Genomic DNA, 144,179 nt, shown 5'->3' on the forward strand with positions numbered 1-144,179 from the left:
AAAACAAACGCATTGAGCTTGATAATGGCTATGAATCATAGGAGCAAGTCAATTTGGAACCTTAGTACGAGGAATCAACACATTTCTTGGAACAGGTAGCCCAGTTGAGGATGCATAGTCTTGAGCTGCTAAAAGTTTTGCCTGTGTGAAACGAGTACCCTCAACAAAAAGAGCCAGCCAAAATGGTCGAGGGAAATCCCTCAGCTGTTGCAGTCCCACCTGAAATAGATATTAGTTGAATTAGTATTGCATTCAATGGTTAGCCAAATCAAACAGAAAACAAGCAAAAGATCAGTGTATACTTTAGCAAAAGATAAGTGTGTACTTAAGCATAAAAAAGTGAGAATATTAATAAGTAGGGCAAATTGTCAGAAAACCACCAAATTTGGTCAAATTCTACTAATCCGGTAACTTTCATAAGTGGCCAATTATACCATAACCTTGATATTTTTCTGATTTGTCCCACAATTTTGGATTTGGGGAATATTGTGTATGATGTGGCAGACGGAAAATATTATGTGGACAAAACGTTTGGCTACTTAATCGGCGTCGTTTGATACACTCACCTAGTCACCCACGTCTTTAATTTTTACGCATGTGTGCGCCACATCAATAGTTTTAGATATGTAGCACACCGGAAATTTTCGTCATGAGATAATTGAGAAAATTATCAAAGTTATAATATATTCTGGCAATTTGGTAAATTACAGGATTGGCCATAAATTGACCAAATTTGGTGGTTTTCTGGCGATTCGCCCTAATAAATATCCTCTACATTATTCTCTCTCTTACTTTACCATTTCTCCACTTTAACTATTTATTATCATTTTCATAAAACGAGTGCAGAAAAGTCAAAGTGACCCCTAATGTGGGACGGAAGGAGTACTACTGATGATAAAAAAAAGTTTTAATGATAAATACCTTTAACGTGCTTTCATCTGTTGCCCAGCTTCTTTCAAGAAAGAGATACTCAGAAAACCACATGGACCATCCTATCACCTTCACATATCAAAGCATCAGCTCACATTTGACAGTCTTATTCAATATGACAATTGTGATACAAGCATACAAACTTTCGAACAATTTCAAAACTCATAGAAGTGTAGAATACACATTCTGTAAAGTAAACATGAACAAGATTGATGTAGGACATACTTTAGCTTTAATTCCAAAACCACAGTTCCATATTTGTTACTTACAGGAAGAAACTTTGATGATTTCTTCATAACGGCTAACGAGCTACCTAGGCAACCAGCTCGCTGTCATTAAAAGGTTCAAAACTCAATTAGCTGGTAATAAACTAGAGATTCAGGAAGGTTTTAGTTACCAAAGCAAAGAAAGACTCATTGATAGGCATCACGCAGGAGACTAACCTGAGCCAAAACCCATCCAACAAGCCAATCAATGTCACTTTTATGATTACATATGAGAAGTGCGTGCTCTTTACCTGGAACATACAGCAGGAAAACAAAGTATACATCAAAAATATCAAGCAAGGATATGATAAAAGAGAAAGCACATAAGTCTAAGATATGTTCTCCTGCTTTACCCATTAATTTAAAGGTCTCAGAGTCAGTGTACAATTCAATCTGCAACCAAAATCACAGTGCAGCATGAGACAAATGATTCAAAAGAAAACATTAAAAATAAAATCAAAGCCATGACTCCATTTCTATTTCCTATTATACCTCTTATAGCAACAAATGATGCAATATGGCATGTTTAACAGTATTATCCCAAGCTGACACTAATAATTCACATTTATCTAAGCTACCATCAATTCACTACAAAGCTAAAGAAATGCAACTTAGGATACAAATAATGCATCAAATATTGACTTCAAACTCATAATACAACTGCTGATAATCCAGCTCGAAATATGACACATTCAGATATCGGAAATCGATCAATAAAGTGAAAACAGGCTAACATTTTCTGGTAACTGTATAAACATCTAAAAAGTAGAGAGCAATGAGGGGCCGATTCAATAGTTTCACCTTAACACCAGCCCACCAGTCAACCAGCCACACGAGCTCGAGCCACAGTAGCTCAGCCACCTCCTTATTTATCATCCTATAAGTGCTCTTTGATAGCGGTCTTATTAGCACAAAACATACAGCCTGCAAATTTCCAGATGTACATATGTTTAGGAACAAAAATTGACCTAAAATAGTTTAAAACGGCAAAAATCATGAACACAAAATCCACCGGAAAAATGAAGTTGATAAATCGAATAAATGGAAGGAATAAAAGAAGAAGTGAAACCTGAATGGAATTGACGATGAGGCCGGAAATGAAGAAGAACACTGCTAAGGGCACAATCACTATCGCCGGCGGCGCAATCGTCATAGTTGGTAGAAATTGGGGGAGGAAAATGAACAAAATTGAGTTTAATTGATGAGATAGCAGAGATACGGCACGGAACTCCAGCAATATACGCGGGTGAAAATTTCTAGGAACATAGGCAGAAACAGACAATGTGGGAGATTTCAATAAATGAAACAGATGAGAAGTGACAACAATATGAACATGCAATTTGTGGAAGAGTACAAATATTATTGTGTGAAGAGAGAAGTGATATATACTATGCTGAGGCGCATTTAGTGAGAGAGGGAAAGAGAGGTGATTGATAATGGCGGAAAATGGTGAAGAGGCCTAATTTTTGTGAGGGGCAGTAGAGTTGCACTGTACTACTCCTCAACTGCGGTGAAAAACATAAAATTTATTATTAAAAGTAATAGAATTAAAGTGAGACAATTAATAACAAACTGGAATCTATAATAGAGGAGAAGGTAGTTGTCCCTTTATCCCTTTGACATTTACACACACCGGTTTTAAATGTGAAATTAGCAATCTAATAGAAAATGAATAATTAAAATATTATTAATAAAAAATAAAGCACACTTCACAAGATTAAAAAACTTAATAAAAATAAAATGAATTAATTTTGGGAGACCATCCAAAATAGAACAAAAAAAGAATACTACTTCCTCAATTCTATAATAGATAACATACTTGGATGATGACATACGATTCTAAGAGAAGTTTTATGTATAAAGTGATATGGACAAATACAATTTTTGTATCTTGTGTGAGAAAAAACTTTTCTAAAACATAAAATTTGACATCTTTAATAAGACAAGCTAAAAAAAATGTGATATCTATTAATGAAATATAGAGAGTACTAGTATTATTTAGGAAGGAGAGGGAATAGTATGAAAATCCAACTACTAGCATTTTCTATAACAAATTATTGCTAATTTTCTACTCCGTATAATCCATTTATAAGAATTTCATCTACATTTCCCTACCATTTAATTAAAAAGAAATGTTGTTTTTGTCCAAAAAATAATATTCCATTCGTCTTTTAATTGTAGTTGCAATATTTTGGACACAATATTTAAAATAATTGTGTTCAATGAGTTAAGAATAGAGAAAATATAGTAAAAGAGAGGACATGTGTAACTTTTCGTGAAATAAATGACTTAGTTATAGTGGGATAGTCCAAAAACGAATATGACTTAGAGGAACAAATGAAGCATTACTGATGGAGGTGACACATATTTTAATATAAAATTAATAAAGTACACCAGAAAATGATACTCACCTTAATAGATAGATAAATTTATCATAAATATGAATTATTTTCGTGGGTAGAAATAATAGTAAGTAGTTGGTAAATATTTACATTGGATAAAAGATTCTATTAGGTATTCAACGTTACAATAAAAGTTTTTTTGTGTAAATATAATATATTTGTAAAATTAATAAAATAAAGTTGAGATCATATATTAAAAAAGAAAAATGGAATACTTTTGAATCTTTTATTGATATCAAAATTGTGCTGAACTTTTTTATAGAGGACAGGATATAGCGTGAATAAGAATTATGAATGTCAGTTTAGCCAAAACTTGTTTAGTCTTTTTTTTAATTAACTTCTATATAATGGAGGAAATTATAAATAAAGGAAATTACAACCGATGTCAAGAGACTCGAACTCGACACCCCATGCATTAATGTCTAAACTCCTTGCCGCTAAGACAAAGGCTCTGGACCCAAAACTTGTTTAGTCTGAACTCAATAGATTTGTCCGAATAACCTTCTTAATTTAAAGAATTAGAGCTGAAAAATGACAACATGAGCTTTTTTTTTTATTTTACTACTTTTTTTTTGGAATTAGCGATTTAGCGCTTCCCCCGTTGGATTGACTCTATTAACATTCATAATAGAAATAGTGAAAAAATGGGTGTATTATTTAAAATTTTAATACAATTAATTAAAATCATAGTAATACCTTTATACTCTTATTTTCTTAGGAATATAAATACAAACTGTTTTATTGTCAAGGGGGTATTTTTTAAAAGTTATACATCCTCCGTCCCACAATAGAAGTCACTCTTATTGTGAGCACGAGTTTTAAGAAATGCAAAGAATAGTGAGTTGAAAAAGTTAGTGGAATATATGACCCATTTTTTTATATTGGTTTTTACAATAAAATATGAGTGAAGTGAGTTAGTGGAATGTAAGACCTACTTACCATTTATGTTAAAAGTGAAGTGTGACTCTTATTGTTGGACGAACTAAAATGAAAAAGTGCGGACTCTTATTTTGGGACGGAAGGAGTAACTTACTCCTCATATACACATATTTAAAGTATGTGAAAAAAGAGAAAATATGGATAAAGTAGAAGAAAAAATAAAAATAAATAATAAATCGAGAGTAAATTTCTACTTTTTAGTATGTGATTAATTTTAGTGATCTAATAAAAGTTAGAAAATAAAAGTATTTTTTTGTGAATAGGTGATGGTGTACTAGATTACATGTGATAAATATCCGCATGTACTCCATTAAACAAGGTGAAATTGACCCAATCCAAATTAATTGGTGGTAGACACTTTTTTGCAATTGATATTGATACACTATAAAATTATTTATGTTTTGTTTAACGATTGAACCGGAAGAATTATTGCTTATAATGTTGGTGGGAATTAGATAAACTAATAACCAAATCCATTTATTCAATGGAAAGCCTATTATTTTCCTACCAAGTTACTAATGACTGGTTACCAAATCATTACTTGCGTTCATAAATTAGCTTCGCCAGCTAACAAACCAAACCTAACAAATAATTCCATCTTATTTTCGGCAAACATTAATGAGCATATGAATGTAATGTCAGAAAATTAAATAAATTCGAAAAAAACCAAGGCACATCCACCCGTCTTCAACAAGTGCATTTTAAAAGTGCGCGCGCAAACAAATAAACCCTCCGTCCATAAAAATAGACAAAATTGTAAACGGAACGAGTTTTAATGTGCAATTGGTAAAGTAAAAGTGAATGAGAGAAAATGTGGTAGACTGGTAGTAGTGTTAGTGGATTGTGAGATCCACATTTAGAATGATGTGTAGGGTTAGTATTGGTTAAAAATAATTTTTAAAATTAGTTTAATTTTGGTGGACGACCCAAAGTGACAAAACTAATTTATTTTTTGGGGACGAAGAAAGTACTAGATAAGTGCACTCGAGAGATGGCTTATCTTAGGGTCGTGACTTTCCTATCAACCCTAGAGACGCAAAATAGGTAATAAGTTTAATTAATTAAATTAAGACAGAGACTTGTACGTTGGATCTATAAAATCTGCTTTTAGTCCATATTTTACTACAACCAAATTGCCTTTTACTTTGTTTACTTTTATTTCTATGGTTAGTTAGTAGTTTTAGAATTAGAAATCAAACTCCATTCTGTCGTCTAGATAGTGAACAATTATAATTCGAGGTACTTAAGTGTTGATTAGTCCCGGTGGATACTGTTATGTGTTAATTAGTCTCGGTGGATACTATTATGACAGAACAGAGTAATTGTGTAATCGACAAACGAAAGAACGTAAAGAAACACAGAATTTACGTGGTTCACCAACGTTGTGTTGGCTACGTCCACGGGCAAGAACGGAGAACAAATTATATTATGACTGCAGTTACAGATTTCAGATCGGATAATTATTTGCTCTATTCCCATATAAATAGGCACACATGAGATCATATCCTAATTAGGAAACATAATCATATCCCAATTAGGAAACATATTCAAGGCATACTAACAAATCTCCACCTTGACTTGAATCCTCCTTCCAAATGCATCATCATAATACCAAACGAACAAACTTCTCCATCCTTGCCTCAAATTTGTCCTCCACGGGCACCTAACAACTCATGACATTAAGCAAGTCCAAACAATGTTGAAACTTGCTCTGGGGACAGGTTTGGTGAACATATCGGCAGGATTATCAACAGTGCCAACTTTCTTCACCTCAATTCTTTTCTCATTCTTCAGAAAATGATACATCACATCAATATGTTTAGTCCTCTCATGGTGGACTTGATCTTTGGCTAAAAAAATAGCACTCTGACTATCGCAGAACACAACAGCTTGATCTTGATTTAAACTAAGATCACCAACTAGCCCTTTCAACCATATTCCCTCTTTAGCAGCTTCTGTCAACGCTATATACTCTGCTTCTGTCGTAGACAAATTAATAGCATCCTGTAAAGTTGCTTTCCAACTAACAACAGAACCAGCAAGAGTGAAAACATAACCGGTCATAGATCTTCTACTATCGACATCTCCAGCATAATCAGAATCAGAATAACAAGTCACTGAACAATGAGTATCACCTCCATAAATGAGACCAACATCAGACGTACCTCTCAAGTAACGAAAAATCCTCTTTACAGCCTGCCAGTGTTCTTTTCCAGGCTGCCCCATGAACCTGCTGACAACACTAACAACATGTGCTATGTTTGGTCTAGTGCAGACCATATCATACATTCGACTCCCTACTGCATTAGAGTATGGAACTCGAGACATGTACTCCTCCTCAGCTTCAGAGTTCGGTACATGATCAGATGACAGATGAATGTTTATGGCACTTGGAGTATCAATAGCCTTTGACGTAGACATGCTAAATCTTGACAAAATCTTCTCAATGTAGCTCTTCTGTGACAAAGAAAGCTTCTTCTTTTCTCTATCCCTAGAAATCTCCATACCCAGGATTTTCTTTGCAGCACCCAAATCCTTCATATCAAATTCAGCATTGAGATGAGCTTTCAACTTCTTAATTTCGGACTTCGACTTTGCAGCTATAAGCATATCATCTACATACAGAACGAGATAGATCACAGAACCATCATCAACTTTGTTGTGATACACACAACAATCGTACGGACTCCTGCTGTATCCCAGCTAGACCATGTAGCTGTCAAATCTCTTATACCATTGCCTCGAAGACTGCTTTAGTCCATACAAGGACTTCTTCAGCTTGCAAACATAATCCTCCTTGCCAAGAACCACGAATCCCTCTGGTTGAGTCATGTAGATATCTTCTTCAAGCAATCCGTGTAGGAAAGCTGTCTTCACGTCTAGTTGCTCAAGCTCCATATCATAATGTGCAACCATTGCTAGTAACATTCTGATGGAAGTGTGTCTGACCACTGGCGAGAAAATCTCATTGTAGTCAACCCCTTCCTTCTGCGTGAACCCTCTTGCAACTAGTCGAGCTTTGTATCTAATACCCTCATCTACTGTGATCCTTTCCTTCTTCTTGAAGATCCATTTGCAAGTAACAATCTTTCTCCCCTTATGTCGTTTAACTAGCTCCCATGTCAGATTCTTCCATAGTGATTCCATATGTTCTCCCATTGCAGCGAGCCATTTAGCACGCTCACTGCCCGAAACAGCTTCCTTATAGGTGGATGGTTTTTCAGTAGATGGTTCATCTTCAATCTCAGTGGCAACTTGTAGTGCATATGTCATCATGTCCTCAAAGCCGTACTTCAACAGAGACTTCACACCTGTCCTCCTAGCCCTGTTCAATAGGAATGCTTCTCTGACGAGCTTCTGGGTGAACATCAGAACTAGTAGTATTAGTAGTAGCTTCAGCAGTAGTGTGTTGATCTTCTCCACCTTGGAGTTGTGATTCACTCTCATCGTGAGTGACTTGCAGCTCCACCTGTTTATCAACACCTTCCAAAACCTCTGCAGCAATAGACTTCACAGTAGAGTTAAGCATAAAATTTTCATCAAACACCATATCCCGACTGAGAATAATTCTATCCTCTGAAGGCGACCAGATTCTGTATCCCTTAACTCCATTCCCATAACCAACAAATATACACTTCTTAGCTCTCGGTTCTAGTTTACCCTCACTGACATGATAATAAACATTACAACCCAAAACTCTAAGCGAAGAATAATCTGTAGGCATATCATTAGACCATACCTCGTCAGGTATCTTACAATCAATGCCAATGTGAGGACCACGGTTGATCAGATAACACGCCGTGTTTACTGCCTCTGCTCAAAACTTCATAGTCAAACCAGCATGAAAGAGCATGCATCTTGCTCTCTACAACAATGTCTGATTCATGCGTTCTGCCACACCATCTTGCTGTGGTGTATGTCTAACGGTGTGATGTCGAACGATCCCTTCACTCCTGCAGAATTCATTGAACTCAGACGAATAAAATTCCAGACTGTTATTTGTTCTCAATCGCTTGATCGTCTTCCCTGTCTGGTTTTCAATCAGAGTCTTCCACTCTTTGAACTTCTTGAATGCTTCACCTTTATGTTTCATCTTAATCACCCAAGTCATCCTCGAGTAGTCATCAATCATCGACACAAAATACTTGTGTCCTCCAACAGATTCAATACGTGAGGGACCCCAACAATCCATATGAATGTAGTCAAGTGTCCCCTTCGTTCGATGAACACCCTTCTTTGGAAACTTGCTGCGATGAAGCTTCCCAAATACACCGTGTTCGCAGAAATCAAGTTTCTGCACTTTATGCCCAGAAAGAAAATCACGATTTGACATGATTCTCATGTCACATTCTCCTATATGACCGAGCCTCATATGCCACAGCTTGGTCATATCCTTGGTTGCAACCTCGGATGATGCAATATCAGCAGAATTTGCCACGATGGAACCTCTCAGAACATACAAGGTACCTCGTTTCAGAGCTATCAGAACCACCTTCGAACCTTTCAGAATACGCATTATGTTGGTTTCTAGATTACAAGAGATAACAGTAGGGCGTAATACAACCCAAAGAAGAAATACAAATGGAAAACTGAACTGAAATTACAACTAAAAAATTGAAACAACTAATCCTTGAAGTTTGATAGCCGAGTCGAGGAGGCCTCTTTCCGCAAGACGAGATACGCCCCGGTAGTGCTCTCGGTTTGGCGTGTCGTCCTCAAAGGTAAAACGGCTACGTCTCTGGTGAAGCAGCACCGCTATCAGCAGAGCTCCGGCGAACTGGATGGAGGAGAGGGCAGAGCTTCGACAGAAAGACAATGCATAGAGGGAGAGAGCTTATGATGCAAATGCTTGTGAATGTTGTGCAGAGATGCATGGAATGACTAGCCTATTTATAGGCTCAGTCCACTGCTGGGGGGTCAACAGCCATGATGGCAGTCATCATTGCGAGAGTGTAACTGCCGAACGTTACGAGAGCTTGTGGCAATCGTGTGCCTTTTGCGTGTGGAGCTTGTGGATTTCTCACGTGGCAGCCGTGTAGGCTTTGACTGTGCCACGCTTGACAATGTGTCAAGCCACTTGGATTGCTGACTCGGCGGTGGTCTAAAAAGATTAGTAATGGTCCAGACCCAAGCCCAAAGACCACCCAAATGCCAAGATCCAAGATCCAAGTCCGGGATCGGGATCAGGACCGGGCCTGGGCCTGAGGCCTGAGGCCCGCGACCATGACCACGACCACGGGCACGGGCACGGGCTCGGGCTCGGGCGGGTGGGCGGCGGCGCGCGCGTGTGGGCTCTTTCACCCATCTTGGTCCACTATAATTATTAAGTAGCATAAAGTCACTTAATTTAAACACATTAAAAGATGAGTTACTTCTCCAATGTGGGATAATTAACACTAGTTAATTATTCCCTAAGCTCAAACTCCAAGCTTTAATTAAAAGCTAATTATGCCCAACTTTAATCCACTATTTCTCACTCACCGGAAATCGGATTTGAGAAAGTGAATATACTACATTTATCTACGTAAAATGCAGATCGACGCTATATCATTTAATTTCACAAAATTAAATGTCTCGTCACATTTATTATTTGGTCAAAATCCATTGACCGGGCATATTTAATCCATGATTTTTACAATCCCCTACATCAGTGGAAATAGCCGAATGCATATGCATGAAGACACAAGCTCAACCCTCGAGAGGTATATAAGCATAAAGATAGGTAGTTGTTGGCTTTGAACCCTCCATAGTCGACACCATCGGATACATAGACGGCTTAGTAGCGCGATGCTTTGAACTAATCCTCCACAACGTGCACCGAGACAATGGTGTTAACGCTTAAACACCTCAACCTCATCCGTTCTCACGTTTTGTGTCCATTGCGGTCTTGGACATCACTTTGGATTCATAAGTGCGTTTTATGAAGCGACCACACTTCGCACTTACATAGGTGATTCTTAGTCAAGTACCTTGCCATACTTGGTCTCTTTGAGAACTCCATCTCTTTGAGATCCTTAAGAACCATTAAAAGTCATAGACTTAGCCTTTACCACTAGGCAAGTTCTCCAACACTCTATTGCTCTCTAGGGAATAGATATAGTTGAGTGTTTCTCATGAACTCTCATAGCTTAGTTGTCCCTTTGAACTAAGTTCTTGGGATCTCCAGTCATCATGGTTGGGTTACCACTATGATAATTCTTTAGTTTGTGGATTTCAAACCCATTCCCTCTAGCAACTTATTCATTTGATCACAGTTTAACCCTTTGGTCAGCGGATCCGCAAGATTATCTATTGACTTCACGTAGTCAATTATAATCACCCCTGTTGTGATCAAATGTCTCACGGTGTTATGTCATCGACGTATATGTCGAGACTTACCATTATAGAAGCCATTGTTTGCCCTTCCAATAGCTGCTTGGCTATCGCAGTGGATCAGCACTGGTGGCACTGGCTTAGACCAACATGGAATGTCTTCAAGGAAGTTCTTAAGCCACTCGGCTTCCTCACCCGTCTTGTCTAAGGCGATGAACTCTGATTCCATGGTTGATCAGGCTATACATGTCTGTTTTGTGGATTTCCATGATACAACACCACCCCCAATAGTAAAGACGTATCCACTTGTTAAAAATGAGTCTCTATTGTCGGATATCCAATTTGCATCACAGTACCCTTCAAGTACCGGAGGGTATCTCGAGAAGTGTAGCCCAAGATTTTGAGTATGTTTTAAATATCTCAAAACCCTCACAAGAGCTCTCCAATGCTCTTTGCTTGGATTGCTCGTGTAACGACTCAACTTGTTCACGGCACAAGCAATGTCAGGTCGAGTGCAATTAGTTAAGTACATAATGCATCCGATGACTCGTGCATACTCTTCTTGTGCAACGGGCTCGCCTTTGTTCTTACTCAAGTGGACGTCGAGTTCAATTGGAGTCTTAACTGGCGCGCTATCATAGGCTTTGAATTTATTCAATATCTTCTCAACATAATGTGATTGTGTTAAGATGATTTCATCAGACGTTCTTAGAATCTTCATTCCAAGAATTACATCGGCTAGACCCATGTCTTTCATGTCAAAGTTTCTCTTTAACATGGCCTTTGTATCGTTAATTACTTGAGTGTTGCTACCCAAGATTAACATATCATCAACGTATAGACACACTATAACATGATCGTTATTAGTGCTCTTGATGTAGACACATTTATCGTACTCGTTGATCTTGAACCCATTTGATAACATCACATTATCAAATTTCAAGTGCAATTGCAATGACGCTTGTTTCAATCCATATAGAGACTTTACGAGCTTGCATACCTTTTTCTCTTGTCCAGGTACTACAAACCCTTCGGGTTGTTCCATATAGATTTCATCTTTTAGTTCACCATTTAGAAACGCGGTCTTTACATCCATTTGATGAATCTCAAGATTGTGCAATGCAGCAATAGCGAGAAGCACTCGGATAGATGTAATCCTTGTTACAGGTGAATAGGTATCAAAGAAGTCATGTCCTTCCTTTTGTTTAAAACCCTTTACTACTAATCAGGCTTTATACTTATCCACTGTTCCATCGGCCTTAAATTTCCTTTTAAGTACCCATTTGCAACCTAGAGGTTTCGCACCTTCAGGTAGATCTACCAACACCCAAGTGTGGTTTAGCAAAATTGAATCAATTTCGCTTTGAACAGCTTCTCTCCAATGCAACCCGTCTGGGCCATCGAAGGCTACTTTTATAGATGTCGGTTCTTCATCTAACATAAAAGTAATGTAATCAGGACCAAATGTTTTTGGTGTTCTGACCCTACTACCACGTCTTAGTACTGTATCATTTGGATCGGGCCTTGCACGCTTGCGTGATTTAGGTTCCCCATCCACTGATTTAGAACTAGTGGCTTCAATCTCCACTGGTTTAGAACTAGTGGCTTCTTCTTCAATTCTTGTCTCAGAATTGGTTAAGACTTTTTCCTTGTCTTTGCAAGGAAATGTATTTTCGAGAAATACAGCATTCCTTGACTCAATTGTTGTTCCTACAGTAATAGTCGATATTTCAGACTTGTGAACAACAAATCGATATGCACTGCTATTAAGTGCATATCCAATGAAGATGCAATCAACCGTTTTAGGTCCGATTGTAACTTCTTTGGGCGGAGGAACCATCACCTTAGCCAAACACCCTCACACTTTGAGGTATTTGTAGGATGGCTTCCTTCCCTTCCACAACTCATAAGGAGTAACATCTTTTCCTTTGAGAGGGATTTTATTCCAATATAGTTGGCTGTCAATACAGCTTCCCCCACACATGTTATGTGGTAATCCTGAAGTCAGAAACAGTGCATCCATCATCTCTTTTAGAATTTGATTTTTGCGTTCTGCAACACCATTAGATTGTGGTGAATATGGTGCAGTCGTTTGATGAATTATACCACTTGTGTTGCATAACTCCTCAAACGGGGCTACATATTCGCCTCCTCTATCGCTTCGAATCATTTTGATTTTACAACCAAGTTGATTCTCAACTTCGTTCTTATAATTTTTGAACGCTTCTATTGCTTCATCTTTACTTCTTAAAAGATAAATGTAGCAATACTTTGTGCAATCATCTATGAAAGTGATAAAGTACTTTTTACCACCTCTAGTTTGCACCATCTTTAAATCACATACGTCCGTGTGAATTAATTCAAGGGGTTTTGTGCTTCGTTCCACCGAGTGAAATGACAACTTAGTCATTTTTGCTTCAGGACAAATTTCACATTTATCTTGGATATCCAATTCATTAGCCTTAAGTAAATCTAAGTTCACTAATCTTTTAATGGCTTTTGAATTCACATGTCCCAATCTACAATGCCACAAATTTGAACACTCAGTCAAGTAAGAGAAAGTAGATGCTTTATTATTAGTCAAAGGCTTCGCAACACTGCGAGTTGCCACACTAAGTTTGAAAAGCCTGTCGGTTACATAACCTTTCCCGAGGGATTTTCCAAACTTATACAGTACAAACCTATCGGACTCAAATACAAGTTTAAACCCCTTATTAACTAGTATTGATCCTGACACTAGGTTCTTGCGGATGTCCGGGACATGCAGCACATCCTTCAGCGTTATTGTGACGCCAGACGTCATCATGAGGATCACATTTCCGATGCCAAGGACTTTGGAGGATGCTTGATTCCCCATGTTGATCTTCCTCCCTTCAACAGCAATGTAGGAGGCAAACTTGCTCCTATCTGAGCAGACATGAGCAGTAGCGCCGATGTCGATGTACCAGCCACACTTGTTATCAACAAGGTTAACCTCTTCAGTGACCACAGCAATGAGGTCGTTTTCATCCCAGTCCTTGAACTCCTTCTCAACGACGTGGGCAGACGACTTCTTCTTCTTGCTGCGGCAGTCCTTTGCAAAGTGGCCCAATTTGCCACATTTGAAGCAATCGCCTTCAAACTTCTTTGTAGGCTGCTTTCCCTTCCCTTTGTCATTTGGACGATTTGGGCGAGGGCGTTTGTTGGAGAGACCGCCCCGCTCCAACAGATTGGCTTTGGCTGCAAGTGGGGTGAAGCCCTTAGCCTTTTGGTCGCTTTTGCGCACATCAGCCTCAATGCGCAATTTCACGATCAAGTCTTCAAGGGTCATCTGCTTTCGCTTGTGCTTGAGATAGCTCTTGAAGTCCTTCCAACTAGGAGGAAGCTTGTCAATGATCGTGCACCTTAGGAATTTGTCGGGCAAGGTCATCCCTTCAGCCACTAATGCGTGGATGATCATTTGGAGCTCTTGAACTTGCTCCATGATGGGTCGAGAATTGACCATCTTGTAGTCCATAAACTTGGATGCTACAACTTGTTCAGTACCTGCACCATTATCTATGCTATACTTCTTTTCTAGGCTTTCCCACATTTGTTTAGATGTGGTTACATTGGAGTATACATTGTAGAGGCTATCATCTAATGCACTTAAAATAAAATTTTTACAAAGATAATCCCCTTTTTGTCCAAGCTTCATAGTCCGCCATGACTTCGAGCCTAGTCTCTTGATCACTTGGCGCGGGCGGCTCGTTTTCCGTGAGGAAGTTGGCGATACCCAATGTTGTCAAATAGAACAACATCTTTTGGTACCACCTTTTGAAGTCAGATCCTCCAAACTTTGGTGGCTTCTCGACAGGTGGCATCATTCTTGGTACTAAAAGTGCCGAGCTTGGTCCATGGAAGGAACCAATTCCGTTGCCCTCGAAGGAGCCAACAACATGGTTGGGCATAGAGCCCCCACCGTTCATGTTAGGCATAGAGCCCGCCATGGTCATGTTGGGCATAGAGCCCGTCATGTTCATATTGGTCCCGGATGAGCCAATACCCGTGTTAGTCCCGAAGGAACCAGCACCCGTGTGAGACCCGAAGGCCCCAGCACCTGTGTGAGACCCGAAGGCCCCAACACTCGATCCATTAAAGGATCCGAAGGAACCTGATACAAACGGGAAGTCCAAGGCCCGGGCTGACCCGACCACGACTCCCCTTAAGCTGCCCGGAAGGCCCGTCACGAGATCAATGAGACAAAGGCTTCGGGAAGGCGTTTCAAACTTCATTAGGAGGGGAATGGAGGAGGCAGATGGAATGCCCGGTCGGGCGAATCCACACCTCCAAAACGCCCGACCGGGCGTTTGTGCGCTGAGCATCGTCCACAGTCCAGAAAGTTCACCCGACCGGGCGATTTCACCATCCCAGAACGCCCGACCGGGCGTTTGAAGAAGCAGCGCCGAATCCAGAAAGTTCGCCCGACCGGGCGATTTCACTTTCCCAAAACGCCCGGCCGGGCGATTCAACTTTTACATCCGTTTTTCCTTGTTTTTTAGCCCTTTTCTTGGGTTTCCAACCCTAACTATAAATATCCTTTTTGTAAGACTTTAAGGGCAGACTTTGATGAATGTTATTATAAAGACTCCTTTGAGAGCATCTCCCATGTGAGATTTCTATCCAAATTCCTACATTGTAGGTTGCTTGTTTTATGTTCATTTGGCTAAATCAAGTATAGGTATGCATTTATGGTTGTGTAGTCATTAATGTGGAGCCAATGGAGTATTTGCTTTGGGTGAAAGTAGCCTAGGGTTGCCCACATCTTTTTGTGGGAGGTCATAGGTCCTCAAAGAGGATTCCTCCTTCTTTACACTTTCTTCTCACCTTCTTTCTTTCCATCCAAAACCATTTTGAGTTTAGTTTTTGTGGCTAGCTCAACTTATCTTTACTTTATCTTTGAAAACACAAAAAAATTGAAATCAAACACCGCTTTGGGTATTTCTTGGGCACATGGAAGGTTTCCCTCACAAGGAACCTTATCATTTGGTATCTAGAGCCTAGGTGCCTACTAAGTGTTTGATTTTAAACCTCTATGAAATTTCATTTTCCTTGTTTTTCCTTATTTCTTTTGTTTTAGCCTTTGCTTGTTTATTGGTCAATTATTGTAGGATTGAGCTGATTTTTGGTGTGCATGAACCTTGAGATATGAACTATTTTCCTGAAAAATCTCAGCCAAAAATTCCATCCTTTGATAGGTCAAATTAATGTGTGAAGTTGCTGCCCTGTTTTGTGCCCTAGTTTGACAGATTTGGGGAAAACGTAAAATCGAGGGTCCTCTTGATAACCTGCTATATTGGGGATATTTTTCCCTCATTCTAAACCCTTTAATCTTGTTATCTACTAAGTTTCATCAATTTTGGGGTTGGGTAGCCATATCAAAAAAAAATTCCTAAAGATCAGCCAAGAGTTACATAAATTTTCAGCTCAACTAAGTTTGTTTGTTAGCTTCCTTAGGCATTGAACCTTACTTTCACATGCTTTATTGGCTTTACTTGCTTGGTTATATTGCCTATGTGTATACCTTGATTGATTTGTCTTAGCACTTGCATTTTGGAAGTTGGATATTGAGAGTGAGTGAACCTAGCCCTCACTATATTCTAAGCCTTTTTCCGAGTGACATTGGTGAGTGAATTGGGGGTGGGATTACCAATTGGGAAGTGAGTTCTTACTAAAATCTCCCCTTCTTGTGTGTGTGAGTGTGGATTTTACTAACCCTTAGGACTAGATCCTAGTTTATTTTTATTTTTTATTGTAGGTACCATTGTGAATGCCACCTCGTACTAGATCCACCACGATGAGGGATCCGCAACCGGGTGCGAGCACGAGTCTTAGTGTGGCGGGGGATGAGTTGAAAAACTTGATGGAAAAAATTATGACGGATTTGAGGGATCTAAAAGAAGGCCAAACCACAATGCATGTCACTCAAGATGCTATGTTCGGGAATTTGAAGGAACTCAAGGTGAACCAAGCATCCATCCATGAAAACCAAACTTTTCTCCACGACGAGCTCAACGCTTTGAAGGCCGTGCGACTATCAAGGTCAAACACCCCTAGGAGCAATCACACACATCATGATGCCTCCGAGGGGAGTAATGGAGAGGAAGAGCCATATGGTTGGTACGATCATGGGGGGCGTGGGGGACAAGGAGGAAGACGGAATGAGAATAGGAATGGTAGGTTCGGGAACATGATGGGCGGAAGAGGGAATGGAAACATGGGGCACCATGGGTGGAATGGTAGGCATTGAAGATATAGAAACTATGAGGAGGAGATGGAGCCGCGGTATGATGATCCCACCAAGTCTATCAAGCCACATTTCCCGAGTTCCACGGCAAGTTTGATCCCGAGGCCTACTTGGAATGAGAGTCACAAATGAGCAAAATTTTCTCACTCCATAACTTTTCGGAAGGTGATAAGGTGAAGGTGGCAATAGCCGAGTTTCGTGGCAATGCGGATACATGGTGGAATGATACGATGAGGAGGAGAAGGATGGTTAGGGGAGGGGAAGTGGGTTCGTGGGCGGAGTTGTGTGAGCTCATGAGGACTACCTTTGTACCAAAGTCCTATTTCCTCCGACTTCGAGGGGAGTTTCAAGATTTGAAGCAAGGGACGAAGAGCGTAATGGAGTACTACTATGAACTCCTATCATTGATGAGCAAGGTAGGGGTGGAGGAGCGAGAAGAGGCGACTCAAGATCGATTTATCCATGGCCTTAACATCAACTTGAAGCACAAGGTGCAAGTGGAGGCATTGAGGGGAATTTCCTTGGATGAGGTGATTGGGTTTGCCGACACTTTTGAGAGGCAAAGTAAGGAGTTGGTTTCTAGCCGGGCTAAATGGGCGTCTAGCCAAACCGGAGGGACGGGGACTAGCAAGTGGAGTGCTCCCGGCAAGAAGGTGGAAAACATGGCCAATCCAAACACGCAAGGGAGGCCGATCGCGAAGGCTTTACCGGGTACTCAACCTATTAAAGCTATAGCCCCTATGGAAGACAAGAAGGTTCAATGTTTCAAGTGCAAGGGGTATGGCCATTATGCACGCGAGTGCCCAAACCAACGGGTAATGGTTATCGGGCAAGATGGTAGCGTGTATAGTGAGGAAGATGAAGAAGATGGGGAGGGTGTGGGCACTAAAGAAGTGAGCCCGGACACCGACATAGCTTTTTCTAGTGGTGAAGAAGAAGATACACCCTTAAGGGCTATGGTTGTACTCCGAATGCTCAATGTACAACCCAACCTTGAGGAGCATAAGGAGCAAAGGTGCAACATCTTTCATATGAAGTGTAAGGTGAAGTCCAAGACGTGCTTGGTCATCATAGATGGAGGGAGTTGTACAAATGTGGTGTGTGACCGGTTGGTGGCCAAGTTGGGATTGAAGGTACTTAAACACCCAAACCCCTACAAATTGCAATGGTTAGGGGACTCCGGAGAGTTGAGGGTGAAGGCTCAATGCAAAGTTCCATTGAAGATTGGAGAAGTTGAGGAAGAAATCCTATGTGATATCATTCCTATGACGGCATGTCATGTTTTGCTAGGGAGGCCATGGGAGTTTGATAGAAGGGCCTACAAAAATGGCTTCACGAATGAGTATTTCTACATGCTCAACGGGTTGAAGGTTCGTTTGAAGCCATTGCTACCTAGTGCCGTGTTTGAGGCTAGCCAACATCTACAAAAGGAAAGAGAGAGATAGGGAAAAAAGGCTAGTAGAAGAATGTGAGCTAAAAAAGCCAAGTGAGAGTGGGGGTGGTGAGAGAAAAATAAAAGCGCCCAAAGGAGAGCACCCACAAACAAGAGGGGGAAAGGAATGTTTGATAGCTAGTAAAACCGACCTTGGGTGGGCACTAAACAATCACCTCTCCGTTCTCCTCGTGGTCCGTAAGGATTTGTGCTTAGCTACTAACCTTGACCCGTATCCTTTGATTGTCCAAAGTGTGTTGCAGGAATTTGAAGATGTATTCCCGGAAGAACTCCCGAGTGAACTCCCTCCCATGAGGGGGATCGAGCATCAAATTGACCTTTTGCCGGGATCATCACTCCCAAACCGGGCCGCATACAAGGCGAACCCCAAGGAGACACAAGAGCTACAAAGGCAAGTCGAGGAACTCCTTGCCAAAGGTCTCTATCTCCTTGTGCCGTACCCGTCATTCTTGTACCTAAGAAGGACGGAAGTTGGAGGATGTGTGTAGATTGTAGGGCAATTAACAAAATCACCATCAAATATAGACACCCTATACCTAGGTTAGACGACATGTTAGAGGATCTTTGTGGCTCTATATGTTTCTCTAAAATTGATTTGGCTAGTGGATATCACCAAATTCGCATGAAAGAGGGAGATGAATGGAAAACCGCTTTCAAAACCAAATTTGGCTTATATGAATGGCTTGTGATGCCTTTTGGTTTAACTAATGCCCCTTCTACATTCATGCGTTTGATGAATCATGTACTTCGTCCTTTTATTGGGAAATTTGTGGTGGTATATTTTGATGATATCTTGATTTATAGTCGTAGTGTTGAAGAGCATGCTAGTCATCTTAGGAATGTGCTTGAAGTGTTGAGAATGCATACTTTATATGCCAAGTTGCCTAAATGCACTTTTTGTGTTGAGGAAGTTGTGTTTCTTGGTTTTGTTGTGGGAAAGGAAGGAGTGCGGGTAAATGAGGAAAAGGTGAAAGCCATTAGGGAATGGCCAACACCTAGGAATGTGAGTGAGGTTAGGTCCTTTCATGGCCTTGCTAGCTTCTATAGGAGGTTTGTTAGGGATTTTTCCACAAAAGCTTCACCCTTGAACCACCTTGTCAAAAAAAATGTTGAGTTTAAGTGGGGGGAGGAGCAAGAGAGAGCGTTTAGTACTTTGAAAAATGACCTCACGCATGCTCCCTTACTAGCACTCCCTAATTTTGATAAAACTTTTGAACTTGAGTGTGATGCAAGTGGTGTGGGGATCGGGGGAGTTCTCATACAAGAGGGTAAGCCCATAGCTTACTTCTCGGAAAAACTAAATCAAGCCCAATTGAACTACCCCACATACGACAAGGAGTTGTATGCTATAGTCCGTTGCCTTAAGAATTGGCAACACTACTTGATGCACAAGGAGTTTGTGATACACACGGATCATGAGTCTATTAAGTTCTTAGGAGGTCAACATAAACTTGATAAAAGGCATGCTAAATGGAGTGTTTTCCTAGAGACTTTTCCCTATGTCATTAGGTACAAGAAGGGAAAGGACAATGTGGTTGCCGATGCTCTTTCTAGGAAGCCTTTTGAGACCTTGCATGATGGCACTTTACTTGTGAGTGATACCGTGTGTTTGAGAAAGCGTGTGCTTACTATGTGTGCCTCCAAATATGTTGGATTTGAATTTATTAAAGACCTTTATGAGCATGATCATGACTTTTCTTCTATTTACGGAGCTTGTGAAAAAGGTGCTTTTGATAAATACTATAAGTTGGATGGCTATCTTTTTAGAGAGAATAGGTTGTGCATACCTTCATGCTCTTTGAGAAACTTGTTGATTAAGGAGGCTCACCTAGGGGGCCTAATGGGTCATTTTGGGTTGCTTAAAACTTTTGACATACTAAGTGAGCATTTCTTTTGGCCTTGCATGAAGAAGCATGTTGAAAAGTTTTGTAGTAGTTGCTTAGAGTGTAGGCAAGCCAAGTCTAAATCTAACAATTATGGTCTTTACACCCCTTTGCCTACTCCTACACATCCTTGGGTAGACTTGTCCATGGACTTTGTTCTAGGTCTCCCAATGTCTCCTCGGAAAAATGATAGCATCTTTGTGGTGGTGGATAGGTTTTCCAAAATGGCTCACTTCATTCCATGTCGGAAGACAAGTGATGCCAAATTCATTGCTAGTTTATTTTTCAAGGAGGTTGTAAGAATCCATGGGGTCCCGAGAACTATTGTAAGTGATAGAGACGTCAAATTTTTGAGTTTCTTTTGGAAAACGCTTTGGGGTAGGATGGGCACCAAACTTCTTTTCTCTACCACCGCACATCCCCAAACGGATGGTCAAACGGAAGTTGTAAACCGCTCATTGGGAACTCTTCTTCGTGCCTTGGTTTTTGAAAATAAAACTTCTTGGGAAGAATGTTTGCCTATAGCCGAATTTGCTTATAATAGGACCATACATTCCACCACCCAACAATCCCCTTTTGAGGTTGTCTATGGTTTCAATCCACTCACCCCGTTGGACTTGTCCACGGCCGATTTGCCTTTGTCTTATATGGTTGATGTAGGTGGGATGAAGAAGGCCAAGTTTGTACAAGACGTGCACACTCGAGTGCAAGAACGAATCCGCAAGATGGGGGAACAAGTAGCTCAAAGGGTGAACAAAGGGTGAAAGAAAATGTTGTTCAACCCCGGAGATTGGGTGTGGGTACACTTTCGGAAAATATGTTTTCCCGACAAAGCAAGATCCAAGCTTGCCCCGCGAGGGGATGGCCCATTTATGGTCCTAGAGCGTGTGAACGACAATGCCTACATCATTGATCTTCCCGGTGAGTATAACGTGAGTTGTACTTTTAATGTGGCTGACTTGAGCCCGTTTGATTTTGTAGGGGACGACCCAGATTTGAGGACAAATCCTTCTCAAGAGGGAGAGGATGATACAAACGGGAAGTCCAAGGCCCGGGCTGACCCGACCACGACTCCCCTTAAGCTGCCCGGAAGGCCCGTCACGAGATCAATGAGACAAAGGCTTCGGGAAGGCGTTTCAAACTTCATTAGGAGGGGAATGGATGAGGCAGATGGAATGCCCGGTCGGGCGAATCCACACCTCCAAAACGCCCGACCGGGCGTTTGTGCGCTGAGCATCGTCCACAGTCCAGAAAGTTCGCCCGACCGGGCGATTTCACCATCCCAGAACGCCCGACCGGGCGTTTGAAGAAGCAGCGCCGAATCCAGAAAGTTCGCCCGACCGGGCGATTTCACTTTCCCAAAACGCCCGGCCGGGCGATTCAACTTTTACATCCGTTTTTTCTTGTTTTTTAGCCCTTTTCTTGGGTTTCCAACCCTAACTATAAATATCCTTTTTGTAAGACTTTAAGGGCAAACTTTGATGAATGTTATTATGAAGACTCCTTTGAGAGCATCTCCCATGTGAGATTTCTATCCAAATTCCTACATTGTAGGTTGCTTGTTTTATGTTCATTTGGCTAAATCAAGTATAGGTATGCATTTATGGTTGTGTAGTCATTAATGTGGAGCCAATGGAGTATTTGCTTTGGGTGAAAGTAGCCTAGGGTTGCCCACATCTTTTTGTGGGAGGTCATAGGTCCTCAAAGAGGATTCCTCCTTCTTTACACTTTCTTCTCACCTTCTTTCTCTCCATCCAAAACCATTTTGAGTTTAGTTTTTGTGGCTAGCTCAACTTATCTTTACTTTATCTTTGAAAACACAAAAAAATTGAAATCAAACACCGCTTTGGGTATTTCTTGGGCACATGGAAGGTTTCCCTCACAAGGAACCTTATCAGAACCGCTAAAAGTGGAACCAACCGACCCACTCGAGGTGGATCCACCAGTGTGCCCAAGGGGGTTAACAAACTCCCAAGGGGTTGTTGATGAAGATGGGTAGCGCCCTGGAGTGGGCATCATCGTCGGAATCGACGAAGTGTTGACCGGTCCAGTGGTCGCCATGGTGGAGGAAATGGCGGCGGCGGAGGTGGCAGCAACGGTGTTGGATTCAGTCGACATCTCTAGCAAAGGTGTTAAAGGTTTCGAAAGTTTTAATTTCAGTTAAGTCCAAATTCCTTCACCAAATTCCTTCAAAAGCAAGTTATATCTCGTCTTGCGATTGTTGGTTTCTGGATTACAAGAGATAACAGTAGGGCGTAATACAACCCAAAGAAGGAATACAAATGGAAAACTGAACTGAAATTACAACTGAAAAATTGAAACAACTAAACCGTGAAGTTTGATAGCCGAGTCAAGGAGGCCTCTTCCCGCAAGACGAGATACGCCCCGGTAGTGCTCTCGGTTTGGCGTGTCGTCCCCAAAGGTAAAACGGCTACGTCTCTGGTGAAGCAGCACCGCTATCAGCAGAGCTCCGGCGAATTGGATGGAGGAGAGGGCAGAGCTTCGACAGAATGACAATGCAGAGAGGGAGAGAGCTTATGGTGCAAATGCTTGTGAATGTTGTGCAGAGATGAATGGAATGGCTAGCCTATTTATAGGCTCAGTCCACTGCTGGGGAGTTAACAGCCATGATGGCTGTCATCATTGTGAGAGTGTAACTGCTGAACGTTACGAGAGCTTGTGGCAGGCGTGTGCCTTTTGCGTGTGGAGCATGTGGATTTCTCACGTGGCAGCCGTGTAGGCTTTGACTGTGCCACGCTTGACAATGTGTCAAGCCACTTGGATTGCTGACTCGGCGGTGGTCTAAAAAGATTAGTAATGGTCCAGACCCAAGCCCAAAGACCACCCAAAGACCAATTGCCAAGATCCAAGTCCGGGATCGGGATCGGGATCGGGACCTGCCCGCGACCACGACCACGAGCACGAGCACGTGCACGGGCGGGCGGGCGGCGGCACACGCGTGTGCGCGCGTGTGGGCTCTTTCACCCATCTTGGTCCACTATAATTATTAAATAGCATAAAGTCGCTTAATTTAAACACATTAAAAGATGTGTTACTTCTCTAATGTGGGATAATTAACACTAGTTAATTATTCCCTAAGCTCAAACTCCAAGCTTTAATTAAAAGCTAATTATGCCCAACTTTAATCCACTATTTCTCACTCACCGGAAATCGGATTTGAGAAAGTGAATATACTACATTTATCTACGTAAAATGTAGATCGACGCTATATCATTTAATTTCATAAAATTAAATGTCTCGTCACATTTATTATTTGGTCAAAATCTATTGACCAGACATATTTAATCTATGATTTTTACACATTACTCCACCTTCACCTTTGAAACTGAGACCCTTACTGTCAAAAGTACTCAGCGATATCAGATTCTTCGTCATCTGTGTAACATGCCTAGGGTTGGAACGGTACGGTATACCGCGCTGAAATGGCCATACCACATACCGTACCGTACAGTACCAGTGCGGTATGACCAAAAATCATACATTTACCGTACCGCTTTTGTCTGTATACCAAAATTTAGATATCGTTACCGTACCGCTTTTATCGGTATACCGCAATATGCGGTATACCGCGGTATACCGTGATTTCCGGTATATACCGCAATTGCGGTATGATGCGGTATACCGCGGTATATACAAAATGCATACCTTTACCGTACCTAAAACTGTCGGTATGGTATGATACCGTACCGAAAAGTATGGTATACCGAAAATTCAGCATTTTTGGTATTTTTTCGGTACGGTAAGTGCGGTATTTTGGTATATTTTTCCAGTCATAAAATGCCTAACATCGTTCAAGGTGCAGAAGACCCCATCATGCATCCTAATCTTGATTGAGCCGATGCCAACCATATTGCAGACAACACTGTTGGCCATGATAACATTGCCTCCATCTATATGCTCATAAGTGGTGAAATACTCCCTATGAGGACAGAGATGATACGATGCTCCAAAATCCAAAATCCACACATCATTAGTGTGGCTGTTCATCCGCAACCAAGGCCAGTTCCGAGTTTGCATCATCAGCTTCTGCCACAGTCACAAAACCGTTAACATCCTCTTTCTTGCCCTATTTCTTCTTTATCTTTGGACAATCAACCTTCCAATGCCCTGGTTCTTTACAATATCTGCAAATGACATCTGACTTAGGGGCTTTAGGACCTTTTAAACCTTTGGAGTTCTGCTTTTTCTGTCCCTTACCCGTAATAGATAATCCCGATGCCAGATTTTCTGTGGCTGAACTCGTTTCCTGTTGACGATCCTCTCTGATGTGAAGAGCAGACCGAACATCCTCCAAAGACAGATTTTCTTTCCCAGTCATAAAAGACTCAACGAAATTCTCGTACGACTGAGGCAAAGAAACTAGCAGAATTAAAGCAGCATCCTCGTCTTCTACTTTAACATCAACATTACGCAAATCCAGCAAAATTTTGTTCAAATTTTCTAGATGATTCCGAAGGGGCATACCTTCCTGCATGCGTAATCGAAACAAACATTGCTTAGGAGTAACTTGTTGGTTAGAGACTTCGTCATATATAGACTCTCCAACTTCGTCCAAAGGGCAACAACAGTCTCCTGATCAGCAACTTCGATGATAACATCGTCAGACAGGCACAACATGATGGTCGAGTGGGCCTGTTCGTCTAAGGTTGTCCACTCCTCATCATCCTCCATTGCCTTCTTTGTTTTAAGCTGCGCCCACAAACCCTGCTGCTTCAGCAGGGATCGCATCTTGATCTTCCATAAGCCAAAACTATTTCTCCCGGTGAAATTGTCGACCTTCACGTTCAGAGTAGACATCTTAATCGATTAACACAGAAACCCTAACAAATGCGGAATTCAAAACCCTAGTCCGAAAACCAGGCTATAGAAACTAGTTTGTTATGACAGAATAGAGTAATTGTGTAATCGAAAAACGAAAGAACATAAAGAGACAAAGAATTTACGTGGTTCACCAACGTTGTGTTGGCTACGTCCACGAGCAAGAACGGAGAACAAATTGTATTATGACTGCAGTTACAGATTTCAGATCGGATAATTATGTACTCTACTCCCATATAAATAGGCACACATGAGATCCTATCCTAATTAGGAAACATAATCCTATCTCAATTAGGAAACAGATTCAAGGCATACTAACAGATACGATACTCTAGTTTCTGTACACTTGCTGAATATTGCTTGTGCAAATTTGGACGAGTTAAAATACTCCAAGCTATTGTCGATTCTGAGACACTTAAGGGTGGTGTTTTTCCCTCTTTCAACCATTGTGTCATTCTTTGAAGAATTTGAAATTATCTAATTTTTCCTCTGGTATCTGCACCCACAATTTCCTAAAGAAATCTTAATTAAGGACGTAATGGTAGAGCCCTTATGGCAGCACAAGTTCTGATGTTGATCGTAGGGTCTCTAATGCTCTAAGCCAACAAAGCAGTTGAGAGCAATATACTCCTTTCTTTCATAAAAATAGCGACATGTGACACGAATTTTAATGTCAAATTGGTAAAATATGAGACATACAAAAAGAATAGGTAATTCGAGAGGTCCACCTTATAAGAGAGAAACTTTACCAAATCTAGATAGAGGCTAATTTTAAAGGACAAATAAAAAATATAAGAAATGGACTATTTTTATAGGATGAGTATTACTCTCTTTTATTTTATTGTCTCTTTAACACTCTTACTTTTTTTCTCTCAATGCCACTTAACTCAATAAATATAATTTTTAAAAATCTCTGCCGAAAAGAAGTTGATCACTTGCAGCGAGACGGAGGAAGTATAAAACATGCATAGTTGGCGGGAGCCAGGATCGTCGTTAAACAAGATAAATTCTATTTTCCAATTGTCACTTATCAATAAATTAATTTTGGCCTTATGTTACTTAAAACAGTCTACTCACTTAAATTCCAAATTATATTGGCCTTAAATTTGATTGAATTCTCGAGACATGTTCCAGTCTCAGTTGATGGAACAATAATTTTAAGTGATATCCCAATAATATACTATCTTTTTTAGAAGATAAGCTTAAGATTAATACTCATTACAGATAAGCTGATAGTACGTAGTAGTTTTTTATTTTGATCATCCACCAAAATAAACATAAAATAATTGTGCAAATTTTCATCGAATTTAACTCAATTAGTAGTATTTCCACATTGATTAAATCTCGGCTACCTATACTAAGATATGATATCTAATTAAAATAAGTCGACTTTTTACAATAAACAAGATCTTTGTACATCCTTTTTCGTCGAGAGAGGATAGTATATTCTCTTAATTTGTAAAACCTTTTAACAAAAGTAACATTAATTAAGTGGTGGTAGTTGTTAGAATGTTGTGTAATAGTTGTATTTTTGCTACCAAGGGACATTAGCACCTCCAACTCGTCAATAAACTTTAATAAATAGTTTAACCTTATGTGTTTGTTGCATTTTTAAGCCGGTCACAGTGCTTACATTAACAAACACATATATTAACAAAAAGTAGTATTAGGGTTTTCCTTTTTGAAAAATTTCAACTATTTATTTGGATATCACCCTCCTAATTTTTTTTAAGATCATCTAGTCGAAGAGAATCATGGGAATTCATGATGGGGATTTCAAGGGCAAAGGTAATGCAGCTTGTTCGACGCCAAAAGGTAAAAAATTCAAGATTCCGAAAACCCTAATATGTCCACCTGCTCCGAAGAAGAGAAGGTTGAAAGAAAGGTGCTCGTCAACACAACGACATATTAAGTTTTTCGCTCCTCCTGAACTAGAGGCCTTTTTCTCGTGCTCAAATAATGTCTAGATAGATCTAACCAACTCAAGGAATATGGATGCATGTTTTTTTTCCTTCATGTTTCGTGCTTTTGAAGAGAATGACAGACAAGCTTTGTATGCAAGGTTTAAATTTTCAATCATGCCATCCATTGTAGTAGTATTTTTTTTTAATTGTGGATTAGGTTGTGAATTGTGAGCTGGTTTTATGTCCATCAATGTATATATTTTGAGTGTGAGAATTTGATTTGATTGAAATATAACTATGGTATCAATAATAATTCCCACTAGTACTGTCCATGTTTCTTACTTTGTTTTTTTTATTTTCTAAGATCACTATAAAATTATGCTTTTTCAGAATCGCTAAACTTACTTAATCAGGCTAATTCTGTTTATATCTATGTCGTAAAATTTCGAGGATTGTTCAAAATTATATACTCTCTCCGTCCTTACGTAGCTGAATTGTATTCCTTTTTAGGTTGTCCAAGTACTGTAGCTAAAGTCATTACATTTTCTGACAAAAAGCAATACTCCCCCTCCCTCATTAATTGACACAAATTTCCTTTTCAGTTCGTCTCCAATTAATTGACACCCTTACTTTTTTACCACTTTTGTTAATGGAACTCACATTCCACTAACTTATTCTTCGCACATTTTATTATAAAATTAATATATATAAGTATGACCCACGTTCTACTAACTTTTTCAACCCACTTTCCACTATATTTCTTAAAAACTCGTGCCAAGTCAAACGGTACCACTTTCCACTATATTTCTTAAAAACCCTTGTCCTCATATTTTAGTCTTTCTTACTTTTTTCTCTCTTCGCCTCTCTACCTTTTTTCTATCTACGTTATTTTCCCTTACTAACTCTCTTAAAACAATTTATCTTAAATCACGTGTTGAAAAAAACGCCTCTACTACAAAGAGGCGGAGGGAGTACATGCTTTCCTTAATGCTGGTATAATACATGCTATTTATACGTTATACTATTAATAATATCATAGGATAGTGATTAATGCATAATCATATCTAATGTGTAACAAGAGACCAACTTTCAACCACTAGATAAAAAAATGGAAGGATAAGATGGGACAGATTTTTAAAACACGAAGGTCACTTTAAGGGTGTTTTGATTCATTCCATAACACGGAGATCATTTTAGTTCATTTTAAATAAATGATAAGTGTGTATAAATTAAAAAGATCTCAAAATGACCTCCGCTTTTATTAAATTTTAATTTTCTAAATGAAATAAAACGGTTGAAAAGTGCCATTTTTATAATCCAAAAGTGATCTTTCTGTTTTTAAAATTCCAATTTTCTAAAATGAACTAAAACACCCTTAAAGTAACCTTTGTATTTTCAAAATAAAAAATTTTAAAGTTCAATTTCATCTTTTTTATTTTTAATCTAGTAGTTAAAATTTGATCTCTAGTTATACATTAAAGGTATCGGGGCTCTATTAACACTACTCTTGATAATATATTTAACAATAATTATAAATCATAATGAGATGTGTCCAATTTGATTACTTGTTCAAAATACACTATGAAGAGAGAACATCTTTTTTAGTACATCAATTATCTAAAATGAGCAAATTTGGTCAGTAACATTTCATAATATCTTTTAAGGCCCATCAACTATAAATTAATATCAATTCAACTACTTTTTGGCTATTTCCAATATTTTCATGACTAAAGTACCCTTAAGGCCAATGAGGGCAATTCAATCTATTTACCCTCTCATTTTCATTAAAATATGTAATTTGGGATAGTTGATGTACCAAAAAAGATGTTCCCTCTAATTTTATTTTAAAATAAAAATATCTTAATGATATTAATATTCTATTACTATTAATTATTTACATTTAGTTTTACTTATTTGTAATATTTTATATCATTGTACTATATTTAATATTAATAGTGAAATAACTTAGATATAAATATATGTAAACATTATACTTATATAATATTTGTATATAAAAGTAGTTCAGTTTATTAGATGGAATATTAATTTTTCAATCTTAAAGCTATACATAGAATATTTTATTTTTAAGTGTAATATAATATTGATGATTAAAAATAAACTAAAATTTATTAACATACGTAGAATCTTATATAATTCAAAGAGCTAAGTTTTATTTTATCTACTCTTATGTAGTAATTGTAATCTAAAAAAATTAGTTGAAATTATCAATAATCAATTTAATGAAAAAGACTATGACATTCTAAGTTGAATATATGATTAATTTAAATATATGATTGTTTAATTAAATAAAAAATCAATAGTTGCTATCAATTGTTTAATATCACAATGCCACGTCTTAATATTATCATTAGACCATTTACAACATCATGAAAAATTGTTAATAGTTCTCAAATCTATTCCCTTGACTATTCGTGAATCATAATTTCTCTACTTTAGTAAATTTTTATTTCAGTGTAGTATATATTATATATTATGATTAACTTAAATTTTCAGTTTAATAAAATTACAAGATTCATTGAAGTAAAGTATTTATCTTAGTTTTATCTAAATAATTGAGAATGTAACCATATAAAAGTATTATCTAGCACTAGAAAGTAATATCATAATATTCAAATAAGGCAATGGCGAACCCCTGGTCCCCAATCAATTTTATTTTATCTATATATTTTATATTTAAACCTAATTTGTACATTGATTTAGTAGCGCAGTTGGTTGTAAATCAAGACTCTTGTCCAATGGTACTTGGGATCGAATCCCTTAGGCAACATTTTACCATTGTTTACCTCCTTTTATTCTCTTATTTCTATTTATTCAACTTTTTTATTCCAGTGTGTATATATTGTTTCTCTTTGCTTTATACTTTTGAAATATACCATCATTATACTCATAATAAAAAAAATAAAAATTATATTCTACTTGTTACTATAGTTTATATTTTCGTTGATGTTCTCTATGATGACATTTAAACATTATAAAAAAATTTGTGGCCATCTATTATAGTAAAAAAATGAAAATATTGATTATTTCGAGCTTCCGACGTCATGAACATAAAAAAATCATAACTATTAATAGTAATTTTAGACCCCCCATCGTAAAACTTCTGGCTTTGCCACTGAAATAAGGTATGGTATATATTAATAATAATAGTAGTATAAGATCTATAAACTTAATCCCAAATAAATTAGTAGAAAGAAAAAAGTGGATGAATAAATATATTGAATTGTCCTTCATGACTTTAAAGGTTTTTTGGTCATGAAAATATTGGAAATTGTCAAAAAGTAGTTGAATTGATATTAATTTATAGTTAATGAACCTAAAAAAATATTATAAAATATTACGGACTAAATTTACTTATTTGAGATAGTTGATGTACTAAAAAAGATGTTCCCTCCACTGTGAAAATCTACTTATTTATTATACTTTTATATGTACAAATTACTATTGTTAATCTTAACTAGAAGAAAACAATTGTCAAGCTTACTGAATGAAATGGGCTTAAATATCTTAATGGACTAGAGGGTAGGAAGTAGGCCACACACAAAGCCCAAGAATATGCAGTTCGAAAATAAAATAAGCTTATTTTATTTATCTAATTTTCACTTCTTTTTCCTTATTTTAACCAATTCATTAATTTTATTTTATTATTTATACATTAAAACTTGTGCCATTTCAAAAGCTTATATTTTCCAAATGAGATGGTATTTTGTTATTTTAAAAAAAAGATGAACTAACCATCAGGTGCATCACATATTTATTAAGTTATAAATCAGCAAATAAATAGTAAGACTGTAGAGACTCATCTTTTAGAAATGTTCCCAATTATATATACAAGAAGAGTAACGAATAAAACTATACGTGATAGTTCAGTTTTAAAAAGAGCTAGTATTATAATAGTAGAATTTAAATAAAATTTTGAAATATACAAAAACACTAAATCGGGATCAAGATAGAAAAGGTAGAATAAGAAAAAAGTGGAGAATAGATAATTAGTTGACGGTTGGGTGTCGCCGTCAAACAGTGCGTGCGTGTTTGGAGGAAATGCCACCTAACGCCTGGACAGATAACGGCGTTTAACGGTTGAGTCATGCCACACGTGGCCGTCGGACACGAGCGGGCCCCATCATCTTTGGAAAATGGCAAGACACGTAGCAACCAAGATGTGGACTCAATCATTGGCGTCTAATTATTGGTGCACTGCCCTTTTCTCCTGACGATTTTGCCCTTAATAGAGTATATGTGCAACTTACTAAAACTATACAAAATGTAAATATGCCTTTAATAGCGAACCGTCTGAAATGATTAAACTCATAAGATTTTGGCTGACGGAGAGAATAAAATTATGTTGATTGCTTACGGCATCGCGGACGATGGCACGCCCGACGGCGCGCATCGTCCGCACCCATTGCGGGTGCGCGCCATAGGGCGCGGACGATAGTCGCGCCTTATACTTCGATTGCGGAGGATAGCGCGGACGATGACCATCGTCCGCGCCATCGTCCGCCCCATTGTGGAGGTTGCGGACGATCAATCGCGGACGATGGCACGCTGTTTCGTTTTTTTTATAAATACCGTTCATTTGTAACATTTCATTTCACTCGATTTCATTTTCGAAACTTACATTTACATAATTACTACGAAATAGATTCAAGCCCCAATAGTCCTACGTTTAGCGCAGGGGCGCATTGGCCGGGTACAGAACCCGACGATTATCGTTCGTTCGATACCAACACCCATTACGATCCCGATTTCAGTACGGAATCGTATGGGTTGTCTGACATGGAGCCGTCTCCGCACCGCCCAACCGCAGCGGCCGATCCCGACCCCGCCGCGACCGCTTCCGCCCCAGCCAGAAAGAAGAGGAACCGGCAGCGGGCGCAGAAGTTGCCGCCTCCCGGCAATTGCGATGAGTACGCCCCCGGCCGTACGAACTACAACAACGACGAAACTCTCACTTTGGCCCGGTGTTGGGTAGATATATCGGAAGATCCGATATTCGCGAACAACCAGCGACAGATCGCGTACTGGGAACGCATCGCGGACCTCTACAATTCGGTCAAGCCGCCGACCGCGTACAAGCGCAAGCGTGAGCAACTCCGCAAGCACTGGGATCAAGTCAAGAAGCAAGTGAACTTGTACGCGTCGGAGTTCGAGAAGTTCACGCGGTCACAGGGGAGCGGCGAGAGCTTGAGCGATGTGCGCGCTAAAGCGCTGTTGTCGTACCGGTCGATGTACGGCGACTTCAAGCACGAGGCCATCAGGGCGCTCTTGAGGGACAAGCAGAAGTTCCAAGGTGGAATTCTGCACACTGGTGCGCCGAAGAGGACGAAGGCCACTGAAGCTGGTGATTACACGAGCAGCGGCAGCGGCAATCACCCGGTTGACCTCAACCGGACGTACGTGGATGAAGGGAGTTCCGGCACACCGGTGTCCGTCCGGCGTCCTCCCGGCGTCAAGGCTGCGAAGGCCAAGGGGAAGGCGACCGCGACCTCATCGTCAACCGTTGCAACCCAAGCTCCGGTCCCGGTAGAGCTCCCGACCCAGACGGCCACCGCGTTTGAGTCGTTAGCAACAGCGTCGATGGCAAGGACGATGTTGCAGATGCACAGGGCCCTCAAGAAGTGTACCGACCCCGACGAAGCCGAATATCTCCGGGCGTTACTCGATGAGCTGCGTCGGAAGTTGTGAATTGGTCCGACTTAGTTTTTTTATTAGTTCAATGATGTAACTTTTTTTTATTAAAACTTCGCCGTTTGTTATTTAGACCGTTTTTTATTTACTCGTTACTTGTTATTTGAAAACAGTTAAATTAATTAAACAAAACAATAAAATAATGATGTGGCACGTCATAGGGCGCACCTTAGGGCGCCCCACTGCAGGTGGGGAGGTAGGAGGATAATCATTTAGTGAGTATATATTAATGTACTTTATCAACATCGTGAGTTGCTGAACACAATATCAAAACTACACGGAGATAATAAGGGGCTTAAGCCCATACTCAATTAAAAATTTATATTTCATTTATAAACTATCGTCAAATTTTGATATTTTATGTTAATCATTGTAAAAAACCCTTGTCATCACAATAAAACATTGGGTAGTTACATTCTCAAAATTTCGAATTGAATTTTAGCCCCTAACAAAACAATTTCTAGGCCCTCCTCTGGTTTAACACAGTGCAACATTTGAGAGTACACCACTTTGTTACACAATTAAAGCTCACCATACAAAAATTATTTAATTTAGTGCTAAAGAATTATAAATATTGATCAAAAGCTCATGGTTAGTGTTAATGCTCCAACTTCTTAATACTAGAGGATTGTAAGTAGTGTTCAAAAATACGTGTAAGTGTTCAATTATTTGGATGCCCTTAATTTGGACAACATAGTATGCTTTTATGCAACTCATCCACCCAGACGCCCACTCGGATAAATACTAAGTCGTATGATTAGGGGTATTAAGGTAAGCAATGTAAATTAAAAATAAAAAACATTGACTTGCCATTTATAGAATGGAAAATAAAAAAGGACAGGGACGTCATTTTTTGGCAAGAGACGAGGCTGCTTCCGTCAAACCAAACAGCCCATTATTTTATTTTTATTAAATAAACAAAATCACTTTCATCCGATGTTGTCTTCATGAGATGAGAATTTTGAGCACTTTCTCATCATCAAAAGGGCCACGCAACCCCCCACCCCCCATTAAAGGAAAAATACAAATGCATGTAGCATATATTCAGCCTCCATTCCAGTAAGAGTGAGATTCATCCTCTTTCATTTGCATGAACACCTCTCTCACTGACTCACTGCAGTAAGTTCATTTCCTCTTTTTTTTTTAATTTTTCCATTTATTTACCTCTTATGTATGTATGATGTTGATTTGATTGGCTAGATGCGGTTATGTTGTGGTTTTGCTTAAAAAGGAAATTTTGTGAAGATTTTATGTGGCTGTGTTTGTGTGTGTGAGAGAGAGGGAGAGTGCAAACTTCTAAAATTTTGGATGAATTATTTTTATTCAAAAGTTTTGATTATCTACTGTTTTATAATTCTTGATGGAGAGAAGAAAATTTGGTGTTACTAATGTTAAAGGATTAATAGATGTAGTTCTTCGATTTGTTGTTAATTATCTTGATTCAAAGGTTAGATTTTTGGCTTGATCCAATTGTTAAAAGTATGGATGTGGAGATTATTTGACTTTTCAAGTATCAGATTCAACTAAAATGCATCAATTTTATCAATTTCAAGTCATTCTTAATCTTTCAATTTTCCCCATGTAATTAAGTAATTTAAACAGTAATCAGTTAAAGATTTTGTATTAGTTGATGAAACAAAACTTCAACCGATTCCTCAGATTGAGAATATATGTGATGGAGTTTCCTTGGGAAAAATGTTCAGTAGTTAGTAAATGAGGAAGTTGAGTGAAATCAATACACATTAGAATTTTGAGGATAGAGTGAATGCCTCTTGAAATGTTATTTTACAAAGATCCAGGAGTTTAATTGGAGTCGAACCCAATAATGGTTGGAAGGAGGTGCGTAAGCCGTAAGCAATGTGGTTCGATTCATTCTTGAAAATTACTTTATATGATTCAATTCACTCAAAATCATTTAAATTTAGTTTCATTAATTGCATCAAGTCTTTAGCCCCAAAACAAAAATGATGTAACAACATTGGTAATTATCTTCCTATTCTATTATCACTACTTAGTGTCCCAGCCCCATATCTTGTTTCCCTTTGAATTCGTTGCTACGGTGCAGCCATCTTGCGAGTTCGTGAGATGTCAATAGGAACTCGAGCTTGCTGATGATCTGGCCATTTATTTTTTTAACAACTTGTTTGTGATTTGATTGTTGGTTATGAATTTGAACATATTGGATTTGGTACGTAATACCTAAGTGATGGTACTTGACTATGATTTATTTCAATGCTAATTAACAATCTACATTTTGTACATAAGCTCATACAAACTGAGTAGTTCTCCATTTTTATGCATTTATAATGTAAACATGTATATTAATGACTTACTAAGTACTTACAATGGATTCACTAGTCTTCATATGTATTATGACGTGAAGGTCATATTTCGGTTATATGCTTTTGATCGGTCCTGACCATTGTTTGTAGGTAGCCAAATATGCAAGAGCATCGAGGTAAAAGAGAGCAGTGTGAGTTTGATACAAAAGGCTATAATAATTGGCTTGAAGCCGGTTCACAAGGTTGGCATTATGGTGCCGGGGACAATTATGCATCCACGAAGGACCTATCAAGAAGCCCACTGAGTATGACACCACCAAATCAACTGCACAGCCAGTTCAGAGGACAAATTTCTGAATTGCCGAATTCAGGTTCCATTTTATCGTTCGAGTGTTTTTCTCAAATTTATGTTAGTATCCTCTTTGAGCGATCGATTATCCCATGATTATGGAATCATCTTGGGGTCTTCTCGAAGTTGAATTTTGAACGAGATGTACGTTGCAAGTAGCAAAAGAAAACAAAATATGAACTTCCTCGAAGTCTTGGGGAAGTTTTCCACTTAGAATTTTATGAAGTTGGTGCCTTCTTTTTATGGGATGTGATTCCTACTTTGCTCAAGTTTGGTCCAAATTTATTCTCTCCTCAATATTCACATGTCGAAGGAATGACTTTATGTTGAAAATTGATATATTAATACTTAGTCCAATGCTATTTTCCTGATCCCGTATTAATTAGAAACAGAATAAACATTTAGGATGTCGCTTTCTTCAATTTGGTACTATCCTCTAAGAGAAGAGCGAGATGCTTTTCCGTATAGGTGTGTTGATTATACAAATTCTGTTTCATTTGTTAGTGAAGAACCTCTTCAAAGGTGAAAGGAAAATGAGAATACGATCATCGAACACCTAGTAAACTAGCTGTCTTAGTAAAGTAGACATTAGTACAATCATGGATTTTTCGCAATATCAGCAACGAGGCGAGAGACAGAGACTACCTGCTGATGTTTTATCAATTCTAAAAATTGCGATAATGTCATAAGAAGTCTCGTTCGTCAATTATTTTATGAAAGTAACAAAGTATGTTTCTCAGTGTGCAGTCAGGAGCAGGGAAAGGCCGCACCACCGGCAGTGCCTTCAACAATAGGTGAATACATTGTACATGGAAATCAAAGAGATCATGGTGGTAGCTCAAAAGTGAGTGCATTCTGTTGTTTATTTACTTGAACTTCTAACTTTAAATGAATTTCTAGTTCAAATATTTATTGATTTAAACTGCAATTGGATTTCAGGTATACTCTTACCTCGAACCAGAGTTGAGGGATAATATGCAAGCGCATGGGCGGCAAGAGTTGGTATATGGCTTACTGCTACTTTTCTGCACTTAACGTGCTAAAACTATTAGGTCATAATCGGATTAGGTAAAATACACACTACGCTCGTGGTGAATACAACAATTGTGACTCTATAAACCTATCTGTCTTGTGAATTGTGGTTGAATTGTGCATAATCTTGCTCCCTTATGACATGTCTAATATTTTGGCTAACCTTATAATCTTCGATTTTTCGAGAAAATGCATATGTGGTCATTTGAGAAAAACTGAGTTTGTAAATTGTCACTTGAATGGTGCAACATAATTTATGATTACTTAGAAAACCCTAAAGAAATGACAACTTTGTTTGTAACATAACTAATTCGTTGACATGTACTCTATAGTTATGCCTAATGTGCATTGATTTTCAGATATATCCCGATTTACATCCCACGCCTCACTGTAAGACTCTGCCCTTTGTAATGCCGGAGGAACCTGTTTATGTGAATGCGAAACAGTATCATGCGATTCTGAGGCGAAGACAACTGCGAGCGAAAGCTGAAATGGAGAACAAAGCGACGCGAGTTAGGAAGGTAAGTAAGATATATCCATTTTTCAAATTAAATGTGTAGTACAAGACCATTATAAATGGAGACCAAAATTGCCAAGTAAGGAAATTAATAATCTCTATATAAAAAGAAAAGAAGAGTCGAGGATTTTATGTTAATTTGAGATTTGTACCAAAATGTGACATCACTTATTCGATTATTAAATTAATCAGGTAAGGGGTGTTACAAAAATTTCCCCACACGTGCGATATTGATCAATAAAATATTAATGCTTGATGCTACTATCTTTTTTAATCAGCCTTATCTTCATGAGTCGCGCCACCTTCACGCCCTGAGACGGGCGCGAGGATGCGGGGGGCGATTCATCAACACAAAGAAGTCCAATGGTGGTAACCATGAGGAGGGGAGCAGCACGGGCAACTCTACTCCGGTGCCATCACCAGAGTCTGATTATGGACTAGGCCAGCCAGCAACGAGGCGTGAGCAATATTCCCATCACGACGGTGCAACATTCTTCCAGTGGGCATGCCAATCGAAATGAAATAGTATAAATTTGTCCAAGTATTATATGCAGGATTTATCCGGTGTGTAAATTATTGAGTGATTTGTTGTGAAATTTTTGGTTGTGATGCCAAGCTAGAGAATATACATAGAGTTGAATGTATACGACACATATATAGAGCTCTCTCCCTTCCTTTGTATACAAGCTGATGTTTTTATACATAATGATTCTCTTGGAATGAGATTTTCTTATATGTTTGGGCGTTGCAGATTTTTATTTGTTGGATAATACAAGAGGGGAGGGGCTAAGCCCCTATCAATTTTTTACTTTTTGAAATTTTCTACTTCTGAATATATTAAAATTTTCTAATTCTAACTTTAGCCCTTAGAGCATCTGTAACGGTGGATGGACGGCGTCCGTCCGTCCGTGCCGCTGGCAAGGATGAGCTCCACCGTCGCTGCGCTCGCGCCGCTGGCATGGCGCTGCTCGATGGATCGAGCACGTCCGTGCCAGCGAGCAGCTGACGCGACGGCACGCGATTGGGCAACGGCATAGCCGTTGCCTTTGAATTATTATTATTTTTTAAATTAAAAATCGGTTTTTAATTTAAAAAACCGATTAAAAAAATTCCACTTCCCAAAAAAAATATATCCGTTTTTACCGTTTTCCATCATTTTTTTTATTTTTTTCCCCAAAAATACACATTTTCATCTATTAATACCTCACTTTCACACCAAAAAATTCACCCCACACTACACAATTCTTATCTACACTCTCTAATTTCCATTCTCATTCTCATCTTCATTCTCTCATATCCATTCTCAATCTTTCTTCCACTCCTACAACATAACAATGTCCGGCCAAGGCGATGACCCCCGCCCTCCCACGGTTGGAACCCCGAATGGTTCAGTTCACAACCGTTTCCTAGTCTGGAAACGAAATATTCGGCCCCTCCTCAAACCCAAAGTTCGGGCGTTCTGGGTGGCAACCGGCCATACCCAATCGACGACCAAGGTGCCCCCGAAGGGCGATACGGGTGGACACCGGAGCCTAGGCCGACCGCCCCCTCCCAAATGAGACATAAAGATGACAAAAAGAGAGAACTCTCATTCTTACCTTATCGAATTCAGCTGAAATATGCGAGTTTGAGTTAAAAAATCAAATTGGCAGATAGAGTTTGCAGGCAAGCTGCCCTTAAATGTAGCACCATGTCATCTTCTCCAACATCTTGGGCAAGCTCGCAGAGCCGTGGAATAAATCCATCTAAGGTAAACATGTACGTTCCATCAGTAACCTAAACTAGAAAAGGGCATTTGAATAAAAACCACGTGACCTGACCTGACCTGACCCGATTATTAACGAAAACAAAGAGCGATTGGCATCCAATAAGTATAACTTGTTCGCTGCAAACAAAACCTTGTTGAGTTGAGCAAGTATGTATGCATAAACAATCTTTTCAAGAATGCCTTAACTAAACTAACCACAAGATAATTGTTGTATGAAAAAGTAGTAACCTGTGACTTGGGAAAAATGTCTGAAATGAGCTTCTTGTATCTCTTGACAGCCTGTCTAGACCTCGCACGCATACAAGGCCAAAAGAAACAGAGGTTGCCTCGAGACTACACCCATATTTACGACTCACTAACAAAATCCTTAAAAAATCTGTAGGAAAAACATGTAACATGTGGGAAATTAGAAAGGTCTCAAAACCTTTCATTTCCTAAGTCTTTTGGCTTTTCAACGTCCATGTGTTTATGAGGTGCCTTAAACCCGAGACCTCTCGTGTGGCCACTCCTAGCCTATAAATAGGCTTGTTTTGAGAGATGGAAGACACAACACAACCTACAATCATTCTCTCTTCTCTCATAGCTCAAGCACTCTAGTTCGCATCTTAGGAGCATCGCATTGCTCGGTTCTCGCCTCCAATTCAAGTTCGCCGGAGCCTACGAGTTTGAGGTGCTTCAACTCGATAGGAGGAAAGTCGTTTCATCTTTGGGGACATTACGCCAATCCGTGAGCACTAGCCGGGGCGTATTTCGTCTTGCGGAGAGAGGGATACCTCGACTCGACTTGAAGAATACTATAGTTTGCATCTCTTTACTTTCGTTGTAATTTATATTTTTATATTTACCTTCCAGTTTTGTTCTTTTGTAATAGCAAGAGTTTTCCAGTGTAAAGGCTACAATATTTCCAACAATCGCAAGACGAAATATTGTACTCTTGCTGAATCATGTCGACCGATGCTGGAGGAAACATGAAAGTCAAAGCTGGAATAAAGCAATGAACGGTCGCAATGTCGATGCGCTATGGAGTGGTTAATTCCTTGAGATCTATTCTCTTGAGAATGATGTTTATCGTTTGTCATTTGACAAGCAAGACCAATTTAGATTTGGTAGTAGTAATTGGGATGCATGGGTTGATGAATATGTCAATGCACATTTGGTTCAATATAATTGTGTACTTATTGTTGGAAACAATACTGTACAAATTATTTGAACGTGTTGTTATAAACAACAAAGATCACGAGGTGATCGCAGTGGTCTCCGACGTGGACCATGGTATTAATCCAAATGAATGGTTTGTTGATACGGGTGCCACATGTCATGTGTGCTCCGAGAGAAGCGTTTTTTCTACTTACAAATCTGTTGGAGGTAGAAAAGTACGTATGGGAAACCAAGCCTCTTCCGAGGTGGTTGGTGTGGGTAATGTGTTCCTAAAATTAGGATCCGGAAAGGTTCTTACCCTCAAGGATGTGCTGCATGTCCCAGACATCCGAAATAATTTGGTGTCAGGCTCACTTCTCGTAAATCATGGATTTTCACTAGAATTTGAGTGTGAAAAGGTTATATTGACCAAGTATGAAAAGTTCATAGGTGAAGGTCACCTAGTGAATGGGCTTTTTGAGCTGAATGTTACGGTCATTCACCGTGGAAAAGGATTAAGAAATAAGGAAGGTGATACATCCTCCTATTTGCTTGAGTGCTCTGATTTATGGCATAAAAGATTGAGACATGTAAATCTAAATGCCATAAAAAGATTAGTAAATCTTAATTTACTAAAAGTAGATAAGTTTAACTCACAAGAAAAATGTGAAGTCTGTGTTGAAGCAAAAATGACCAAGCTACCGTTTCGCTCGGTAGAACGGAGCACAAAACCTCTAGAGTTAATCCATACAGACGTATGTGATTTAAAATTTGTGCAAACTAGAGGTGGTAAAAAGTACTTCATCACATTTATAGATGATTGCACAAGGTATTGTTACCTTTACTTATTGAGAAGTAAAGATGAGGCAATTGAAGCGTTTAAAGACTTCAAAAATGAAGCTGAAAATCAACTTAATTGTCGAATTAAGTGTGTTCGAAGTGATAGAGGTGGTGAGTATGTAGCTCCGTTTGCAGAATTATGTCATGCAAGTGGTATAATTCACCAAACCACAGCTCCATATTCTCCTCAATCAAATGGTGTTGCTGAACGCAAAAATCGAACACTTAAAGAGATGATGAATGCTCTGTTGATTAATTCTGGTTTATCCCAGAACATGTGGGGGGAGGCTGTGTTAACAGCGAATCATATCCTGAATAAAATTCCACTAAAAAATAGGGATGTGACTCCTTATGAGTTGTGGAAAGGGAAGAAACCTTCATATTCATACCTCAAAGTGTGGGGGTGTTTAGCGAAGGTAGAAGTGCCACCTCCGAAACAAGTTGCAATAGGCCCTAAAACAGTCGATTGCATCTTTATTGGCCATGCACTTAATAGCAGTGCCTATCGTTTCCTAGTCCATAGGTCAGCTGTGCCTGGCGTGGCTGAAGGAACAATGATTGAGTCAAGGAATGCTATATTCTTTGAGAATGTTTACCCTTGCAAGAGGCAAGAGGATCGTTCTAGTGAAAGAATGATGGATGAATCCACTAGTTCTAATCCTCCAAAAAGGACGAGGTCAAGTCCTGAGGATGTTGAACCAAGACGTGGTAAAAGAGTTAAAGTTGCTAAAACATTTGGTCCTGACTTCATAACTTTTATGTTGGATGACGAACCAAAGTCATTGGCGGAAGCTCTGTCTGGTCCAGACGCGGCGTGGTGGCAAGAAGCTATCAACAGTGAAATTGAATCCATCATGAGAAATAACACTTGGGTGTTAGTAGACTTGCCTGAAGGCTGTAAGCCTTTAGGGTGCAAGTGGATTCTGAAAAGGAAATATAAGCCCGATGGTACTATAGATAAGTACAAAGCTCGCCTAGTTGTCCAAGGCTTTAAGCAGAAAGAAGGGCATGACTTTTTTGATACCTATTCACCTGTTACGAGAATCACTTCCATTCGGGTGCTTCTTGCGATTGCTGCTTTGCACAATCTTGAGATTCACCAAATGGATGTGAAAACTGCGTTTCTGAATGGTGATCTGGAAGAAGAAATATATATGGAACAACCCGAAGGGTTTGTTGTGCCTGGGCAAGAGCGTAAAGTATGCAAACTGGTAAAGTCATTATATGGGTTGAAGCAAGCACCATTGCAATGGCATTTGAAATTTGACAACGTGATGTTGGCAAATGGATTCACTATCAATGAGTGTGATAAGTGTGTTTACATTAAGAACACGGATAACGGTTTTGTTATTGTGTGTCTGTATGTTGATGATATGTTGATAATGGGCAGCAATAGTGCCATTATTAACGAGACAAAAAACATGTTGAAAAGAAATTTCGATATGAAAGATATGGGTCTAGCTGATGTGATTCTTGGAATCAAAATATTGAGGACTAATGAGGGAATTGCCTTAACGCAATCTCATTATGTTGAGAAAATGCTTAAGAAATTCAACTCGTTTGATTGTAAGCCAGCAAAGACTCCATTGGAGCTCAATGTCCATCTGAGCAAGAATATGGGTGATTCTGTTGCTCAAGAAGAGTATGCAAAGGTCATAGGAAGTTTGATGTTTATCACAAACTAGACTCGACCTGATCTTGCTTGTCCTGTAAACAAGTTGAGCCGATTTACGAGCAACCCAAGTAAGGAACATTGGAAAGCTCTGTGTAGAGTTTTGAGATACTTGAAGTATACTCTTAACTTTGGATTGCATTACACAAGATATCCCCAAGTACTTGAAGGGTACTGTGATGCAAATTGGATCTCTGATTCAAAAGACTCATTTTCTACAAGTGGGTATGTGTTCACTGTGGGGGGTGGTGCTGTCTCGTGGAAATCAACGAAACAGACGTGTATTGCTCGTTCCACCATGGAATCTGAGTTTATCGCTTTGGATAAAGCAGCGGAAGAAGCCGAGTGGCTTAGAAACTTCCTAGAAGATATTCCATGTTGGAAGAAGCCAGTGCCGACAGTAGTGATACACTGTGATAGCCAAGCAGCTATAGGTAGAGCACACAGTGGCTTATACAATGGTAAGTCTCGACATATTCGTCGGCGACATAATACCGCCAGACAATTGATCACAAGTGGTGTTATCACAGTTGACTATGTAAGGTCAGTGGATAACTTAGCGGATCCGTTAACAAAAGGTTTAAACCGTGATCAAATGCAAAAATTGCTAAAAGGAATGGGACTGAAAACCACATCTTAAAAGATGAGTATAGTGGTAACCCAACCATACGATTGGAGATCCCATGGGATTGGTTCAATGGGAAAACGAAGCTATACAAATCTAGCTATAACACTCAGAAGATTTTAATCTTCGCCCATTCTTTAGAAAGCATTGAGTGTTGTAACCTGCACGTGGTAAGAGGTTAAGTCTTTTGACTTTTAATGATTCTTGAAATCTCAAGGAGATGCAGTATGGCAGGATACTCATGAAAGAATCACCTATATAAGTGAGAAGTGAGGCCGCTTCGTGAGAGTAAGTCACTTATGAATTCCAAAGAGGTGTTCCACGGCCGAAACGGACACAAACGTGAGAACTGATGGAGTTGAGACTATATTGTGTTGATACTATTGACTAGGCATACACTAAGGAGGAATAGTTCAAGGCATCGCGTCCACTAGCCCGCCGGTATGTCCGATAGTATTGACTATGGAAGGTTCAAAACCACAAGTTACCTCTCCAAATACAGTATTGTTTCTCGAGAACTGAGCAAAGAGTCTGCATACATGCATTTGTGTCTGGTGTTGGTTTGAGCTTGCAGCGCTCTAACCAATGTGGGGGATTGTAGGAAAAACATGTAACATGTGGGAAATTAGAAAGGTTATATAAGTGAGAAGTGAGGCCGCTTCGTGAGAGTAAGTCACTTATGAATTCCAAAGAGGTGTTCCACGGCCGAAACGGACACAAACGTGAGAACTGATGGAGTTGAGACTATATTGTGTTGATACTATTGACTAGGCATACACTAAGGAGGAATAGTTCAAGGCATCGCGTCCACTAGCCCGCCGGTATGTCCGATAGTATTGACTATGGAAGGTTCAAAACCACAAGTTACCTCTCCAAATACAGTATTGTTTCTCGAGAACTGAGCAAAGAGTCTGCATACATGCATTTGTGTCTGGTGTTGGTTTGAGCTTGCAGCGCTCTAACCAATGTGGGGGATTGTAGGAAAAACATGTAACATGTGGGAAATTAGAAAGGTCTCAAAACCTTTCATTTCCTAAGTCTTTTGGCTTTTCAACGTCCATGTGTTTATGAGGTGCCTTAAACCCGAGACCTCTCGTGTGGCCACTCCTAGCCTATAAATAGGCTTGTTTTGAGAGATGGAAGACACAACACAACCTACAATCATTCTCTCTTCTCTCATAGCTCAAGCACTCTAGTTCGCATCTTAGGAGCATCGCATTGCTCGGTTCTCGCCTCCAATTCAAGTTCGCCGGAGCCTACGAGTTTGAGGTGCTTCAACTCGATAGGAGGAAAGTCGTTTCATCTTTGGGGACATTACGCCAATCCGTGAGCACTAGCCGGGGCGTATTTCGTCTTGCGGAGAGAGGGATACCTCGACTCGACTTGAAGAATACTATAGTTTGCATCTCTTTACTTTCGTTGTAATTTATATTTTTATATTTACCTTCCAGTTTTGTTCTTTTGTAATAGCAAGAGTTTTCCAGTGTAAAGACTACAATATTTCCAACAAAATCTAATCTTTTTAATCTCTACACTTGGAAATTTCCCTTCTGTAATGTCGAAAAATCGGTTAGGAGAATAAGGGAAAGGAAAGCATGTAAGATCAAGATCAACCACCCACTTCAAAAATCCCATCATATTAAACAAAATTGGCAAGACACATCAAACAAATAGGATATCCAAGCCCCTTGGCCTAGCGGTAAAGGGTGCTGGATACCGCGTCCATCCTGGAGGTCTCGAGTTCGAACCCTGGGTGGCGTAATTTGTCTTTCCTCCTTGTTATAGGAGTTGATTTGTAATTTCCTCCTTCATATATATGATATAAATATATGAAGTTAATTTTTAAAAAAAAAAAAAAAAAAAATAGGATTATGTGAAAATGAATTATACCCTGTAGAGAGCAGGCCATAAGTCTGGTAACTCATCAAAATTTTGTGATTTCTAAGCTTCAATAGCATCTCATTTTTTTATTATCATAAATCATACCCTCAAATAGTTTTATTGAGTAATTAATTGAAGAAACGCTCGAAATAGCAACATGTAACGAAAGTGATACAATACCGATCTGAGTCCTAATTATTTACTCTCTCGTCACCTAAAAATGAAAACTAAAGATACTTTTTTTAGTGTTCCTGAGATGAGATTCATTTTTCACAACATATTTTTCTTTCTATTTCTCTTTTACTGTTCCAATTTTGCATTAAAACTCGTACCGTTTCAAAAATTCTTATTTTTAAGGAACTGATGGAGTATTAAACAAGAATAGTTGTTACTTGTTATTTAAATCATAATTTTACTTCTACGTTTTGATTATTGGTGGCATTGGTTAAAAGATTGGGAAATATTTTAGAGACAGTGATATACTGATACGAACCTCTATTATTATTATTTAGTTTAGATATTATAGGGATTTAGCATATCTTTTTCTATATCTTTGTTTTCTTGTTCATTAAGTCAGTAGCATTATAAATAGGATAGACTGTTATCTTTTTTATTCATTCAATCAATTAATGAAATATTTTCTCTCCCAAATATAACGTGTGTTTTCCAATCCTAATTTTGGATTCCCTCCGCCGATCCTAATCGGACGCCGGAGTATTCTATCAATCGCCGAGTTATCTGCCCGACGGGAGCGACTCCCGCGCACAGAAACTCTGCAATCGTCCGCCGAGTCTGTTGGCCGCCGGAAATTTATCTCCACCGCCGAGCGAAACTCGCCGCCGGTGCTTGTTAAGGGAAACGCCCCTTAACAACTGGTGCTTTCATCGTGATCTCACCCTCCCACCATCTCGAACCGAAGCTACACAGCTGCCCGACGGAAAACGTTCCGCGCACAGCAACTGTTTTGGTTGTCGAGTCCAGTCTGTCCGCCGAGCTCTAGCCGCAGGACAACACTACTTCTGCAACGCCCGACGGGAAGGATTCCCGCGTGCCGCGTCGAAGTCAAACGATCATCAACCACCACAGCCACGCCTCAGTCCGTCAACATGTCATACGACTACGCCGGCTATCGCCGTCGTCAATACGACTTCCCTCAGGCCACACAGCCATTCCGTCCCTACCAGCCGGCCCAACCTCACCGTGTAACCAGTTGGGACCGTCCGAGCAGCCGGGTGGAAGTACTCCGTCCGTCGTCATGGCCTGATCCAGAATCACCCTACGTCTCACACCACTTGGATCCACCTGATCGTCGCCCACGACCGAGTTATCAGCCCATCGGGTACCGCGATAGCGCGCAAGACGCTTGGCCCCGACACCGCGGTGGCTACATCGAGAGGGGTGGCCACCTATCTGATCGCGGAGATCATCAGACCCAATTAGGGTTTGATCGCTACCCGACAACCGCAACGCAGCGGCACCGCCCAATGTGCTGGGACCCACCGGCGCAACAGCAGGACCGCGGCTACCTGACCGTTGACCGTCCCCGACGCTCGGAGACGTGCTGGGACCGACCTCGCCCTCGGGAGGAGGTGAGAGCGCGAGTCCAGCCCGCCTCCCACCAGCCCCGCTACTCCACCGAAAAGCCAACGTGGGACCTGTACAATCAGCCCGCACGTGTGACCAGTCAAACTCCGGAGCAGCCACGCCTGCCGCTAATACGAGTCTCCCAGGCGGAGAAGTCAGAACGGTCCAGGTTGGGTCTCTGCTGGTACTGTCCCGAGAAATGGGTGATGGGACATGTGTGTAAACAACGCATTCTCTGTTATGCGGATGATGGGGAGGAGTTTGAGGAGAACATTCAAGATGAGAATTTAGCCGAAGAGAAAACTGATAATATTCACATGATAGTATTCGGTGATGATGTTCCCCATGACATTACCGATGTTCACAATGATGGCGGTCCTCTTGATGTTCAAAACAACGAGTCCCCTGGAGAGTTCCTCAAGAACAAAGGGATTGTCAAGAACGACAGTGAGCCACCGCAAGTGCTCGTTGGGGTATATGATGAGAAGATTGGTGAAAAGGAGGAGACATTGCTAGAAGATAAAGAGGAGGATGGTTCTATTGGTGAAGTGGAGAAGATAATCGCCTCACTCAATGTTGTTCAAGTGTCATCCAAAAATATTGTTGGAAATTGTTGGGGCAAGAAAGGAGATGGTGCTTACACCGATTTGCCCATAATTGCTTGTGTCTATGTGGATTTGAATGTCGGTGGTATTCCAAGTATGAATCATCGATCAACATCGCTCGACAAAGATGCAAGGTTGATCCCTCCGAGTAATGACATGCCATGCTTGGGCATTTTTTCCGACGAAGTTGGGTCTCCTTTGTTGATTTTTTATGGAAGTGAAGAAGGGAGACGTTCATCTGTTCGGTGTGTGTTTGACCCAGGAGGAGTTGCCTCGCCGAAGCTTCTGCTTTCAACTCTCCTTCTTGCTTCGTGGTTCCCACCTTGAGGACAAGGTGGATTTTAACCGCGGGGGAGTTGATACGAACCTCTATTATTATTATTTAGTTTAGATATTATAGGGATTTAGCATATCTTTTTCTATATCTTTGTTTTCTTGTTCATTAAGTCAGTAGCATTATAAATAGGATAGACTGTTATCTTTTTTATTCATTCAATCAATTAATGAAATATTTTCTCTCCCAAATATAACGTGTGTTTTCCAATCCTAATTTTGGATTCCCTCCGCCGATCCTAATTGGACGCCGGAGTATTCTATCAATCGCCGAGTTATCTGCCCGACTGGAGCGACTCCCGCGCACAGAAACTCTGCAATCGTCCGCCGAGTCTGTTGGCCGCCGGAAATTTATCTCCACCGCCGAGCGAAACTCGCCGCCGGTGCTTGTTAAGGGAAACGCCCCTTAACATATACTAGCATTTCAAGTTTATATCTGTTTTAAAAATACTACTACTCCTTCAATTTTCTTGCACATAAAACATTTTAAAGGCATAAAATCGAAATAATATCTCCATCCATGGATTTTCAATTCTTTTACATATTTGTAACGAAATAAAATATAATCTAGAAAAGTTATGGAAGAGTGTGGATTAAGAGTAAACTCAAGTGTTACGCACAAAACAAGTAAACATGCCTAAACAATGAGGTTTGCACTTTCAACTCTGCTTTCACCCAATTTTCCAGTTAAAAAACATGCTCTGTAACATCTTGAAGCAAAACTCATGGCTGAATATCAATTTTGAATTTGATGAAGACATAATTGAATCATTGCTCAATTTTGTGATTCATGCCTCAGCATATGATCAGATGAAGCTAAGTTGGGTAAACCTTAAGGCTGAAGCCACTTTAAAGAATCCCTTAGAGCATCCACAATAGGAGTGGACTAGCAATAGTTTAGTCAAAAATTCTTTCTGCCGCATCATCATGTCATTCCCACAGCCTAGTCACTACCCTAGCCAAGTACTAACAACGTTTGCAATAGTCTATCTAGCCAATGCCCTAGCCTAACAAATGAATTGACAAATACGATTTAATTCATTTTAATTGCTGGTGTTTATCAATTATTAAAAAAATGAAGTGCAATGACGTGTAAACATAGGGTATAAATAAAAAAAAATAAAAAAATTGGCTAGCCAGTCACTCGCCGCACACGCCCGACCTCTGGTCAGCTCCTCTCTGCCCTCGTCCTTACCGTTAGCCAATTGCAATAGTGGACTAGCCGCATGCCCTAGCCGCTAGCCTATGGCTAGGGCGAGCACTGGTCCACTGTTGCGGATGCTCTTAGATCATGGGAAAGGGAAATAAAATATAAATTTTGCAATTACCACATATAGATATAGATATAGTACCCATCTTCAACAAAAAAATCTAGTGCTCATTAAAAGATAAAAGGAATTACTAGAGTTCTTCATTCAATCAACCCCTCTAAGAACTCATCAAAGAGGCTTAACATATATACAAAACTCAAAAACAAAAATTCCTAAAGATAGAAACTTGAACTAGGAGGATTATAACAATAGCTAACGTATGCTTCAAATAAACATTAAACACTCAACAAACCTAAATTCCAATAAATCAGATATTCATAATTCAACAACACAAACATACTAAAAATTAAAATCATATTACTTTCTCCCACCGATCGGAATCTGTTCCATTCTCAAACTCAGCCGTGGAGGTATCCAATCACCACCTCTTGCCCTTTCACGACCTCAAAGGAGAATAACAAGCCTGACAAATAAGACTTCCTTTCCTTTTTATTATCCCCTCGTATTTGTCAAGCTTGAAATTCTCCCCCGATTCGACATGAAAAAGTAATAGGTGAAGATGATTTAGAACCACTCCGCAGCTAAATAGGAGAATGGAGCAGATCAGATCAGATCGTCCTCAACACTTTGTTGAAATTGAAAAATTGAGGTCATCAAAACAGGTGGATTTCTGTCTTTAGGGCACTACCAAAAGCTCTTGCCTAAAGAAATGTGTATCGATTGTGTTGTTTATGCATTATTTTTATCCACATAAATTTTATTTCCAGAAACATCTTTTAATTTGTAATTAAAAAAAAAAGAAAACATAGTTATTCCTCTATTTCCAAAAATTTGTCTTAGTTTTCAAGTAGACGTCACCACGGTTCAGGAACCGGCAGTTCACGGTTCGGAACCGCCGGTTCCGGTTCGAAAAAAATGGAACCGGAACCGGAACCGAACCGGCCAAGGATCGGCGGTTCCGGTTCCGGAACCGTGAACCGCCGGTTCACGTGAACCGCGGAACCGCCTAGGTTTGCCCGGTTCCGGGCCGGTTCATCCGGTTCGGCGGTTTTTTTTTTTTTTGCATTTTAAATTTGTAATTCAAGTAAAATATGTAGATATATTTGCATAAATAAAATTAGAATAAAGCGATGTTCAAATGCAATTTTATTGATACAAATTACAACTTTAAAATTACAAATTACAACTTTAAAATTCCAAATTACAACTTAAAATTTACAAATTACAACTTTAAAATTACAAATTACAACTTTAAAATTGCAAACTATAAACAACTTTAAAATTACAAATTACAACTTAAAATTTACAAATTACAACTTAAAATTACAAATTACAACTTATTACTTAACATTACAAATTACAACTTTAAAATTACAAATTACAACAATTACAAATCGAAAAATTTAAATACAAGTTACTTACAACAATTACAAATCGAAAAATTTAAATACAAGTTACAACAATTACAAATCGAAAAATTTAAATACAAGTTACAACAATTACAAGTTACAACAATTACAAATTTACAACTTACAAGTGTTGACAAAAAAGACTTAGAAGATCATTAAAAGATATTTCTCATTTGATAAGTATCTTATTGGTGAAAAAGTGGGTATCTTTGGGGCAGATGGTACTGGAACACAAATTTATATATGGAATCTGGATGAATGAAGATCAGATTATAGTTTAAAATGGGAAGCTGGGTTCACTGGCGGGAGTTCGTTTCATCGTCGGACTCAGATGAATATACCACCCTGATGGCCTGATGAAACGAACTCCCGCCAGTGAACCCAGCTTCCCATTTTAAACTATAATCTGATCCCCATTCATCCAGATTCCATATATAAATTTGTGTTCCAGTACCATCTGCCTCAAAGATACCCACTTTTTTCACCAATAAGATACTTATCAAATGGAGAATAGAGAAATTGAGATTGAGAGAGAAATTCTTATTAACACAGTTACACAAGAATGGGGTGAGTAGAAATGAAGAGGATTTGGGGGTATTTATAGGGGAAAATTGTGATTTAAATTTTTTTTTTGAAAAACACGGCGGAAACCGGCGGTTTAGGCGTCCATTTGAATTTTCAAAATTTGGAAAAAACGGCGGGAACCGGCGGTTTGCCGCCGGAACCGCCGGTTTTCGGCGGAACCGGCGGTTTTGCCGGTGGAAACCGGCTGTTTCCGCCCATGGTTTCGGTCAAATCCGGCGGCCGCGGGCCCGGTTTCTGAAAAGGCTAGGAGTAGGCCTGAAATTGTGCCGGGAACTGCCGAACCGGCGGTTCCGAACCGACGGTTACGGTTACCGAAAAATTGGAACCGGAACCGGCCCGGCTGAACCGGCGGTTCCGGTGCCGGTTCGAACCGCCGCCGACGGTTCCGGTTCCGGTTCGGAACCGCCGGTGACGGTTCCGGGCCGGTTCATCCGGTTCGGTTCGGATTGGGGACCTCTATTTTCAAGTTTGGAATATCTCCCAAATTTTGTCCATTTTACTTTTAATTTTTTTTAATAAAAATCTCATAATCCATTAACTCATTTAACACGCATTCAATTATAAAGTTAATCTACTTCATCCATCTCAAGGTAGCTGAATCTTTTTTATTTTGCCATCGTTTTGAAAAAGTGATACTGTCCCATTTAAGATGACACACTTTCCTTTTTAGTTTGTCCCAAGTAAGATGACACATTTCTATTTTTGGCAATTTTCTCTTTCCAATTAATACACTCAACCACTTTTTCTCTTCCCAATTAAATATTCAACCCTCTTTATCTCTCTATTCAATACTTACACCCACTTTTTATCACTTCAATTAAGAGCATCCGCAATGGTGCGGATGTCCCGGCGGACTTCCCAAAAACACCTCCTGCCACGTCATAAGGACATCCCAATGCACAATAGCGGACATCCCCAAGGACATCCCGACGGGCATCCACAAAAAAAATAAAAAACCGGGACATCCGCCGGGATGTCTGTCGTGGCACCGCAATGGCGGACATCACGACGGACGTCCCGGAAAGCCAAGGATGTGCGGTGTCCGCAGCCGACGTCTGCGTCCGCCCCTCCCTCGCCTAATGGCGGACGTCCCGCGCGGATGTCCGGCACGCCGGTCCGACGTCCGGCGGGACATCCTCCATTGTCGATGCTCTAAACACATTAACCAACAACTCCTAAAATCTGGTGCCGATTTTCAAATGTGTCATCTTAGCCGGAACGGAGGGAGTAATAAATATTTAGTTAAAGTCGAAAGAAAGTAATACATAAGAGAAAGTAATATAAGAGAGAGATTAATATAAATAAAAGTCTTCTACACTATTCTCTCTTACATTACTCTCAACTGTAACAATTTCTTTTCATTTTTACAAAATTGGTAAAAAAAACAACCCAACTAATTTTTTCAATTATTTTCCTTTATAAGACAGAGTCTCATATTTTATTAATAGTACTTTAATATTTTTTTCATCTTTTTTATTTTGAAAATTTTGTATTTAATCTCATATCTTCCACTACTAAGACTAATTTTTTTGGACGAAAGTAGTACTCCCTCCGTCCCGCTTTAGCAGTCCCGGTTGATCAATTTCGGGTGTCCCGCTTTAGGAGTCCCGGTTGAACTCGGTGCATAAAAATTGATGTCCACTACATCAATTTATTTATTACATCATTTAAAGTGGGACCCAACCTCCACTAAATCATTTATTTATTACACATTTAAAAGCAAAAAAGTAAAAAAGTTGTTTAAAAGTGGGACCCAACCTCCACTACATCATTTATTTATTACACACTTTAATACCCCTTAAAACATGTGCCCGACTCAACCGGGACTGCTAAAGCGGGACGGAGGGAGTACTATCTTCAACCTAAAATAATTAGAGAATAGAAAAAAATGGTATGTAATGATTTTTTTTTTTCTAAATTAATATTTATGATGATATTTTTCAAATTTCAATGATCTAAAATGAACAATTTCTTTTTAGGGATTAAATTGGAAGTTCACTTTAAAATATAAATAGTTGCATATACTTGGGGCAAGATTAAATCTCATGATTAAATATGTATCATATTTGGTTAATAATATTGAACCATTCAACTTAATCCTAGATGGATAGTCTCATGATAATTAGTCATAGCCTCCCCCCTCCAACTAAAATAATCCCAAAACTTAATCCTAGATGGATAGTCTCATGATATTAGTCATGGCAACCGAACGCCACCTTAGTGTTTTATGTAGAAATGGATGACTCGCGATAAATAGAGTGTAAAGGAACAATTTTGTCTCATCGGTGTGAATCATCTAGGTGATGTTTGGTTTCTTAGATAAAATATACTAAGATATAATCCATGATTGAGTTGTGAGATTATTTGAGTCAATGAGGATTAGCTATGTCTAATTATTCCATGATTATTCATGTAGGATTGAGTAATCTCATATACCAAGCACACTACGTATTTAATTCGGGATACAATTCAATCTCTTGTTTCCGTGGACGTAGACTAAGGTCGAAACACAGAATTCCTCTTTTGTTCTTGGTTTCAACTTGTCATTCATTTCACAAGCAATCCACAACGGAATTTAGACTGGAAAAATAAGTTTTTATTCGATTTAATTTGGTATATTTATCAGTTTCTGACATTACAAGATAATCTAACTGCTAAAGTTTTATCTGCTGCGAATTTACCAAAATACCCTGTGAAACTTAAAAAAAACACCCAACTTTCATAACTTGTCTTCACACACACACACGCACGCATACGTACGTGTGTTTGTATCTCTTCAGGGTCTGTTTTGTACGTGGGTTAAGTATGGATTGAGGCATTTAATCTATTCTAAACCTATGTTTTGTACGATGGAATATTTTTGGGAAAGCCCGACGGGCCTGTCGAAGTTATCCAGGCCCGACGTAAACAGTGCCAAATTCCACTGTTACTCTTGGGAAAAAAGTTCCCAAAAATTGTAGGATTATTCACTGTTTTCATAGGTTTCCTCTTTACCCTTCAATTTCTTCCCCTCCAATCTCTCTCTCTCTCTCTGCCATCAACAAACCATATTTGTTCTGTCTCTTGAGCACCCCTCTCTGTCAACCTCTATTCCGTGGCGGCCGTCGTTCGCCACCTAGCGGAGCTTTTACGAATACCGACAATGATGATATCGTGTTGAGGGGATCTGAACCGATTCGCTTATGGCAGCCGTCTCTCGTATTCAGCGGCTCGGGGGTAGTGGCGTGCTTGGCGTCGTTTGGTTTCGGACTCTATGCCCTCTGAAAAACATTGCAGGGGAGGGATTGGTGGAGTACTTGCTGTAAATATACATCCAAATTCATCTTATTTTATTCAATTTAGTCTTCTTGTAGTGGATTTCTGTATGTTTGGGGCCTATTTGTTCTTCCCATTTCTATTTATTCGGCATCATGAGACTCTCAATTTTGGAATTTGATTCTTCATTTTGGACTCAAACTCATCTTCAATGCATAGATTCTGAGTATTTGTCCATTTTTGAGTTTGTTAGATTACTCTGGATTTATAATTTTTGGAATTAGAAAATTGTAGATGAGTATGTATTTAAAATAAGGCAACAAAGTCATTTACATTCAAAATAATCGATATTTCTGAAAAATTATCCATGCTGCAAAATAATAACATAAAAATCTAATCTAAGTTCTATCCCGCGTTCGGCCCGAAATTTTATATCCAATCCACAGTACAAAACGAGCCCTCAGAGTATAGTGCTGTGTCACCCAATGTAAGATTGGAACAGAAAACATGTGACATTAATAAGGACAAATTGGGAAGAGAAATCATAAAACAATTTATTAATTTACTCCTCATATTGTTTTGAAACCCACCCTAAAAAAATCGGTATCTTTTTGTGACTAATATATCAAATAGACCGGAATGGGACTTGAGGAAAGCAATAAAATAAAATAAAATAGATATATCATACTAACTCTATCCACGAAAAATAGATAAATTTTCTCATTTTAATCCGTCCATGAAAAATATACTAAGTTTAAAAAGGAAAGTTTTCGACCAATACTAACCTCACACGTCATTCTAAATATGGACCTCACAATCCACTTACATTCTTACTTTACTAATTATACATTAAAACCTGTGACCTTTCATAATCTTGTCTATTTTTCAGGACGGAGAGAGTATAACATTATCAAAATAAAATTAAACAAAATGTCATTTGCATTCAATTCCATCATATTCACATATTCTTTGTCCTAAAGTTCACACCTCTCTCTCCCTTTCTCTCTTGAAACATGTCACCATATATTAATATACATGGTAATACAATGGGTGAAGTAGGCAACTCTCTTCCGCCGCTAGTAGGGCCTCCCCCGGCCGCGTTGGCGGAGGGGCCCGGGCACTCGACTCACCGCTCAATCGAGACGCTGGTGGTGGTGTTAGCTGTCATCACACTCATCGGAGTCATTGCAGGAATCATCGCTCGCCTCTGCGGCGGCCGAGGCAACGGCGACGGCTGCGTCGAGAGGCGCTGCCGCAGCTGCATTGAGGCCGGAGTCGACACCGCGCCGCCACCGCCGGCTAAGGAAGAGGAGCCGAAGCCAGCCGCCGCAGCTAAGAAGTGAGATTGTTTTTTGTTTTAACACTAAAAATGTACTAAGTGGGAGAATTTGATATTTTGCATATTTTATTTATGCATAATTAGTGATTAGTGTGACAGTCAAAGAAATATGGAAGTTGGTCAAAATTAATTATTTGGTCGGAATATTGTAGTGTGAATGCGACACTTGCTTACTGACTTTCAACTTTTTAATTTTTTGCAATATTATAGTATTCCTTATAAGAAAATCTTACTGTATTTAATTCAATTTTGTGAGTGCCAATTAAAGACAAAATGTATGCTATTCAAGTTTCATTTTTTTGTTTTTATTTTTTAGTTGTATATTAGTAAATGTAGAGAGGGAATCGAGATTTTGTAGTGTTGTATTTTATGCTATATGTGAAAAACTATCCGTTGCCAATCACCTTTTCTAGTTCTCTGGCATATTGGTAAAAGTTATTTTTTGTGAGTGAATCATTATGTTGGTGATGCTTGCTTTCTACCGTATAGAATATAATAATATATTTCCATTATATACATATTCGATTTTGACAAACCTTTCAATTGAACATATTAAAATGGAACTTGAAATTCTTCTAAATTCTCCATTCTCAAATTTGTTAAAAAAAACTCTGTTGAATTATAAACTGAAAAAACATATCATAAGATAGTGCTTTGAAAAAACATATCACAAGCTTTGAGTGCTTTCGTACTCTAGAAAAGAGAGACAAAGAAAGATAGAAAGCCGAGATCGTCTGTCTGGAGACAAAGAGATAATAGAGTTTTGATTAATTCTTGCTTAATGCTAATGATAAACTCTGCACATATTTAAAGTACAAAACAAGGGGAAAACTAACTCTCCAAACATAGGGTAACATATCAGTACACAAGATCATAAAATCTTAATCATTAAAATGATTTAACCCTTGAAATCATACTGCACATACGCATGTGTTTGGTGATGGAAAATTATTTAGCACTAAAATCAATTGCAAATATACAGTATAGATATTATGTAGTACTCACATGGTATTGAATCACTAGAATTAAAATGCAAACTATCTATAAATAATTGTCATATACTACTTGGAGCAACTGAGATTTTGGGAAGTATTTCTAAAATCTAGACATAATTAAGTAAATACCAACATAAAGCAAGTAAATTGATGAATTTAAACAGACATAGTGTCCAACATAAGGCGGACACGCCTAATAGCCCCGCCCCAGTTTTTGTCCATAGCCTCAATTTTGTTGTCCATAGCCCCAAAATTCTATTTCCTCCACTATAGTGGACACCTCCAATAGCCCCCAAATTTTATAATCAATTTTCATTTTTAAATATTTTTAGTTTCAATCAAGTGTAATTTAAATAATCGCATTGTAAATAACTAGAATACGAGGTAATTAGGGCCGGATATTCGTTGTATTGCAAACCGGTAAAATTATACAACGAATAATTAAAATAAAATACAACTGCAAAACTCTGCCACCGTCTACTCGGTGTCGGAGTCGGCTTCCTCGTCTTCCTCTTATTCTTCTTCTCCTCCTCCTCCTCTCTCGCTGCTGCCGGCCGCGGTATCCCCAGGCGCATTATCAACCAACCCCAGTCGACTCTCAATCCGATTGATGAGCCTCTTGTAGACGTTCCTGACGTACGGGTCAGTTTCCCCTGCGTATGACCTGCATACGTCTTGCAGTTGTTGCATCAACTGCACGTCTATGGTATTGGCCAATACCTCGTGGGGTTGCACCGTGGGCTGTGGGATTGGGGAGGGCTGGTGGATGCGCGATCCGGACGCACCCGCCGATAGGCGGGAGGCCTTCTACCCCCTCTGGCGCTGCGGATAGAGGCCTGTTGTCCCATGGGCCATCGTCGCCTAGTGTGAGTATCGGCTGGCTCTTCGACTTGTTTATCGGATTGCTCGAACTCTTGCGAGCCGCTACCACTGCTGTAGTAGCCGACAAGGTTGTGCCTTGTGCGCTTTGGCCCAGGAGCTGTTCCCATCTCGTTCGCCACGATCGACCTGAATTTCAGACAATCCGCGAGGACAAGATACTCTTCCCACAAGGTGAACTTCGGCCAGCCCTTCGTGTGGTATTGGCCCTCAGACAGGTTCTTAACATCTGCTGCGCTGCGGCCACTCTCAGCGTGGCGAAGGTTGTTCTCGTATATGGACGCGAACCGCTTGGTCGCATGGAGAATCCTACCACACTTTTTCCGGAGCTGTTCTGGGTCACGCCTCTCGGCGCCGTCGGGTTTGAACTCCTCGTATGCAAACATGACGCGCCTCCAAAAGCTCCCCTCGGCCTGATCTGTGCCCACCACGGGATCTGAAGTGATAGCATCCCAAGCCTTCACCACGACAATGCTCTCGTCTTTGGTGTATGGCTTGCCCCGGTTGGACCCAGAACCAGAGCCACCGCTACCGCCAGTGCCACTGCCCTCGCCACTCAGAATGCCTGCCCCGCTGCCCGTGCGCCCACCGACGTGGCCGGTGCCACGACTGCCGCCTCCGCCACGACTACCGCCTCCACCCGTGCTGCCGGCGTATCTGGGATGCCAGAACTGAGCAGACCCATCATAGTATCAAACGCGTCTTGATCTGCCTCGGTGAACGGAGATTGGCTGGCTTGGAAAGGGGAACCCGGACGCGGCTGGTGAAGCGTGTCTAGGTTGGGTCTGTAATCTCCAAATGCGGAACGACTCAGATTCCGCTGTAAAGGTGGCGGAGTTGGAGAAGACCTCCACGACTGAGATGGAGGAAGGGGTGGACTCGATGCCCACGGTGGGGGAGATTGATTCCAACTCCAATGTTGGGACGGAGGCACATATCCGCCAAAGCCTGACGGCTGAGAAGCATATCCGCCAAAACCCAATGGCTGCGAAGGATAGGCCGAGGGGTTTGTAGGATTGCTGCCATATCCCGATTCCTGAGAGTCGGGTGATTCGTCGTCTCCTTGGTGCATTTTTTAGAGAGTGGTTGTGTAGATAGTGAGTGGATGGATTTTGTGAAAATGGTGAAAAATAGGTGGTGAGGAGTGGTATTTATAGAGGAAAAAAAAAATTTGAAAATCGCGCCGCATGCGCCGCGGCGGATGTCCACACTATGGTCGTCGCGCCTATAGGCGCGGCTGTGCCCACCCCGCCGCGTCCTCGCCCCGCACCCGGCGATCGCCCGTCCGCCCACCCTCGCCACGCACCTGGCGATCGCCCGTCCGCCCACCCTCGCCACGTCCGCCGCGTCCGCCCCCGGGGCGGACAACCTCGCCACTATAGCCCGCCCGCCGACCGCCCGTGGACGCAGCTATAGCCGCGTCCACTCCATAGTGGACACCCTAACAAACCAAACACTTGTTTCGGGACCTAAGATATGCGAACCTCATTGTTCAAGACCCAATTTTGAAGTTTACTCTATTAGAAAAAGAGAAAAATAATTGTAGTTATGAGAAGATTTACTAGTTTTAATAAGGTGGTTTAAAAAACTTAATTATAAACCTTTATATTTAGCCCAAGGCCCAAATTAAAAGACCTAAATATTTTGTCTTCCTTTTGACGACAACTGCACCGAGGGGTCCTTGCCTTCCCCCAAGACTCTATTTTTCTTCTCTCATTATAGGAGCTGTTCGGTTTGCAAGATCGTATATCGAGATTAAATATATAGTGTATTTGGTTCATGAGATTGAATCTCACAACTCAATCCAAGAGAGATGATCATATGATAATTAGTCTGGCCAACTCCCTTCAACTAAAATAGTCTCACAACTTAATCCAAAATTATATCTTGATATTATTTTATCTAGCAAAACAAACGCGACCTATATATATTATGTTTTTATATTTAAATACTTGTTTATTAATATTTTTGCTCCTCTTCCTAGATCCATCCAATTAGAGAAAAATAGTCTTACCAAATGAGTTGTTTTTCATCTGTTGTGAAGGTCTCCATGAGATGGTGTTCCAAAATCAAATTTGGTCTATTAGTCTTTAGACGAACTAATCCTCAAATGTTAGTCCTGATTTTTCAAATTTTAGACAAGATGATGCTTGGAATTACGTTCTGGTATTTAAGTTCCAGATAGTGACGATTCGAATCAAATTTAACACACATTGGCCAAATGCTTAAAAATCAAGTCAAACTTTAAACGAGAGGATACAGAAAATTGAAAAGTGATACACTATGATATATCCGAGTTCTAAACAAGATAATGCTATGACATTAGGGCACCCGCAATGGGGCGCCCGATGGCACGCCCTATGACGTCCATCGTCCTCGGGCGCGGACGATGCCCCCATTGTGGGTGCCCGCCATCGTCCGTCCCCTTCGTCCGCGGCCGATCCATAGGGCGCGCCCTATGTCGCGGACGATGGCTTATCGTCCGCGCCATTGTGGGATCGGCGGACGATAAGCCATCGTCCGCGCCATCGGGCGCACCATTGCGGGATCGGCGGACGATGACACGCGTTTTCGATTTTTTGTATAAATACCCCTACCTCACCTTTATTTCTAACGTTTCATTTCACGATTTCACTCTCGAAACTCGAATTTTTATTATTACTACGAAATGGATTCAAGTCCCAAGAGTCCGATGTTTGGGGAGGCTCGTTGGCCGGGTACAGAACCGGATGAATATCGACCGTTCGATGACAACACGCAGTACGATCCCGAATTCAGCACAGAATCGTACGGTTTAGATTTTAGCCAACTCAAAACGTGTAACTTTTGTTTAATGAATGCAATCTTCGCCGGTTTTTAGTTAATCGTTGTGTTTTTTAATTTAGTTTGCATTACATTTTTTAAAACATTTACATTAATTAACAAAATAATAATATACATTTAAATTAATAACATATAGGGCGCGCCTTAGGGCGCCCCATTGCAGGTGACGTGGCGCGCCGTTAGGAGGATAAAACTGATGACGTGGCGCGCCCTTAGGGCGCCCCATTGCTAATGGCCTTATGCAAATATTTTCACATCCATCATTCCAAGAAATCGTATCGAATTCATTTTTTTGTTTTTTCTTGGTTTCATCACTAGTGTATCGAACCCGACTAATCCTGCTCAACCGGGTTATCCGACTAATCCTGCTCGACTGAGTTTGCGGATTAAGGCCGAAAGTCTTCGGGTGGCGGAGTTTGAACTCGTGACCTCAAGGTCACCATAGTTGCGCGCTGCCAACTGCGCTGCGACCCGTTGGTCGAATTCATCTTTTTTAAATACCGTTACTTACAACAATATCCATCTCATCCGACGTTAAACTAATATAGATTTCCACTTAATTTTTTTTTATCTCCAATAATTTTGTATGGAATTTGAATACTTATTTGAAGAGAATTTGCATTATCCCGACCAAAAATTAGCATATAACTACTAAAATTGGTTAACATTATATCAGTAACTTGAACTGTACCAATAATTTAAATGGAACAAACAAAATTTATCAAAAAATATATATATACAAATTGTTTCACTGATATGATCATAAAAATATTGTAAAAAGATACTAACAAATAAAAACATTAAATGGTTTCTCAAAAAACTAGTTTTAATGTAACGTCTACGGAAAATAGTTAGTCCAAATCGCCCTAATCTCCACGGCAAATATGCTCAAATTTGATCACTCTATTGTTTTCCAAATGCAACATGAAAATGACACATAAATAAGCTCACGTAGTATAAATACAAGTACCCTTCAAACCTCAAATACATCAAAACCAACATTCATCACAACAGAAAAGTAAAATGGCTCTCCCAATATCAAAACTCTCAATTCTTGCCATCCTATTTTTGGCAACGTGGGCTTCTTCCCGCCAACTTCTGAAACCGTCGATGATGGAGAGGCACGAGCGGTGGATGTTGGAGTACGGACGCACGTACGAGGGCGAGGAAGAAAAGGCGGTGCGCTTCGCTATATTTAAGAAAAATGTCGAGTTCATCGAGGAGTTTAATGCGGGGGGAACCCGGCCTTACAAGGTCGGGATCAATGCGTTTGCGGACCAGACCAACGAGGAGTTCACAGCCGCTAGAAACGGACTCAGAGTGCCGGAGGTTTGCGAGGCTACTCCCTTTAGTTATGGGAATGCCACTGCTTTGCCACCTACTATGGATTGGCGGAAGGAAGGCGCAGTCACCCCTGTTAAAGATCAAGGCCAATGTGGTAAGTCACACTCACCCTCATCAATTCATTTACGGATATTGGTCTTAAAAATTATTCGGCAAATTCTGGTATTTACCACAAACTTTGAAAATGGTTTTAAATAAAACAAACCATATTACTATATCATGTCAGGAAGTTGAAATGACGTCGTCGTTTCATGTATAATTTAGATTAAGTCACCTAGGACCTAAACGTGTACATACAGGGAGCTGCTGGGCATTCTCGGCAGTGGCAGCAACAGAAGGGATCAACCAGATATCAACAAGCAAACTGATATCCCTCTCCGAGCAAGAAATCGTCGACTGCGACAGAACGAGCCAGGATCAAGGCTGCAGCGGAGGATACATGGAAGACGCCTTCTCCTTCATCATAAAAAATAAAGGCATCGCTGCAGAGTCCACATACCCCTACACCGGCCGCGACGACACCTGCAACAAGAGTGAGGAGTCCCCCGAGGCCGCCAAGATCTCCGCCTACAAGAAGGTGCCCGCGAACAGCGAGAGCGCGCTGCTCAAGGCTGTCGCCCATCAGCCCGTATCTGTCTCCATCGATGCAAGCGGGATGGCCTTCCAGTTCTACTCTAGCGGTGTGTTTGCGGGCGACTGTGGGACTGATCTTGATCATGGGGTCACTGCAGTGGGATATGGGGAAGATCAACATGGGACAAAGTTTTGGTTGGTGAAGAATTCTTGGGGCACAAGCTGGGGAGAAGAAGGGTATATCAGAATGGAGAGGGATGTTGCTGCTAAAGGAGGATTGTGTGGGATTGCTATGGATTCTTCTTACCCTGTTGCTTAACTTCAATCTGGGAAAAGGAAATCTTATGTTTATAGACACAACCTATGTGTTGTGATTTGTACTTCTTTTTTACTTTGTGTGAATGAAATTACAGAACAAAGATACATACATACATATATATATTATTGGGATAAATGATACAACAACAAACACATTGCACTTATTCCTACTCCTTTGTTTGGGTGAAGTCTTAGAATTTGATCTCAATAGCCCATCTGTACATTTCCTCTTCTGGCACAGGAATGGAGAGACTCACCAGCCCCGTGGCGGATTCATAGTCGAATCCAGTCTCGGTGCCTCCCACAGTGCACTTCAACGGCCTCTGAGAAGAGTAGGCGCCAAAGCGGCCGCATCCCCTGACTTTGAGTGTGATGCTGCTACTATCAGAGATGTTGTCGCACTGCTCCACAGCGCCACCACTGTTGAACATGTCGAGTAGGCCGATTGGCGCGAAGGAAATGTCTGCTGTGATCTTCTGCTTTTTGAGAAGAAAATAGATTAGTTTAACTTTCTTTTGTAATGGTGGATAGGAGCTAGCTTGCTAGCCATGTTATAGTTGATTTGCTTTAGGGAGAACTGACCTTGAGAGGGCAGATATGGTAGAGTTCATACTCAAGAACCTTGAGCGTGACCGGGAGGGAAGCGCCTTTAGGCAGGCGGACTAACTCGCCAGATCTGTGCGCATAGGCAATGGCATCACCGTTCCAATCTGGTCCAGCAAGTTGGGCAATGCCATTAACGTCCGTAGCTTGAACGGAGCCAGTGAGAGTGCCGGGGGAGGCGTCATGGATGCGCGTTTTCTTCTCTATCTTACACCAGCCTGCACCTTGGCAGTTGAAGACGCCAACTACTCCTGAACACTTGTTTACATTCCAGATTTTGAGCAAGCTGGCATGGTACTGGATATTAGTTCTCCCTGAAAACAGAGGACAGATACAAAAGAAATTTGGACAAGATCGTGGCTCGCAAACCTTGTTCCGTCTCTGGCTGGATCAACGAAGAGGCAGTCTACTGTAGGTCGTCCAGGAAGCTGTGCGCGAAGAACTGATCCGTGAGGAAGAACCAACTTCCTCAAGAGCTCGAAGTTGTGGTTTCCGGGCTTGTCACTGTTTCAAAGAACAAGGATGAGATTTCACAACACCAAATATAAACCAAAGTTGAAAAAGATCAAGAGTGGAGGAATAGCAAAATTACCTCACATAAATTGAGCATCCTCCTATAGCTCTAGCTGCAGCATGATAGTCAGCAGCAGGGTGCAGGCTCTGCATCAGCAGGCAAAAGTCAGCACTATTTTACCAAGTAATGAATGTGTTGAAGAAGAAGGTGCAAGAAAAATACTCACGTGAAACATATCCCAATCCGGCTGCATAAATTCTCCTAAGAAAATGGTGTTATAAGCTACTGAAGAAATGTGGATGGTGTGGGAAGCAGGATCACGAGGGTAGTAATCGTCAGAAGCTCTGACCACAGCGGTCTGTCTGGCGCTGTAGATTCCGTCAGTGTTGTGGCACATGCAAGAGATGCATCCGTTATCAGCAAAGTTGCGAGCAATGGAAGCTTCGAGGGCCTGATGGTAGCTACGAGTGAGAGAAACTCTGCCTCCATGGCCAGCTCCAAGAGTCTCAATGATGTTTTGCACATCAACTTTAACTCCATCTACTCCACAGGAAGCCAAATACGCATGAAGCTCGTTGTAGAAATTGAACACTTTCTTTGGAGGCACAAGGCCCAATCCATGCACAGCAAGACTATCCATGACAATGTCTGGCTGGTTCCCCGTTACACCGGGAGACTGCACAGGATATGCCAAAGCAGTGTCGTAGTGTTCCATCCCGGGACCTGCAGGCTGCACTCCACCCCAGTAACCCGCTAGAGCATGCCACACATAGACGAATCTGTAGTAGAAATAACAGAAAATTTACGTTTAGTCCACAGCTCATAGTTATAACGAAAACTTCCTAGGAGAAACATAACAACATATGTGCAGTAGAAAGATCAAGTTAAAGAACTTACTTGACATTATGCTGTTCCTTGGCATCTTTCACAACATGTTTCAGACCTGAGTCCTGTTCTTCGATCTTTCCATTTTTTTTAAACTTAGCGTTCTCTTTAATTCCTGTTAGTCGGTTCGCAAACCTAAGAATAGAAGCAGTGACATACAAGGATTAGGTTAAAACTGAATCTTGTAGTAAAAAAAGTGATGATAATTGCTAACATGGTTTGTTAACCAGCTCAAATCATATCAAATTCCATAACAAACATCTGGTTACATTAACTGACTTTTAAATTGCAAGCTCTATGATATACAGCATGAATCTTATCAAATTTTGATATTATGAACAGCCATAACACCCGTCATGTGATTGTCGTGTGAGAAACTAAATCTGAAATTTAATTGACATGAGTTAAGATATACTGAGAATTTGAGTTAGTAGTTGTCTTACTGGGCTCCTTCTTGTACAACGCAATTTGGATCATTCTTTGCCTCGTTGCCGATCTGCTGCCAACCATCATCAATGATTAGGAAGCGTGGTGGTGTACCGCCCTTAGACAAGCTTCCAAATGAAATATGATTTCAGAAACCCATACAGATAATCCAACTTTTTATTTGTTACTTACTTTATTTAAGTCCAAGAAATTCAGCAACTGTACCTCTTGAGTCCTTCTTCAACACCCTCAGCAGTGACATCAGTATAAAATGCATCCCACGTGCACCATCCAAACCAGTCAAGGAAAGCAGGCAACTTCAAGGATTCCATAATATATTAGCATAAAATTAGATAGTATGTCTTTAGACTTGGTCCTTAAATATTATATATACTCATCAGAACCTTTTCTTACCTTCTTCTTCTCTCGGTGAAGAAATGTTTGCATATGTTTCTCAACAGCTCTGTTTCACAAAGTACAAGAATTAATCTATCAGTGAATAACCATGCAAATACAGCTCCATAGGAGAAACAGCGCCTTACTTGACAGCCTGATCAATGACTTCAAAAGGATTGAGCCCAGCGTGCATGTAAACTAGGTGAAGTCCTTGGTCTGTCTCAACTGCATTGTCTCCTGCAACATACGACATAAAAAACATGGTCATTCCTATTCTTTCGAACTCTTTGTTTCATGGTTAATCCCCTTCAACCCAGTGAAGCCTACTATTATATGCATTTGATTAAAGGGAAAACTGATTTGTCCAACTTAGAGGTTTTTGCCTTGGATAACAATCTATGGCCATCATACAGACCCTTAAATTTCCTTTTTTTGTATGACGAAATTGTCAACAAGCTGAAAGAAATTGGCATAGCAATATGCTCAGCCGGACATACGCCATCAATATGCATATACTTAACCCAGATGCTTTTGGGTGTCATGGACTACTCACCACTCTCGAGGCAGATCTCCAGTTCACTCTTGTCATTGCCTTGAAGTGCTGCACGGAATGGCCCTTCAAGGATAGGCAGAAGAACAGTATAGATAGTTGGGGCATCTTCACCTTCACTAGCATCCTTGCTCTCAATGAGCATGAACTGAGTCTCCAGTGGAATATCTTTCCCACACGTTCCCATTCTCTGGGTCATCCACCAGAGCTTGAATCGAAATAAGCACATGAAGCGCACATCCCTGTTACAGAGGAAATTAGATTGGCATCACATTATTAATAAATCTCCACCGTATAAGTTTCCTAAAGGGAGTCGAAAAATAACTAGTGTTTTTTTCCTGCAATTAACTGCCACTCTTCTTTTACTAAGTAACTCCATATTTCATCAGTTGGTTTAAATATGCGTCAGAAAAGCCAAAGATGAAGCATTAGTAGAAACAATGATAATATGAGATAGTCTAGTGCTTACTCCAAGACACCAACTGGGAAGACATGGAGACTTTTGCTATGGGAAGCTGTGGCACCAATGAAAGCACCGGCGACGAGTCCTAGACCAGATCCTGGGGTAACCACAATGTTTTCAGGAACCCCTGTGATAATGGTTTTCCCATGAATCACAAGGTTCCCATCGTTGACAGAGATATTGGGTGTAACCGTCATCTTTGTGCGTTTATGGAGTGCTTCAGAATTTACTGCACATAAAGAAAGAACAAGCACACCAATTATGTTCAACAAGTCAGAAAGAAGATTGAATTAAGAATGATACAGTACTTCAATTTTGAAAAACATATACTAGCATCTTTGAACCAGCATACGACACACAGATCTGTTAGATCAAACTTTCAACTTTTACGAGCTACTTACATAACCATGTGGTTTGCTTTCTCCGTCCTCATTTTCTCTACTCTATTTCCCAAGATACAAACTCAACAAAGAAAAATATTTTTTGCTGGAAGTTCTTATGCAAATAGAAGGGTAACACAATGAATACATATTAATCCGATGACAATTACATTATGAAATCCGATGACAATTACAGTATGAAATCTGATGACAATTACAGTATGAAATCACCTCCAAATAAATTCAAATTCTCGCGTCCATATAAACGTACTGCCGTACTGATCCGCAAATACGATCGGGGAATCATAATTTATAGATCGAATGGAAGGTAACACAGAATTACTTGCACTAAAATTCCGTGAAAAACGGTCTAAGATAATCAACACAAGTAGCTGAAATTCAAAATATGACCAAAAATCCGAGCAAATTCACAATAGACAAATAAAGTAAAAGCAAAAAAAAGGAAGTTCCATTAAACACCAAATGTACCTTTCCAGTATCCTTTAATCCGGCTCCAACCAGATCAAATTCTCTCCGTGGAAGATGCGTTTCCACTTTCCAGATTCGAAAATAGGAAGCACACTTGACAGCTCAGAAGAAGCGCAGGAATGCAGCCTTCACGCTTGAGATCACAGAGGTAAAGTGAAATGCACGAGCTCGCTAGTGCTCAAACAATTGGGTGCGAGTTTGCAGGAGGAGCTCCCTCGGCTTAATATAGGATATGCAGAACAATTTTGCCGGCGCTCAGCTAATGCGGAGGAGACACGTGGCTCGATTAATTTACTGTCGAATCTACTACTGTGAAGGAGAGGGGTATTTCAGTCATTTACAGAATGGGTACAGTGATGCAGAGTGATGGACTGATGGTGATGAAATTTGGTTGGTTGTTTGTTTCATACACCAAATTGGAAAGTGGCTTGAAAGTTGAAACTATATGCATGAAACCTTTTGTTTAATTTTGGTTTAAATAAAGACTGAACTGCACCAAAGGGCCCTGACTTTTCGCCTTGTAACATCAGATGCCCCTAACTTTTAAAATACCACCACAGGGATCTGACAAAACATATAATCACAAATCGTGTTTTTTCAGACCATTAGACCCTCAGGGCCGGTAAGGGCAAAATCGGGCTTTTGCATGGCCGTCAGTGCTGTGTCAGCTGCAGCACTGTTGACGGGACATCGAATTGCAATTGGTGTGACAGATTGCATTGCTTGTTGTCCCCTATTATTTTCACACGCATGAATTGCAATCGGACCTGCATTGAAATTTCACAAATTTTTGCCATTCCAAAACATTTCGCCAGGCTTCTCTATATTTTTTCCCTCCAATTCCACCTTCACTTCATCAATTTGCCATTTCGCCAAAATAATTAGCCTCTGCCTATCACCTCTGCCTTTCACGCCATTTTAATCCTTTTCATCAATGGCTCCAAAACGGAGACGAAGTGATGCTGGAGCGTCCTCCGCTCGTAGTTCTTCTAGGCAAAATAAGAAGCCGGCGACGCCATCGTCTTCGTCACAATCACCTCCGGCATCACCTAGACACAGTAGAAGGGGTCGGGGACCGGAGATAATCGACGTAGACCCAGAAACGTGGAGCATTCGCGATCCTCTGCTTGATTTCTTCTATCCGGAAGAAGAATAGTAAGTTCAAATTTAAAATTGGTTTCAAGGTTTTTTATTGTGATTTAGGGCTCCGAAAATTGGTTGATTTGTGAAACTGTTTTGATGTCCTCGTTTGGGAAATTGTTTGGACTGTGATTTAGGACTTTATATGTGAAAAAGTTGGTTTAAATTTGGACGTTTGCTAACTCTGTACAAACCATAACAGGGGACCATCCCGGGATGTTTTCCGTCGGTTTTCATCACGGAGGGTCAATCTTCGAAATCAATGGAAAGAAGAAGTATGTTGGGGGGCAATTGACATTCTTTGACTATTGTTGGATTCGTCAGTTCGATTTCGTAGATCTGGCAGGCATGGTAGTGCGGTTGGGTTACAATAGGAACCTCATATGTGAGTTCTATTACGTTCATCCAACGTACAGTGCTGGTTGTAGTGGCGTGGAAATAGGAGGCCCATTGCTGCCCATAATTGACGATGCACATCTGGGTCCTTTTCTCAAAGTCGCGGCTACTAGCACAAAGCTAGTTCACATATATGTTGTCGAGATAACACAGGCGCCCGCCTTGCTGAAGAAGCGAAAAGAAGAAGCGGAGGAGTTGCTAAAATTTGTGAATGCTAGTAAAAAACCCACTGTGGTCATTGAAGAACTTGACGAACCGAACCCAATTGTGCCGAAGAGTAAACCGAAAAGGAAGAAACAACACCAGGAGGAGCAGAGGAAACCATCGGCACCATTACTGTTGCTTGAGTGGTACCCTAGGGATCTTGAGTTTGAAGAGTATTTGACCACGAGTTTAGAAGACAAACATCGCGAATGGAAGAGGCAAGAGGAGGCTGCCCGTAAGAATTTGATGGATGCATTTGCATCATGTAGTGCAGAGCAAGCAGAAGCTGTTGTGTTTGATGTTGAAGGGAATGAACCAGTGGTTGGTGTTGTTGGACAAGGAGATGTCCATGAATGCGAATGTGGAGTTGAGGTTGAGGTAGAAGACGTTAATGAACAAGTTAGCCATGGTGAACACGGTGTACAACATGAGGTTGAGGTTGAGGTTGAAGACGTTAATGAACAGGTTAGCCATGGTGAACACGGTGTACAACATGAGGTTGAGGTTGAGGTTGAAGACGTTAATGAACATGTTAGCCATGGTGAACACGGTATACAACCTGAGGCTGAGGTTGAAGACACTTGTGAACAGGTTAGCCATGCAGAGGTTAGTACACGACGGTGGTACATGTTTGTGATTTGTTGTTTATGTTTGGTATTCATATGTGATTTCATAATTTGTTCAGATTGGGCATCATGAAACCGATGCAATTGTAGACCCTGTTGATAGCGTGGCTGAGGTTAGTGCATACCTAACCTATTGTAATTGAGTTGTGATTTATGATTGTATGCATGGTGTTAATTTGTGAATTTATGTTAAAGCAGATGGGACAATCTTCTCATAGTGAAGATGTTCAACATGTTGACGATAATGTGTACAAACCGACCCTGGATTTTTCAGCCGAAGCTCAACGTCAAGTGCAGTCGGAAGCACCCATTATCGAGGAGATTCCGGATGAATTGATAATGTCCGGACGTGAACCTCCATCCATGTAATACGGTGGACAGGAAGTGCATGATGGTCCTGAAGTGCATGTTGTGCCTGAAGTGCATGGTGGACCGGAAGTACATGATGGTCTTGGAGTAGAACCTCAGGAGCCGCCGTTTGAGTACATTCCGGTTGGCTGCCATCTACATAATGAGGGACCGCCGACTGATAATGAAGATGATTGATAAGTCGTATTCTAGGCCTAGGTTACGGGTCAGTATGATGTGCATAATTGAATTATATCTGCAAAACTAGTTGCTTAAGGGTGCAGGGTAAGCGTTCTAGCCAGTAGGCAGAGTTTCAGACACTTCAAGTGAAAAGGGTGTCAGGACGATTACGTACTGACCAGTATACATGCAAAAATGGCTCGAGATGGAGAAGGAAGATAGCTGGGACTGCTCAATCACAATTAAGGGCAAAGAAGTCATTTCACCGCAAGGTCTTACCCTAAAAATCAAGGGTAAGCCTCCCTATAAAAGGAAGCCACTTGGAGAGAAAGGGGAGGGTTCATCATCATCACTTTTAGGAGAGTTCTCTCGGAGTTTAGTCCTTCAGCCCAGTCCAGAATCTCGTTCCTCGCCACTGCCATGGTCACTTGAAGATCTAGATGTTCCCGGAGTTCCACATCGTCCGTTCCAGCCAGCAAGACCGTAGCTTAGAGATTTCATCGCCCGGAGTGGCAAAACACTTTTATTCACTTTCGTAGTTTAATTTACTTGCTTTCTTTACGTTGGATCTTTGTTGCTTTTGGATATTTTCTGCTTTTGAAGTACTTGTTGAAGATCTGAACGTGTTTATTGCTATGAAGTTGATTTCCGTTTCAGTTATTGTGTTGATTTATTTTCTTTCCTATTCCGCCTAGTTAGCTTATATCTAAGGTTCCTTGGTGTTTTAAGTGTTGAATCTTTTCTTTCTTTGTTTCCGTAGCAATTTCTTTAGTTAAACGTGGAACTGTTCGATCGTGAGTGAATCACTGCATGTGTAGTTTAGTTTGAGTGCGTTTCGTTTCCTGTTGACCAGTACGCGGAGTTGCAGTTTCTGTGTTTTGATTTCAGATTTGGTGTTCTTATTTGTGGATCTGTGTTCGCGAATTGATAAACTGTGTTTCTGTGTTGAATCTGGAATTATTTTCTGATTTTAGTTTGTGTTGTTGAAGAAGATGATGTCCTAGTCTAATGTTGGGGACCACTTTGCTTTTTAGATGCTTTTTGCTTTTTTGTCCTTTACTTTTTAGTTATAACCTGCAGATCTGTCAGCCTAGTCACCATGACTACCACTACCCTCTGAATATTCTGTCTAGCCCAAAATAGAATCCCGTACCTTCCGAATATTTTCTGTTACAAAAATGTCTCCCCATTTCCACGTACACAGCTGCAACTCTACACTACTTTCCCCATTCTAGTCAGTAGGAAATTACCTTTAAGTTCTTGCCTAGGTAGAGACTCAACCCGAGCGTGGTAGCTAACCAAACCATCCAGAATATCACCACAATAGTTTTAACGCACCATCTCTATGGGATTCGACCCTTACCACCACTATACTGATCAGTAGGAGTGGGTTGAGGAATTTTTGAAACCAGGGTCTAGGCTTAGTTAGGATCTCTATCCTGACCAGCAGGATATATCCTTGCTTGAACGACACCTAAGCGCCCTGAGCACCACCAACCGTTTCAAATGGCGCCGTTGCCGGGGATGGATGGCGTTACTAGTTACTTTTGTGTGTGATACTTTGGCGTATATATTGTGCATAATCTTCTTTTTCTTTTCTTTCATTTCAGTTTATGAGAAGCCGTTCGGCTCCTGACCAGGGGAGACCGAAGATACTTCAGCGAGGATCTATACTCGTAACCACTCGTTCTGGCCTGTCGACCACCTTGTCTGACCTAGGCACGAGTAGTGAAGAAGAGAAGGGCACCATAGAGGGACCGATACCAGAAGAGATACCACGGTTGGAAGGCAACCCAAGGGAAATGGCCAACCAGGGAGATGAGAACCCGGAGATCGGGACGCTGAACGCGCATACTGAAGGAGAACCCCCGTAAGCCATAGTCGTTACTCCCGGGCAAACCGCCTGCGATGTGAAGCCTCATGTGATCGCGATCCTGCCTACGTACTGCGGGAAGAGCTACGAAGGGCCGTATGAGTTTCTTCATGAGTTTTACAAAATTTGTAGGGCGCAGAGGAGACCAGCAGGAGCAACTGAGGATGATTATAGGCTGAAGGCTTTGCCATTTGTGCTCAAGGGGGAAGCTAACACCTGGTTCATGCGCCTGCCCCCCAACTCTATTGAGACTTGGACCGATTTCAAGTCAGCATTTCTGGGCGAGTTTTTTCCGTCATCCAAGACAAGCGCGCTGAAGAGGGAAATAACTAATGTGAAGCAAGGGTATGATGAGCCCTTGAGTGATTATTGGGCAAGATACATGGGTCTTTTGGAATCATGTCCCAACCATCGCATGGCGGACATTGAAGTACATCATACTTTCTACGAAGGCATGAACGCGGTAACCAAGGACCTGGCAAATTCATCGTCAGGAGGAAGCTTCACGCAATTACGGGTTAGCGAAGCAAAGAGAGTCCTAAGGAAGCTATTGAATGCAAAGAAAGAGTATGACCATTCAAGGGAAGGATACAACCGAGAGCGGGCTGCCGTTGCCTCGGTTACTGATCAGGAAAATACACTGGAGCAGAAAATGGATTTGAAAATGGATGAGCTGAAGAAGTCACTTCTGAGGGCGATCGAGAAGAGCACTCCACCACCACCCCCAACTGGGAATTACAAGGGTGCAGAGCAGGGAAATCAAAGACCGAACTATGATCAGCCTACTGACTTCGGGAATATGGAGCAAGTTAATTCTGCGGGTTACTTCGATTCTAGTGGGCATTGGATTCAAGGTAGGCAACGGGATGCACCATGGAGGGATCATCCAAACTTCCGATGGGGTGACGGGAGCCAAAATCAGAACCAAGGTCAGAATCAGTATAACCCTCATCCGAACCAAAACCCTAACCGTGGACCAGCAAACCCAGACTACCAGCCCAACTGGTCTGGAAGAAACCAACATTCCCAAAACCAAAACCCATAAAACCAGAACCCGAACCCTGTCTATGTGCCACCCCACCAGAGAAACTTCCAAAACTTCCAAAATCAGCCAAACCCAGGACCCCAGAAACATCAGAACGAAAATCAATTCCAAGGCCAGCACCAGAATCAATATCCTCAAGATCAGTACACCCCTCCTGCCCAGTATAACCAATACCCGCCTAATCAAGGCCAGCAAAACTCCCAGAACTATCAACACCAAGGGCCAAGTCATTTCCAAAACTCGAATAGGTCAAGGAGATCCGTTGAGGACATGATGGGTGAAATACTAGCGTCACAACAGAGCATCAAAGGAGAATTACAATCCCATAATGAGGTCGTGCAGGGGATGCAAAACGCCCAGAAGGAACATAAGGCGAACATGGATATGATGAATAGGCAGTTAGCTCAACTGGCCAGTTCGGTGGGTGATTTGAAGGGAAATGCAGGGAAACTCCCATCTACAGTCCAAATGCCCGAAAAGGCAAATGTGAGTAAGGTTACGTTGAGGTCAGGTACCACTTATGACGCGCCTCAACCGATACAACCTGGTGGAGGATCCAATGGAACGAAGATAGGAGGTGATACCATTTCAGCGGAAGAATTAGGGAGAACTATGCCTCGGATGAAAGATCCATTCTTCTTGGATGATACACCAAGTGTACGAGGTGAACCCGACACCCTACTGACCAGGAAGGAACCTCCTCAAGAGGTAGAGCCCAGAATGGAGGCTCAGACCTATGAACTACCCAAGAAAAACTCCAAGAAGGTTGCTGAGGAACCAGTAGAGGAGAAAAAAGGGGAGAAACCATTCCCATTCCAATTTGTTACAAAGAGAAAGAAAGAGAACCCGATTGACTACTTGTCGATTTTTGGAAAGTTGGATGTCACCTTACCATTCCTCCAAGCCGTGAAGCTACCCCCTCTTGGGAAATTCATAAAGGACTTCATAGCCGAGAGAGCCCAGAAGGATGGCAAGATTATGGTGGAAGGGATAGCGTCAGTAATAGTGCAAGAGAAGTTGCCACCCAAGAGAGCCGATCCAGGTATGTTCACTCTGCCTATAGCTATAGGAGATGTGAAGGTCAAACATGCAATGTGTGATTTGGGGGCATCCATAAATGTCATGCCATTGTCTATCTATAACCAATTGAAGGGAGTTAGATTGTCGAATACTAGGGTGTTGATCCAACTGGCTGATAGGTCGTGCATAAGTCCTGAAGGAGTTTTAGAAAACGTGTTAGTAAGAGTGCATGATTTTACCTATCCTGCTGATTTTTATGTGATCAAAATGAGTGAGCATGAAGCTAGGGAATCTAGTGGAAAGTTGTTAGGAAGGACATTTTTGAGAACGGCTAAGACAATAGTGGACATGGCCGAGGGGACAATTTGCATTGATTTTCATGGAGAAAAATTCACTTTTGATATCAATGAAGCCATGAAGAAACCGATTGATTCTGAAAATTTGTGTTATGTTGATGTGATTGACCCCCTTGTCCAAGATTTTCTTGAGACCGAACTATTGCAGGAGAAACTCCAAGCGTTAGATGTTTATGAGCAGGCTGACATCGAAGATGCTGCATGGTGTGATCTGATCAGTAGCCAAGGGTTAACTGATGAGGAAATAGAAGCAGCAATCAAGGAATTCTGTCGGAAGTCGGAGTTCATTGGAGCCGCAGGGGTTCAGCTACCATCCAGTATAGAAGAACCATCGGAGGGAGATTTAGAAAAAGAAGGAGAGATTGGGAAAAACCCTCTACCCGAAGACACACTTTCACCTCAAGTTGAGCTGAAGAAGTTACCACCAAATTTGAAGTATGCCTTCCTCGGAGAGGAGAACTCATATCCAGTGATCATCAGTAGCAGCCTTACGAAGGAACAAGAGGCTAGGCTACTGACCGTGCTGAGCAAGAACAAGAAGGCGATTGGTTGGAGTCTTACAGATTTAGTGGGAATTAGCCCCGATGTCTGCATGCACCACATTAGGTTGGAGGAAGGGGCGAAGGCACATCGAGATGCTGAAAGGAAGGTAAACCCTAACATGCGAGAAGAGATATTGAAGGAGATCTTAAAGTTGTTGTCGCTAGGGATTATCTATTCAGTACCGGATAGTGAGTGGGTCAGCCCGATCCACATGGTCCCAAAGAAGTCAGGCATCCAAGTAGTTCAGAATGAGAGGAATGAACTGATCCCAACGAGGCTAGTCACGGGTTGGCGAATGTGCATCGATTACCGTAAGCTGAACAATGCGACCGGGAAGGACCATTTTCCCCTGCCGTTCATCGACCAAATGTTGGAGAGATTTGCTGGGAAGAAGTTTTTCTGCTTTCTAGATGGGTACAACGGGTATTTCCAAATTTACGTAGATCCTGAGGACCAGGACAAGACCACTTTCACTTGCCCGTTTGGAACCTATGCATACCGTCACATGCCTTTCGGTCTGTGCAACGCTCCAGGTACGTTTCAACGATGTATGATGAGCATATTCTCCGATTTGATTGAGGATTGCATAGAGATATTCATGGACGATTTCACGGTTTACGGAGACTCGTTCGACTCTTGCCTTCACCATTTGGAAATAGTTTTGGAAAGATGTCAAGCAAAGAGTTTGGTTTTGAACTTTGAAAAGTGCCATTTTATGGTCACCGAAGGGATAGTTTTATGTCACGTGGTCTCAGAAAGAGGTATCCAAGTGGATCGAGCCAAGGTAGATGTTATATCCAAATTACCATACCCTACTGATCAGAAGGGAATAAGGGGTTTTCTGGGGCACGCCGGATTTTATCGAAGATTTATCAAGGATTTCTCCAAGATCGCCCAGCCCCTTACTAGATTACTTCAGAATGACGTGGAATTCATCTTTGATGAGCAATGCAAGGCTGCTTTCAACCTTATCAAGGAAAAGTTGACATCCGCACCTATCATAAGGGCTCCTGACTGGAACCATCCTTTCGAAGTAATGTGCGACGCCAGCGATTTTGCGGTAGGAGCCGTGCTGGGTCAGAAGAAGATCGACGGGAAGAGTTACGTAATTTTTTATGCGTCCAAGACTTTAAATCAAGCCCAGCGGAATTACGATACCACTGAAAAGGAGATGCTGGCAGTGGTGTATTCTTTCGAGAAGTTCAGGCCATATTTGTTGGGATCCAAAGTCATAGTGTATACTGACCATGCGGCGATTAAGTATCTGATTGCCAAGAAGGAATCCAAACCACGCTTGATCCGATGGGTACTCTTGTTACAAGAATTCGACTGGGAGGTAGAAGATAAGCGAGGAGTCGAGAACAAGGTGGCAGACCATTTGAGCAGAATAGTGCAAGATGGAAACGGTGACGAAGTGCACGATAAATTTCCAGAGGAACATTTGTGTAAGGTGATTTTTGCGCCCAGAAGAATTGATTGGGAAGAAGTGTTCAAGCTTACTGGTCAGAATGATACAACAAAAGGAAAAGAGAAGGTAGGGCAGGAACCATGGTATGCGGACCTAGCCAACTACCTAGTGACTGGAGAGCTTCCAGAAGTGCCGAGTGTTACCAAGGCCCAAAGAATGAAGATCAAGAGTGAAGCGAAATACTACTTTTGGGACGACCCCTATTTGTGGAGGGTAGGGTCCGATCAAGTGATAAGGAGGTGCATTCCTGACTGGGAGCAGCGGGATGTTTTAACCCACTGCCATTCATTAGCATGCGGAGGACATTTTGGGTCCAAGAAGACGGCAAGGAAGATTTGGATAGCTGCTTTTATTGGCCAATCCTCAACAAAGATGCGTACGAGTTTTGCAGAAGTTGTGAGCGTTGCCAACGGACCGATGGAATATCTGCCCGGGATGAAATGCCGCAGGTACCCGTAATAGTTTGCGAGCTATTCGACATATGGGGAATGGATTTCATGGGGCCTTTTCCTTCATCCTATGGGAATATGTATATCCTAGTTGCTGTAGACTACGTCTCCAAATGGGTAGAAGCCAAGGCCACAGGTACGTGTGAAGCCAAGGAAGTGGCCAAGTTCTTAAAGAGTCATATCTTCAGCCGATTCGGTGTACCCAGGGCGATTATATCCGATCAAGGTACACACTTCTGTAATCGCACAATTGAAGCCTTGATGAAGAAATACGGTGTGCACCATAGACTATCCAGCCCTTACCATCCGCAAGCAAATGGTCAAGCAGAAATCTCTAACCGCGAGATAAAGAAAATTTTGGAGAAGACGGTGAACACTTCTAGGAAGGATTGGAGTGTAAGGTTAGAGGATGCTCTCTGGGCGTATCGAACAGCCTACAAGACCCCCATAGGCATGTCCCCTTATCGGATTGTTTTTGGAAAGATGTGTCATTTACCAGTTGGAATCGAGCATCAAGCATACTGGGCAGTACAGAAAGTGAATATGGATGCTACAGCCTGTGAAGAGGAAAGGAAGCCGCAACTGCAGGAGCTTGAGGAACTCAGATTGGAGTCATTCGACTCCGTCATGTGGTACAAAGAACGAACTAAATTATGGCATGATCGAAATCTGAGAACTAAGGAGCTCCATGTTGGCCAGAAAGTACTACTCTTCCAGTCAAGATTGAAGCTTATGCCAGGGAAACTCAAGTCCAAGTGGACAGGACCTTACATCATAACTGCGCTCCGATCTAATGGGGCAGTAGAAATTTCAGGGAGTTTCTCTAACTCTGAACCTTTCATAGTAAATGGGCATAGGTTGAAAATATTCAGGGATAATAGCGAGGTGGGTGTGGTGGATGAAATTCCACTACAGCCACTTACATCGGTTTCATACTGATCAGTAAGATAGGAATTTGGAGTTCCGCGCGGCCAGTTTCCCTTTGAAATAGTTTGCATATACTGGCCAAGTTGAATTCCAAATTGCCTAAGGAAGTTGTAAATATTGTAAATACGTAATTAATCTTTGCACGCTAGATAATTCCTAAAAATCAAAAAATATTTTCGGGCCTTAATTTTAATTTGAAGTGCACATTGACCAAGGGATTACTTATCTGGTGCTATTTCAAAATTTTATTTAAGTGCCCATTTGAATTAGTTTCTTTTTTAGGTAAGTATAGGAGAAATTGTGGAGAGGACGAAAATTTAAATTAAAGCTTGTGCAGCTTTTGCAGGGTGACAGCAGGAAAAATGGCGCGTGAGCAGAGGGAAAAGACGCGCGGACCAATCAGAGGCCAGAAACCTCAACCGCCCTTCCCGTCTGAAACGTCGCGACCGGCTACCCCTGATAACCGGTTACAACCACCTGGAACTGCATTCTCTCTCCCACATAACCATACCGCTTTACCTTTTCCCCTCACAAACCCTCATTTTGCAATTACACTCTCTCTCAAAAAATTCCCTTTTCATCTCCGCCGACTCCCAACCCAAATTTCCAGATCGTAATTTCCGCTCATGGGTAAGAAGGCATTCGCTAAGAAAACCAAACCCAGCCGCCGAGAAACCCCGGAGGCACGACCACAGCCAACCCCACCAGCACCCGTCGCTCAGCCATCGCCCATGGTTTCCTTGGATGCCATGATGGCATTTCTTCACCAACAGGACCCAAATAGGGACTGGACGACGGCTCTGACCAGTTTCGGCCAAACGGGGGGCGTCGGAACCACATCCAGCGAAGCTCCGCCTGCGCCGGTCAGTCATGCAGCAGTTTCAGTACCGGATTCGGCAGAACATGACGCTATCGCCGCACATTACGACTCCGACTATGAGGAGCGTAAGAAAAAGTCGAGTCAAGGCAAGACAACTCCGGAGGGGAGCGAAGGAACAGAGAAAACGCCGGAAGCGGAACCGGTATTTCAAGAAGTGAGAAGGCCGGAAATAGATTTGAATGAATCGGCCAGAAAACAAGGCCTCATGACAGACGAAGAATTTGACTCGATTCTGAACAGGGTCAACCGGAGAGAAGAGGACACTGCACCAATGGCTGAGGGTCTAGACCTCGCATTGGGGGCAGTAGGAAACAGGGAGAAAGCCACATCAGGAAACATACCGGAAGGACGATCTTTCCAGTTGGTAGGAGGGGAAGGAGAAGTACTGAGTAAAGAAAAAGAACCAGTAGACCCCCTAGTGAAAGCCGAGGATGATAGAATACAAGTAAGAGAGGAAGGTACTGCGTCTACGGAAGTCAAGGACACAGGAACAGAGACAGCGGAGCCAGAAGTAGAAGCACCTCAGATTGTAAAGCCGATTCCGGTCAGGCGAAAACTGGTGGTGAAAGCAGACCCCAAGGCAGACTCGCCCAAGCCGCAGAGGGTATCGCAACGTTGTTTAGGTAAGTGGGCCTCCAGCGGGGCAAAACCGAACACGGCGGAGGACCCCATAGAGATCGCAAGCGAGGAAGAGCGAGCCACTCCGAAAGAGGCTGAAGGTGAACCTGTTCAAGCTACTGATCAGGAAGACACAGGGGTGTCTCCAGTACAGAACGAACCGGGCACGACAACGGAAGGAATGGCTGGGGGACCGAACCTCACATCAGAGTCAGGAAGGTCTGCTGGATCTGAGAAGGACGAGGCCTTACTCCAAGCTGAGGAGGAAGCCAGGTACCAGATAGAAAGAAAAAGGAAAGGAAAAGTCGTTGTGAAGAACAAGCCGAGTACCAAAAAACCGCGCACCGTGAACACAAGCATATTGATCACTGAGGCTGACCCGAGGACCCCATCAAACCGGCAACCACAGAGTGACAGTGAATATGAGATCAGTGAAGAATCTGAATCTGATAGCGATACGACCATGGAAGATGAGGAGTACAAGGAGCAGCAACTCCCTAACGATCATCGGGAATTATTGCATCCACCTGCAGAACCACTCCGATATAAGCGTTGGACGGTGGAGCTCACAGATGACGTGGTGGAGGGGATGAAATTTTTTGGCTCCAAGGAGCTCCAATCCATCTATCGCACCAAGAACGCAAAAGGCAAGAAGGTTAAGTGTGGAAAGGTAATTCATCTCCCCTCATTAGATGAACTGAAGGTTCGGGAATCGTTTCTCGCCCTTGTGCAAGAGTTGGGTTTTGAATGGCTGTTAAGAAATGAGAATTTGAATGTTCCGGTCGATTTGGCCAAAGAATTTTTCGCGACCTTTCGATTCAAGGTCACAACGGATTTGGATGTAGAGTGTATCAGTTTCAGAGTATTTGGAGGTGAGATTAGGATGAATTTGATTGAATGGATTGTTCGGCTAGGAATATGCAGTTTGGAGAAGGCCATAGGGCCCGAGTGGAGAGATAGGGAGCGGGGAATTCCCCGCAGGCATGTGGAATTCGAGCCCCTGGTAGCTTGGGAAGAACTTACTCACCCCGGGGCAGGACAGTTTCAGTCCACTATCTCTCGATCTATCCATCTCAATGATCCTAATCTACGCCTGGTTCAATCTTCTTGGATTACAACCTTTTAGGGCAGTCCAATTCGGCAGTCCGGACATTGATGACGGAGCTGTATCTTATGTGGTGTGCCAAGAAAGGCAGGAAATTGCATTTAGGGTTCTGGACTGCATACACATGTCACCTCATCGCTACCCACCCAGCACCGAATATTTCCCTCTGCCATATATTGGGAATCTTTGTGAGAGACAACATCACCGTTTCGGAGGACGAAGAATTAACCCCCTTGATGATGGTGGACGCCCCAGGATTGTTTGATACCCCCCTGTTCGTCCGGACGAATACGGTATACATGAGGCACGGCGTGCCACACTTCTATGCGATGGGAGAGGAAGCTATACCCACTGCTCGGTTAGCAGTAGCTCATGAAGCACCGGCACACGACCAGAGGCAAGAGGGGATGGAAAAAACTGTGGAGGAAATAGCGGAGGAAAGCAGACAGATAAGGGCAAATATGATCGGATTGGCATCAGACCAGGAACAGCGTCAAGCCAGAATGGAGAAGGCAATGGACGAAGTTAGAGAGGAGAATAAGCAGTTGAAGGCAGAGATGGTCAAGCTAGCGGGAGTAGTGGAACGGATGTTGGAAGGGTCTGCAGAGCAGAGGACATTGGCTCAGAGGCAAGATGCTTTGGAGACGTTAGTGACTACTTTAGGAGAGGAGAACCATCGATTGATCACGGAGATGGGCCGAATGGCATCCGTGATAGATGAGTTGTTGAAGGAAGTGACCAGTCGGAAGAAGGAACCAGCTACAGGAACAAGCGGCCATGGAGGCCAGGACGATGAGACCCACCCATCAGAGACAATGATAGAAGAACCCGAGGAAAAGAACGCCGAGGTGCCGGCAGAGGCCGAGGAACCGGCGAAGAAAAGTAAGGATCACACTGGAACGGAAGAGGAACCCCTGGAAAAGCAGCCTACACCACCTGCCCCACGGAGGAGCAGGAGACTTCGCTAGACCACCCCCCACCCTGACAAGTTAGTTTTTTTTTTTTTAGCTTTCTGTTTGTTTTTAAGTTTTTGTTGGTGTTAGTTTTTGTTGTGATAGGTAAACTTCTGTGTTTGTTTCTGTGTAGCATGTTTTTGTTTCTTTTCTTTTTCTTGTTTCGTATGCATGTTGACTCACACTTAGTCCGTTGCACGGCCTAAGTGTGAGGAGTTTTATATATATGTGTGTTTTGTTGGTCTGTTTAGGTTTTTAAACTCTCCCACTTAGCCTATTCCATAGTCTAAGTGTGAGGAGTTTTAGTTTTAATTTGTTGTTTCTGTATGTTTGTCTATGTGTCCATCATACTGGTCATTACCTTTTCCACTTCACAGCCTTATCTGAGGGCAGACACTTGTGAAGTGGGAGGGGGGACGCAATGACCAGTATGATGAGTATGTGTATATGTGTATATGTGTAGTTTTTGTGTTCGTGCTTGTGTTAGTGTCCTGTTAAGTTTAGTTTTTTTAATTTGTGTGTTGATTGGGCTTAAAACTCAACCGTCTTGAGCTGACGGTGAAGGGAACTGAGGGAAATAAGACATGCTGGAAAACCGAAACCACCCTCCCTAGTACCTCCTAGTCAGGATAGATGATGTGAGTATGAGAGAAAAGCCCATACTTAGAGCCAAACGCGAAAGCCCTCTTCAAATGTGAGTTATAAGCTTAAAGTGGAACCACTTTCCACAAATATTGGAAAAAAAAGGAGAGGCTGCCACAATTTGCCTAGGATGAAGTGACCACGGGTAGCAAACACTGAAGGCAGTAGGAAACCCCCCTCCGTAAAAAAAAAAAAAAACCCACCCTTTGAACCTCTTTTCCCAACTCTTTTACCCAGATAAATACCCCTAGCCACTGGGGCTGTGTGTGTGCAAGGCATGAGGCGAATGAAGCTTACTGGCCAGAAAGATGTGAAAGAGAGCAGACTCCAGCTGGGCAAGAAAGTTCGGAAGAAAATCGACCAGGGAGTTATCCCCGGTCCACAAAAAGAAAAAAAGAGGGAGAGAAGAAGGTATAAGGGTGGCGAAGCCACAAAGGGAAAATAAAAGCGGTTAAAAAAAAAGAGAAGGAATAAGGGTGGCAAAGCCACAAGATGATACTAACCAGTTGGAAACCCAAGCCAGAAGCGCCAGCTAAGAAGCAACTGATCAGAAGCCTAATGCACACAGTCCTCCCCACATCAATAAAATAGAAATTTTTGAAAACTTAGAGCCTTAGGAACATCTACCCCAAAACACTACAACCCAATAGCCCCATTACAAGCCTTTAAGCCCTTCAGTAGCTGCACGTGAGATCCAAGTCCGAAGCAAGTAAGGTTGAGCATATTGAGAGAATGCGGTCCCAACATTCCTGGTGAGTTATGAGAGACCGAGTGAATCTAGTGTTTGGCCGAGAGTTTGGGCGATCTTGACAAGCGGATATACTGACTAGGAAGGAATGGGGGGTGGCAGAAGTTCAAGGCTGTCTAAGGCCGGATTGCACCAGATCCCGAGGTAAGGGATGGTTGAAAATATAGCCCAATCTTTGTGTTTTTGTGTTTGTGTGTTTGTGTGTTTTTTTCTGTGTTTGACCAAGTGTTTTTCTTTGCGTCGTTGTAGTATAGAATCTAGTTTAGGTAGAGTCGGTCAGGGGAGTAACCAGGCTAGAATTCGACTTATTCCTTTTTGTTTGTTCTTCACGCTTGAGGACAAGCATGTGGTAAGTGTGAGCAGTTTGATAAGTCGTATTCTAGGCCTAGGTTACGGGTCAGTATGATGTGCATACTTGAATTATATCTGCAAAACTAGTTGCTTAAGCGTGCAGGGTAAGCGTTCTAGCCAGTAGGCAGAGTTTCAGACACTTCAAGTGAAAAGGGCGTCAGGACGATTACGTACTGACCAGTATACATGCAAAAATGGCTCGAGATGGAGAAGGAGGATAGCTGGGACTGCTCAATCACAATTAAGGGCAAAGAAGTCATTTCACCGCAAGGTCTTACCCTAAAAATCAAGGGTAAGCCTCCCTATAAAAGGAAGCCACTTGGAGAGAAAGGGGAGGGTTCATCATCATCACTTTTAGGAGAGTTCTCTCGGAGTTTAGTCCTTCAGCCAAGTCCAGAATCTCGTTCCTCGCCACTGCCATGGTCACTTGAAGATCTAGATGTTCCCGGAGTTCCACATCGTCCGTTCCAGCCAGCAAGACCGTAGCTTAGAGATTTCATCGCCCGGAGTGGCAAAACACTTTTATTCGCTTTCGTAGTTTAATTTACTTGCTTTCTTTACGTTGGATCTTTGTTGCTTTTGGATATTTTCTGCTTTTGAAGTACTTGTTGAAGATCTGAATTTATTGCTATGAAGTTGATTTCCGTTTCAGTTATTGTGTTGATTTATTTTCTTTCCTATTCCGCCTAGTTAGCTTAGATCTAAGGTTCCTTGGTGTTTTAAGTGTTGAATCTTTTCTTTCTTTGTTTCCGTAGCAATTTCTTTAGTTAAACGTGGAACTGTTCGATCGTGAGTGAATCACTGCATGTGTAGTTTAGTTTGAGTGCGTTTCGTTTCCTGTTGACCAGTACGCGGAGTTGCAGTTTCTGTGTTTTGATTTCAGATTTGGTGTTCTTATTTGTGGATCTGTGTTCGCGAATTGATAAACTGTGTTTCTGTGTTGAATCTGGAATTATTTTCTGATTTTAGTTTGTGTTGTTGAAGAAGATGATGTCCTAGTCTAATGTTGGGGACCACTTTGCTTTTTAGATGCTTTTTGCTTTTTTGTCCTTTACTTTTTAGTTATAACCTGCAGATCTGTCAGCCTAGTCACCATGACTACCACTACCCTCTGAATATTCTGTCTAGCCCAAAATAGAATCCCGTACCTTCCGAATATTTTCTGTTACAAAAATGTCTTCCCATTTCCACGTACACAGCTGCAACTCTACACTACTTTCCCCATTCTAGTCAGTAGGAAATTACCTTTAAGTTCTTGCCTAGGTAGAGGCTCAACCCGAGCGTGGTAGCTAACCAAACCATCCAGAATATCACCACAATAGTTTTAACGCATCATCTCTGTGGGATTCGACCCTTACCACCACTATACTGATCAGTAGAAGTGGGTTGAGGAATTTTTGAAACCAGGGTCTAGGCTTAGTTAGGATCTCTATCCTGACCAGTAGGATATATCCTTGCTTGAACGACACCTAAGCGCCCTGAGCACCACCAACCGTTTCAATGATAAGTTGGACCATTTTATCTCGTTGGCAAACATGTGCCGAGATGAGCAGCTTTTCACCTCATATTACGAATCCATTTTCCAACAACAAGAAGCGAGACAGAACCCAGAGAATGTACAGCAGCCGGGTGATGGCGAAGTCTATCCTGAAGGCGAAACCCAGCCGGGTGAGCATGGGTCAGGGGGGTCAGCGGGGTCAGGGAAAAAACGACGGAGGAAGTTTTTGCCTTATGTGGACAAGAGGACCATGACAAACAACCCACTTTTCGAGGAAGAACTTGCGGACGAGCTACAAGATGTTGATGACCTTCAGGATTTGGAGGGTTTGGAGGTATTGAAGAAGAATGGCATAAAGTTTACCCGGTTCAAGTTCGTCAGAAATGAGCTTCCCGTGTGGAAGCCTGGTGATGTTTTTAAGCACAGAGATTTCTTTTATGACGTGCTGAGGCAGTATGCAATAATGTCAAGAAGGTGGGTGCACGTGAAAAGAAACGACGGCGACAAAATTCGTGCGATTTGTAAAGGGCAAGGATGTGATTGGTATGTGTACTTGAGGAAGCACGAAATACACAATGGTCATGATTATGTAGTGTTGAATATGCAACGCGATCACGCGCATACATGCTCTCAAGTATTGGATTCGAAGTGGCTGACGGCCAAGTGGCTAGGGGAGCGTTATATGGAGAAGATCAAAGCTAACCCTCATATTCCGCTTGCAGCTATACGGCAATGCGTCGATGAAGATTTTGGCCTGAAGATAGGTAGGATGAAGGCCCATCGGGCCAGAGAGCACGCAGTGGACGCCATTTTCGGCTCTGCGGCGTCCAAATACAGACACTTGTTCTACTATAAAGCCGAATTGGAGCGGACGCACCCTGAATCCAGCATTCATATACATTATGAGAATATGAGGGAATCTGGTGCCGTTGGACCGAGATTCATGAGGTTTTACTGCTGTCTAGGGCCACTGAAAAAAGGATGGAGGGAGTTATGTCGCCCGATTATCTTCTTCGACGCTTGTTTCTTGCGAGGGATGTACAAAGGCCAGCTAATGACAGCAATGGGGATTGATCCCAACAATGGCTGGTGGCCGATTGCTTGGGCGGTGACTGAGGCCGAGAGTTATGTCCAGTGGAAGTGGTTCGTGGAGTACTTGGCCGATGACCTAAACTTGCATGCAAATGGGCCATGTTATGTGTTTATGTCTGACCAACAAAAGGTAGGCCATCCGTTATTCCAATATTTTATCATGTACGTGATATGTGATTTACTTTTATTTGTAATTTGTTTAATAAATTATGTACTGAACTGTGATTTTGTGGTAATGTATTGTTGTGTTGCATCAGGGCCTTGCAAAGTTGCTTGCTGAGGAATTCCCACAAAGTGAGCATCGCTTTTGTGTTCAGCACATATACAATAATTTTAAGAAGAGATTTGTTGGTGAAGATTTCAAAGACCGGTTGTGGGAGATTGCCTCGAGTACCACCCTCGAACAGTATGTGGCTTTGATGGATGCTTTGCAAACCGAATATCCCAGTGCACACCAGTGGCTTTCTAGAGTAGCTCCCAAAGAAAAGTGGGTCAAGTCCCTTTTCTCTCCACACACCTGTTGTGATGTGATCCTGAACAACATCTGTGAGACATTCAATTCGAAGATTGCATTGGCTCGCGAGAAAGCAATTATCAGCATGTTGGAGGACATTCGAACAAGTCAAATGGAAAGAATTCAGATCAGAGGCCAATGGATCAAAAGCTACGATCACGCAGTTCCGCCTGTTATCAAGGAGCTTGTTGATAAGTGGTTCGCGAGGGCTTCATCGTGGAGGGCTACATGGAACGGACAGTCTTCGTACCAAGTGTCTGGGCCGTCTGGCCAATATGTTGTCAACATGCGCGATTTTACTTGTTCTTGCAGATTGTGGCAGCTAACCGGAATCCCGTGCACGCATGCTGATAATTGCTTTCTGGCTATGAACAAGAATGGCGACGACGTGACGCGATTCGTTTTCCGATACTATTTGAAGTCAACAATGATCATGCTGTACGAGAATGTCCTCTACCCCATCAATGGGGTAGCCAGTTGGCCGAAGAGTACTGTGGATGGTTCAGTGGAAATGGCGCCCCCGAGGTCAAAGCGATAGCGTGGTAGGCCGAAGAAACTGAGACGTGAGGAGCCCCAGATTCGTCTTCATGCAGATGGAGGTGAGTCGTTGCGTCGCACCTTCGTGATGAAATGTCGTCGGTGCGGTCTAGAAGGTCATAATAGGAGGACATGCAACAATGATCCTCGGACAGATGCCCGTTCTCAGGTTGGGGAGACTTCGCGTGAACATGGTGACAGTACTTTACCTGAATCGTCAAACAATCCCACGCCAAGAGGTACTATGCAGTAAGCATATGCAACTATATTATGTAATTGTACACAGTGCTTAAGCATGTATACTTACTACACTATTAATTGTTGCAGCCTAATGTTTCGAATCCGAGACCAAGCAGTCGGACAATGACTCATCCTCAGAGATGCGGCCGCCGCGGTGATCAAGATTGATGGCCTTTACTTATTAACGTTGGTTTGTTTCGGATGGGTTGAACAATTTGTGTCAGTGATGATATGAATAGTATGATTTGTATGGTACAGACTATTTTGTAACAGACTAGTATTTTGGTGGAAGTAAAGTTCTGTGGAAAAATTTTGGTGGTGGTATTTTTGTGGATAGCGTACGTCGCTTTGTGATTTCAATCATATTTGAGTAACTTCATTTGTGATTTCAGTGATAGTTTGGTAGTATTCATTTGTGTACATGGTTTGTGATTTCAATCATATTTGAGTAACTTCATTTGTGATTTCAGTTTGGTAGTATTCATTTGTGTACATGGTTTGTGATTTCAATCATATTTGAGTAACTTCATTCGTGATTTCAGTTTGGTAGTATTCATTTGTGTACATGGTTTGTGATTTCAGTCATAGTTGTGTAACCTCATTCGTGCTTTCAGACATAAATGAATAGCAACAAAGCAAAGCGTAGTCGATCAGGATTTCAGTTTGTGATTTCAGAATGAACCACGGAGTGAACACGACATAACATTGTTATAACAGTAGAAAAATTACAATACATAAGAACAAGATTGTGATTTTTAAGCGTCGGAGAGTTGTTGCCATCTGACCAATTTTCACCGCCAATGCGTCACACTCTTCAGTTTTCATACCCAGTTGTAGCTTCAAGTCTTCAAACTCCACGATTTTCAAGCGCAATTTCTCGTGCAACACACCTTCGAGTAGAGATTTGCTTCGAAGTTCAGCTTCGAATTGGTCTCGCTCAAGTTTCACTCTCTGAAAATAACTGTCTTGACTTGGGGATAGACTCGCATCAAACCATCGAAAAAACTTGCAGTCATCGTCCTGCATAATAATTTCTCATTAATCTCTATGCCAACAAAATTAATGGACAACACGATCAAAATACATGGTTTTAACCTTCCATACAGGGCAGCGATAGTAACGTCTACCCGGGTTAGCAGCCGTCCTAGATGTAACGAGCTCGGCCTCAAGATCGTGATTACACTTCACAATTTCTGGACGAGGCCAATTCCAATTGAAGCTTGAGCCGAACGATTGAGAAGAAGAAGAATAAGACATTGCGTAACGACCTGAATTCAGTTCGACAATACAAAAATCAAATCGACCAAGAATTGCAAAAATAATTTTCAAATGCCCGACAGTAACCATACAACCAAAAAAAACCAACAATTGCAAAATAAAATTCCAACGGAAATCGCCTAAAACCCTCTTTGATACCCTAAATTCAGCAAAATCCAGATGAAATCCACTAAATTCGAGATCCCGAATGGCAGGCGAAGATATGAAATTCCCTAAATTGCCCGATGCCGAAGAAGGTAAAATCGCGTATACTGTTTTGAGAGGGAAATCAGAATTTGAGTAGAACTTGAAAGGGGTAGATGAAACGAAAATGGAGGGAAGAAATAATGAAACAGAATTGAAAATATAAATGGAATTATAATTACACAGGTGCTTGACAAGACCGCACCTGCAAATGTAGTCATAGGGGTGCAGCCTAATGCAATAAAAAGGTCTAAACTACCCTCACCCCATTTGGGCATTTTCGTCCGAAAAATGGCAAAATATACACGATTTGTGATTATATATTTTGTCAGATCCCTGTGGTGATATTTTTAAAAGTTAGGGGCCTCTGATGTTACAAGGCGAAAAGTCAGAGCCTTTTGGTGCAGTTCACTCTTAAATAAAAAATCAATTACTACAAAGATAGTTCATGGATATTAGGATTCTCACTTTTATGGATTTTATTAATACTTAATAGGGTGAACTTCAAATTTGGTCTATGGAAGTATAACATTTTACACTTATTAGACTTCTTAAATTTTCATTTAACCTCTAAACCCTAAGAAGTATTCCACAAAACACTTTCTTTTTCCTTTCTCTCCTTTTATCTGGTTTCTTTTTTTATTTTTCTTTCTCTCTCATTTTTTTCATGTGATATTATTTATATGACAGTTAAATTTTCATAATTTAGAAATATACAAATTGTTTAATTTGCTCATTCATAAATATTTATCTAATGAGTTTGAAAATACAATACTTCAATATTGTGTAAATATAATTTGATACATGTATATATAATTTTATGTAATAAAATTTGATAAACTAAAATAACATTAAATATTTTGAATTATAGAATAACGTAGAGGAGAGAGGATAGAGAAAGAGAAAACAGAAGTTATGGGAGAAAGAAAATATAGGAGAAATGAGAGAAAAAGACACGAAAGTATTTTATGTCCTTTTTAAAAATAAAATTAAAGATCTAAATGATAGTATTTTTTTCTAATTGGGACGATACATTTTCCGATTCAGAGACTAAAATGTGCAAAGTGAATTTTCAGGAATTAAATTTCAAATCACTCTTATTAATGGTCATGGATTCCCTGCTGTGCTCAGCAATTCGATTAGATTCACAAAATACATAATACGTACTCTATTTTTTTACAATAATTAAATAATAATCAGTTTTATCTACTAAAAGTGACGATAAAAAATTAAAATAATTATATACCCTAATTTGATGTAATAATATTCTATAATAACTATACTCCTTAAAATCCAACTAAAAGATATAAAATCGAAAACAAAGAAATATAAAAATATGAATAAAATGAAAATAATAGTACATTAAATACGATATACAACTAGTAAAAGTAATCCAAAACAATCTTTTCTTGCATGTAATATTCCGACAAGCAAAGTAATTGAATGGATTATTAAACAATGTATAGGTTCATAAAGATTCTTGATATATATTATGTTAGAGATATGGCTCATCACAGCAAGTGAGGTTGCATGGGAACTAAGCATGGGGACTACAACACAAGATCAAGATAGAGTAGTTCAAAGTTAGTTGAACTAGTTACTAGCCGTTGGGTTTCTTGCGGCAGTTTCAACTGCTTGAAGTGATCTCTTGCTCACTTCTTGATTTGTAGATGTTAGTATAAATAGTGTTGTAGTAGATCAGTTAGAAGTGAGATCATTCCATGTATAAACGTTTCTTGAATCACATCAATATGATCAACTCTCTTTCTCGTTCAAAGCAAAAGCTCCACACTCCACTTCTTGATTTTGTTTCTTTCTTTCGGTGATACATTGTTTCTACATATTGACAAGCAAAGTAAATTAAATTATAAAACAATGTATAGCTTCATAAAGATTCTAGATTCCAATTTATTATTAAAATAATTTAAAACTAATTAAACGCATGGCCACATTGATTCCAAAAGTTGAATTTCATGGCTGTGATTATTATTAGCTACTGTTAAATGAGATAATGGGCCACCTAGTTTCTCATTTATTCTTATATTCCATTTTCTATTTGTTTATATCAATAATTTGTATGCACAAGGCAATTTCAGATAACTACATACTATGATACACAATTATTTTTTATCCACACAATTTTGGATTTAAATGCGATTCACTCAATATATCATCTTATTCTTTTGACATTTGTCATTCTTGTGTACTTCAATTATTCCCTCGGAAAAATTAAATTGGCAACAATTTTGTACGCTCTTCTGCTCAGATCCGTGACACTGACAAAGATAGTTGGATTATGTTATTTTTTGCTTTAAAATCGGCAATATTTTAGTAGTTGGATCATATTATTTTGCTTAAAATCTAATTTCTCCGTCCCAGAGTTTTATTTTGTCATTTTCATTTGTCTCACAATAACTTTACTATATAGGTTTATGTTAAGATATATAAGTGAAACTCATATTCCACTGACTTATTCAACCAACTTTCTTTTGTATTTCTTAAAACTCGTGCCCAAATAAAATAGAACTTCTATCGTGCAACGGAGGGAGTAATATATATAGGAGTAGTATTTTACAAAAAGTCATGTGTGATCATTCCAATTGGGTTTTAGTAAACTTATCACCTTTTGATCTACTTTTCAACTTCAAAACAATTTTCAGGATATTACAATAATGATAGGGAATGCGCAATAGTGCCTGAAAACTCACCGGCCGTGTTCGGCGGTTTTCGGGGCATCATTGCAGTTGCTGGTGGGGCGGCGAGGGGGCGTTGGGAGGTCCGCCCTTGTGTCGGTACCTGCAGCACAATGTGCACGGCTATGTCGCGGAATCCGCCCCGGATTTTATTATATTTTTTAAAATTTTATTCATATTTTTCACTCTATAACTATCCCACTTCATGATTTTTGCACTCCCTCCATCTCATGTTACTCGCATTTTTCATTTTAGGCCGTGACTTTGAGATTGAGTTTTTAGTGTAAATAAATTAGTATTTTTAGTGTAACGAGAGATTACTTAATAAAGAAATCCTTAATTAACTAGTATAATATATAATAATTGAATGTCCTAATTTTACTTAAAATAGAAATAGTGTAAGTAGTTTGAATTAAGCCAACATAGAAAAGTGCGAGTAACATAGGAAATAGGGAGTATGATTTTTATTCAAAATGTTAATCATAATTTTATTCATGATTTAATTTTTAATTGTATTCATGATTTTTACAATGAGCAAGGAACGAAGCCCATACTAAACTCCAGCGAGATATGATCAAAGGAATTTGATTCTCTAAACGTTGAAGTTTGTTTCTATCTTTTCTAGTTTGTTTTTGGTTGTATTTTTTTTCTACAATTATTTCACAAAATAATAAAATGCTCACCAAGTAAAAAAGTTAGACGTGCAATCTGTAACGACCTAATTCTTAGATTATAACGATTGTTTTATCCTCACTCACGTTCCTTCCGAAAATTTTGGGGGTCACCATCTTACCCTCGTTTAATTGTTTTTCCTAACTATTGATAGTTCACTAATTCATATTTAATTTAATGGAGATTAATTACTTGTGAGTAGTGTTAGAACGAATACTCTTTTTTTCAGTGTTAAACATTTTTAGAAGTCTTTCAGGAAAGATTTGCAAAATAAGATGTACGGTATATGGTTGATGAATATATCGATGGTATATATCGACAAAGGTGTTATTTCTAATCAAGGAATTTTGAATCATATTGAAGATATTAAGAGTTGCGAGAATCAACTAACACGCAAAAGATAAAGTTACTTATATTATAAAGTAAATTTTTTATGAAAATAATTACCTAAATAAGTACTATTTATTGCTAATTCTTCAAGTGTCCGAGCATACAAATTTTATTTCCTAGATCTGCCACTATATAAATAAACTACCCCAAAATGTCACCCTCCAACCACAAAGTAGAGTTAAAAGATAACGTACATCACGGTACATGCATAATAGAGCGAATCTATAACACAAATCGGATTAAAACTATAATATATTAATACCATTTAAAAAAAGGACATGGATACCAAAATATTAAAAGACCACTATAAAAATATTCCCGAAATTGACATGAGAAAAAAAGTAGACAAACATATATACTGCATGATGCAGTCAAACGATGGTGCATTCATTTTAGGGATTATCAAATCATTATTGCTGCAAAAAGCACTGGTGGAAATCGAAAGCCTCTAGTTATAGACTTTTCGATTCAATAATAGTAATAATTTGAAAACGAAGAATAATTACTACTCCCTCCGTCCCGGGCTACTCGCTCCTTTCCTTTTCAGCACGAAGATTAAGGAATGAGTGTATAGGAAAGTCAAAAATGACGGCTGTAGGTGAAAATTTTTACTAAAAATGGAAAGAGTGCAAGTAACTTGGGACGCCCAAAAAGGAAATAAGTGCGAGTAGCTTGGGACGGAGGGAGTACTAATTAAGAAATTGATGTTGACCACTTTTTGCATTAATGGAGGAGTGGCTACTGCTAATATTGACACCTCAAAAGGGTTAATCATCGGATTCTGAATTATTGTCTGGTGGTGCACAAAAGTGTTGTTTGATATTGTTCATGTAACTCTCTGCTATGCATATTTCATATTACTCCCTCCACTCCCCAGAAGAATATGAACTTTGGATTCAGCACGAGTTTTAATGCATAATTGGTAAAATAAGAAAGAAATAGATAGAGAAAGTTTTTAAAGTATTGTCAGTGGAGAATGAGTCTCACCTCATTAGAGAGAAGAGAGTTTCCAAAATTGGAATATTCATACTCTTTGGAGACGGACGAAAAAATGAATAGTGCATACTTTTCAGAGACGGAGGAAGTACTATTTATTTTTTTCATTTTTCATCTTATTATTTTTTCTATTTCGTAAATTAGGATCATGATCATTACATTTACAAACTCTATATAGTATAAACATTGAAGCCTCTTTTTCTTTAGTTTTATTTTCCCAGTTGAAGCTAAAGCAAAACAGATTAAATGATACTATTCGTCCTGCAATATGAGTCCTATTTAGTTATGGTGCGGGTTTTAAGAAATGTAAAAAAAAGTAAATTAAATATGTTAGTGGGATGTGACATCCCTAACACAAAACATGCATCAATTTGTATATTTATAACATTATTTGTATAATTATATGTTATATATATAAGTGTGTATGTGTACGTGAATTTTAGATAGCTAAAATAAATGTATATGCATGTGTGTACAGTAACGTGTGTATATGTGCATGAGATAATAGTACTATTGTTCATGTATGTACTTTATACATTTATAATATACTATAATTTTAGGATATGTGCATGTTTTTGGATAAACTAAGATTACATAAATTAAATAAATAAATGTGCGTACGAGGCATAGCTGAGCATTTTTTATGTATTACTTTGTGGCCTAAATTTTTAGAAAGTTACACGTTTCTAATTTTTCTTTTATACGTATTTTTCTTATAAATACAAAACAAAATATAAGGTGAGTCACCTAGTTTTGCCGTCAATGAATGTATCATGACTATAGAGTATTTTTGTTCATTATTTTTAGCATTTTTCTTATAAATACAAAACAAAATATAAGGTGAGTCACCTAGTTTTGCCGTCAATGAATGTATCATGACTATAGAGTATTTTTGTTCATTATTTTTAGCATGAAAATTGGGAAAGGAGAGGGGAGTAAGGTTCGGTATACATATATTTTAGAAGGAACGAAAGCTATTAAAACAAAATATGAACAATATTAGAAGAAAATAATATGGAGAAGATTATTTAGGGTTTGGAAGTATATAACAACTATATGTTTTTTGAGAGTGGTGAACGGAAAGAAAAGATTGGAGTTTTTGAGTAGATTATCTATTGTGACATGTACGTATAAACCATACTTTTAATTTTACATGTGTTATGTGGTTAATTGCTATATGTTAAATAAAGTGAATAATTGAATTATACGATGTGATATTGATATAATATGTATTTGGTGGAATATGATATAGATATGTGATTGATGCAATTAATATGTTTGCACGTGATTTGGAAACTATTTGAATCGTTTGAATTTAAAGAGGATCTGTGACAGTCTTACACTAGGTCTGATATCAATGCAATGGACCTACAGGTCATATATACAATAACAATGGACCTTCAAGTTATATTGCTGTAAGGGAAGATCAATTTGAAACCAAATTATTGTTGAAGATGATATGTCCCATGTGTTAAAAAATGCAAAAATTAAAAGTAACGATTGCAATATTGTCTAACATGATGGTAAATAGTTTGTTCTTTTATGTGCAAAATTGACAGATGGAATATTAATGAATAAGTGTACATAGTTCAAGATATAGACAGATACTCCCTCCGTCCACGAAAAATAGGACACATTGTGAATGACACGGGTTTTAATGTGAAATTGGTAAGTAATAGAGAAGTAGTGTTAGTGAAATGTGTGGTCCATATTATTAGTACAAAGAGAGAAATTGTTGAAAATTTTTCTTTTTTTAAATGTGCTCAATTTTTCGCGGACAACAAAAAATGGTAAATGTGCTCTATTTTTTTGTGGACGGAGATAGTAACTAATTATCATATTCATGTGTTCTGTCACTCTCCACTTGGTGTAAACTCAGTGGTGTTAGGATCTCTTTCATGGAATAATATTTTTTATTTTATTTTTTACACTTCATTTAACTTGGTGCACATTAATTTTTATTATGTGTTATGAAATAAATATGATACAAAATTGAGGGTGAAATAAATAGATCGGATAGTCACTGGATCTTCTATCCCATTTTTTGGTTTTCTCTTTGGTGTCCAACTCAACTTTTTCTTTTTCTTTTTTCAATTTTAACTTCTTGCGTTTTGGTTGAATCTTCTTTATGTTCATTAGGGTTGAGTAGTTACTCTTGAGCATTAATTTCAACATTCTAAGTTAATGGCTGAAAGTGGCATTAAATTAATAGTAGATGAAAAAATGAGTTGCTAATGTGGGGTCTATAAATATTGGAACAGAATCTAATTTAAGGGATATGGTCGAGTGGCATGGTCAGAGAATTTCTGCCTTTGGGTTTGGAACCGCCTTAAATCCTTGAATCAGTTATCTCATCCATTAAAGTGTCTGAAAATCAGTGTGGAAAATAGTCACTGGGTCCGCCAATAAATACCTTGATAATTACCAAAAAAATGTTGGAATAGAATACAAAATCTCTTTATTTGCAATAAATTCATGTTTCCGGATATGTATCAAAAAATTTGTTAATGCAGCAACTTATGAAATGTGAGCAAACATATATATTTATTAGGGTATTGGATGACACATGTTAGGTTTGTAACAACATGAATTTAGATCCCTGTCTCAATCGGGACGCAAGTAGACGGCTAAATAATATTATTGTGGGGCGATGAAATTTATTAGAGTGTCCACAGTGGGGGAGCCGCGGCCAGTGGCTCGGGTGCGCGGCTCCCACTGCAGAGAGCCACGATTCGCAGCTGAGGGCCGAGAGCCACGAGGGAGCCGCAGCCCTCCATTGCAGCGGGCCACAAAATGCGGCTGGGCCGCGAAAAATTATTACTATTATTTTTTTTAATTTTCAAAAATTCTTTTATAAATACTACCATTTCCATTTCTATTTTTTCCACTCCATTTTACACTTCAACACCACAAAATCCTAATTAAAATCCTACCAAAGATGCAAGGTGGAGATGGTGATTCCCCGGGGTATGGAGACTCGGGATACGACAACTTCCCAAATCAGATGTGGAGTCCACAATCTCCGCAATACCGGGTTCAGTCGTCCTCCCATCAGCAGAGGAACGTAGTTCGCCAACCATCGGGGTTCGGTGACTACCGGCCGAATATGGACGCGATCAACAACCCGTCTCAACACTTCCAATCCTCCCGATTCCAATACACCCAGTCTCCTTTGTATGAATCTGATAGACTGGCCCAAGTTCACCTACTGGAATGAATATATGCTTCTCCGAGACTCCCCTCAATTCAAGGCGATCTGAGATGATGATACCGGTCATACTGGGAAGCGGACAAAGCTCCGTGCCGACGGCACCTACAGCAGTGGTAGCGACTCACGTGCATTCGACCTGAATGACGATGTGTTGGAGGAGCCCCCCTCGACAATGTCGAGGCGCCATCGCCCGCAGGGCCAACAAGCCGCCATCCGGGAAGCTAGAAACGCATCCCAAGTCTCTGCTGCGAACGCGTCAGCACCGCGCTCATCACCGACCGCGGCGTTGGCTCAAACACTGGAGGTGCAGATGATGAAGCAACTTGGGGATAACTTGTCCTTGTACGAGAAGTCGACAGACCCTCTCACTAAGAAGATGTGCTACGACCTCATTCTTAGATTGAGGTCGAAGTTGGGGTGGGCCGATGGGTCGGAGACGGGCGGAGCTAGTGGCAGTGGGGGCAGTGGGGGTGGTGATGAAGACGTGCCGGATTCCGATGACGCCACCGAGTAGGAAGGGTGGCGTCTTTTTGTGTAGTGTTTTTTAAAAAATTTCGTTGTATAATTTTCCTCTATCTATAATACGACGAAAATTTGTCTGTAATTCGCTTTTTTATTAAATTATGTTTATTTTCCAAATTATTAGGCTAATTAAATTTGTCGTAGTTAAATTAAAAAATATAATTAAAAAAAGTAAACAAATTATTTTTTTTGAGAGGGCCACATTTCGTGGCCCTTGTTGTTTTTGTTTATTTACCATTGCGGATGGCCATGGAGAGCCATATTTCGTGGCCGGGCCAACTTTGGTGGCCTTCAAAGGCCACCATTGTGGACACTCTTAATGTCGACAACTCTTTGGTTTGACAGCACAAATTAATTCAAATTTATAATTAAAGAATTTTCAAAGTTGGTGGCGCCGACCACATCAGGTTTGAGTGGGAACTCATGTTTATCCACTAGTTTGTTAGAACAATATTAGAAGTTAGAACGGAGACGATAGCTCGCGGAGTTAGAACGGAGACGATAGCTCTCCGTCCGCAAATAGGAGTTTCGTTTTTCTATTTTAGTCCGTCCGTGAATAGGAGTCTCGATTCACTTTTACTATAAATTATACTCCATCCGTCCCTCAAGAATATACATTCTTCTCTTTTTAATCCGCCCCACAAGAATATGCACATTTTTATTTTGGAAAGTCTTTTCTCTCTAATAAGGTGAGACTCATTCTCCACTAACAATACTTTATTTACTTTTTCTCTCTACATCTCTCTTACTTTACTAATTTTACATTAAAACTCGTGTCGACCCCAAAGTGCATATTCTTTGGGGCGGAGGGAGTAATAAGGTTTCATATTCCAGTAACTCATTTCACTCACATTTCATTTAAAACTAATAAGTGGAACATATATTCCACTAACTTTTTTCTACCTACTTTTCTTAACAATTCTTAAAACCGTGCCGCCAAGGAATGAGACTCCTAAGAGCATCTGCAACGGTGGACGGACGGCGTCCGTCCGTCCGTGTCAGCGGCACGGAAGACGTCGTCCGCCGCTGGCACGGCGCTGCTCGATACATCGAGCACGTCCGTGCCAGCGAGCAGGTGACGTGCCCGGACGTGATTGGGCAACGGCATAGCTGTTGCATTTGAATTTTTTTAAAAAAATCAGTTTTTAATTAAAAAAACCGATTAAAAATAAAAAAATATTTTCCCACTTCCCAAAAAAAATATATCCGTTTTCTAATGTTTTCTACCTACTTTTAATTTTTTTTTAATTTTTTCCCCCAAAAATACACATTTTCATCTATAAATACCCTCACTTTCACACCAAAAAATTCACACCACACTACATAATTCTCATCTACATTCTCTCATTTTCATTCTCATCTAAATTCTCTCATCTCCATTCTCAATCTTTCTTCCACTCATACAACATAACAATGTCCGGCCAACGCGATCACCCTCCGGGCTCCCACGGTTGGAACCCCGATTGGTTCGGTTCACAACCGTTTCCTACTCCGGAAATGGAATATTCGGCCCCTCCTCAAACCCAATGTTCGGGCGTTCCAGGTGGCTACCGGCCTTACCCGATCAACGACCAAGATGCCCCCGAAGGGCTATACGGGTGGACACCCGAACCTAGAGCGAGGTCGACCGCCCCCTCCCAAATTCCGACTCCTCCTACTTGCGGTGTCCGCACACCGTACCCTCCGGCGGAGATGGAGCAATTGTTCAAGGCGTTCTTGTCAATCTCCAAAGATCCGGAGGTTGGCACGAACCAATCCGGCGATCACTTTTGGTGGCGCATTTGTCGCCGGTACAATGAAAACCTGCCGGAGGGAACAATCGAACGCAACGAGAGTATGGTGCGCAACGCCATCTACAGAGCCAACGAAGAAATCTAAAAGTTCCATGGGTATTACCTCCAGGAAGAGCGGTCGGCGGGGAGCGGCCGGAGCGAGGTCGACATCATCAGTTCCGCCATGTCTACCTACCAATCCATAAACTACAAGGCGTTCAAGTACCTCAACATTTGGCAGGAGACGCGGTCGCATCCAAAGTATAGGGGAGGCGTAACATCCTCATCTGGCGGCTCCTCCAAACGGTCAAGGTCGGTATCCCTATCCGACGCCGGCTCCGAAGACGTGGTTAGCCAACTCGCCGGAGCTAACTTGGGTAGCCCCGACGCCGGCCCGAGCGGTTCCGAACGCTGACCGCAACTAAGGAAGAAGACGGCGGCCAACCGCCGTCGCGCCGCGACTCCATCCGGCGATGCTCCCGAACCCGCTCCCGTTTCCGTTCCCGTGCCCTATGTGCCACCTCCACCCCCTCACAACTTCGATCGCATGAGGCCATGATATTGGGCCTCCAATAACAATTGGGGGTAGTGCCGCCGGATGAATAGTCTTCCACGGGGATATTTTTAGCTTTAATTATGTAATTTTTAATTTTTAGTATTTTAATTATGTAATTTTTAATTTTTAGGATTTTAATTATGTCTTTTTTATTTTATTTGTAATTTGTAATATTATTTTGATATTTTTAATGAATTTTAATATTATGGAAATGTTTTTATTTAAATTGAATAATAGAATTGTGGGACTCTTGTCCTCGTCCTTGCGGAATAGCACAGTTGTGGGTGTTGTGCTCTTGCCTAAGAGCAGGCAGAAATAGTGACGCCGGGCCCACAACCGTACTCATATACGCCGGGCCTACAACCGTACTCATATACGCCGGAGGGAGTATTCAATAATCAGTTATCAAGAAGTGAATATCCGAGGAATCTGATATATAAAAAGTTTGGGGCATTTTTGTTTTATCCTCCTCACAAAATAATTTTTCGTAATTATAATACTTCTATATTCTTTTGCAAAGTATTTTAAACGAAGTCCGTAACCAATATATTGTGGCCCAACTTATAATTTTAGTGCCTTTAATATACTCTGAAACCGTACTCATATACATAGGGATGTCACACAAAATCATGGAATGATCCTAATAACAACTAATTTTGAAGAGTTAGGATTGAAATTTTTTAACCGGATAATATTCGAACTCAATTATCCTTGAACACGTTAAGGCCATCCGCAATGGGGCGGACGATGGCACGCCCGTTGGCGCGCATCGTCCGCGCCCGCCATCGTCCGCCCCATTGCGGGTGCATGACATAGGCCGCGGACGATCGTCGCGCCCTATACTAAGGGCGCGGAGTATAGGGCGGACGATGCCCATCGTCCGCGCCATCGTCCGCCCCATTGCGGCCTACACGGACGATGGCGCGGACGATAGGCCATCGTCCGCACCATCGTCCGACCCACTGTAGGCTATGCGGACGATCGACGCGGACGATGGCACGCGGTTTCGTTTTTTTATAAATAGAGTTCATTTGTAATTTCATTTCACGATTTCAGTTTCGAAACTTATTATTACTACGAAATGGATTCAAGTCCCAATAGTCCTATGTTTAGCGGAGATGCGCGTTGGCCGGGTTCAGAACTCGGCGAATATCGTTCTTTCGACACCGACACCCAGTACGATCCCGATTTCAATACGGAATCGTACGGGTTGTCTGACATGGAGGCGTCTTCCGATCTCGATCCCGAACCCGCCGCGACCGCTTCCGCCCCAGCCAAAAAGAAGCTGAACCGGCAGCGGGCGCAGAAGTTGCCGCCTCCCGGAAATTACGATGAGTACGCCCCCGGCCGTACGAACTACACCGACGACGAAACCCTCATTTTGGCCCGGTGTTGGGTAGATATATCGGAACACCCGATTTTCGCGAACAACCAGAGGCAGGGCGCGTACTGGGAGCGCATCGCCGGCCTCTACAATGAGGCCAAGCCGCCGACCGCATACAAGCGCAAACGTGAGCAACTCCGCAAGCACTGGGATCAAGTGAAGAAGCAAGTGAACTTGTACGCGGCGGAGTTCGAGAAGTCCAAGCGGGCACAGGGGAGCGGCGAGAGCTTGAGCGACGTGCGCGCTAAAGCGCTGTTGTCGTACAAGTCGATGTACGGTGACTTCAACCACGAGGCCATCTAGGCGCTCTTGAGCGACAAGCAGAAGTTCCAAGGTGGAATTCTGCACACTGGTGCGCCGAAGAGGACGAAGACCACCGAAGCTGGTGATTACACGAGCAGCGGCAGCGGCAATCACCCGGTTGACCTCAACCGGACGTACGTGGATGAAGGGAGTTCCGGCACACCGGTGTCCTCCCGGCGTCCTCCCGGCGTCAAGGCTGCGAAGGCCAAGGGGAAGGCGGCCGCGACCTCATCCTCGACCTCTGCAAACCCATCTCCGTTCCCGGAAATGCTCCCGACCCAGACGGCCACCGCGTTTGAGTCGTTGGCAACAGCGTCGATGGCGAGGACGTTATTGCAGACGCACAAGGCCCTCAAGAAGTGTACCGACCCCGACGAAGCCGAATATCTCCGGGCGTTAATCGATGAGCTGCGTCGGAAGTTGGGAATTGCACCGACTTAGTTGTTTTTTTGTAAGTTGAATGGTGTAACTTTTTTTTATTAATGCGTCGCCATTTGTTATTTAGACGTTTTTTATTTACTCGTTACTTGTTATTTGAAAACATTTAAATTAATTAAACAAAATAATAAAATGATGATGTGGCGCGCCCCCACTGCAGGTGGGGGGAAGGAGGATAAAAGTGATGACGTGGCGCGCCATAGGGCGCGCCTTAGGGCGCCCCACTGCTGATGCCCTAAGTGCATTTATTATGTGTTGTTCTGCTTTATTTGGCAACTCAATTGATGATATTTGAGAAGAGTAAATGCTAAAATTGGTCCTGAATATATGTTCATTTTACGATTTTGGTCCTAGACTTTATTTTTTTGAATTTTTACATCCCGAACATTTCAACTGGTTGACAATCGGTCCTACCCTAACTGTCCCGTCAAATTTTAACAATCAATCATTTTAATCCCTATTTTTACCAACTTAAGCAAATTTTAATTATTTAATAATCAATTTATTTATATTATTGTAAATAAAATCATAAATTATTTAGACATTCACTAGGTGTCAAAACTGCTTCTTCTTCCTCGCTAAAAAACGAAGGTGGAATTTCAGTCGGAGGTGGTGGTCGCTGTAGATTTTAAGAGGCAGGTGGTGGAATTTGAGTCGGAGATGGTGGTTGCGGTCGATTCTCAGTAGGAGGTGGTGCTTGAGGTCGATTCTCAGTCGGATTCGATGTATTTTCACTCTGAGGAGGCGGATTTTCAGTCGAAGGACCTGCCTTGCTCTTCCCCTTCCCCTTCTCGTTCTCCTTCTCCGTCGACCTATCGTTCTCCTTCTCCATCTATGGCCGTTCTCGTTCTCCTTCTCGTGCGCCGTCATCCAGGAATACACTTCACCGTCCGATCACCGCTCAAAGAACAGCGGTTCTGTCAAAGTGAGAGAGGGCGGGTAAGAGAGAGACCTTTCGATTTTTGTTCAAAAATTGCAAACTTATTTTACTCTTCATTTCATTTTTAATATTATTTATTTTGGTATTTGAAATGGTATCTCATTAAAATAATTAAGGTTTTGATCAGGGAGTGACAATCAACATGCTTAAATTGGTCAAAATAGGGAATAAAATGGTTGACTGTTAAAAATTGACAGAACAGTTAGTGTAGAATCGATTGTGATCCGAGTTGAAATGTTCATGATGTAAAAATTCAAAAGATAAAGTATATCACCAAAATCGTAAAATGGGCATATGTTGAGGATCAATTTTAGCATTTACTCTATTTGAGAATAATTAATTATACAATAAAATAAACTTTCTAATTTAAATAATATATATAAGAGTGTATTACGATGACAATTAAATATATGGTGATAACCATGTAATTCAATCTGGACCACACAACCTAAATTGTGGTCCATTTTTATTCCAGTAAATTATCATTTTTAGATAAAACAAATATTGTTTTCAAAAATTTTAAAGGTAATTTAGTCACTACATGATCAAAAGGGAGGATATGGATCCTCTGCTGTGCAATTTTGCACAGCAGGAGGTGCTGTGTCTCACATGGTAATAAAAAAATCAAATAAATTAAATAAATAAAATAAAATAAATATATATTATTTTATTTGTGTATTAGAAACAGCACCTCCTGCTGTGCAAAATTGCACAGCAGAGGATCCATATCCCAAAAGGGATGGGTAATTCATGTAAATTGGACTACATAGTCACTTTCTCTCTCCATTATCTTAAAACTTGATATTTTAATAACTCTCAATTAAAATTATTTTTTACAAAAATATATCTAAATGTTTTCAACTTTCATGTTAATCTATGTACATTTTTATTGATTAAAATGAAGAATATACTGTATTTGTTTTCAACTGTCATGTTAATTCAAAAGATTGGTGACAAAAGACAAACTTCAAATTTTAGAATAATAAAATATGACAGATCGGGACATGTTCGACTATTAATCCCATTTATACCGTTTCAACTTTAATGTAACAATATTTATAAATGAAAACATAATTACACTGTAATATTGAATACTCCTACATTGTACTATGTAGCAGAAAATATTTACAACTACTATACTAAAGAGAAAAAAAATCTCATTCACTTTTTCTTGAAACAAAAAAACTAAAGCAAGGGTTGCAACACTTGCACAACCTCTATCTCTACTCTTTACCACAAAACCAAGAGAAAATTCATCAAAACCAAAACAATTTAAACAACCTTCACTTCCTACCTACTATGGTTGCTCATCTGAAGTGAGCCATCCTTCATCAGCTTTTGGCCGAGGCTGCTGTACCGCTCTCGTGAGTACTGCCTCGATGCCTTCCTCCAGTCCGTCCCCGCCTTCATCATAGCTGCAAACTCCTCATAACTTATGCGCCCGTCCTGCATACTCATCCTTAGTTTTTCAGGCGATCTCACGAGATTGTATACATGAGGCGAAACATTAGTGTGAAACAAGATAACAAGTCAATTAACTGACCTTATCTGCATCAACATCTTGGATTATGGCATTGATGACTTCTTCACTCAACGCCTCGGCCTCATCAGTGAGGGAATCCCTCAGTTCCTCGACCTCTATGTAGCCAGTTTCGTTCTTGTCAAAGAACTCAAACGCCTTGCGCAGATGATCATCGCTCCCCATCTTCCTAAGGTGCACAGAGATTGCGACAAACTCCCCATAGTCAAGGAAACCATCCTTATCCACGTCTCCCTGAACAAGACACGTTTTCGTGAGAATCTACATCTTTAACCCGGAGAGACTGTCAAAAGACACACTCACTGGTTCCATGAGGAATTGAATGTCGGTTTCAGGGATATGATGGCCAAGCTTGTGCAGACCGGCCCTCAGCTCGTTCATGTCGATTCCCCCCCTGTTGCTCGTGTCCATCATCTGGAATCCGTCTTTGATCCCGGCCACTTCCTCCACAGACAAGTGCTGAGCAATGACCTGTGCATTGGGGAGAGATGTTTAGGGTACGCGACAGAACAACGAGCTGAGAGACGTGAAGTAATACCCTTAAAGCTCGCTTCTTGAGCTTGTTCATAGTCGAGAACTGTTTCAGTCTGGCTCTCACAGTTTCCCCAAGAGAAACATTAGGAGCACTTTTCGCGTTCTGCAACCAGGATGATCTGCAATGGGCAGCTACACTCGTCATAATATGATTCAATTATGAGCAAGAAGTCTAAACAATGCACGCAGTCTGCGTTACCTAGAACTTCCTGTGCTGTAGGGCGCTGTTTGGGGTCGGGGTTGAGCATCTTCTTGACCAGGTCCTTGGCTCTATCGGAGACCTTAGGTCAAGGATCCCGTTTGAATTCCACATTCGAACGAATGATTGCTTGAGCCACACCTTGTTCAGTTTCTGCGCATATATGTACTCATATTATTTCATCCGAAACTAAACTAGTTACCAAAATACTACATGTCAAAATCGAACCAAGAACAGTTACTATACGTGAAAGTATGTCGAGAGAAGGGACAAGATAACAAACCGGCCCAAAAAAGGCGGGAAACCACATAACAAGATGTAAAGGATGACACCAGCACTCCACACATCCACCTCTGAACCATAGTTTCTCTTTAGAACCTCTGGAGCCATATAGTAAGGACTCCCCACAATCTCGTTGAATCTTTGCCCTGCACGGTGTCAAAATGGATTAAGATAGGACCTGAAGGAATGCAAATACTATTCAGTTTGTCCTTTACCAGGACTGAAGAAGACTGAAAGCCCAAAATCAATGGCCTTAAGTGCTGCTGTCTCCTTCATGTTTGCGAACAAAAAGTTCTTGGGCTTCAGATCACGGTGCATCACCCCGTGCTCATGGCACACCTTCAAAATTAGAATGCAATTAGGAATGCCCCAATTCAACCAATAAAATGCAACATCTACTTAAACAAAGATTCAATCTTTACAATCTTGATTCCTAAACACAGAAATCCACATCTATGAAAGCAAACAAGATACAACAAAACACATACAGTAAACAGCAACTAGACCAAAATTCATATTTCCACATTTACAATCTTGATTCCTAAACACAGAAATCCACATCTATGAAAGATACAACAAAACAAATAAACAGCAATTAGACCTGAATGACTTCAACTATGGTCCGGGTCACGGCTGCAGCAGCCCTCTCGGTGTAATGCCCTCGAGAGACAATCCGGTCGAAGAGCTCACAGAGCTCCATGACCAAGTGCACAGCATGATCATCCTCATACGCATCCTTCAAGGTCAGAATGTTGGGGTGCTTAGGCAACTTCCTTATGATCTCAACCTCTCTCCTGACATCATCAATGTCCACACTGGTCCGCAGCTTCTTCTTGGAGATGGATTTGCAGGCTAACCTCTCCCCGGTCGCCTTGTCGGTGCACATGTAGGTCACCCCAAACTCGCCACGCCCGAGCTCGTAGAACTCCTCCAGATCATGCCCTGTTGTTGGATTGCGTTGTAAGTTTTATATATGTGACATGTGATAGAATCCTAAATAGAATTGGATTTTATATATAATATATTAACTTGGTATAAGACACATTTTTCCCTAATTAAGAATTATCAATTGAATATATTGACTTAAGTGGGACGTTTTCTAATTAATCATTAATTATATAATATATATGTCGTTGATTGCCTTAATGACAAAAGTATATTATATAGTTTTATGGGAATGAATATTTCATTCCATTGACTATTTAGGAAAGAAGCGTGTGCATATATTAATGTATATGCTATTACTAACGAAATCAAATTATGATCAATTATTAGTTGATTATGGAATTATGTAATTTGATTTTGGTATTACTTGGTCAAAAAGAAACGTCCTAATTAAATAGCCACTTTGATGGAAAGGGCCTTAATGTTTTTGAGAATTAGGGTTTGTCCTCTCTCTGCCTATAAATACAAAGTGTGGGATCCCATCAAATCACACACATTACAGAGAACACATAAACGAGGGAAAGAGAGAGAAACAAATCCTTGGGAAAGAGAGAGAAACAAATCCTTGGAGTTGCGCCACTACACCAAAGTCCGAGGAAGTTCTCTCCGTCTTCCCCAATCGCTTCCGCTGTGGATCATAAAGGTAAGTTTCCGATCCATTATGTGTATGGTTAATACGTGAAATACATGATGTTCAAAGATCTTGCTTTATTCATATTCAATTATGTATTCTTGAATATATTATGATAAATAAATTCCAACATGTGGTATCAGAGCATGGTTGAGAACTCATGTATTTTCGTATTGTTGTAAACCATATTTTTTGAATTTAATTTTGATAAATTATTTGAATCGGTTGTTTTCAAATATGGTCAGCATATTGTGAATTCAAATCTATTGAATTCAATTAGCGTATCACGTAATTGTGGATTTAAAGAATCCACATGACCAATTGGACAATTATGTACGGATTGCCTCTCTATGAAAATTGTTTTCTGCATGACTATCAATACAGTGGGATGTTTAATTTGGTCCGCATAATTTAATTGTGAATTATATTGATTTTGAGTATGTTAGATTTTCATAAACCGAATCTTGTTTGCATAGTTTCGATTATGGATATTTTTAGTTGATATTTTTTGACAATTCATATCTGTATGCTCAATCCCGAGAATTAATGGTTTCCATGTTTTGAAATATTTGTTTCCAAATTGATTCATTTTATGTATATGGAATTGATTTGGGTATATTAATTGTGTATACTGTATATAAATTAAGTTTGAATATATGTATTGGTGAATTGATATTTCAATTAAATATTTCATGACTGTGAATCTACCGAAGGCGGTAGAATGAATGATTACATAATTCAATTCTTGTTTTAATATGTACTTTGATTATATTATGTTTATTTTGCAATCACCAAAGTGAGGCAAAATAAGGAGAGTCTATAATCAAATGCATATGAAAAACTGTTTAAGCAATTAATCACTATGTTTGTTGATTATATCATGTTTATTTTGCAATCACCAAAGTGAGGTAAAATAATAAAAGTTTATAATCAAATTAATTGAAAATCTGCGTAAGCAATTACTCACTATACATTGATTATATTATGTTTATTTTGCCATCACCAAAGTGAGGTAAAATAAGAAGAGTTTATAGTCAAATTAATATGAAAATTTGTTTATGCAATTAATCATCATGCTTGTTGTGGCTATTCGGTATCTACATAGTTTGTTTGTCATAAAAAGTCTAGATTCCCAAAGGAAATAGTCTTTTGCGACATAATGACACTAATGGAGTTAATAATTTAAATTGGTGTCGATTACCCAAAGGTAACGCCAATTTATTATTACTCAATTATTGAACTGGGATATGGATATTAAAAGCATGATTTTTTATTATTGTATGAAGACTACCCAAAGGAGTTTTCATAATTGCCTCATGATATGGGTTTTCAAATTAATGTTCGTGTTATTATTCAAAGCTTTTATATGTGAGCATTCATCTCTTAATTGCTCCTATAATGTAAAAACATATTTTTTTTCTACTAGTATGTTTACCTCAAACGTTCCCCAACTTAATGGAACTAACTTCTTTGAATGGAAAGAGAAACTTAAGTTCACTCTTGGAGTAATGGACTTGGACCTAACACTGTTGAATGATAAGCCAATTATCTTATGATCAAAGTAGTTTGGCTGATTGCTCATAATGCTTGAGTAAAATCTAACAGGACTAAGTTTACAGTTCATAAGAATGTTCGTTGCAGATAAAATCTCTCAACTACTGACATTGCAAAAGAATATTTTGCAGAATGTTGAAGATCGCTTCAAAACTGCATATAAGTCTCTTGCAGGAAAACTTATGAAGGATCTCATGAGCATGCAATATGATGGTTCTCGGACCATGGACGAGCATGTGATGTACATGAATAACGCTTCCAAGCTAGGAAAGTTAGGATTATCGGTGGACGGGGGTTTCCTTGTCCAATTCTTTGCCTAACCTTCTTACCTCCTCAATATGGACCATTTCCAATTCATTTTCACTATAAATGATAAGTGAACTTTTATGAATTGATAAACATGTTGGTCCAGGATGAGCAAAAGCTGAAGAAGCATGGAATGAGTGCATCTCAAGCTCACATTGCAACTAAAGTAGCGTCTAAAGGATAATATTCATTCAAATTTATCATTATTATGGCATAAAGGAACCGGATCATATTTCCAGTGAAAGAATTAAGAGGCTTATAAAGTATAATATTCATTCGAATTTAAACTTTACAAGCTTTACCGTTTGTGTGGATTGTATTAAAGGTAAACAAACCAAACACAATAAGAAAAATGCCACAAGAAGCACTGAGCTCCTTGAAATCATACATACAGATATTTGTGGACCTTTTGATGTCCTAACTTTTGGTGGAGAAAAGTATTTTATCACCTTTATTGACGATTATTCGCGTTATGGATATATTTATTTATTGCATGAAAATCTCAGGCAGCAGAAACACTTGAACATTTTGTGACTGAGGTTGAAAGGCAATTAAATAGAAAGGTGAAAATTGTTCGATCTGATAGAGGTGGTGAATTTTAAGGTCGTACCACTGAAATGGGTCAATTACCAGGACCGTTTGCCAAATACTTAGAAAAGCATGGCATTTGTGCTCAATACACAATGCTTGGTACGCCTCAGCAGAATGGTGTTGCTGAAAGACGTAACCGAACCCTCATGGAAATGGTTAGAAGTATGTTAAGCAATTCTACCTTACCCGTATCGTTGTGGATGTATGCTCTAAGAACTGCAGTGTATATATTAAATCGGGTTCCTAGTAAGGCTGTGCCAAAGACTCCCTTTGAACTTTGGACAGGTAGGAAACCCAGTTTACAGAACCTTCATGTTTGGGGTTGTCCAGCTGAAGCTAGAGTATACTCCCCGCAAGAAAAGAAATTGGATTTTAGAACAGTTAGTGGTTACTTTATTGGTTACCCAGAAAAATCCAAAGGGTATAGGTTTTATTGTCCTGATCATAGCATGAGAATTGTTGAAACTGGAAATGCAAGATTCTTTGAGAAGGTGAGATCAGTGGGAGTACTAACACTCGTAATGCGGTCATTAGTGAAATAAGGGTAGAATTCTCTCTTCCCTTAATTCATCAAGAATCAAGTGTGCCAAATATTGTTGAACAACCTAACAATACTGAACACTTGAATGACCAACCACTTAATGATGATGCCGAAGTCATTGAAACAGGTGTGGTAGAGCCACCTCCAGAAGTGCCACTAAGGCGTTCTCAACGAGAACGAAGATCGGCCATTTCTGATGACTATTTGGTTTATCTCCAAGAATCTGAATGTGATATAGGAATACGCAACGATCCAGTTTCATATTCACTAGCCATTAAAAGTCATAATTCTAATAAATGGGTTGATGCCATGATAGAAGAGTTGAAATCTATGGATTTTAATGAAGTCTGGGACCTTGTCGCATTGCCTGATGGACACAAGTGCATTGGGTGTAAATGGGTCTTCAAGACCAAATTCGACATGAACGGTTTAATCGAACGATTTAAAGCCAGACTTGTTGCCAAAGGTTACACTCAGAAAGATGGTGTTGATTATAAAGAGACCTTCTCTCCTGTATCAAAGAAGGACTCACTTAGAATCATTTTGGCACTTGTAGCCCTTTTTGACTTGGAACTACATCAAATGGATGTGAAAACTGTTTTTCTAAATGATGATTTGGAAGAAGTCTACATGAAACGACTTGAAGACTTCATTAAGAAATGGAATGAAAATTTAGTCTGCAAACTTAAGACATCAATTTATGGACTGAAACAAGCTTCTAGACAATGGTATTTTAAATTCCATGACACTATTACTGCTTTTGGTTTTAAAGAAAACACCGTTGATCGGTGCATATATCTCAAGGTTAGTGGGAGCAAGTTCATATTTTTAGTTCTGTATGTTGATGATATATTGCTTGCTAGTAGTGACATTGGATTACTACATGCCACTAAAATTATCTCTCTAAAAATTCCAACATAAAAGATATGTGTGAGACATCCTACGTCATTGGTTTAGAAATATCATGTGATCGCTCACGTGGAATGTTAGGATTGTCTCAGAAAAGCTACATAGATCAAATTTTAGAGAGATATGGGATGAGTGCATGTTCTCCAAGTGTTGTTCCAATTCATAAAGGCGACAAATTCAGTTTGGATCAATGTCCAAAAGCTGAATTGGAACGTAAAGAGATGGAAAATATTCCTTATGCATCTATTGTGGGAAGTTTGATGTATGCTCAAGTCTGTATACCAGACATTAGCTTTGCACTCGAAATGTTAGGTCGTTACCAAAGTAACCATGACATTGAACACTGGAGAGCTGCAAAGATGAATTGAGATACTTAAAGGGGACAAAAGATTGTATGCTCACATTTAGGAAATCTGATCAATTAGAAGTGATTGGATATTCCAATTCAGATTATGATTGATGTGTTGACTTTAGAAAATCAACTTTTGATTACATTCTTCTTATGGCTGGAGGAGCTATATCATGGAAAAGTGTAAAGCAAAGTTCTAATTCAACATTCACCATTAAAGCTGAATTTATGGCTTGCTTTGAAGCATTAATGATTGCAAAATTTTATTTCAGGCCTTGGTATTGTCTCCTCAATATCAATGTCCTTGAAATTGTATTGTGATAATAGTGCAATCGTATCTTTCTGTAAGAATGACAAGTATTCAAAGGAGCTAAACACATGGAATTAAAGTTTCTTGTCGTGAAAGATGAAGTTTGGGAACAAATAATATCTATATAATACATAAGCACATAGCTTATGGTTGCTGATCCATTGACTAAGGCGTTACCGCCTAAGACATTTATGGAATAAGTTAACAGAATGAGTCTTGGGTATGGAAACGTCTAATTTGTATGTTTCCATGTTGGTTCAAACACTTAAGTTATGGATATTTTGAATTCAATAAATGATGTTCCTACTTTTCCTGCTTAAACTTATTATTTCATGCATATAATTTTTAGTATTAATGCAGGAGGTCTTGAAATAAGACAATTACGGACGCGGTGTCACTTATAGATTATATTAGAGTGGATATTGGTGATGTGGTACATGGAAGGAACTATATCGATTGAATGATATACGCCCTCCATGACCCGCATTAGTAGTCTCTCTAATATAATACTTATGTTTACCAATGATGAAAGTATTTTTGTAAAGTTCAATATTATGCGCGCCTTATGTTTATTATATCTATTTTACTGTGGCTCTGTCAAGTGTGACAAGTGGGAGAATCGAAAACTTTGTGTCCCACATGTTCGCCAAGTGGGAGAATGTTAGTTTTATGTCTCACATACGTGACATGTGATAGAATCCTAAATAGAATTGGATTTTATATATATATATATATATATATATATATATATTAACTTGGTATAAGACACATTTTTCCCTAATTAAGAATTATCAATTGAATATATTGACTTAAGTGGGACGTTTTCTAATTAATCATTAATTATATAATATATATGTCGTTGATTGCCTTAATGGCAAAAGTATATTATATAGTTTTATGGGAATGAATATTTCATTCCATGACTATTTAGGAAAGAAGCGTGTGCATATATTAATGTATATGCTATTACTAACGAAATCAAATTATGATCAATTATTAGTTGATTATGGAATTATGTAATTTGATTTTGGTATTACTTGGTCAAAAAGAAACGTCCTAATTAAATAGCCACTTTGATGGAAAGGGCCTTAATGTTTTTGAGAATTAGGGTTTGTCCTCTCTCTGCCTATAAATACAAAGTGTGGGATCCCATCAAATCACACACATTACAGAGAACACATAAACGAGGGAAAGAGAGAGAAACAAATCCTTGGGAAAGAGAGAGAAACAAATCCTTGGAGTTGCGCCACTACACCAAAGTCCGAGGAAGTTCTCTCCGTCTTCCCCAATCGCTTCCGCTGTGGATCATAAAGGTAAGTTTCCGATCCATTATGTGTATGGTTAATACGTGAAATACATGATGTTCAAAGATCTTGCTTTATTCATATTCAATTATGTATTCTTGAATATATTATGATAAATAAATTCCAACATGCGCAGCACATAGGATTTTGGAGCGCCGGAATCTGTTGCAAATGGATTTGTTTTGTGCTTCTCATCGGATGTTTTTGGCACTGCACAGCAATTTCCCATCACAGGCCAAAGAGGATTCTGAGAATTTCGCTGAAATCAGGGATAAAGATTCAATCTTTGGCAAACAGAAGCTATAATAATTGAAAATTCTCACCTTTCTTGATGAGATTGAAGATAGGTAGAAGTTTACGACGATCAAGATCGAATCTTTCGTGTCAAGAATTTGAAGTTAAAGAAGTAAAACGAAAAGGGTTTTTTACTGAATGTTTGAAATGCTTCAAAACTAAAACTGCAAATTTTGGATTGTTGAAGACTGAAAATTTCAGAGGGAAACAAACACCCAGAAAAAGGTGCAAGCTTTTTCTCAAGAAAACAAGATGAAATTTAAAAGTTAATTTATGGAATTTCATATTATGATTTTTGGAGCTGGACAAGGAGATTTATGGGAGGGGAAGGGGTTTGGGATTGAAGAAAATGTTGAAATGGAGAATTTTGCTTCAGATATCATGGGATAGAGACATAAACATTTGATTCATACCAATATTTTATTACTAATTCGTAGTAGTATAATGTATTTGTAACTGAATTGGGAATTATTTTCTTTTGACAACCAACTGAATATTTAAAATCTTCCAAGAAATATCTTTCCAATTTTGTCCTAAAAGGGGCTCATATTAACAAATTAATCAAAAAAAGGAACAACTTAGAGAATGATTACTAGTATAATTCATATTAACAAATTAATCAAAAAAAGGAAAGAATTAGAGAATGACTACTACTATAATGGCAGTGTTGATCACTTTAAGTATATGATTCTCATTACTTTCAGTTTGATTATCCAAATGCACCATGATTTAAAGATGATATTAAAATTATCTACTTAATTATCTCGATGGTTCAAGTAAAAATATTCTAAAAGTAAAGATATATTTTTAGCAATTTAGTCCCCACAGAAACCATTAAGAAATCAAAATAAATTATACTTTAACTTAAGATAGAAGCAGAATTAAACTTTAATCGTTTTAAGGTAAGTGAGGGGCAATATATAGTGAATTAGTGATCAGACCTTTAAATCATAAGTAATTTAAATGGGAGTGTTTTTAGTTAAGAGGGAACATCTTTTTTAGTACATCAACTATCCTAAATGAGCAAATTTGGTTTGTAACATTTCATAATATCTTTTAAGGTCCATCAACTATAAGTTAATATCAAATCAACTACTTTTTGGCTATTTCCAATATTTTCATGACCAAAGTATCCTTAAGGCCAATGAGGGCAATTCAATCTATTTACCCTCTCATTTTCATTAAAGTATGTAATTTGAGATAGTTGATGTACCAAAAAAGATGTTCCATCTAATTTTAATTTCAAAATAAAAATATCTTAATAATATTAATATTCTATTACTATTAATTATTTACATTTAGTTACTTATTTCTAATATTTTAAATCATCGTACTATATTTAATATTAATAGTAAAATAACTTAGATATAAATATATGTAAACATTATACTTATACAATATTTGTATATAAAAGTAGTTCAATTTATTAGATGGAATATTACTTTTTCAATCTTAAAGCTATACATAGAATATGTTGTTTTTAAGTGCAATACAAAATTGATAATTAAAAATAAATTAAAATTTATTAAAATGCATAGAATCTTATCAAAGAGCTAAGTTTTATTTTATCTACTCTTATGTAGTTATTGTAGTATAATAAAATTAGTTGAAATTATCAATAATCAATTTAATCAAAAAGAAAATAACATTCTTAGTTGAATATATGATTAATTTAAATTTATGATTATTTAATTAAATAAAAAATTAATAGTTGTTGTCAATTATTTAATATCGCAATATCGCGTCTTAATATTATCACTAGGCCATTTACAATATCATGAAAACTGTTTATAGTTCTCGTATCTATTTCCTTGACTATTCGTGAATCATATTTTTCCTACTTTATTAAATTGTTATTACAATGTAGTATATATTATATATTATGATTAACTTCAATTTTCAGTGTAATAAAATTAAGAGATTCACTAAAATAAAATATTTATTTTAATTTTATCTAAATAATCGAGAATGTAACCATATAAAACTATTAACTAGCACTAGAAAGTAATATTATAATATTCAAATAAGGTATGGTATATATTAATAATAATAGTATAAGATCTATTAAACTTAATCCCAAATAAATTAGAAGAAATAAAAAAGTGGATGAATAAATATATTGAATTGTCGTTCATGGCCTTAAGGGTACTTTGGTCATGAAAACATTGGAAATAGCCAAAAAGTAGTTGAATTGATATTAATTTATAGTTAATGAACCTCAAAAGATATTAAGAAATGTTACGGACCAAATTTACTTATTTGGGATAGTTGATATACTAAAAAAATGTTCTCTCTTCAGTTAAATAGTTGGCCAACAACTGGCCAACTTTCTAGAAGCCCACCAACAGACTCGAATTGATCAAATTAATAGCTGAAATTACCATTTAATTGTTCGGATAACTTATAGTTTGGTCTAGTGATCAGAGATTACAATTCAAACATAAATTTTATACTAGTATTTTTATTGCAACTACTGTTTATGTTGATAAAAATGTCTAAAATCTCATTATCCCACAAATATAAAAATATCTTTTTGTTCTCTCTATAAATAAGAATGAAATGACTCCTTCAGAGTATAAACGATTGCTGCACCATGAAGGGTACTTTTGTCAATTATATGAGAAATAAAAAGTCATATTTTGTCAAGAATCATGTGATACAGCTTCTGTTAAAATCTAGTCACGATTTCTTCAATATACTGAAATATCACAGTAATAAAAAATAAATATGGAAATCATATCATCCTACATTATTCAATGAATAAGTAAGACTACTATGAACAGATTAAAAAGGAAATGAGTTTTTAGTTTTAAAAAACGAGAGATAATATGAACTAAACTACATAGTTTATATTCTTTGAAATTTAATTAAAATAATTACAGTATTTAATTGTAAATTACAATTCAAATACCACCCAACCGTTTCTATTTAAGTTAATTTGATAAATTATTTATGAGTTCAATAACAAACCATTAAGCTCTAGTTTCAGAATTGGTCTAATTACAAAACAACAGGACTACTATATTATTTCACGATAACATGACATCCCTCATGTTTTGCTATTCATTTGAATAGCCATCTAAATAAAATTACTAAAAGATAAATTAAATCTGATATAATACTATGAAGTACTACAAAATTTGATATTCATTTTAAAATAAATTGAAGTCTAATAACTAAGTTGATATAATTATCATAGTTTGATAATTATTTATGAAATAAACTCAACATGATTCGGTGATCAAGATTGAGAAAAAGAGTTGGTTTTATAGGCAACGTGTATTGGGAAAACACCCTTAGCTTTTTCATCAAATAAATTAAAGAGATATTGGTCCCTAAAATTATAAACTTTGACCAAATTTTGATAATTTCTACAAACTTTAAAATTGATCTAAAATATGATAAACTTTATATTTCATTTTTTTCAAATCCAATTCAAATAAGATATTTTCGGCAAAAATCTATTCTTCGTGGGAAACCGTGAAACTTTTATACTCCCTTCATTCTATAGTAGTAGAGTCATTTTACTATTTTGGTACGTTCCATAATAGTGGAGTCATTTTCCTTTTTATTAAAAATCAACATATTTCTTCTCACATACTTTACTCTCTCTTACTTTATTATCTTTTTATCTCTCTATTTTTCTTAATCTCTTTGTCGAAAAGAAACATATCCACTACTATGGAAGGAATGGAGTACAATTTTAGACCACTTATTTATGTTATGACAAGTAGAATAAAAATTAAAGAGAAGCTTCCTCAAAAGAGTGGCTAATAGATAATCTAGAATGAAGAATAGAATTTTCTGCTTTACAGCAATTTTCTTGACCTTGAACATGTTTGCAACTTTTCCTCTTGACTTGGAATATAAACAAAGAATCTCCCATCTTAAAATTATTGACACTTCCCAAAATTATTGACACTTCCCACCAAAAAACACATCCAATCAAACAATAATTAAAAAGAAAATAAAAACATGAATTAACACATATACTGTTTCTTTATGCAGTCAATTTCCTCAAATAATCCTAAACAAAATCAGACAGAAACAATAAGATTATACATGTAAAATTTATAGCTCTCTTTTGCTATTTCTTTATGTATCCAATCCACCTTCAAACATTATGAAGGTTCAAAAATATTTCCCCGGTTCGGACTAAGAATTTCAACCCTAAGCATCGAGATCTTAGCCAGAGGGCGAAGGTTCGTTGCTTGAGGAGGTAAACATACCAGGATGGTAGCTTCATCCATGTGCAGATGAGAGCAGGCACGCATATAAGCCTAGCTCTTGTTCGGAGTGACATTTTCAACGAGATTTCTTCGTCATCTTAGGGTTCTTGCACATCCGGATGCTCAAGGGGGTTACTTCAACGAGTTCGTCTTCTTGAATGTATTCTATGCAGTCATCGAGACTGTATTCCATGGGCGAATCCAGAACCACTACGAGCATCAAACGAGAATTTAGGGCGAATCGTGGAGTTTATGAGTACTTGTGTGATTGCATTCGTAATGAACAAAACTGGAAGAGAATAAACAGGACAGATAATGCTAGAAAATGCTCGGTGGTTGACTCACCTGTTTGGTCTTTGTTTGAACGGATGTTTGTGGCTGCTTTTTTCTTGCACACGTTCAAGGATAAGTCGCCTGGGCGCTGATGGATGCCGATTATCTGACCTTTGTACACATCAACTCCGGGTCCAATGAACATCTGGCCTCGGTCTTGTGAACTTGCAAGGGCGTAGGATGTACTCGTTCCATCCTCAAAAGCAACCTTAAAGAAGAAGAAGGGCGAGGTGAAGTGACTGCAGTTTCTTTGGGATGCTTCGCAAATTGGGACGAAGTAATTTCACGTAAGAAAATAAACAAAAGATAACGAGGATTGGAAATTACCAAAGAACCCAGATCGCGGGTACTGATATCACCGGCCCAAGAACCATATTCGTCAAATATTGTGTTCAGAACTGCTGTGCCTCGAGTTACAGTGAGAATTGAATTTCTCAGCCCGAGGAGGCCCCTTGTTGGTATCCTATATTTCATGAAGGCCGTCCCTTCCGACCTAATAAGAATACATTACACAGTCACTGGTTTAAGTCGTGGACTAGAATATAATCGTCTTGAAAGAGGATAAAGGTCATTACCCAGTTCCTTGCATATCGATCATATGTCCACGCCGTCTACCAAGAAGTTCTACTACGGGCCCCACATATTCTTCTGGTACCTCTACAATAGCAATCTGCATAAACCATTCATTGGAAATTTTCTCTGAGTACAAGTAATAAGAGATATAGTTATATTCATTACTCCATTTTTCAGCTCTTGGTATTACCTCAAACGGTTCCAACAACTTGTCGTTCACTGTTTTGTTGATAACCTTGGGCGGACCCACCATGAACTCATATCCTTCTCTACGCCTGGAGAAATTTTATACACATTTATATACACATAGATATACGGATATAAGATGTATAACACTAAAACTGATTGTAATTTAGGCTCGATTCTTACATGTTCTCGATTAAAATTGTGATATGTAGAGTACCACGCCCGCTGACAATAAATGTATCAGAAGTTTCACCGTCTTCAACTTTCATTGCCAAATTCCGCTCAAGTTCACGGTATAGCCTATCTCGTAGGTTTCTACTGGTGACATACTTCCCCTACAGTCCACCAAAAAAAAAGGATGCTTTGATTCATTAGTAAACACTGTTTTGACTCGTAACAGTTATAAAAGTTCAGACATATACCTCACGGCCCACGAATGGTGATACGTTGATTGAGAAAGCCATTCTCACTGTAGGTTCTTCGACCTTAATGGAGGGCAATGGCTTCCCCGTGGCTTTGTCTGCAATCGTCTCTCCAATCTGATTCGGTGAAAAATATTAGTCAGGAGTAAAAATTACGCATCACGTGTCAGAGCGAGGAAATACAAACCCTACCTGAATATCATCAATGCCACAAACAGCACAAATGTCACCGGCCTCGACTAGTTCAGTAGGAACTCGGAAGAACTTTTCGTACACAAACAGCTCACTTACTCGACCAAACCTGCATGCATCCTCAGAGGTACAAATCTGAACAAAATAAAGATTTAAGCTAATGAGGTTTCGTTTAATAGTTGAAGCAAAGTACTGCAATGCTCCAGAATCATATATCAATCGAGTCGAGTAGATTTGGAGAGAAACTACATATTTTTGAGCTTACCCGCACATCCATTCCTTTCCGCAACATCCCAGCATGCAGACGGCCAATAGCAATGCGCCCTTTATGTTCATCATATTCGATATTTGTAGCCTGAAAATGATTAAAAAAAATTCATAACAATTAAAATATGCATGATGCGAAAGAGTAAGTGAAATTGACATGTAGATCACTGCTTACAAGCATTTGAAGAGAACCATCTTTGGCAATTTGTGGTCCAGGTATGCATCGGACAACGGTCTCGAAAAGGGGTCCAAGGTCGTCAGATAGGTTTTCTGGAGAAAGTCCTGCCTGTCCTTTGAGGCCACTCGCATATATAACTTGGAAATCACACTGCCATCAAGAAAGAAAAAAAAACAATAAACATTGCAGTAAGCAATAATCCAAGGTATCGATTTTTTCTCCAGTCAAGACTTTTGTTATTTGTATCTTAATACAAACAGTCCTCGCAAGAATATGATAAGAGTAAAATTAAAACATGTTACAAATATGCAGCCAATCATATAATTACCACCTACTCAAATAAAAGTCCAAGGATGATTTGCAACTACATGATTTACACATGGAGTTCGAGATATATTGACTCATTAAAGATTTACAGCAAAGCTACCTGTTCATCTGTTGCGTTCAGCTCAATAAACAATTCAAAAGTCGAATTTATGACAAACTCTGGACGAGCAGAGGGCCTGTCGATTTTATTGATGACAACAATGACCGAATGGCCAAATTCAAGAGCCTTCTTCAGGACAAATCTTGTCTGCGGCATTGGACCCTCAACAGAATCTACCTACAAATCGCAGCCACTACCACATTCAGCAGTATAATTTTCAGTGCAGAAAGCTTCAGCTTTTAGGAATGGGCGAAAAAAAAACGGAATGACAAAGGAACAACAAAATTATGGGGAAATGCTGCCTGCTAAAAAAGGGTGGGACTATTAGTGATTGATAAAAAAAGCTCAAGGGGGAGATAAAAACATTAAATTGTAAAAGAAGTTAGGGTAAGTGGCGAACGAGTAATGGAGATTATACTACATTGTAGGTCGTTTAGCAAATCGAAGGCAACAAGATTAGATTGACATAAGATGATCTACACATTTTTACATGAATAAATAAAGATCAACATAATACAAACAAATCGACAACGTAATCCAAATTGCAGAAAAGAACACAGTACCACTAAAAGAACTCCTTCCACCATGTTAAGAATGCGCTCCACTTCACCTCCAAAGTCAGAATGACCTGGAGTATCAATGATATTAATCTTCGTATCCTTATACGTAATAGATGTATTCTTGCTAAGAATCGTTATTCCCCTTTCACGCTCCAGATCGTTAGAATCCATTATTCTCTCCTGCATGAACTGGTTATCCCGAAAAACCTGCACAAACGCAAGGGAAAGAACTTTCACCATTCCCTATTCACAAATACCTCCATGCCCGAGTCCATACATAACTTAAGCTCCAAAACCAAAAATAAATACTTATTTTGCAACATTTGACTATAAATCACTAAACATTATTCCTTAGCAAGACTCGAAGAGCACGTACCTTGGATTGCCTCAACATAGCATCAACCAGTGTAGTCTTCCCATGATCAACATGAGCAACAATTGCTATATTTCGAATGCCTTCTCTTCTTACTAACTGCCTCTTCTTCTCTGAATACAAACAAGCAACCCAGTATTTAGAAACCCCACACACTCCCTCCATCCCCTAAAAATAGAAATTTTCCTTTTCACGAAATTTCTTTCCCTACCCACTTTTCTTTCTTATCACTCTCACTCTACCAATTTCCCATTTAAACTCGTCCAGTTTCAAAAGTTTCTATTTTTACAGGACTGATGGAAAAACAACACTCCACATAGTATCAATCACCCAAAAATCAAATCAAAAACAACATTTCCTCATAACCACACAAGCATATCATCACACTACACACACATAATCAACAGAGAACAGCTAAAAATTAGGAAACAAAGCGAGGCAATGATCAAAATCAAAAGCAACAGAGTACCTGTGGCAGCTTCAGAAACAGAGCATTTGACAGAATTCCGAAGATGGGAGGTCAAAATCTTGGAATTCGTCTTAATAGATAAAGGGCAACCGAGAAATTGCCTTTTGAGCCAAGAAGGGGCATTGGTGGAGCTTCCTTTAACGGAATTGAAGTTGGTAGACGATAGGAGAATAGGTTTGGAAGAGGGGCGGGCACCAATAGCCATATCCATTGCTCGTCTCTCTCTATCTCAAAACTGGGGTGGAGTTTGGGAGATAGGAGGAGAGAGAAAGAGGATGGGGCTATGGTGAATGGTGAAGTATAAGTGAAAGGCTGTTATAATGCTTCGACAATTCCAGTTTCATCATCCGTCTTCAAGATAGAAGAGTTGCGGCTGATCTTTTTTATTTATTTCATTTTCCTATTTTCTAACATAATTTAAAATATGATTAGTTGCTAATAAAATTATGAAAATATTGAAATTTGATAGGAGTACTATATTAAACGATAAAATTACAGAAAAATCAATTGTCTTATTTGATCTAAAGAAAAATCAATTATCTTATTTGATTTAATTTGTTTTTTTATAGTACTCCCTCCGTCCTAACTAAGTTGATATAAATTTTTAGGCATGTAGATTAAGAAATTATGTTGAAAAGTATGAGAGATGAATAAAGTAAGAAATGTAAAGAGAGAGTAAGGTAGGTGATTGGAATAAGTAAGAGTCATTTAATGTTTTGTTTTTAGTCAAAAAATGAAATGACTCAACTTAGTTGGGATATCCCAAAAAGGAATACGACTCAACTTAGTTGAGATGAAGGGAGTACTATTTTTATATATTAGTTTTATAATAAAATGTGAGTTGGAATGAGTTAATGGAATATGAGGTCTACTACCTAAAATGGTAAAAGTGAAATGGGACAAACTATGTGGGACGGACCGAAATAGAAAAACGGGACAAACTATCTATGATGGAGGGAGTATTTGGTTTCGGTAAGAGCTTTAAGAAATGTAATGAAAAGTGAATTGAATAAAAACACCACTTTCACTATATGTATATTATAAAGGAATCTCACTTAGGGGTGTGTTATATTGCTAACTCATTCTTAAATTGATAACTACAACTAAATATGGTTGACATTGAATCAAATCAAGGTATAAGATCATTCATCCACACGAATATTAATACGATGCAAAAAAAATATCAATTAGGGATATTAATATCAATTAACACAAAGTTAGTTATAACCAACTTTTAAAAAATAGTCCAAAACTTTAAATGATTATAACTATTTCAATTTATATTACTTTTTTACAAAAAATATATCAAATTTAAAATAATTTTATAAGGATTCTAACGAACTATCATTTGCATATGTTCCGATGTCAAAATTTGATTTTTTTTTAAATTTTTTTATAGGTTTTATGTATTAGTTTAATGTAAATGAAAGTATCAAAATATGTTAATATAATATACTATATATATTAATGTCAATGCAAAATTGTGTTAACATATTTAAGGAATCACATTAATATCTATATTGTCATTTTATCTAAAATTCTAAATTTGGTGATTCTTCTAATCTATTTAAGTAATAATAAAAAGTAATTACACATAACAATTTATAGACCACTAGGTCTGTAGAAATCATATGCACTTAAATTAGTTATAGTTAGCAATTAAGGGATGAGTTAGCAATTGATCACACTCGTCTTACTTATATATATAGTTTTATAATAAAATGTGAATGAAATAAATTAGTAGAATGTGAGAGATATTTATTATTTACGATAAAAATGAAATAAGAATCTTAATAAGAGACAAATGAAAATGACAAAATAAGACTTTTATGGAACGGAGAGAGTATTATTATTACTGTCGATAACCTTTTTAATCTCTAGAGGCTAAAGTTGATATGGGCTTGAATAGGGCACATAATAGTAATAAGAAGGCTTCATCGGCCTTTCTGTTTTCGTCTTCTGTTGCACATCAAATTTTAATGATTGTGCTAACATCTAAGAGCACCCGCAACGCGTGCCGTTGCGGTGCCTTATTTCGTTCCGGAGGAACGGAACCGCGGCGGCACGCGTTGCAGCCGCCCGTGTCGTCGCCATTCCGTGCCGGTGCCGTGCCGGGTGTCGTTCCCGCGAGACGCGGCACGACACGTTCCGCCACGCGCCGAGGCGACGTGGCGGCCTCCCATTCGACGCGTGACGCCCACTCGCTGCCCCGCGAGTGGGCGTCGTCACGGTGACGCAATAATTCGATTTAAAAAAAAAAAGAATTTAATAAAAAAAAAAAAAATTTTTGCAATAATTCTAATTTTTTTTGGCGGATGAACTTATTAAAATTGTGTACTTTTATTTTTTTAGGATTTTAATTGTGTGTTTTTTTATTTTTTTAAGTTTAAGTTGTAACTTTGTTTTAATGTTGTGTGTTTTTTAATAAAGTGTGTTTGTTTTTTATTAAAGTGTGTTTGTTTTAATTGAATTGAGTTGGAAACAAAAATAAAAATTGAAATTGAATGAATAGTAATTTAAGGAACGGTTAAGGAACGGAGGGTTGCAGGTTCCGTTCCTTAGTCAAGGAATGTAGTAAAAAAGTACAGTGGGGCCCGCAAATAGTAGTTTAAGGAACGGTATAGGAATAGCGTTGTGGATGGCCTAAGGAGGCTCGACAATTTGTATTTTTGTCAAATATTTTTTCCTTGTCTTTTAGATAACTCTTGGGCTCGAAATATAAAAATAGTGATACGCATTAAATGTGTGCAAGTGCAACATATTGCTTCTACTAATATATTGTGCGTAATTTGAAAAAAAAAACAAAATAAAATTTCCATCCCACTAAATAAAGTTCGAGGCATTCTTTTAAACATGAAAATTAAAATATTGTATTAAATGAACTATATGAAGATAAAATAAAATAAAAAAAGAAAAAGTAGAAAAAAAAAATAAAAGAGAGTAAAATAAGAGAAAAGATAATGTTAGAGTGATTAGATGTTTTATTTTTTTATTAAAAAAAAAATGATTCAACTTTTTTTTTAAATGTTCCTTCTCTTTCTATTTCCTACTTTATCTACTTTTCTCAATCTCACTTACTTTACCTAGGCATGCACAAACCGGCCCGGCCCGCCAGTTAACCGGCGGTTCGGAACCGCCGGTTCATGAACCGGAACCGGGCCCGGAACCGGCGGGTTGAACCGGCAGAAGGGTCGGCGGGTCGTAAGGGCCGGTTCAGGTTCGGCAATATCTTGAACCGTGAACCGGCGGTTCGGCGGTTCGAACCGCCGGTTCAAAGGGTCGCACAGTGTAAAGTAGGCTAAGGGTTCGTAGGGGTTCAGGTAGGGTTTAGGTAAACCGGCGGTTTTCGGTGGGAACCGGCGGTTTTCCGGGAAACCAGCGGTTTTCGTAAGAAACCGCCGGTTTTCGGTCAGAAACCGCCGGTTTGGCAGCCGGTTTCCGCCGGTTCTGGTGACTTTTCAGAGGCTAGGTCGTAGGTTCAGTGTTTAGGCCTGCAAAACCGGTCATAAACCGCCGGTTTTCTGACGCAAACCGTGGACGAACCGCCGGTTTATGCTTGAACCGCCGGTTCCGGCGGTAAACCGGTGGTTCGGCCGAATTCAAATTTCAAAAAAAAAAATTTATCCAATTTTACTCCTATAAATACCTCACTTCTCCTTCATATTTCCTTACCCCATTCTTGTGTTAACAAGGATTTCATTCTCAATCTTCATTTCTCTATTCTCTCCTCATTCTCTCTAATTGCGCAAGTTTACGTTTCAATTCTACACTTTCTACTCACTACTAATCTACTATATTTGTTGTTGTGCTCATAATTTACCACTTCTTTTATACTTCATACATATTTCATTCCAAGTCCATACTACTTTCATTTATCAATATGTCTTCTTCTCGTGGTGGATCGGGACGTGGTGATCGGGGCAAGGGAATAGCCCAAGATCAAAGTACTACGCGTCCCTCAAAATCTCGACGACCTAGTCGTCGAGATGTTATGGAAGAGGTTTCCCGATTGGCAGCCGAACGCATGCAAGTAAGTAATGAAAAATTTGTTTTCCAATTCATATTTTAAAATTTCATTAATTTTTTTTTGCGTTCATACTTTTAACTTCTACGTACATAATATTTGTAGATGGAAGAAGATCATAGGACCGTCATGCTACTTGCTGAAATGCAACAAGGTGGGGGTAGGGGAGGTCGTTCCCAACAAGATGATGAGTTCGACGTTACTATATCGTCGGACTCGGACAACGAGGATAGATCGCATTCTCGTATTCCTTCTAGCACCGGCGGAAATGAGGAGATGCCTCCCCCTCCTCCACCCGCTACTAACCCGACAAAAGCTTTGAAATCGGACATTTTTGTCAAACACTACAAGAGGGTCCTGGTGGTGATTCCAAATCCTCACGATCCGAACTCTCAAGAAGAGACTTCGGAGTTTCATGTTTACTGCAACTATTGCGATAAAGTGTACAAATGGTCCGCCGATGGTGGATATGGCACCCTCCGTCGCCATTTGGTGACAAAGCATCCGGTAGAATGCGGCACTACCTCTACCCAAAGCCAACTAAACTTCCAACCCGCCGGCTCGGATTCGTCAGGTACGCCTCTATTTAAATATGAGAAAAAGAATTTTGATGATACAATGACTAGATGGGCGCCTATGAAGCATTTGCCCTTTAATGTTTTTGATGACAAAAGTTTTGAGGTTACTATGCAAAGTGGTTTGAAAGTGGCAATCAAAAGAATAGGTAGAATGACCGTGCAACGATCTACCGTTCGGCAATGCTTGGAGAAAAAGGTAGAATTATCACGTTATTTAGTTAACTTGGGCCACAGGGTGAACATTTGCTCAGATGTTTGGACGGATTGTTTTAACCGTCATTCATACATGGGTATTACGGTTCACTTTGTGGACAATAGTTGGACTTTGAACAAGCGTTTAATTGGTTTTAGAGAATTTGAAACTCCACACAATGCACCCGAAATTGCTTCTTTGATTATACAAGTGTTTAATGAGTTTCAGTTATGCAACAAGATATTTTCTATTGGTTTTGATAATGCAACTGCCAACACCGCAAGTATCGCCGATTTGATTGCGGCTTGTACACCGGTAATTGGAGGTAAGTATTTTCATCAAAGATGCATTTGCCATATTTTAAAATTATGTGTACAGGATGCGCTTGAATTATGGTAAAAGCATGTTTCTCCTATTAGAAATGCAATTAGATTAATCCATCAAAAGCCACCTATTGGCAAAGCATGGAAGAAATATTGCCATCAAAAGAATGTCAGGTACACGAATTTTACTATGGATGTGTCTCATAGATGGAATTCGACATATGATTGTCTGAATTCTACTTTGACACATAAAGATGCTTTATGTGATTTTTATAGAACTAATCCCTACCGTGATTTATATCTTTCGCATAATTGTTGGGATAACAGTTTGGCTTTATTTAAATTGTTCAAATATTTTAAAAATGCTACTGTTGAATTGTCGGGTGTTTATTATTGCACTGTTGTTCGTGTTTTGGAGCATTGCATGTACATATCCCTTGGTTTTAAAACTGCAATGAAAAATGCTTCATCTTCTCCCGAGTTAATGTGCGTTTTGTATTATATGATTGAAAAATGGCTCAAGTATTTCAGTGAGATTCCTAACGTGTTTTTGATTGCAAAGGTATTGGATCCAAAATGGAAATTAGCAGGTACCTCCAGAATTTTAGATTTTTATTATAACAATTTGAGTTCAATTGATCTTGGTCCTCTTCAAGTAATCCAATCCGATACCAGTGACGAATTTGGAGTTGACCTCTCAGAAACCTTTCAAATAAACCTCTCGGACCGGTCAGTTGTGCAACAAAACCTCGAGTTTAACTTGCGCTCTCTCTACACCGAATATGAAACCAAGTATAACACCACTCACCAAGTCAGAAGACCCCCTCCTCCACAACATAACTATGGCTTTGCATTTCAAGCCGATTATGATGACCCCGACGCGCAATCCCAACTAGCCGACCTATACAACTACAGCACCGGCGGAAGGTCCTCAGGTATGGTCAATGAATTAGATTTATATTTTGATTCACTCTTTTCCTTTGGTGATGAAGGTCCTACTCCTCCCGCCCAAATCGACGTCCTCGATTGGTGGGGAACCCACGAGAAAGATTTTCCCATCCTTGCTTCAATGGCCAAGGAGATTTTTTCTGTTCCGGCTTCCACCGTAGCCGTCGAGTCCGCTTTTAGTGTTGGCTCGCGCGTGTTGGATGAATCAAGAAGTAAGCTCTCGACGAAAAATATGGAAGCAATGATGTTACTTGATGATTGGGCCAAAGCTGACGTTCGAGAACAAAAAAATGATTGGGATGATCGTCAAGAGGGATCACAAGATGAATTCACCGGGGATGAAGCTTAGGCCAACCGGCAACCGCCGCCGGCCAAGCCAAATAGGTAAGTAAGGTAAGAGAACTACGTGGACTTTGATTCCCTAATGCAAATGAGCAATTGGGATACGTAGGCACCTCAACTTAAATTTTAAATTTAAGTTGAGCTCAAGTCCTTTTTCTTTTATTTCTTTTTTTCCCATTAATTCCTACTTTAAAAATATGCAAATACAATTACATAATTGTATTTGTATATACTCTAGTCGATGAAGTATATTTCTCTATACGGCTAAATGAGGGAAACTTTTGACAATTCTACTATAATTGTTGATTGTTAGACGAAACTCAACATTTAAAGTTGAATTGCTAAAGGTGTCCTTAATTTAGTTATGTAGAAAGATCTTCTTCGCCGGTTAAGAGTATATATATAATACACTTATATGTTTAAGAACTTCAACGTCGTTCTTGTCATTTGTAATTAGTTGTTGACTAGTAGTCTCATTTGTATTTAAATTTTGTTTAAGACTTCAAGACCGGCATATGTTTTCGATTTGTAATTGTTGTAACTTGTAAACATGCAATTTCAATAAAATTGCAACTTTAGTCGTATTTTTTTTCAATTTTATTTACTCACATTTCATACATAAACAACTTTGAAAGTGTAATGTAATTTGATTAAAAATTGAATAGTTGAAAAATGCAAAAAAAAAAAAACGCGACGAACCATTGAACCGGCCCGGAACCGGCGGTTCAAGCCGAAAACCGACGGTTTTGCACCGCCGCGTAAACCGCCGGTTTGTTGAACCTGAACCGGAACCGCCGGGAGCTAGGCGGGCCGGTTCAGGTTCAAGCATTTCCTGAACCTTGAACCGCCGGTTCATGACCCTGAACCGACGGTTCGTGACCTTTGTGCACACCTTCTTTACCCATCTACACTTACAAATGAGCTGAGTATATGGTAGTAGTATATAATTAGAGAAAGTTTGATAACATTTAAATGTTTTGAGATTTATTTAGATTTGTATGAATTTTCATCTGTCATTGAAAGTGACATGTGACATTAGAGAGTTAAAAATTTTACAACATTGTAACAACACATCGAATCCATTATCTACATTGCGCTACATAATTATTTAAACTAGTATCACACCCGTGCTATGCACGATTCATTTTATTTTCTTCAAAATATGAAATATTGATTTGAAATAAAAAATATTATTATTATATGGGTTAAAATTAGAAATTGTTATAAATGTATACAATAATACATTTGATAAAAGTAGTAAATTTTATTGGTGTATAAACATTACTTATTCTTTAGAAATCTATTTTATAAAAATTAATATTAAATAGTTTAATGATTCTAAATTCTAGTTGTGTCATTTTTTTTTATTTTTGTCTGAAATAATATTTATTTGTACAATTTTATTAAATACAAATCAGTCCATTTACACAAAAAAAATACTTATAACTTTTTTTTTTAAAATTAACTTCATATATTTATATCATATATATGAAGGAGGAAATTACAAATCAACTCCTATAACAAGGAGGAAAGACAAATTACGCCACCCAGGGTTCGAACTCGAGACCTCCAGGATGGACGCGGTATCCAGCACCCTTTACCGCTAGGCCAAGGGGCTTGGATCTATAACTTGTCATTTAATGTTTTACTTTTATTGATATTGACTATGCAAAATGTCTATTTTTCATTATTGTCACAAAATTTAAGTGTCTTCCATATATTAATTATTACATAAAATGGTTCCAATGACATTCAAAATCAAAACAAAAATAATTATGATATAATTTTAAAATAGTTCTAACATCATCAAATTATTTCTCACAGACTTTAACCTTAAAATGGTCTTAGATGTACAACGTTTTTGCAAGTTTGGGTACATGACATTGCAAGTATTAAATACGTATGGCGGTATGGTATATAAAACTATACTTTACAAGTTTGGGTACATAAAATACTTTTAGTAGATCCACAAAATATTTGTTGTATCCGAAAAAAAATTAAAATATGTGGTGGATTTACAATGAAATTATGGAATCATTCTAGTATATTGTTTGTGGTAAATTATGAGAATTTACTAAATGAATATTTTATTTAAATAAACCACTTTATTGTTGAACCATTGAGTAGAAACAATTTATTTTTCCAATAGTATAGCACATATTCACAATTAAACATTTTTGCAAGTAAATTAAATTGATGTCACACACATAATTCTAGACAAATTCTTCAAAATTATTTCCACTTTTACTTTTCCTAATTATCAAAAAGTTAAAACTTTTTCACTTTCTCAATTTTGATAAATTGTGTAAAGATGAGCACGTTTTAGGGATGTCCCAATTCTCTTAAGAATTGTTCGAAATATATGGATAAAAAATTTTAACCAAATACTGACGATATTCTAACTATTACAATTAAAGGAAAAACAATCGTAATTGGAATGAAAATTACAACGAAAATAATAAAAAAAAATCAAACTATAAATCGAGTCGAGAGATTACTTCTTTCCTCAAGACAAATTATGGTGTTCTAGGCACCGACAAAGTTATTGGAGCTCCAAGAATCAAGCAATATAGTGATCCTAAAATACACAACAAATGTAAAGAGTTTGAGAGATGAGTGAGAATGCTTTTATTGGTGTGTAATCCATATACAACTTGATACTTTTTACAGGCACAAAATAAGAATATAGAAAGACATGAAATTAAAATACTATAAACAATAAAATTAAGGTAATGAATGTTATAAGAAGTGAAAAGCCAAAGGGCTCCCCATGATCACATTCCATTACTCTCGCCATTTGATGGAGTGTGATGACAATAGGAGTAAAACTAAAATTGAGGAATATGGATTGTTAATGAGCTTACTATTTAGATTTTATGGTATTAGTTACTGGTATTTTAGTTTTAAACGTTTATGTAAATGAGTTATAATTATTTGACCTTTCAAATAATAAAAATAATTTTAATTGATATATAAATTTTTAATTAAAATGATGTTATTTTAATTTTTTTCAAAACTCCCCTTTTATATATGGAGTTATAATTATTTGACCTTTCAAATAATAAAAATAATTTTAATTGATAGATAATTTTTAATTAAAACAATATAATTTTAAATTTTTCCAAAACTACCATTTTATATATGTATATATAGATATATTTTAAATATCCAACAATAATAATTATTTTATAAAATTATTTGAAAAATAAGGACATTCTTTTGTAAATTACTAAAATATACCAAAAGATTGAAAATCCCCAACTTTGTAGCATATGAAATGTAAAATTAATTTAAGATATTGTTTATCAAAAGTTATAATTTAAGATTGCACTGGTGAGACACTTCCTATTAGAGCTTCATTTCATTGCAATATAGTGACCCTATACACAAAAAAACCCAAACCCTAAAACATAAATCCTAAACCCTTAACTTTAAAATATACTCAATCCAAGCCCCTTGGCCTAGCGGTAAAGGGTGCTGGATACCGCGTCCATCCTGGAGGTCTCGAGTTCGAACCCTGGGTGGCGTAATTTGTCTTTCCTCCTTGTTATAGGAGTTGATTTGTAATTTCCTCCTTCATATATATGATATTAATATATGAAGTTAATTTTTTTTTTTTAAAAAAAAAAAAAAAAAACTTTAAAATATACTCAATCCAAGCCTCCTAGCTCAACTGGTTGAGAAGGGAGGCAAGGATATGGCTCCATCCAAGAGGTCCTGAGTTCGAATACTGGATGGCGCAACTTTGGGATTAATTTCCCTGTGGGCCCAAGGCTTGTTGCCTTGGGACTTTGCAAGCATACGGGCCTGGACCAGTCTGAGGGTGGTCAACTTACGAGCCGAGACCCGTCTGAGGGTGGGTTAAGCAGCTAGTTCGTGGGCCACGAGGGAAAGGGAGAGGCCGGTGCTTGGCCTGGACCCGTCTAAGGGTGGGTTAAGCGACTAGTTCGTGGGCCACGAGGGGTAGGAGGAGGCTAGTTCAGACGTGACCACGAGGGGCTGGAAGCGGCTGGTTCGCTTGCCAATGTATCTCGAACTCCGATGTGTGTGTATATATATATATATATATATATATATATGGTAGTGTTAAACTCCTATTTTCCCCTTAGATTTAAGTTTCTACGCAATCTCGGTCGTTGGATTAGGAGGATGGACGTTCTAGATTATAATCTAATTTAACATCCCGCGTTTCATTATTTACCCAGTTTGATGCATCATGAGGGTGATTTAGTCATTTTGTGTACTAAAAAACGTTGAAAACCTATTGACCAAAATTTAAGCGGGCTACTCCACTACTTTCTATCGACTAAATACATCCTTCATCACCAATCGCATTTACTCAAAAATCTCGCTCCAGATTCTCTCTCACGAACGACGCCACAAATTCCTTCCAGTGCCAAAAACCCTAGCCGCCGCTGTTCAAAAGCGCGGCGTTTTCTCGGAGATTCACCGCTGGGTGCCTTGCTTTCCATAATCCCCTCACGGTTTGAACTAGATTTCGTTGGACTACAACAGCAGGTAGGGTTTCGTCGTATATTGTTCGATTTTCAACAATCGTTTTCCAAATAACCGACCGAAATAAAACAACCACACCAAGATTCAATAGATTACCATCAAATCCGCGATTATTTGTTGTTAAATTCTGTAATTTTGTGATTGTTTACTGTTGCGCGCAGATTTCATCATGACTAATAGAGGTAGACCTACGAAATCGCAACAAACACAAGAAGGGGGTGAGTTTCTGTTTGCACGCTGCTCTGGTTTTCTGCGTCTCATATTTGTCAATTTGATCCTACATGATTTAGTCCTTTTTTACATTATTTTCTTGATTCTGTGCATTAATTTATCTGATGTTTCATTTGTTTGTATGTCAGTGGTCATTAGTGTCAGCATATATGCTATATTAGTGTTTCATTACTCTTATAGATCAAAATATCATGAACTGAACCTTTTAAAAGTACAGGTAATATGTGTGGGTGTGCATTGTTTGTTAAAAGATAAGCATTGTGTATAGTGGATACTGATGTGTATTTGTCATTAATGAAATTAGTTTGTTGGTTAAGAGTATATCTTGTATGATTCATCATGGTTAGGTTATAATTGCATTATTTGCTTTAGCGATTTCATTATTTGGAATGTTAATTTGTTACCTATATTGATATCTTGTATGATTCATCATGGTTGTGTTACTGGGTGAGCATTCTGATTTTTTGGTTCGTCTCCCAGATTTATCATGACGAAAAGAGGACGTCCTTCAACTTCACAACCATCTCAGTCTGAAGGTGAGCATTCTATTTCATTTGCATGTCCAATTCCTGGAATAATTGCCTGCTTCTGTACATGAAGTACTGGGTGAATGCAATATTCATGGCCGCATTATTTAACTGAATCTGTACATTATTTACCTATTTGTATGCATTAATTATCATGTTTTAGGCATTATAGACCTGCTGTTGTACATGGGTCAATGAGTGAATGCAGTAGTTGTATGTTCATTAATTGATTGAATCTGTACATTATGTAGCTATTTCTATGCATTATTTATCATGATTTAGCCATTATGTGACTTGTGTTGTACATGGGTCAAAGAGTGAATGCAATATTTGTATGTTCATTACTTGATCGAATCTGTATATTATGTAGCTATTTCTATGCATTATTTATCCTGTTTTATGCATCATTTGACTGCTGTTGTAAATGAGTCTAAGAGTGAATGCAATATTTATATGTTCATTATTTGAGTGATTCTGTACATTATTTGGCTATTTGAATGCATTATTTATCCTGTTTTATGCATCATGTGACTGCTGTTGTACATGAGTCAAAGAGTGAATGGAATATTTGAATGTTCATTACTTGACCGGATCTGTACATTATTTAGTTATTTTAGTGCATTATTTATCATGGTTTATGCTTTATGTGACTGCTGTTAGACATGAGACAATGGGTGATTGCAATATTCTTGGTGCATTTTTTGATTTATTCTGAACATTATTTGATTATTAAAATGCATTATGTATCAGTTTTTAGGCATTATTTTGATGCTTCTGTACAAGGGTGTATAGGTGAATGCAGTATAACTGTCCACATTATTTTATTCAGTCTGTACATTATGTAACTAATTGTATGTTATTATTTTGTATGTTGTACAACATCAAAGCAGCTAAGATTGGACATCGACGAGGCGGTCGATGATATACTGCCAGTAGGAATTGCCCAAAAATTTCAGGAGCGATTATCAGAGGCCGGGACTAGTACAGCTTCGGAAGAGACGGAGGATATGAAACCAAGGGGTAGGAACGTCGACCATCTGTATTGTCGACGAACCCCAACAGAGTTTCTGAATTGTATTAAGAGTTTAACTCCACGACAGAAGGAAGCCGTCACGGAACTTGTACATGAGTCTAAGAGTGAATGCAATATTTGTACATTATTTAGCTATTTCTATGCATTATATATCCTGTTTTATGCATCATTAGACTGCTGTTGTACATGTAACATCCTGAATTATAGGGCTCGATGAGAGGTTTGGATATGTGGTGAGGAATAGTAGTTAAGTTAAACCGTAAAGTATAAATTTGATACGAAATGTCGATTAGTCAATTTTCGGCAATTTCTTTTGTCCGTGTAAAATAATAAATCGAAGCTAAGGGGTAATAATTTTATAAATTACAGATTATGGCCTAGAATAATTGTGGATAATGTGAGGAATTGTTTTGGGCCATTTGAAGGTAATTAAAAAAATTATATCACCGATTATTTCAGTTTTTAGCGAAAACGATCGGCGAAACTTTTGAAGATATAGACAGGAATAATTTTTCCTTAAACTAGAATTTAAATGCTAAATGATGATATAAAGAGTTGCTAAAAGTGATATCATATGATAGGGCAATAAAATGTTACAAGATAATTAATTTATTTAAAAACTAACTAAATAATTAAATAATAATTAGAATTCTCTAGAATAAAATTGTGTCTATCATCAACTCCAACCCCCCTCCCCTCATTTCAGCCAAGAACGTCCACCCCTCTCTTCCATTGAAGACAAGAGCTCAACCTTTTCATTTCCAAATCTTTTGTCATTTTAATCGGTAAATCGATCGGGAAATCGGATATCCGCCAGAAAATCAAGGTAGCCCTTTCTCCCTATCCTATTTTTATACCTTGAAATTGAGTATATGTCGATGTTGAAGGGCTGAGATTTCGTTCACTCGGGGGTAGGAAAACTAACTGATTAAATTTCGATATATTGACGTTTACGCGATCATAGACCTTCGTTTGTTGTTGTTTGATATTTGAGTTAGAAGTTTGATTACATGGCTGTGAATTTGGATGAATATTGAACAGGGGAGGGGCTGAATTGATGATATTTGATGTGGAATGGTTGAGTTTGAGATAAAATCTTGAGGAGAATCAAATTTTGTGTTCTGCCGCCTCCTAGTTTGAATTATTAAGCATGTTTAAATATGTTCAAACTTTTGTTTAACAATTTCTTTAATAACTATGATGAGTCTAGATTATCCCTGATTTTTATGGATAATTTAGGTGTTCGTTTACTATGTGTATAAATTGTTTGAACCTTATGACCATAAACTGTCAAAATTCTGGTAAACTTCCATATTTGGTATGTTTTATTCGAATTATTCAGGGTACTTGAGCTAAGGATAAAATAGAATAAATAATTTTTACATTAACTATATGGTTTCCAAGTGTTCTTGGAATTTTATGATGAATTAAAGAGTACAAATACCATTTATAAAAATTGTTTAGAAAATGCTGCCAGAAATTGTCCGATTTTGGTAGTATGTGGGAAAACGAGAATATCTCTTAAACTATTAGGAATCTCTAAGTGAATCTTGTTGGATTATAAACTGGACTTCTTTGAGTATTTAAAAATATTAGGTCAAGCCTCTAAATCCTTCCGAATGAATATAGAAGTTGTATGACGAATCGGTCCAGTGCAATTGTTATACTAGAAAGTTAAGGAATAAGGGGATATTAAGTTAATATAGCAAATGAATTTATTTAAGGTGTTTGATCATGGAATTATGATTTAGAATGAATATGAGTGTTAATGTAAATTTTGGAAACTTTCTAATTGAGGTTAGCAATTTTAACACATTAATTACATGATTATATACTTTCTGTGAATAGTATTCTGTGAATAGTAACAGAATACTTAGTGATTTTATTTGGAAGACTTTATAAGCTGAAGTTGATGAAAATAAGTATATGTTACTAATAATTACGATATTTATAGTATAAGGCATAGAAGCTTGTAACACGAGTCGTGCAAAAATGAATGGACCTAGAAGATAGCAAAGGGTCGGAAGGTGAAATAGGCTTATGTTCATAAGCCTGCGAGGTAGCGTATCCTCTCTATGTTTTTCGATTCCTTTGGTTGAGATGATGTGTGCTATAATGTGATTATTTGTGAGATGTAAATTAAACAATGTGCTTAAATATGCTTACAATTTAATATGTGGATTGTTATTATACTTATTAAATTTAATCTGAATGGTCTGCGGAAATAATGGTACGAATATGAATAAAAGACATTAGATATGATGCAATGAAATGTAATAAATTATGAAGATCTGGATAATGTGAAATATGTCTGAATAGATTATGAAGATATATCCGTATGTATATGAAAAATAAGTTATCTGGTAGGCAGAACATGAATATAATAAATACAAGAGAACGATGTGTAAATGTTATAAAGTATATACTAAAAGAATGTCTGTGCATACGATAAAAATGATTATATGAAGTGATATTTGGAAATGGAATAAATGTGAAAAAGATATTTGAAAGAATAATATGAAATAAAACGTCCTATTTGCTTGGTCATATATGTTGGGTACAATTGGCATGCCATAGGACAGCAGCGCTGCATTATCTGTGATCACTCGTATTCTGGATAACCGAAGCGAGGATCGTCTGTTATCTGATGGGCCCCTATCTGATCTGCACCCTAATGGGTGATTTGATTATCTGTCTGCACCCTAATGGGTGGTCTGAATTATCTGTCTGCACCCTCATGGGTGGTCTGTGCGGAGTCCTCTCGAGGACAAAATCCGCGTCTGCATCTGATTCTATTTTTGATCTGATCCGTGTACCCTACCTGAAACCAAGCAGATATTGGGACTATATGATAAGATAATATAAAATAATATCTGATGACTTATGAATAAGAATTTGTAATCTGTGATATATAAAATAATATCTGATGACTTCTGAATAAGACTCTTTAATCTGTTACGTATAATATAATATCTGATGGCTGGTGGATAAAGTTATGTGATATGTGATATATAATAAGATAAGATGAAATAATATCTGACGACTTCTGAATAAATGATCTGTAATCTGTAATATATTATATGATAAAATAAGATAAAATAATATCTGATGAATTCTGAATAAATGATATGTAATCCGTAGTCTGTGATATACGATAAGATAAGATAAAATAATATCTGATGACTTGTGAATAAATGATTTGTAATCTGTGATCTGTGATATGTGATTTGTGAAATATGATATATGATATGACTGTTGATTGGTCCTCATGGAGGAAATGATATTTTATGCTGAACGGTCCCCGCTCGGGGTAATTAACACGGAAGAATAGTATACGAAAATAAATGGTAAAAGGAGAAAATGTGATGCGAAATGATATATGATGATATGAGAAATCTGGAGAAACCAAAACTACAAGATAAAATGAAAATGTTGTAGTATAAAATAAATATATGAATCTGTTATCAAGAGACCGTAAGAGAAATATGCCGAGAATGATATGATGAATATATATGGGTATCTGAACATGTATGCTTTGGTGTGAAAATTATGAGAATTTGGAATATATAGATTGTAATAATAATTCAAGGTGATAAGGAAATGACATCAAGAATGAAATCTCTGAAGAGACACAAGTAAGAATATATGGAAAAGTTGTATGACGATAATATAAATAAGTTTGATATAATGAGATTGTAAGTAATTTTGGAAATTTGTGATATTGAAATGAAAACAAGAGAAAGATTAAAAAGGAAATAATGTAGTTATTATAGTTACCATTGTCTTAGCTGAGAGGGTTGGATTCTGTAGTTTGGATATTGCTACTGGGCTTTCGAGCTCACTCCCCCTCTTTCTCCCCCTGCAGGTTAGAGTCGACATTATGTCAGTGGTGTCGCACAACTTTGCATCTTTGGCGAGTCACTGGTGGTCAACTTGGTTTAGTAGACGTGGCATGTTGGGCAATAGTTTAATCTTTAACCTTCCGTTGGGTAAATGTTACGTTTTTAAATGTAATAGATTTTTAATTATGCTTTTAAGCTAAAAAAAGAAAAATTTCTGCACGGGCATTCGATACTGAAACGTGACCTCACTTATTCGGTGGGTTTACCTACCGGGTAACCCGAGGGGAATGAATGAACCCTAAGCCCCACATAATCACAATCTGGCAAACATGTTTAAACCATACTACACCCTAGCCCCAAGGATTTCTAAACCCTTGGGGAATGATTGAAACTAAACCCAAAAAATCAAACCGTTCCAATCCTGACATATTCATGAAATTGTATAACACAAACAAACAAACCGGCTCAGAAAACCTTTACATTGCAGTTCACATATCGTTCATTATATAGTCAATACCATCCATTATCTATTAAGATTTGGTGCATTATTTGTATCGGTTTAAACTACTACCCTAGCCCTGGGCTTGTTAAACCCTTAGGGAAAACAGGAAATGTGCGTCAAACATCGAAACACGGCACAACTTAAATTAAACGGGGCAGGACAAATGTTCATTACATATCACAAATAATGCATTACAGAAACTAAAACTACGCATTATACTACACAATATGTACATTATGTATATCTGTTTTAAAAAATGCCTACTCGCTATGCATGTGCAACCCCAGACGAATTACTGTAGCTCGTGTATTTGGACAACGTTTGTTAGACTTAGAACATACTACACCCTAGCCCCTAGGCTTGTTAAACCCTTAGGGAAAACAAGAAACGTGAACCAAACATCGAAACACGGCACAACTTAAATTAAACGGGGCAGGATAAATGTTCATTACATATCACAAATAATGCATTACAGAAACTAAAACTACGCATTATACTACACAATATGTACATTATGTATATCTGTTTTAAAAAATGCCTACTCGCTATGCATGTGCAACCCCAGACGAATTACTGTAGCTCGTGTATTTGGACAACGTTTGTTAGACTTAGAACATACTACACCCTAGCCCCTAGGCTTGTTAAACCTTAGGGAAAATAAGAAACGTGAACCAAACATCGAAACACGGCACAACTTAAATTAAACGGAGCAGGATAAATGTTCATTACATATCACAAATAATGCATTACAGAAACTAAAACTACGCATTATACTACACAATATGTACATTATGTATATCTGTTTTAAAAAATGCCTACTCGCTATGCATGTGCAACCCCAGGCGAATTACTGTAGCTTGTGTATTTGGACAACGTTTGTTTGACTTAGAACATACTACACCCTAGCCCCTAGGCTTGTTAAACCCTTAGGGAAAACAAGAAACGTGAACCAAACATCGAAACACGGAACAACTTAAATTAAACAGGTTAGTATAAATGTTCATTACATATCACAAATAATGCATTACAGAAACTAAACTGCGCATTATACTATATAATATGTACATTATGTAAATCAGTAAAAAAAAACCTACGCACTATGAATGTGCAATCCCAGATGAATTACTGCAGCTCGTGTATTTGGACAACGTTATTTAGACTTAGAACATAAATGTGTGCATTATTTTAACTTATGTAGTCATTATTTGTATTTTGGTGGTCATTGTTGTAACCATTAATGCAATATTCGTGTGTTCATTATTGTAATGGTTCCGCACATTATATGAATATTTATATGCATAAGCATATCCTGGTGTATGCATCATGTAACTGGTGGTTTTTATTGTTGAAGAGTACATGGAATATGTTGATGTGCATTACTTGGTTTAATCTCTTCATTATTTGTTTGTACATGTTCAGGTAATGATGAATTATATGCAATATACTATACATTATATAACATAAACGAGTGTATTACATAAGCGTACTTATACATTACATGTATAATTATTTATACATAGTCATTCAACATTAAATCAAACACTAAACGGATGGCACCAATTCGTGGAAATACGTAAATGTTTGGAATCGCATATTATACCACAAACCTGGGCCCAGAAATCTGCAACCCTACGGGAATGATTGAAAACCAATTTAACATGAAATAACAACACCTATAAGCTTGAATGAACCGTATCAACAACAAAACCATTAAACAACTAAACTGATTCAATAAATCAATACCCAAGCACACAAACATGAAACACGAATTCGCTGATTTAAACATATTGGGTCGTGCAGCGGAATTACAAGTAAAAATTTTGACAGCAACCAAATCAATACACATGGGCGAAAATTGCAATATTACCTTATTCCATTGGTACTCGAAACACCGGGGATGAACCGTATTCATTAGATTTAGATTCAAAACATTTGTTCACCAATGACAGAAACTTCGATCTGCAAAAGGAACTCGGCTAAACGCGGGATTATGGACGCAATGAACTAAATCTGGAAAAGATTTGCTGATAAACTGCAATCAGCGTGGAGGGAGGAATTCACGCCTCATACCATAACTAACTAGAAGAGAGAATTTCAATTTTACCCTTCACACGTAAAAAATGCATGCAATCTGATAAATGGATCAACTTATTTTGTCCGTTAGACCGGCTGAAATAAAGGGTGGAGATTAAGAAGGAAATTGAATTTAATAGGTAAAAAGGATTTGAATACAATCATATATATATATATATATAGGGTAGTGATCAATATATAACTAATCTTAAGTGTATAACTAGAGAACAAATCTCAGCCACACATCTCAATGCTCCAAATTAATCTCATGGCTTAGCTATTTTTACATGTTTTAAATAAAAAGTAATTAACAAGGGTATTTTGGGAAATCATATTCAACTCCAACCATCTCCTTCAATTTTTCAACTCCAATTCACACTCCATTATTTCCGGCGGAGTACGGGGAGCTGGCAGACACGGCGGTGCATGGGGTGGTGGTGATTGGGAGGAGTGTGTTCTCCTACTGGGGCTTTTTTGGGTGCTGAAGCTGCTCTCGGGGCTGGGGATTAGCCGGGAGAGTAGAGCGGCGCTGGAGCGGCTGATTGGGAGATGCTCGATCAGGCGAAGCTGGACCTTCTGGTGTCCGGCGGAGGAGTAGGGGTGTATGATGTGAATTTGGTGGTGAGGCTGATCAGATTGTGTGTGTATCACTCAATTTTCCAGCTCCAATTCAATTTGGAAACTATATTTGGAGTTTCCGGAAGATTAGGATAATTTCTATATACATCTATTTAATTTTTTTAATTATCTAATTTATTTTTTGTTTTTTTACAATTAATTGTGTTGATTATTCATATGAAATTAATTGTGGTAATAATTATTCAACAAATCTAAGTACAAATGCATTCGAAGTCCACCCAACACAAACAGTGGGAATAATTATGTTAACTCCAATAAACCCATCTTAACCCATCTATAAAAAAAAGTACTCTTAATGAAATCAATTACATATTCATGTGACTGCTGGGTAGTTTAATGAAATGGGCGGACAAGAGGAATGATTCATTAATTAATTACTTGATGTAATTAGTTGGTTTATAGGTGAAATGTAATTGTTTACAAAACACATCACTCATGATTTTACCTCACTCTTGTTCACAAAACACGTCACTCTTATTATGATTTTACCTCACTCTTGTTCACAAAACACGTCACTCTTATTGTGATTTTACTTCACTCTTGTTTACAAAACATCACTCTTGTTCTGATTTCACTTCACTCTTGTTCACAAAACACATCACTCTTGTTCACAAAACACATCACTCTTGTTCTGATTTCACTTCACTCTTGTTCACAAAACACATCACTCTTGTTCTGATTTCACTTCACTCTTGTTCTGATTTTACTTCACTCTTGTTCACAAAACACTTCACTCTTGTTCTGATTTTACTTCACTCTTGTTCACAAAACACATCACTCTTGTTATGATTTCACTTCACTCTTGTTCACAAAACACATCACTCTTGTTCTGATTTCACTTCACTCTTGTTCACAAAACACATCACTCTTGTTCTGATTTCACTTCACTCTTGTTCACAAAACACATCACTCTTGTTCTGATTTCACTTCACTCTTGTTCTGATTTTGGGGATGAGTTGTGGGGATGATTTAACTTATTGTATTGTGGGGATGAATTGCACATGGTGCACTAATTTATAAATGGAGCTATATCCTTTTACGTTATGACCTCAATAAGTAGTCTTTCATAATCTATTTAATAATTTTTTAAAAATCAAAATCAAAATTTAATTTAATTTACAAATATCGAATAAATCTTCAAAAATAATAAGTGTATTATAATTTCTTGATGGTAATTTTATAGTAGTAAGAATGAAGAATAACAAAGATTTAAATATGAGTTATTCATATTAAAACAACGACAAGAAACAAATTCACAAGTCACGAATTTAACTAATTAAAAAATAGTACTCCCAAATTTAATTTTATGCTCTGTTTAAAATGTGTTTTGCATCAATTTGATCCCATTTGAGGTTTTGCTGGTGTTATGACATTCAATTATTATGTATAAAAGTGTTTATAAGTTTCTTTCTTGTTTGTATGTTCCCGTTAAACTTTTTGATTGGGCAATGTTTGTTCACTGATTATTTTTTTGTAGCATAGCTTAACCATTTGATTTATTAATTTAATGTGAAATTATGCCTTTTTGTTGTCACTGAAAAATGTATGTGATCCTTTCCATTTTATTTTCTGCATATTTATCCAGTAGCTTTGATGCACCATTTTGTGATATTGGTCTAAATAATCATAGTAATGAAAATGTGCAATATTCCTAAACCGGGACAAAACACATCACTCTTGTTCACAAAACACATCACTCTTGTTCTGATTTCACTTCACTCTTGTTCACAAAACACACCACTCTTGTTCTGATTTCACTTCACTCTTGTTCACAAAACACATCACTCTTGTTCTGATTTCACTTCACTCTTGTTCTGATTTTACTTCACTCTTGTTCACAAAACACATCACTCTTGTTCTGATTTTACTTCACTCTTGTTCACAAAACACATCACTCTTAGCATGATTTTACTTCACTCTTGTTTACAAAACACATCACTCTTAGCATGATTTTACTTCACTCTTCACTCTTAGCATGATTATTTTTGGGACAATTCAACATTGATATTATAATTAGATCAGAGCAAGAAGAAACAGAAAGGGGCTACATCTGAAATGCATAGCTAAAATCTCACAAAATTCAAATACTACACTACATCCCATCATAAAAATTGCAACGATAGCTTATCACCTAATGTTAATTCCCTAAGTAAAGGAAATCAAAACTAAGAAAAACAGAAGATAAATTGGGAAATGCAGGCTAAATCATATCATAGATCTGTGTGTTCCCGCTCGGGGTCAGATGCCACGATCATGTGCGACAAGATGTCGTGGAGCGGCCCGCCCTTGGCCATCGCCTCCTTCTTCTCCTTGATCACCGCGATGAGCTCCTTCCGGAGCGCCGCCGCCGCCTTGTTGATGGTGGCGGTGTTGTTGGCCGCTGGAAGAGTGGCGGAGGGGCAGTCGTTGGATTGCGCCTCTAAGCTGGTGCCCTGCGGGGCCTACTTGAACTCGACGAAACCCTCAGCGGAGTGCTGCGACGCCATGAGAACTGTGATAACTTGATTTTGGTATCAAGCTTTTACAAAATTACCATAATACCCCCGTCTGGTTATTATGGAGTAAATTTGTGATTGAGGGAACTAATTTCTCCTTAAATTAGAAAAATTAATACTAGCCCTTGATTTTTTTGATCTTGTGGCTATTATTTGTTCTCTAGTTATATGGTTAAGAGGTGTTTGCCATAGATCATGACCCTATATATATATATATATATATATATATATATATATATATATATATATATATATATATATATATATACTCATCCAAGCCTCCTAGCTCAACTGGTTGAGAAGGGAGGCAGGGATACCGCCCATCCAGGAGGTCTTGAGTTCGAATACTGGATGGCGCAACCTATGATTAATTTCCCATGTGGGCATGTTTAAGGTTGTTTCCTTGGGGCTTAGCAAGCTTTCGAGCTTGGACGCGCCTGAAGTGGCACGAGTCTTCAGATCCAGACCCGGCTGGCCAGGACCCGTCGAATGGGGGGCTAGAGTGCGGGCCTGAACAAGGCTTGCTCACAGGCTGGTGCTCGGTGCGGGGGATAGTTGTATTCAAAGCTTAACGGGCTGTGTAAGGCCTAGATCGCTTGCCGAATGTATCTCGAACTCCTATGCAAAAAAAAATTAAAAAACGTTGAATCGTATTATATTTTAAAAAAAAACTTTAAAATATACTCGTCCAGAGCCTTTGTCCTAGCGGCAATGAGCTTAGACATTATTGTATGAGGTTGCCGAGTTCGAGCCCTCTTGACATCAGTTGTAATTTCCTCCTTTCTATAGGAGTTTATTTATAAATTCCTCCTTCATATAGGAGTTAATAATTGAAAAAAAAAACTTTAAAATATACTCGTCCAGAGCCTTTGCCCTAGCGTCAAGGAGCTTAGGCATTATTGTATGAGGTACCGAGTTCGAGCCCTCTTGACATCAGTTGTAATTTCCTCCTTTCTATATAGGTGTTTATTTGTAATTTCCTCCATATAGGAGATAAATTTAAAAAAAAAAACTTAAAAATATACTCATCATGACCAACAAATGAGCCAAATATCAATAAAATTATCCCTCTGTCCCAGTTCAATTTTTCTTTTGTCTTAAATAAATTGACCATCATCAATTTTAATGTTTAAGATTTGATATGCCAATATCATCTATGTTATTTTGCTTTAAAACCTTTTTATTTTTTCGATTTTTGTTAAAGAATTCTAATGTTAAAAAGTAAGCATCATGTTGATTATATTTTTCTAATGTCCATTTATTAAAGAAATACACTTTTAATTTAGTCGATGCAATTATTG

General features: G+C 39.0%; 8 protein-coding genes, 1 long non-coding RNA gene and 1 pseudogene across 10 annotated transcripts in view; 6 read left to right on the forward strand and 4 right to left on the reverse strand.

Moving 5' to 3' along the window:
• The window catches only part of LOC121752336 (1-acyl-sn-glycerol-3-phosphate acyltransferase 2-like), a 4,220-nt gene extending 1,541 nt beyond the window's left edge, over positions 1 to 2,679 (reverse strand). The window contains exons 1-7 of the mRNA XM_042147342.1: positions 2,266 to 2,679; positions 1,998 to 2,120; positions 1,550 to 1,589; positions 1,374 to 1,447; positions 1,200 to 1,259; positions 922 to 999; positions 61 to 219 (exon numbers count right to left, since the gene is read on the reverse strand). Of these exons, the coding sequence (XP_042003276.1) occupies positions 61 to 219; positions 922 to 999; positions 1,200 to 1,259; positions 1,374 to 1,447; positions 1,550 to 1,589; positions 1,998 to 2,120; positions 2,266 to 2,349 (618 nt within the window). The 5' untranslated portion in view covers positions 2,350 to 2,679. The remainder of the gene's footprint in view (positions 1 to 60; positions 220 to 921; positions 1,000 to 1,199; positions 1,260 to 1,373; positions 1,448 to 1,549; positions 1,590 to 1,997; positions 2,121 to 2,265) is intronic.
• Positions 2,680 to 17,242: 14,563 nt separating this feature from the next.
• Positions 17,243 to 21,214, forward strand: LOC121752759. Its single transcript, XM_042147856.1, has 5 exons — positions 17,243 to 18,484; positions 18,810 to 18,984; positions 19,479 to 19,617; positions 20,077 to 20,291; positions 21,111 to 21,214. The coding sequence occupies exons 1-5, from the start codon at positions 17,243 to 17,245 to the stop codon at positions 21,212 to 21,214; spliced, it is 1,875 nt and encodes a 624-aa protein (XP_042003790.1).
• A 12,653-nt stretch (positions 21,215 to 33,867) lies between these two features.
• Positions 33,868 to 37,817, forward strand: LOC121750754 (nuclear transcription factor Y subunit A-4-like). 2 transcript variants are annotated; one of them, XR_006039935.1, is made up of 6 exons: positions 33,868 to 34,021; positions 35,335 to 35,555; positions 36,274 to 36,377; positions 36,473 to 36,601; positions 36,925 to 37,086; positions 37,361 to 37,817. XR_006039935.1 is itself a non-coding variant. In XM_042145360.1 (6 exons), the coding sequence occupies exons 2-6, from the start codon at positions 35,345 to 35,347 to the stop codon at positions 37,601 to 37,603; spliced, it is 783 nt and encodes a 260-aa protein (XP_042001294.1). In that variant the 5' UTR covers positions 33,872 to 34,021; positions 35,335 to 35,344; the 3' UTR covers positions 37,604 to 37,817. The 2 variants fall into 2 exon arrangements, 1 of the variants encoding a protein (XP_042001294.1); XM_042145360.1 differs by having other exon boundaries at positions 33,872 to 34,021; positions 36,473 to 36,535.
• A 23,289-nt stretch (positions 37,818 to 61,106) lies between these two features.
• On the forward strand, positions 61,107 to 62,322 carry LOC121752932 (senescence-specific cysteine protease SAG39-like). The gene is made up of 2 exons (XM_042148036.1): positions 61,107 to 61,521; positions 61,727 to 62,322. Exons 1-2 carry the CDS (start codon positions 61,107 to 61,109, stop codon positions 62,317 to 62,319), a joined length of 1,008 nt encoding a protein of 335 aa, XP_042003970.1. The 3' UTR covers positions 62,320 to 62,322.
• A 20-nt stretch (positions 62,323 to 62,342) lies between these two features.
• LOC121752931 (probable galactinol--sucrose galactosyltransferase 2) lies at positions 62,343 to 67,221 on the reverse strand. The gene is made up of 13 exons (XM_042148035.1): positions 67,025 to 67,221; positions 66,162 to 66,384; positions 65,696 to 65,934; positions 65,289 to 65,379; positions 65,161 to 65,209; positions 64,972 to 65,063; positions 64,764 to 64,874; positions 64,333 to 64,455; positions 63,662 to 64,214; positions 63,514 to 63,581; positions 63,291 to 63,425; positions 62,901 to 63,207; positions 62,343 to 62,794 (listed from the first exon to the last, which is right to left on the reverse strand). Exons 2-13 carry the CDS (start codon positions 66,350 to 66,352, stop codon positions 62,510 to 62,512), a joined length of 2,244 nt encoding a protein of 747 aa, XP_042003969.1. The 5' UTR covers positions 66,353 to 66,384; positions 67,025 to 67,221; the 3' UTR covers positions 62,343 to 62,509.
• An 11,004-nt stretch (positions 67,222 to 78,225) lies between these two features.
• On the forward strand, positions 78,226 to 81,264 carry LOC121752760. Its single transcript, XM_042147857.1, has 3 exons — positions 78,226 to 78,621; positions 78,841 to 79,370; positions 81,261 to 81,264. The coding sequence occupies exons 1-3, from the start codon at positions 78,226 to 78,228 to the stop codon at positions 81,262 to 81,264; spliced, it is 930 nt and encodes a 309-aa protein (XP_042003791.1).
• Positions 81,265 to 84,431: 3,167 nt separating this feature from the next.
• Positions 84,432 to 86,538, forward strand: LOC121752761. The gene is made up of 2 exons (XM_042147858.1): positions 84,432 to 85,616; positions 85,744 to 86,538. The coding sequence occupies exons 1-2, from the start codon at positions 84,432 to 84,434 to the stop codon at positions 86,536 to 86,538; spliced, it is 1,980 nt and encodes a 659-aa protein (XP_042003792.1).
• A 16,706-nt stretch (positions 86,539 to 103,244) lies between these two features.
• LOC121753182 lies at positions 103,245 to 105,622 on the reverse strand (annotated as a pseudogene).
• A 10,738-nt stretch (positions 105,623 to 116,360) lies between these two features.
• LOC121753266 (putative elongation factor TypA-like SVR3, chloroplastic) lies at positions 116,361 to 120,950 on the reverse strand. The gene is made up of 14 exons (XM_042148498.1): positions 120,614 to 120,950; positions 120,148 to 120,257; positions 119,775 to 119,978; positions 119,212 to 119,388; positions 118,782 to 118,934; positions 118,605 to 118,694; positions 118,340 to 118,474; positions 118,148 to 118,264; positions 117,909 to 118,060; positions 117,730 to 117,814; positions 117,542 to 117,636; positions 117,294 to 117,459; positions 116,979 to 117,174; positions 116,361 to 116,843 (listed from the first exon to the last, which is right to left on the reverse strand). Exons 1-14 carry the CDS (start codon positions 120,822 to 120,824, stop codon positions 116,710 to 116,712), a joined length of 2,025 nt encoding a protein of 674 aa, XP_042004432.1. The 5' UTR covers positions 120,825 to 120,950; the 3' UTR covers positions 116,361 to 116,709.
• A 12,918-nt stretch (positions 120,951 to 133,868) lies between these two features.
• On the forward strand, positions 133,869 to 137,388 carry LOC121753045. Its single transcript, XR_006040335.1, has 3 exons — positions 133,869 to 134,153; positions 135,282 to 135,386; positions 137,193 to 137,388. It is a non-coding gene; the product is annotated as an uncharacterized LOC121753045 (long non-coding RNA).
• Positions 137,389 to 144,179: the final 6,791 nt, after the last annotated feature.

This window comes from Salvia splendens, chromosome 10 (genome assembly GCF_004379255.2).
Source record: "Salvia splendens isolate huo1 chromosome 10, SspV2, whole genome shotgun sequence".
In the NCBI taxonomy this organism is placed as follows: domain Eukaryota; kingdom Viridiplantae; phylum Streptophyta; class Magnoliopsida; order Lamiales; family Lamiaceae; genus Salvia; species Salvia splendens.

Coding starts and splice junctions, on each gene's coding strand:
- LOC121752931 (XM_042148035.1), bottom strand. CDS start 66,352: ATGACGGTTACACCCAATATCTCTGTCAACGATGGGAACCTTGTGATT. Junction 65,064..65,160: donor TTCACCGAGAGAAGAAGAAG/GTAAGAAAAGGT, acceptor GAATCCTTGAAG/TTGCCTGCTTTCCTTGACTG. Junction 63,208..63,290: donor CCAGCCAGAGACGGAACAAG/GTTTGCGAGCCA, acceptor GTACCATGCCAG/CTTGCTCAAAATCTGGAATG.
- LOC121752761 (XM_042147858.1), top strand. CDS start 84,432: ATGTGCCGAGATGAGCAGCTTTTCACCTCATATTACGAATCCATTTTC. Junction 85,617..85,743: donor TTATGTCTGACCAACAAAAG/GTAGGCCATCCG, acceptor GTGTTGCATCAG/GGCCTTGCAAAGTTGCTTGC.
- LOC121752932 (XM_042148036.1), top strand. CDS start 61,107: ATGGCTCTCCCAATATCAAAACTCTCAATTCTTGCCATCCTATTTTTG. Junction 61,522..61,726: donor TAAAGATCAAGGCCAATGTG/GTAAGTCACACT, acceptor GTGTACATACAG/GGAGCTGCTGGGCATTCTCG.
- LOC121752759 (XM_042147856.1), top strand. CDS start 17,243: ATGAGCAAAATTTTCTCACTCCATAACTTTTCGGAAGGTGATAAGGTG. Junction 19,618..20,076: donor CTTGCTAGCTTCTATAGGAG/GTTTGTTAGGGA, acceptor CTATGTCATTAG/GTACAAGAAGGGAAAGGACA. Junction 20,292..21,110: donor TTACGGAGCTTGTGAAAAAG/GTGCTTTTGATA, acceptor TGGTTGATGTAG/GTGGGATGAAGAAGGCCAAG.
- LOC121753266 (XM_042148498.1), bottom strand. CDS start 120,824: ATGGATATGGCTATTGGTGCCCGCCCCTCTTCCAAACCTATTCTCCTA. Junction 118,265..118,339: donor GTGGCATTGATGATATTCAG/GTAGGGTTTGTA, acceptor TCACCGAATCAG/ATTGGAGAGACGATTGCAGA. Junction 117,460..117,541: donor ATCGATATGCAAGGAACTGG/GTAATGACCTTT, acceptor TATTCTTATTAG/GTCGGAAGGGACGGCCTTCA.
- LOC121750754 (XM_042145360.1), top strand. CDS start 35,345: ATGCAAGAGCATCGAGGTAAAAGAGAGCAGTGTGAGTTTGATACAAAA. Junction 36,378..36,472: donor ATCATGGTGGTAGCTCAAAA/GTGAGTGCATTC, acceptor ATTGGATTTCAG/GTATACTCTTACCTCGAACC. Junction 37,087..37,360: donor AAGCGACGCGAGTTAGGAAG/GTAAGTAAGATA, acceptor TTTTTTAATCAG/CCTTATCTTCATGAGTCGCG.
- LOC121752760 (XM_042147857.1), top strand. CDS start 78,226: ATGGGTAAGAAGGCATTCGCTAAGAAAACCAAACCCAGCCGCCGAGAA. Junction 78,622..78,840: donor AAACGCCGGAAGCGGAACCG/GTATTTCAAGAA, acceptor CGATCTTTCCAG/TTGGTAGGAGGGGAAGGAGA.